We start from the raw sequence: 143,767 nt of genomic DNA on the forward strand, positions 1-143,767 counted from the left end.
ATTCCGAATCGAGGAATTACATTAATATTAATATAATGAAATAAAAAAGTAACAATTTCGCGAAAGCAGAGCAAACCGTACCGAATCACATCGCTAGTAGACCTCATAAAGCAATCGCGCCTTAGATAATTGCTTTGCAACCCTGAAAAAAAATGCTGCGAAATTTAACAAATTTCTGGGGTTGGTGCGGTTGGCTGGTTAACTGCTTGGCATGGGGGGGGAGGGAGGGTTAAGTCGAAGGAAAGTCGAGTTGGGCTTGGGAGAAAGGGGATGCGCGTTGCGCCTTTTTTGCCAATATTAAAAGTCATAATTCAATTTTATTGCAAATGTTTCAGGTGCCTTAATCATTTCTAATATCCTGGCTGGCTTCCCAGGACGCCTATTTGACGTTGACTGCATTGTATCAGACGGAGTCTGCTTTGACTGCTGCGAATGTTTCTATGGACTTCCGCGCCACTCATAAATACTAATTTCACAGGCAATAAAGGCGAAACATTTGCCAGGTCCTTGCAAGGACTCCTCACGTACTTCCATTACCATTTTGATCGTTGCCAGACATTTAACAGATAACCGAAACTCTCTCTGAGTTACTAAGTACTTGTATCTCTGGCAAACTCGCTATTTTTAATGGATGACAGCGCGAATTTCGAATGCGAATTTACCCCAAGCAGCTGTTATCCATTTCAGTATAGAATAAAGGAGGCTAAGGGTATTACATTAATGCCAAGGAGAGCTACATTAGCCAATTGTTAAATGTCAAGTCCAAAAATAGTTGTAGGCCACTAATTAGCAGTGAACTTCCTCCCACCTCCCACCTCTATCCTTAAAACTGAGCTGAACCCAAACCCCCAACATTCACCCAAACCTTAAGTTAAATCCCAAACAATGTTGAACCCACAGCATTTACCCACATCAGTTGCATTCAGTTCAAAGGCGAATGCCTCAAGTGCCATCGTCACAAACCACAAAATAGCCAATGGTCAGCTAACAGAACAGATGATAAGCAGATAACAAAATTTGTCAATGCCACCACGAATTCTGTATACACTATGGGAAATAACACATACTTCTGTCTTTCATATATATATATATATTATGTTCCCTTTTCTTTGTAACAACAGTTTAAAGTATGTTGCAAGCTTCGATCATATGTTATCAATTCCATTTCGTTTTAATTCCACTTTTTTCTACGTTTATTCGTTGCTTCAGTTTGTTCCTGAAAAGCCGATCACAGCTCACTTGGCCCACTATTCGAACATTCTAAACTTTTAATGAAATTAACTTTAAATCGGATGGGGATGAAAACAGAATTTTAGCGAAAATTCCAAATCAATGCTTAAAATTTAAAATAAAACTATTTTATTTATTTTATATAGATACATCAGAAAAATCGTTGAATAATAAAAATTATATATATAAATATAGTATATAAATATAGTATTTGTGCGCTTACATTCAAATTTTCACAACTCATATTAAAATCAGCTTTGTAACACTTTAAAATCGAAAAAAATGTCAAAATATCAAAGTTAAAATTTAAAAAATCTTAATCAATACAGTCATGTTTAATAATATTAATTATTATTATTATAATTGTAATTCTTTTCAATTACAATAAAAAAAATCGTATATTTTTATATACTTTTTATTTCATTTAAAATAAAAGATTTTTGTAACTTATTTAAATGTTCGGTAAAAAATATATTAATGGAATATATGTTATATTTAATTTAAAACTCTCAATCGGCTCTAAAAATTGTAGACTATACTTCACAGGATTATTTTCATAGACAGTTTTCACTTAGTTTCCTACTAGCTGGGAGAGGTTCATGCTTGAATATAATATTTATAACAAACTACAATTAAAAATCTGTTTACTAAATACAAAAAACTGAAAAAAAAAAATATTTTATTTTCACTCAATTGAAAAAAAAAGTAGTATAAAACGTATTTTTATTAAATATTGTTCGATACATAAATTCACGTATTTAATGAAGTGTCAAAATTAGCGTAAATCTTAGTTTAAAAAAATGTTGATTTCATTATAAAAATTAGAAACTGCTGTAATTAAATTTGAATTTAAAACATATCTAAGCATCGATAATTAAAGCTGAGTTTAAGTTTTGCAATTGTTTAAATTTTTTTAGCTAACAGTTGAATTAAGTTTTAAGAAAATTATATAGTTGGGTCCCTCTAGAAATGTAACTCGCCTGTCTGAGGCAGTTTCTGGCCAAGTTGAGCATAAAGCTAATAATCCCCGATTGCAGCCGTAACAAATTGTTTCAGTTAGGGTTAAAGCCAATGTGTTTGGGGGGTGAGTATGTGAGTGTGACGACCGCCTGTGTCTGACTGACTCTCTATGTGCGAGTGTGGGTGTGTGTGTGTGTGGCAATGCATAACGGTTCATTGCCTGGTTGGCAACGTGGCAAGCAACTCCGTCTAATCACTGTCAAATGCAGGCGTCGCTTACGCATTCAAAGGCGAGACAAAGGCCAACCATTACAAACAGGAGAGGGGCTGAGGGGAGGGGATCAGGAGCAAGGACTCAAGACAACAGACTCTGGACAATGCAGTCAAGAAGGAGTGGGAGGGAGAGGGGAGGGGAGGGGAGGAGAGTGTGGTGCTGGCTTGCTTGTTAATTCGATTAATTACAACAATCAGCGGCATGTTTAATGTGCAGCTTGACGGTGGCAACAGCGGCGAGAGCGGAAGGGGGAAGGTGTCCTGCCCAGTTGGCCATGGGGAGAAGGCTTAGCAAATTGGCCAATGCTAATGACATCTCTGTGCTCGGTACACACACAATCGAAGCATAATGACAATGATAGATTTGCCCATATCTGTCATGTTTATGAGCAAAACAAAAGGGCCAAGAGCAAATACATGTACACACACACACACACACACACAAAGACAGAGCTACAACAGAAATAATACAATATAGAACATAATTGGATATAACATTTATACGCAATCATCGACAGATTGCAAAACGATTAAGCAACCCTCGAACCCAAGAAAAATGAACTAGAAGAAAGCCGAAAGGAAAGTAAATCTAATCAGGCAAGGCTAGAAAACGAAAGAAAGTGGAGAAATTGTCCCATACCGTCGTATTGCCCTGCCTCTCTCCTTCCCTCCCTGCATCGTAGCAATTGAGACGGGCAATGCGGGCTTCATTCATTCACTCATTCATTCATTCACTCACTCACTCAAACTGCCTTGTAACTGAAACAGAAACAATCAACTTAATTTGCCGCCCGCTGAAAGCCCTGTGGCAGATAAATTAAGTCATTAGTTGGAGCTGCCACTTTGCAGGATACTCCTGCAGAGGGAGGGTGGCAAGGGGTCGAGGGGGTCGAGGGGTGGACGAAAGTTTTTCTCCGCCAAAGTGGAAAATAAATTGGCGAACGTTTGTTTTGAGATTAACCGCGATTAGAGACTGTGAGACACCGAGTTGGAGGCAGGGGCAAAGGAACGGAAAGTGGAAGTGGAAGTGGAGTGAATCGTAGCAAATGTTGCCATTATTTGATAAGCTCAAACATAGACACAAACTGCCACGTTCCATGCAACCCCTCCTCCTGCATGTGTTTGTGTAAACAAATGGCAAATGCGAGAATAATCGTAGGAGATTAAAAAGTTTCATGCGCCCGCACAGCACAATGGGAAACTGAAGGGGAACCAAGGAATGGAAGGGGAGAAAGAGAAGAAAGTCCAGGTTGACGCGAGACAAATGAGTGGCGCACGTGAAGCGTCTGCCTAGCACCCCCACCCCCCCCCCCCTCACCACACAGTTCCTCCACCTTCCCTAAATCCCCTTACCCTTACCCAAGTCAAGTTTTTGGCCTGCTAATTTATGGCGACTGAATACAAATTGGCTATGGTTTTGACCGGGAAACAGGCAAAGCCCTTGACTAACTATTCCAACTAACTGTCTCAACTATGGTAACTAACAATAGTCCATTGTCTAGCTACGTGTATTGCTTAGGAATTTCCACTTATGCTGCTACTAGAAGTAATCTTTATACTCGTATTAAAGTAGTCAGGCTAATATCTTATTTCAAATATATTTGCTAAAAGTTACCAAATTAAGATAGTTTCTTAAGAGTTTTAATTCATAATTTAATTCATAAAACAGTAGCATATGAACTGAAAAATATTTTTGAATTTTACATTAATTTAGTGAACAACAGTTAGTTAACTGATATGTCAACTAGACCAAAGTTGTATTACATATACGATTTTACTTACAAAACCCTAATACAAATTATTTTAATTAATGGGAAATAATTAGACTTACTATTTTTATATGAGAATTTATTAGACTGGCAACAAATAAACTTTTATTTTAAGCTTTTATAGAAATTAAATTATTTATATAGAAATTAATTTTTTTATAAATTTAATAGTTTTGAAACAAAAATTATGTTATAAATTATATATTTGAAAATAATAAAATAAAATTAATTCTCAATTTAAATAATTTATTCTGAGTTTAAAAAAATATAAAAAATATTTAATTGTAATTTTATCATTTTTTATTTACAAAAAAAGTTTATTTATTTTAAAATATTTTTTTTCATAAAAATAATTTAAAATAGATGGACGGAGCTATAGTCGAGCATTCTCGACTGTCGGAGACCCCGGTCTTACTATTGAAAAAGCTAATACTGCTAAAAATTCAAAAATATTCTGTTCACTTGACGCCCTTGCAGAGCGCAGTATTACATTTTTGACTACTTGTTTCAATGGCAGCTATATGATATAGTTAACCGATTTGAACTGGTAAGGATGTATAAAACAAACTTAAAAGCGTATTCTGTCAGTTTGTTTACGATATCTCATAAAACAAAATGTTTTTCATACTAAGACTTAATTTTCGCCCGATCGGTCCTATGACAGCTATATGATATAGGGGTTCGATTTAAACCAACTTTGGTCAGGATATATAAAACCAAGTTGGTGTCACTAGCTTTTAAATTGTTCTTATTATTTGGCCAAATTCTGAAACAAACTTGATCTGCTTGCAATATAGAGGAACCTACGTACCAAGTTTGGTGTCTCTAGCTCTAATAGTCGCTGAGATCTTGGTGTTTATACAGACGGAGTGTACCTGTACTTTTTTTAAGTATGGGGTTAAAAAATTATAATTTTAATATTTACTTTAAAAACAAACTTAATTTTTACTTAATTTTTTTTTTTTACTTTGAAAACTTAAATTTAAAGAAAAATTGTTATTTGAGTATTTGACTGCCTATTCTACTATAGAAAAGTCTTTAATTTTTATTTGTAATCTACATTAAAAGTTGACTTTTCGATAGTTGTCAAGCTCCCCTAAAATGATCACTAATCTGCTAATAATCGTATTTAGTAGGTGCTAGCTATTGTCCTCAAGTTGTTTAAAGCAATTACTTTACAAACGGATCGACTCTAATACAAAATTTATATTGCCAAAACATTTAAAAACTAATAAATGAAATTGAAACCATAGATGTGTGCATATCTAATAATAGCAATCAGTCCATGGTTTGTATAGGTTTTCCTTTTGATTTCCCTCCATTGTGCATACATTATTGAGGTAATGCTCGTTATAAGGTACTCGTCTTGTAAATGCCCTGTACAAAATACAATACGTGTATGGTTAGTCATAAATGATTATCTAAATTGCAGCTATTATTTTCGATATGTGCACATATGCAAAGGCATATCATAAATTAGTGATAGGTAATATGTAAAATGGTAAAATGGTTAAATTGTTGCAAACTGTTCAGTTTAGTAGCTTCGTTGCATGCAACGGGGTAAAAGTTTTAATTAAATCATGAAAATTGCAACTGAACAATGGGAGGGGAATAACTGCAGCTGAAAATGCAATTGCAAGAACAACAACAAGTGAGCAAGACAAATAACTACGGGTATAAATGTGGCAACCCTAACTATCCCCATCCCTAGTACTACCAATATATGCAACCCCGATTCCTTAGTTTGTCTGCATCAGATAGCAACAAAAAGGGGGCAACAAAAAGCGCAACAACATTTAGTTGAAGTTGGATTTAAATTTCTTGTTCTTGTTGTTGTTCTCCTTGTTTTCGTTGTTGTTGTAGTCGTTGGTGTTAAGGGCGACGCCTACAACAGCGATAACAGACACACAAACTTAACATAACAGCGCTCTGTTAACGGTAACATTTCACTTGACGCTTTTTTCTTGGCGCCTGCCCAACTGCTGCTGCTGTTTAATTCTCTGTGTGCGGTTGTATGTGTACGTGTGTAAGTGTATGTGTGTGTGTGTGCGTCTGTGTAGTAGTGGTCGTGGTGGTGGCATTTGGAGCAACTTACAAGCAATAACAAAAAGTGGGCGTTTACATTTTGCTCACGCTGCTCTCGCTCACCGCGCGCTCTTCTCATCTCAAGACGTTGACGAGACGACAACGACACGACGACGATAACAACGGATATATTTGACATTTGGCCACTCCTACGCCTTTGGCCCCAAGTTCCAGCAGATGTCCCCTCCCCGCCCCCACCTCTCTCACCCCTTATGGCTCATAGCTCCAGCTCTGTCAACGTCTTTAGTTATGTGCATCAGTTGACATGTGGGTCAGATTTGTGTTGTCGTTGTCGTTGTCGGTGGTGGGGTTGGTCCTTTGATTGTGGATTGTGGACTGTGTTGGGGGGTATCTTCTCTTGATTGGCCTTTCCATGATTTGTGGGCTGTGCACATTTATTACAGTTACATGAACATTGTACATATATACAGAACCATTTACCTTATGTATCATTCAGCTTGCTACACTTTACAACATGTACTCTAAATTAAAAACCTTAACTGAAACTTTATACATCGTGTTTTATGAATAAAATTAATCATTTCAAATTTTAAGAAAATTCAGTACAAATTTTAATTTTGTTACTAAAATCGAATTACTTGTTACTAAAATAATACAGGAGCCGGTACCGGAACCGTTAACAGAAACTTACAGTTTCACTTTTAGTACCGGAGCCGAAACCATAACCGAAATGAATTCTTTTTCAAGTACCGAAGACCGAAACGTTTGTACCGGTACGGTTTTGGTAAAGATGCTAGGTAAAGGTTTGACTTCAAACATCCGAAACTTTGTTAAAACTAAGGCTGCAAACCACCAAAATTTTGGTAGTGGTTCGGTTCGATGGCTCGAACCGTAGAGCACGACTGAGGTTTGGTTCGCCAACCGGTTTATGTACCTTTTAAACCCAAGGTTTGGGCTCGAACCTTAGTTAAACTTTATGTACAACAAATAATTTGTATTGTATATAGTTTTTTTTTATTTTTTTAACGAAGTAAATTTAATTATAATCTAATTTTATAAAAGTTTTAATTATTTTCAAGATGCCTAATTATTTTATAATTTTTAAGTGAACTTGTTTTGTTTCGAGCGATTGAAATCACTTCACTTCTTAATAAGCACTAAATTTCAAGAAAAGTCTTAATTGTAGATTATTTAGTTCTGCAAATGAACTACGATGAACAAACTACATTGAGTTATCGATGTTTGCATGGAAATCGATTTAATCGACTCGATAGATTCGCTTTCGCGAATATTAAGTTTTCGATATTCCGATGTATTTTTACATCACTAATAAAAAGTATGTAATTATATCTTTTTCGAACCGAACTTCGCGCGGAATGTCATTTCGATCATGGTTTGGCCTCTAAACTTATTTAAATTTTATTCATTTACAAAATTCAATATTTTTCTACAACCGTCGTGATGCATCGCCAAGAGTTGATTTAAAAAAAATTTTAAACCTTAATTTTCAAATTGTAATCAGTTTTTTAAGTCATTATTTGTTTAATATGTTAAGGTTTAAAAATTTAGGAGTTCCGTTGAAAATTACTCTAAGCAGTAGTTTTTGAAAAATATTGATTATGTCTTGGTCAAATACTGCTGAAAGCAAGCTGAAAGTTAAAATCTATTTTAGAGTGTATTTAAAAATACTTATTGGTATTTTAGCCATAAAGTTGCATTTAATTATTACGATTTAAATTAGTAAAATTTTTTAAAGACATTTTATAAAAAACAAATTTTTTGTAATTTTTCAGATGCGGATTTAAAAAAAGTTTTATTAACATTATTTAAAAAAATGATGTTCAAATAATATCTAAATCCAGCATATATAGTTAAAATAATATAAATACAATAAAGTTTCTGTAGATGAAGTCGTTGATATCGCCGGAATGTCAATGTTGCTGACATCGAACATTAAAACAACACCGTTAATATTAATAAACAATTATGTTTTATGAAAAGCTAAATAAAAAACTTATTCAAACAAACTGACATTGCTTGATAGTTTTTCCAGCATCTCATTCTTTTTTAATCCATTTAGATACTTTAGCTCTCTTTTGGCAACACTGATCGCAGCTCCTTCGTTCACTTGGCTCACTTCGTTAAGTTTGTGCTTTTGTGGCTGCTGTTAATGTTGTCTCTGTTGATCAACCATGCAGGTGAACTAATTACACAAATATTTTAAGCAAGAGTAATGTGAGAGAGTTAAAGAGTATAGCGTGAGAAGAGGAGAGTTGAATTTTGACGACATTCTCGCTTTGAAGTTGCTCGCATTACAAAAGCAAAATCAAGCTTAGACAAAATTTCAATCTTATGCATATTTTGTCGCTCTTGAGCTTCTTATTGCATTGTCTATTGTTGTTGTTGTTGTTAATGTAAATGTTGTCAAAGCAGCAGCTGAGTTATGCCGAGCATTTGTGTAATTAAAACATGAAAAGAGTTGTGCGCAAACTCATTTAATTAAGCATGCGGCGGCAGCGCGGAATTTGTCAAGTGGTTTTTTATTTTTACGTTTCTCCCCTCGCCCACGAATGTCTCTTGCAGAGGGGATGGTTGGGTTGGGGGTACTAAGGATTGACGATTGTGCCACTGAGGAGCGACATGGCAGCACAATAATCATAATAATTATGGCTTTAATTGCTTGAACAATGCTTTTGTTTGTTTTAAATTAAAACGATGGACACTTGACACTGTTGTTTCTGTCGGTGGTTGTTGTTGCTGCTATTTCTCCCGAGAGGGTTGAGTGAGTGTCACAGAGTGTGAGCTGACGTGGAGTACGAGTGGAAGTGGTTTGAAAGTACAAGTTGCTGCCAACTGGCTTTCAGCTCCAATCTTGCTCAGTATCAGCAGTTTTACCAGCCTCTAGCAATCATTATATTTTATGAGCACTGAGATATAAATAAAACTCAAGAAAGAACCAATAATAAAAACTGATCTTCAACTTGTTTCTCTTTTTAGATTGTTCACTCAAAAAGTACAAAGGTTCTGAGTTCGTATTCCGCTTCGAAAGCTATTGTATTTTATTTTATTTTTCCATTTGAAATATTTTTATGTAGACGTTTTTTAAATCTAGCAAATTTTGAAATGCTAAAAAAAATTCAATTTTAAAAATCACAAATGCTATTTTTTTTATGAGTTTTTTCTATTTCTCGTTTTTTGGTTTTAGTCTAGCTCATTTCAAATGTTATAATTCTGGCAACATTGGTGAGAACTTTAAACATTTTTCTACCAATACGAAATTATTTGCCGTGTATTTTTTTGATGATTTGATACATTTTTCAAAATATTTTGTGATTGACACAAAGTAAATGAGGCAATGCCAGAGTGACTGACTGAAAGCGTACGAAATTGAAACATTATTTTTATAGATTCTGATGAAGCGGCGACGCGACGGGACCATAAACAAAAGAAAGACGAAGGACGAGGAAGAAGGAGGAAGGAGGAAGGACAACAACGCAACGTTCGCATTTACTGATAAGCAAACGGCACAAAAGACATTTTCATAAGCATTATACTGATTATGACACCAGTGTCGAAACAAAAGCAAGAGCATAAGACACAGACCTCCCACACCCACTCACACACACACACACATACACACACACAGCATAGACACCCATCCCTAAGGCCAGCCTGTGGTTATGGCCGCAACCACCAGCCACAGCAGCCACCGCATACAATAAAACAAAAGTGCTGATAAGCAGCCTAAAACTATGCAACGTCAAAGTTATGCCCCCACCCTCCCGCAACATCCCGTGGGAGAGGGGAGGAACAGAGGAGGGACTCATACACATATGAGGCAAATCGAAATCTATAAATGACTTTTATTGTTATAGCCTGCAGCGACGTCGTCTACTTGTGCTTCCTTTCTAATATCGAAGACAAACCAATAAGACGCCAAAACTTTTCATGCCACATACACACACACACCCGCACACATAGATATATTGGAAAGATCGCTTATCTGAAAGTTTTGCGGTCGCTTTAGTTGCGCGCATTTGCAGCCGCAGACAAAAGCTGAACAACAACAACAACAACTAAGCGTGTTCCCTTTTAAAGTTTCATTAATCAACGGCAAATAGCGTGTGGAAGAGGGAAAGAGAACGGTTAGCGTGTAGAGGGAAAACGGGCATAACGTTTTATTATTTCAATTGCAGTCAGCTCCAAAATATGAAGCATCATTTATCAGACTGACCCCATTCCACTCCAACCTTCTTCTCCCGCTCTCCGCTCTCCTCCTCCCACTCATTGCCCTGACTGTCTGTCTGTCTGTCTGTCTGTCTGTCTGTGTGTGGATTTGAAATTGGCAACAACAATGCCGTGATTAATGGCTGTCAAAGCGAAAGAGTCAACAAATGTCAAGCACGAGGATGCAGACAAAACGCCAATTGACAGCAACAATGGCAACAACAACAGCAACAACATCAACAATAGCAGCAACAACAACAGAAACAACGATAGCTGCACATTTGAAATGCAGCCTAACAGCAAAATTGATGTCAAGTTCGATTCAGTACAGTATAAAGCTGATGTCTTTATATTCTTCGTGTTCTCTGTACTATATATCTTGATACTGATCTTAAAATTGTCGTTATAAATCGCTCTTTTAAATACAGTTGCGCGGTTTTGAAAATATCCAAATGGTGGCCCAAGGGAACTTGTCAAATGAAGCCAAAACCAGCAAAAAAAATTGTTAAAAATACAACAAAACTTAAGTCAGATTCGACCACTTTTAGACTTAAGTTTTTGACAATGAATGTCACCTAACTCTATGGTAAGTTATTTAAAGCCGTGTTATTTTCAAAACCGTGCAACTGTATTTGAAAGAGCGATTTATAACGACAATTTTAAGATCAATATCAAGATATATAGTACAAAGAACACGAAGAATATAAAAGACTAGCAAACTCTATGTGGCATTTGATCAGTTTTTGTGGCATTGATTAATAACCCGCAAACTACGCATGATATTCAGATGTGGCTTTTTTTCTAGTGTATTTTGGAAAAGTGGGCGTGGCACCAGCCCCGCCCTAATTTTTTTCTTTTTTTATTTTTGGTAAAAATAAATGGGAATATTGAACTATTACTATTGTTAATAATAATTTATAATATTGTATATTATTTGCATTACAAATAATAATGATTTTTTGATACAGAAAGATGTAAGCCCTCACAGATAACAGTTAGCTTAACTTTAGAAAAAACATAAATGGGGGGCGGGGCTAGTGCCACGTCCACTTTTCTAAAATACTTCTGGGGTTACCAATTGCACTAGAAAAAAAAACCGCATCAAAATATCATGCTTAGTTTATGAGTTATTAACTTATTTCATTAAAACTGCTCAAATTCCCTATAGGGCAATGCGAGCAAATCGTCATTTGAAAATGTAATTTTCTCAAAAAGCGCAAAAAAGCGCACATTGAGACCAACTGTGTTGAGTAGAGAATTAATAACTCTACACTGTAGAGTCTACAACATGGACTTACTCACAAATGTTAACAAAATTTTGTAGCTCTTTGCAAAGTTAAACTTTCGTTTCAGAAAGCATCTATAGACACCGCTTGCTAAATACACAAATTATTAATAAGACACGCACAAAAACAACAAAATATTAGTTGCAATATAAAGTACAAGCCCGTACTGTTAATATCCATTGCCAGTTTTGATTCTTTAAAGTGATTTTCTTTACAAATGTAATATATAAAAATGCCTATACTTCAACAAAGCACGTGGCCTTTGGCTGAAACATCTAACTTTAAAAGCTGTTATTTTAACATTGGACTGTAAACATTTTTGGTATGCAACATAACAGTTTGATGTATGTATGTATGATGTATTGGCATTAAAAATTCATAGATTTGAATAGTTGTGAAAAATTAGTTAATGACAAAAAAAAATGTAAAACTATTATAGAAATTAACAGATTTAAACATTGACCACTTTCAAATATGGCATCACTTATTTTAATGCTCACCAGCTAATTTAATAGTTTTCAGTTGCATTTCTGTTAAATTTGAAATTTCCATTATTTTTATAAAATTTGCCTCTGCGATTCGACCACATTTCATAGCATACTTTTGAGGGACCGCTTGGCCGATTTAATATATGTAAGCGAGCCTTGACAAATCATAATGCTAGTAAGAATCATGTTTTATACATAATTCTAAATGATTTTGAAATTTGCCTTGGCCATATTGAATTTCGCTGATCTACTATACTCACTATTTATTGGTGTTTATTGCCAACAAATCCAGTAGAATAGGACTTAAATTTTTTCACAAATTTATTATTTCGGCTCCACTAAATTTTCGCTGTTTCAATTTTGGAATTTCGCCCACCTGATTTTAAAAGATCATTCAAGAATGAAAATTTAAAGACATTTGAATATTGAGTGCTACTTGGCAAACACATTCTTCAGTTTTCTAAAATCCTTTGTCTTCAAAGTGATAATTTCCAGATTGTCAAGATTTTTTATTTCCAATAGTCCCGACCCAGTTTAAAAATTCTTATCGTTTTCAAATGTTTGTTAATTACATTTATTTTTATTTTTGTTTGGTTTTTATTATTTTTTGTTTTTTTTTTGTTGTTTTTTTAATTTTCTTTGTTTTGTTTTAATTTTGTCAGTTTTTGATTTCTTTGTTTTGCGTTTATCTAGAATTGATCGCAACGCCGCACACTTTCTTCTGCTTAGTCTTGCCACTCTAATCGGTGCTATATCATTGTATTCGTATCTTAAATATTAAATATATATATTTATATATTTGCTTTTGTTTTGATTCTTTACGTTGCGCAATAAAAAAAATCTTCACTTATGCATTTTACATTCATTTAACATAGTTTTAGTTATAGACGTAGGTAGTATTGTTCATATCGTATATACGTGTACGTGTATCTGTATTATCAAATAATGTAGTTAATGCTTAGTTCTTGAATAGTTTTTTTTTTTGTATTTTTTTCCGTTTTTTCGTATTGTAATTTTAATTTATTTGCTTATACACACTTTGGTTTTTTCTTTTCACTGCTTACAATTTTATATTTCGTTTTATTAATTTTTTCCATTCTAATTTTTAGTAAAGTTTGTATTGTGTTTAATATTTTTGCTAGTTTATTTTGTTCTCCTTTTTTTTTGTATTTAGTTTAATTCTTAGTTCTCGTAGTATTTATAGATTAAATGGAATCGCATGAGTTGCTGACATTTAAATATGTATATTGAATAGTAATAATAATGATAATAAAAAAAAATTGGGTTTACATCATATTAATAAATACATTTATATTGTAACTAGTTTCATTTTTGTTTTATACACATATCTATTATTTATTTAATCTGCATATTTTCTTATACTCTCTATACACTTATTTAGCTCTAGCCTTACTCCTTTTTTTTATTCATTTACTTTACTCTTTCATCCAAGGCTACTTTATGTAACTTGTTTTATTTTTTTACAACTAGTGAAAAAAAAAACATTTTGATGATTTCTTCTTGATGATGATCTTTTAGCCTCACACTAACTAAACTTAAATAATAATCAACAATGTGGCTCTAACAGACTTCAAAATGAACGCGAAAAATAATTGTTGTTGTACACATATAGAAAATGTTAAAATATTTATTTACACGTTAACAAAATGCCAATTTCTCTGCTTTCTTAATTTTACATTTACAGCTTGCGGTCTTTGATTCCAAATATAGTCAAAAAAAAAAAAAAAAACATGGTTAAATAAAATAAAATAAAAATATATTGGTCGGTGGGGATGTTTAACAATTATTTTAAGTATTTAGTTTTTGTTAATTCAAAAAATTAATAAGCAAATAAATAATTAAAACCATTTTAAATAGTTGCATTTTATTTTTCTCCTCTTTTCACTCTGCTAATTTTAATTTTTATGCCGCTTTTTTTGGCACTGCTTTGAATTTGTTTTGGCACCGCACGCTTCGAGCGTTAAAAATAAAAAATGTAAAAAAAAACTATATCATTATTTATATTATTTTTATGTATATCGTTATTGTATATATAGAAAGCGGTGCTATAGCTTAAAAAATTACAAAAAAAAAATGGTTTCCTTGTATTTTTAAAATTTAACAGTTTTTCGTATGTAATAACTAAAATATTTTTTTTTTTTAGCACAAATTGCGCAAAATATTTACATGTTTGAAGAACAAAAGAATATTTAAAGAAAGATAAGTGAAAAATTAAAAACAAAATTGCATAAATAATAAAAGATTATGAATATTGTCGCTTAAACGTTAAATGGATTCAATGAACAAAGTTAAAGTTAATAAGTATATTTAATCGATGCAATGAATTTAGTTAGGACATAGTTAAATACACTCGAATAGTATATAATAGTAGATATAGTAGAAATGAGAACATATTAATTATAATTAAGAAACTTTAACTCAGTCAAAGCAAAACGAACATTTTATGGTTTATATTTAGGTATAATTACATATATTTATATATGTATATATCGATAACTATTGAGCTGCTTATATTCATTGGATTGGGATTGAAATTGGAGTTGGGATCGGAGACGTCTCAGTTGCGATTGTAGAACTTTCTTTGGTAGCGCTTGCAGCTGCTGCTCATGCTGCCAACGCCTCCGCCCGACACGCCCCCGACTCCAACGCCGCCCACACCCACACCCACGCCCCCGCCCATTCCCCCCATACCCATGCCCAAGCCCATGAGCTGCTGCTGCTGATGCTGCTGTTGTTGCTGTTGCTGATGCTGATGCTGGTGATGCAGTCCAAAGCCAGCTGATCCATAGAACTGCTGAGCAGAGCCTCCGCCTCCGCCTCCACCTCCACCGATGCCACCGCTGACACCACCAACACCGCCGCTGCTGCCGCTCATGCCCAGGGCTTTATTTTAGCTGGACGCCCCCAGTTGATTCTTCATATGCGCGGCGGCTGCAGCTGCCGCTGCGGCAGCAGCAAATGGTGAACCGACTCCACCACCGCCAGTCGGTGTCTGCGGCCCATTGTTGTTGTTGTGATCGCCAGGAGTGCGCGGACCATTGACCATGCCACCGCCACCATTGACATTGGCACCGCCCGTCACGCCGCCCGGTCCACCGCCCAGCAGTCCACCGGCAGCGCCAGCAGCGCCCGCAGCTCCAGTCGGAGAGCCTTGGCCCAAGGACGACACATGACGCTTCAGCATCGGGTGATTGGCCATGGAGGCAAAGACCAGACGCTCCTCATAATCGTATTCGCAGAGTATCTTATTCTCACATAGATAGAAACGATCGCCAACGCAGAATCTGCAAAAGATAAACCAAATCGAAAAGATTAAGCAAGGATTCCAATGAAAACAGAGAGCACAGTTTTATCTTAATATATTATACATGCTTTTTTTTTTTTTGGTATTTCTGCTTATTTAACAATTCATTAAACAATTATCAAACATTTTTAATTTATTTCACATTCTTTTCCTTAAACATACTTTTAATTTATCTGCACATTTCAAAAGTCGAAGCAAACATAACTATTCAGCTATTTAAAATTCAAAATGTTGTAATGTCCTGGCAATTATTTAATTTATTCCAATTTTCGCTTTTATTTGAATTTCACTTTCAGTTTCCCTCTGTTGTATCACAGATCTTACGAGATTGATTTTTAATTTATAAAAAAATATTCTTATGTGATTTATAAATATTAAAAGTAATAGTTTTAAATTATAATTTAATTTGAAAAATAAAACACCTGCAATATTTAAATAATAATACTAAATTGAGCTTTGGGGCATGAATTTTATTAAATGTACAGCTACTTTAGTTATTTTAACTAATGTAACTTGTAATTTAATCATTTGTTTAGTAGTTATTACATTTTACGATATGTAATTTAATAATTTTTGGTTTCTCGGAACATTCGAGAAGTATTCATTTATGATCTTAAGTCAAATCGTTGTCATAAATATAACCAGATTCAACAGCTTTTCAGTTTTTTAGAGCAAAATTGAGTAGAAGGACAATTGGCAGCAAGTTGGCAGTGCTCAGAAACAGGAATTGGCAACTGGAAACGATTTTTCCACATGCTTAAACCGACAAGAGACACGACAAACGACAAATACACAACAAAGATGACAATTGACAGCGGTGGACTGTAAAGGCAACTGTTGAGGAGCCAGTTATAGCCGGGGAGTTGTCTGAAACAAAAGCACTCCAGATGAAGACAAGCCAAAAGGACCAAGGGACCATAAGGACATGAAAAAGGGGGGCAAACAATATTCGCTTGATGACGGGCTCACAAGGAAGTCAGATAAGCATTTGAAAATGTCGCTGCAATGTCAGGAAATGCTGCACGGATCTGGCATTGCCATTTGAATCGCTTCTGCAACGAGTGGATGGAGGGAGGAAGGAGACGGAGGAGCGAACGGAGCGGACGGAGCGGGAGGAGTGAGGCTTACTCCAAGTTCCGCTTCAGTAAAGTGCAGTGCATTCAGCCGACTGCAAATGAAGTCGCCCATTTCAGTCACTTGCCCCAATGTGTGTGCAACATGAAGCCCTTTGTCAAAATATTTATGTTAGCACCTGTACAATGGCTGACAAAAACGAGTGTACACCTCCGATCACCCTTTTTCCGACCGTACCGTCACCATAAGAGTTTTCCCGAATACAGTTCACATTACAAACCAAGCAAGACACTGCACACAAGTGAAAACACACGACTAGACGAACATTTGAATACCCTAACTAGTTGCCAGAGCTTATTGACATAAGGGATAGAGTTCATAATGTAAGGAATAATATTGCAACAATTTCATTTAATATTATTCTTAACAAATTGTTTTCTATAATTTTGAATTCATTCAATTAAACAGGATCTGAAAATCACTGCGATATTTTCAAATTTTTTATACAGAATTTTTTGACATTTTATAATATTTTTTACGTAAACAAATCATTATTCAGAGTAAGACAAACATTATTTTGGTTATACAAAATAGAATTGAAGCTTCCAATATGAGTTTCCAACTGGAATTTCTTAAGACTCCAATCTAATTGAATAAACTCAAAGTATTTAAGAAAGAATACTTTAATTTTAAAATTTTAAAAATGAATTTTCTTGTTGATGGATTTAATAATTTCATGAGAAGTCAAAAAAAATATATATCTGTGACTAACTAAATATGTTCTTATATTTTTTTTCTCAAATTAAAAGATATCACGTATGCTCCTCTATTAAACCCTGATCCAGCTGCGAGTTCCAACTTGTTGACATTGTCGCCATAGCTGTTCCTCTTCTAGTGCAACATCATTTTTATGCTTGACAAGTACATGTTACCACAGCTGGGGCAGCAACAGAGGGAGTGAGAAAAATCGAGTGAAAGGGAGAGAGGGAGGGAGGTAGAGTGTACCCCAGGGTAGCAGCTTGTAGGGTAGAGGGTGTGGTTGGGGACCAGGGGTAAAGCAGCTTACAGCAGACTTACAGCGGATATGAAATTTGGCTTTTGATTTACGTCAATGTTTTTTTTTCTTTTTTTTTTGGTTACATTTTCTTTTTGGCTGCTGGCAGCAACAAATCGATTGACGGACTGACTCCATACTATATATATATGTATATATGCATATGTGTGTGGGTGTGGGCGTGGCATGGCGTTGTGTGTTGTCGTCTACATGAAAAACGTTTTGTTTATCTACCAAAACAACAAAAAATCACACGAGTCAACAAAGTATGGGAATAATAAAAACAAAATCGAAGGCAACAAGCAACTTTTGGCTATGGCATTGAACGCACCTGTGACATGCATACCACATCAGACATGTGTGTGTGTGTGTGTTTGTGTGTGTGTGTGTGTGTGAGGCACTGGCACATCCGGGCAGCGAAGACCAACAACAAATTGTCAACAGGAAATACAAAAATTGTTAAAATGGCGCATGTTCTTCTTGTTGTCGTTGTTGTTGCTCTCTTCAACTCTCTCTCTCTCTCTCCCTTTCTCTTTCTCCATATCTATCCCTGGCCAAGCGAAAGATTCGCTGGCAAACTTCGCGCTCTGTTGCCCCTCCATCTGCCCCTGCCCCTGCCACTTCTACTGCTGCCACTCAACTGACGACGTCGTCGTCGTCGATGCTGGCGACAGGAAATTATGCAAACTTTTCAGCAACAACATACAAATAAAAACAACAACAACAACAACAAATTTGATGCACTTTGCTTAAAATAAAAAAATGAGAGAGTAAAAAACATGCAAAACGACTTTTTGTTGCTGCCACAGTGTGGCAAGTGAAGGCCCGCATTTTTAATGTGAAATGTGCGACCAACAACAATTGCAAAAATCAAAGCAGTGGAAGGGGATGGTGAAGAGGAAGGGGAAAGCCTATAAAGGGGAGGGGTGTGGCCATTGCAAGTTACCCGCTGGTCATGCGGCCACGCCTCAATGACTTTTTCGGCAATTGAATTAATTTACGTAAAAAATTGATTAGCTTCAACTCGAAAAACCGATGTGGAAAAAAAAACCCAAAAGAAGCCGAATGTTGATAGGGTCACAACCAAAAAAGGTCTAGGATCAAATTAACCACTCAAATCAGGGAATACAACGGCTATAAGTTTAAAAATAAAAACAACGATTTAACAATTACTTATATAAATAATACTTATATTTAATTTAAATTTAATAATTACATTACAGTGAAACTTAATAATTAAATAATGAAACAATGTATAAATTACTTTAAAATATGAAACTTATATTTAATTTGAATTATTAATTGCGTAAAATTGAATAATTATTTAACAATTTTTTAATTTAAAGGACAACACATAACGGACAACTGTAATAATGCTCTTGTTTACAGTCTGTTAGCAGACTGAAAACTGCAATGACTTTGATATGTTAACAGAATTGGAAAATTAATCTTTGATTAAAGAAGAAAATATATTTTTGAAAATCTTTTTTCAAACGAGACTTGTTTTAAAATCTATATACTGTATAACAGTTGCACTTACTGTCAACTAGTTGAACAAGTGGAAGAAACCGTTAGGCCTCAATGCAACGGGGACACATGCCACATGGGAGAAGGTAGGTGCAACAATTGCTCCCTCTTTGCTGCCCCAAAACTCAGGCCACAGACATAGGGGCGCTACTGTTACATTTTTAAAGCCAATTTTCGACAATGCGAAACAAAAGCGACTGGAAACAGTGCAACAGCAACAGCAAAAGGGAGGAGTATATGGAGAAGGAGCAGAAGGAGGAGATAAAAGGGGTGCCTGGTTACGATTTTTAACAATATGCCAATATGTTTTAACATTTATTTCAATATTTTTGTTCGGCAATGCCGTGTGGCGGCATTTTTAATATTTAATGCGTTGTCGCATTGCAACAAGCAACTGGCGCAAAATGAAAATAAGAGACATTTCAGAAATTGGCCAAATGCAATAAATTGCGAAATGCAAAACAAAACAAAACAAAACAAAAATAAATAAAATGAAAGAAAAGAAAAGAAAAGAAAACGAGAAACGTTTGCAATCGGCAAGTTGGCACTTGATGGCACCCCAAAGGGTTGCCACAAGATGGAATCAAATATGCCTCGGAAATTTATGCGGTTTTCATAGAAATTCAATGGCACTAAAGGGGTTGACTTCAGCCCCCTCCCCGCCACACAAGCTTCCCCCTCACTTTAGCAACAACGACAACAACCTTGTAAATGATGTCAATTTGTTGTTGTTATTGCTGATGTTTCTGCATAATAATAAAATTCTAAGTGCCATTTCGGCCATGTTTATTGGCCAAAGATTAAAAAGGGATTTCTCGCTAACATTGTAAGCGTGTGTTGTGCGTGCTTGTGTGTTGTTGTTGTTGTTGTAGTTACTGATAGGGAAATGGCCCATAAAAAATGCACAAGTATTTTATGGGAGCACAGACTCAAGCACTGCGTAAGTGCCACATTTTGTGGCAGGTAGGTGTTTGTTGTTCCCAAGTGAATTCAATCAACAGCATCAAGCAATTGACATGAAGAAAAGCATCACGGTGAAAGCTGCCTAAGTTATTTTCCAAAAAAAACTGTTCGTTTATGACAGTTTTTACTGTCATACTTATAATATAATTAAGTTATAGTTACTTATAATTAAATTATAGCGATAATTTGAACATTTATATAAACATAAATAACAATAAAAATAAAGAAAGAAAGAAACATATGTATATAAATAAATAAATGCTGATAACTATAAACATAAAAGACTCATATTTAAAAAGAATTTACTATCTCAATCAAATGCTAACCAATATCACACAATTTCAAACATATATATAAAATGTACAATGAAAACTCGATTTTCGCGTAAGCGATTTTCAAGTACTTTTTTTTCAATAATTTCTTTGACGATCTATTGAGGTGATTAAATCGATTTTCATGAAAAATTAACAACACATTGGAGTTTGTTCATCGTAGCTAATTTGCAGAGTAAAGTTAAGTAGTTAAATTTTAGAACCAACTTAATGAAAAACCTACAAAAATTCTAAACTTTGAAGAAGGCAATTAAGCGATATGAAAAAAGATTTGTATATTTGTATTTTAGTGATGTAAATCCAACCTCTAGAGATGTTTTTAAACAAACTGTTTGAAAATTTTAGAGTTATATAAATGTTATTTTAGGTATGTTTTATATAATTAATAAATTAATTCAAAATACATTTCATTCAATTTTAAAAAATACCTTAATCTCTCCAAAATATTTTTTTTATTTGAAAGCATTGCTTGCATATTTTTAGAAACATCACCTTTTGGGTTGCTTTTAGAGATTTTTAGACAACACATTCCTATGAGCAATATATCTCCGTAGTCAATTTAAACTTTATATAAGTTAAAATTATTTCGAAAACTAGCCTTTTGAGCGCACTCAGCATAGATCTTTTAAAAAAAAGATTATACAGTAGAGTGGGTCATTTTTTTTTTGCGACCAAACAATGAATTCTAAGAAGGTTTGTCCAATAAACCATCGGTCTAAAATCAATTTAGAGCTTATAAATTAAAATTATTTTTTTTTACGCCATACAAATTGACCGACTCTATTCTACAGGTCTGTTTTACAAATTTTTTACAACCAAAAGACACAAAAAAGGCGCTGTCGAGGCCCTAGAAATTTACAATGGTTGATGTTAAATGTGAAAACTATAAAATTAAATTAAATTGCTTTTTAAATTTAAAAAAAGGGCATAAAATATATTTGAAATTAATTTTTTTGTACCATCTTTGAGTACCCGCAAATAGGTGTGAGAAATTAGAGATCGACACTTCTGTATCTTTTACTAAATTTCATGAATTGTACCACTGTTGGAATTCATAATTGACAACTTAGTAAAGTAAAGTATATGTCGATAGACCTATCGATTGATCGATAACTCACCTATGATTGCATTGCTGGCACGCAAAGCACTCCAGATGATAAACATTGGTGCGTGCACGCATTACCATCTCAAAGGCTGGAATGACTTTGCTGCATGCGGCACAGTAGCCCGTGTTGCCAAACAATCTGCAAGTGGCAAGAACGATAGCGATAACAAATTAAATTGAATTCACCTCACTGTCTCCCTCACTCTCACTCTCACTATCTCTCGATCTGTACTCACCTCAAGTAGTCGCGCTTGCAGAGCATTAGATTGCCCTTGGTGTACAGTGTGGAGCCGACTTCGCCGAGGCGACAGTCACAGCAGCCGCATTTGAGGCAATCCTCGTGCCACAACATGTCGAGGGCACGCAGCAGGTAACGGTCCTGGATGTGCTTGCCACAGCCGGCGCATAGTTGGCTGCCGTTGTTGTTGTTATTGTTGTTGTTCGCCGCAGCGGCAATGCTCTGTACATTGTTGTTGTTATTGTTGTTGCTGTTGTTATTGTTGTTGTTAACAACATTGCCATTGCTAAGACCATTGTTGTTATTGTTATTATTGTTGCCATTGTTGTTCTGCCCGTTGTTGTTCATGTTTGCGGCCTGTTGCTGCTGTTGTTGTGCCGACTGCTGCTGCTGCTGTTGTTGTTGCTGCTGATTTGATGATAGCCCGACAAGTCCGGGTTCAGTTTTGGTAATATCCATAGTCATCATCTAGAGAACGAGAGCGAGAGAGAGAGAGAGAGAGAGCGGTGATTAGCTTGAAAAGTCTTTAATGCTTAATTCTTCATATTTATAATACATTGTTGGGTTTGCTTATGTCGAGCCAATAGTGTTCATAGGGCGAAAAGCATCTTTTTAGACGCTTTCTGTTGTCATCAATGTAATATTTGTTGCTGTTGTTTTTCACACTGCCAAAGCCTTTGTAATTATCATTGCCATTGTCATTATCGTTGTCCTCCTCTTCGTTGTTGACAAATTTCTGAAATATCGCGGGCACAATGAACCGTTCAATGGTTTGGAAATCGACAAACTCCTCATAGTTGTAATCAATTGCGTAATCGAAATCAATTGAATGAAATGCCATAGCACAGTTTATTGAATTTTTAATTATTTATCGTAGCACAAATTTAATTAAATCAAAGTAAAGGCGCCACGAATAAAGCGTCGTTGCAGCTTCACATTAAGTGTTGATCAGCGTGCAAGCATAACGGCATTAAACATCTGTTATGCAAAACGTTCACATAGCAGTGCTGTACAATATCACTAACAGACGGTGGCGCTTTGCAGCCTGCTAGCATTTTAATTATTTTGTGTAGCATACTTTTAAGCGCGTACAATTAATACGCACTTGAGTTGCCAATACTTTAAATGTAACAAAAATAAAAACTATTAAATAAATAAATAATTCTTAAAATAAAATGAACGTTAATAATTAAAGGAAATTTGAAAAAGGCAATTATGTTAAATTTTAAAAAGTTTAAACATGACAAGGGCTCGTCCGGGAGTTGAACCCGGGACCTCTCGCACCCGAAGCGAGAATCATACCACTAGACCAACGAGCCGATGTTTGCCTCGCCGGCACAAACAAAATTTCAATGACGATTGCGAAACCTGCGACCTTGAAACGATCAACAGCGATTACCAACAACACTTTTGCTCATATCTATTTTTAGCCCAACACAAGCTTCGATCGCTGCTCTGAGCGAACGTTGTCTTGATGCGTGGGCGTTGCTTGGTCCTTGTATCGCTTTTGTTGGCGGGGCTAACTGGCGTGCGTTTGCCAGATTGCCTCTTTAGCTCAGTGGTAGAGCACTGGTCTCGTAAACCAGGGGTCGTGAGTTCAAACCTCACAGGAGGCAAATGTAAATTCACTTATTATTTTCATATAATAATTTTTTTTTTTCAATTTTCTATTCTAGTTGAAACTTTTTAGCAAAACCGCAGCCTGAACAACTGACGTTGTCCAATTGATGTCAGTTATTGTTGTTTTTGTGAATGCGACGCTGCAAATTGCTGACTGCAGCAGCTCGATAACGATAACAAAACATGGCTATAGCCAAGGCCTATGTCAATGGCCAACAACAATGACAACAACGACAACAACAACAAGAAATCGATGCAGTTCACAGAGGAAATGCCAACAACGATTTAAAATAACGAGATTTATGACAAATTGGCATTGGCAAACGGCACAAACTGGAATGGCAATGGTGTGGCATGCCACATGAACCCAACCCACAATCACATTCAAGCCAAAACAATCCCGGTCAAAAGCAGGCCAAAAGCGAAGCGCTAAATACTTAGTTTGTTGCACAATTTCCCATTTCGCACGACAAGGGCTGGGTGAAGGGAGGGGGGAAACCCTAAAAATATGCAATGTTGCGCCCTGTGGCATATGGCGTATGCGTGCGTGTGTGTGTTTGTGTGTGTGTAACGTTGTCTGCCCCAGCGTCAATTGTCGTCGTCGTCGTCGTCTATGGCAAAATGCGTCGCATTAAGCCGCCGTGGATGTTGTCCATGTAGCGCCAACTGTGACCCGATGGCCTTGGGGGCACACACAGAGTCTGTGGTTGTTGCATGTTGCAAGTTGAATGGAACGGGCCAGAGGTGGCAGCTGCTGGCAATGACTTTAATTAGACGTCGAGTTGCCGACCAGTGTCAAAAACTCATCAACTGCTCGACGGCCTGCGGCATGCAGCATGTAGCATGTGGCAAGAGGGGGAGGAGAGACGCCTCATAAAAATTCAATCAAATCAATTTATGTAAATTTAACGCCGACCAAACCAAACAATGACACTGACCAAGTCAGCTAACAACTTTTTGGGGAGCCGGCCGGAATCCTGCTGCAGACCTCTCTCTCTCTCTCCGTCTCTCTCTCTCACCCTTGCCCCTGCCACCCCCATACCGCATTGTGCATTGTTATTTAGTTTAGACAAAATGAATTGAATGCTAAACGCCGGCAACGTTTTCATATTTGAATTTCATTGGCAATGGTTATGCCACAAAATGCAATTCAATGGCACTGTCTGCTGTGGCAAGGTAAGGGTGGGGGTGCCACATGCCGCATTTTATCGGAGACAGCGCATTCATTGAGCATTCATAGTTTGTGCTGCTATTGTATGAGTGTGTGTGTGTGTGTGTGTGTGTGTGTGTGTGTGTGTGTGTGTGTGTGTGTGTGTGTGTGTGATCAATTAATTTATGCATTACATTTATGTACCACCCCCTTCTCCACCCCCCTTTATCCGCCCACACCCGCTCTCAATCAAAATAGTGCTTTTCAATTTGCATGCAATTTTGTAAAAGATTTTCCCAACGATTTAACTAACGATTTGATTGCATTGTTTCATTCCATTTCGTTACATTCCACATTATTCCACATACAAAAAAAAAATCACTACAAAAAAAAACTTTAACTATGCAAAATACTTAGATTTTTAATTATTTTATTAGACTGTTAATTTTGGCAAATAGACTGATAGATACCCTTTATTCTGTTGTCAATAACAGCCCGATTTTTATGAAATTTTTAGAATACCATTATAGCATGCTTATACAGCTGTGTACTGAAAAGCAATTTGTTTTCTTTTTATTTAAGCTTGTCAGATAAATTTTAAATATTGCGCAAAAGTGCTGAAATATTCAGATATCTGTTAAATGACGTAGCTCTTACTGCATATTAACAATAAACTAATAATTTGTATTTTATGTGATCTATTGTAAGAGTTTTCAATCAAAACTTTTCTACCCTTAACACTGCAGTGCACTGGCTGGACATGGGCGTTTTATCGGTTCGTTGTGGGAAACGGAAACGTCACCGATACCTGGACAGGCTCAAAGCCCGGCAAACTAATTGCGCGACCAACGCGCTCATTAAACCCAATCAATATTCAAATTTTCATAGAGTTAGAGCAACCCTCTCGCCCCAGTTACTTTCTTCCTGTTGCCCCTATTGGGGGGCACGTTGCCCGACGGCATTTTCACAGTTTAGTTTGCTAAGCGGATGCCGTCCAGCCCACAGTTCATCCAAAAGTGAACTCAAGAGGCGGTTGCGTTTCGTAACGTTTTTCGGTTCCGGCTCTATAATTATGCATATGCATGTGGTTGGAGTTAAGGGGTTGGGGTCAAAGACGGGGCTCTGTTTGTCGCAGCTTAAACCCTTTTTAACCCCAATTGTTGGAGAGCTTGGTGGGGGGTAAATTACAGGTTTGCACGCAAGTTAACGGAAGTTACTTCGGTTATAAGAAACTTGTCGCTGGGTTCCAGGACCTTCTCGGTCTGAAATTAAGTTGATTTTGTGGTCAGTTATGTTTATGGTTTATTTATTTGGTTTACAACTAGCGACAAGGAGCCATTGCTGCAATTTTGTGTCATGTTTTATGCATGCCAATGCAATGAGAGGGAGAGAGAGAGAGGATGCGAGGGTTGATCGAGGTAGGGGGTGAGAGGGTGAGGGCTGGCAAATGTTGTCGCATGTCGTCATGTGGAGCGCATTTAATGACACTAATTAGTGGCCGAGGCTCATGTGACAAACGCGTTACGGCTACGTCAAGCAGCCCTCGTTTGGCACCCTCCACCCTTTCCCCATGTCCCAGAGCAACCCCTTAATGTACAGGGAAAATCACTGAAATTCTGCATATGCCTGCAACAGCTGCAAATCGGGAGCCCCAACTCTCATATGATTGTATGTGTGTTTTTGAAGTGGCTGCTGCAGCTTCCACCAAAAAGCCCATCTCTCCCACCTCCCCCCAACCCTTAAGCCAGCCATTGCCCACCCTTAATTGGTAATTAATTTATTTTGCATAATTTTTCGCGCCGTTCGCTTTTGCCAGTGCCACATTATGTTGCTGACAGCCAGGGCATAGGCGTTGTGGCAAAGGGGGTTTCCCCGAGGAGCAAGGGAGGTAGGGTTGAGGAGTGCTCCTGTAAACGCAATTTGTTTATTTGGTTTTGGGCTTTCGGTTCGTTGTCGCTTCGTGCAACTGACGGACACCGAAAGGTGTCAAAAAGTGCGAATTAAGTGCGAATAAACGTGCTGAGCGTGCAAAGACCACGCCCACACTGCCACCCGCCCCCCTGCAACGCACCGCACCGCACCTGTCTGTCTATCCGTCTGTCTGTTTCGTTGCAGGTTGCAGGTTGCAGGTTGCGTTGCGTAAATTTGCATTGCCGCACAAAAATCACATAAATTAAATTTGTGCACGCAACGCACAAAGCGAAAATTGATGCGAAAAATTATGAAAAATAATAAACTGAGCGATGCAAATAAAACAAATAAAAGTAAATAAATAATACACATATTTAAAGGTTATAAACACATAAAGATGTGCAACAGATGCTCTAGGAAATTTATTACTTTATTTGTAATATTTCACCAAGGCAAAGCAACAATAAGCAACTTTTTTTTTTTTGATTGGGGTTCTCAATTAATAATTTTTTGTATTAATATGATTACTATTTGATTTTATTTATTTTTTTTTTAATTGATTTGATTGGAAATAATTGTTTTGACAAAGTTAATACACACATATTTGTTTTGTATTTTAAAATAAAGTTAAGCAATCAACAATAATTTTAAATCAGTTAATTGTCAAACAGTATAGACGTTTATTATTAAAAAATATTTATTTTATTGCAAACCACACATATTGACGAAGAAATAATAATAACACTTTGAATTTGTATTATAATTATTGAGATATAAAATTCAACGTATTCTATTGCCTATTTTTCGGAGTTGCTGGATTTTGTTTCATTTTTATAATGTGATTTCAATTAGTCTTGAAATATGTGTTGCATACTCGTATTAAATCTTGAGTTTTATATTATAATTTTAAAAAAGTGACCAGGCAGCTTTAAAGACCACAGCGAAATTTAAAGCTCGAGAAAAAAACAAAGTCCAATTTCAATGTCCTTTGACCATGCGAGGCTTCCGCGCACAAATTAAAAAATAGGTACAACAAACTTAAGCAAAACAAAAGAGCGGAAAAAACACAGCAACAACAGCAAATGAGAAAAAGAGCAGAAAGGAAAAACAAAAACAAATTACAAGCAACAATGGAGGTATACAAAAAAAAGTCAAGTGCGCGATATGGAAAAAAAAAAACTAAAACAATGCCACAATAAAAATATATAACAAGGTACGAAGAAGATGAAGAAGACGACGTCGACAAGTAAGCAACAGCAACAACAACAACATCAGCAACAAACAAAACAATCAAAATTCATTTTTAATTTTTATGCCATAAAAATGCAAACGATGACTTTGGCACGGGAGTGTGGATCCTACACAGAAAAAAATAAAAATCATTCTAAGACTCCGGTTAAAATTCCAGAGATCCAAAATAATGATTTTTTTGGTTATTTTTAACGGCAAGGAAAAAAGATACAAGAAAAAAATACCATTATAATCGTTTCTATGAAATCTTTGCATTTTCGCCATGATTTAAATGTATTAATTTTTTCGGAATTTCATCAATCATAATGATTATTTTTGAGTTAAAAAAATAAAAATCACATATAATCATCACTTCTGATTTTAAAAATTCTTGATATTAGCATGTTTTGTTTCAAAAAGTGTATTTAGGATATTATTGTTAAATGAAGACAAAATGCGGATTATTTGGTAATGACTGAATATTAAAAAAGTAGAAAAACCTAAAATCTTTTTATATTACTGATAAAAATTGTGCTTGAAACAAGTATTTTTGAAAATCCGGGATTACCATATTTTTGAAATGGCACTGGATTAACTTTATCCCGAAATTAGGTATTTTTTTCTGTGTAAGAGAGTGATAAAAAAGAGAGAGAGAGAGAGAGAGCGAAAAATGGTCACGAAACTGAAGTCGCAATCGAGAGCTAGTTAGTTGGGGATTGGGGGTTGGGGGCGAGACTCTTTACAACAACGTAATGGCAAACATGTTGCGCGACAAGGAATAAGTTAACCCTCCCCATTCCCATCCCCATTCCCATCCCCTGCTTTTAAACTGCCCCAAACTTGCAATAGAACGAGCGTCACGTCACGACTGCGATTGTGCCTGGTCCATGTTTAATGTCCTTTCTTATATATGTATGTATGTATGTACGTGCAGATGTATGTGTTTAAATATTATTTTTATTTTCCTTTATTATTTGACATTTTCCTTTGTTTTTTTTGTTGCGCTCTTTTTAAATAAAGTTTTGCGACACAAAACAAGCTTTTAAGTGGCCGGGTCAACAATTAAATGGCCACGTTTGCAATTTTGTATGTCGTCAACGTTGTTGTAGATGTTGTCGTTGTCGTTGTTGTTGTTTTAATTATGGCTCAAGCCGTGCATGTGCCGTCCTTAAACTTGGTCCTGTCAACAGCAACTGGCGCTCCGCCTTAATCGTACTCCAATAACAATTCACAATCTCTGTGTTCTCAATGTACTTAAACTGCCATAAATACCAATCAAAATCAAATGCACACACGAGCAACCAATGCCGCCTCTCTTCCTTTCGTCCCCTCTTCCCCTCGCCTGCTCTGTAAGAAGCTTTTTTTTTTGGTCCTGGACACTTTGTGATGTCACTCGCAGCAGCTCGCTCTCGTGATTTTTATGTTTGTGTTACTCATGCATTTTTTAGACAGGCGACAAAGAAATTCTAATCGATATGCCAAATGAAAAACAAAACTTGTTTTTTTTATAAATTTATAGCCGTAGCTGAAACCCAAACCGAAACTATGCTTTTATTTTATGCCTAAACCGATAAACCGAACTTATTAAAACCGAAATTAGCGATTAGTAACCGATTCATGTATAACGGAAAGTTTTGGTTCAATCATAAGGTATAACTAACCATCGTTTTTTAAACTATGGAAATGTGTGTCATGGTCGTTAAGCGGGTTTAACTCCTGTAGAATGGATGTACTTACTCATAAGATAGTTATTTCTAAAAATAAAATAAAAATTTGCAACTTTTTTTTGTGAACCAAAAGCATACCGGTATTTCGAAACCGAAACTTGCAAAAAAGACCTGTACAGAGATTTTGTTTAACTGATGCTCAAAAACCAAAAATCAAACATAACTGAAACTCTAACTGAAACCTATATTGGATTTAGTTTGACACCTTGCTTAGAAGAATAGCAAGTGTATAGCGACAATTTGGTCGCCTGCACATTTAACAGAGTCTGTTAACTGCTGTCGGCAGGGCCAGTGTACACTGTACGTGTACATGTGTGTATGGCGTTTGTTTGTGTGCGTAAGTGTCGTGTTTGTGTTTACGCCTGTTTCTAGTGCCATCGAAAGTTGAACCTTGTTGTTGTTGTTTCATTCAATCTCAATAACTAGCAGTAAAAAATAAAAGAAATGGGGGGAAAAAAAAATAGCAAATGCTGCCACATGCAGTCAAAATTGACACCGCCCCTCGGCCGTATTGTTTATTTGATTTATGTGCATTGTTGTTGCTATTGTTGCTGTTGTTGTTATTGCTGATACGGTGTTTATTGTGGCAACATATGGGGCAGGGCATTTGTTGTGCTTGTACATAAGCATTTCTAAAACACTGAGAAAAACTTGGCATCCTATAATTCATCGTACTTAAATTTATTACAGTTTCTTCTTACAATTTTAAAATTGCTGTTTACTAAAAATTAAATTAAATTAAATTTTAGCCGATCTTAAATTTAGAATTTCGACTGACCATTCCTATGACAGCTATATGATACAATAGTCCGATTTTGACCATACTTAGTCAGAATACAATTATAAAATTTGAGAGTTTGTTTGAGATCTCTCCGAAAACAACATAGTTTTTTATACTAAATTCTTTTTTTAATCTTTTTGAACTTCAAATTGTTTGTTTCAAGATTGAAATTAAGCTAAAAATGAAATTGATTTGTACTAGAAACAAGTACATTTTTGCATTAGTTCAAGATTTTGGTGTACTTCAACTAGTAGCTCAAGTATTCCAGAAAATGTACAATTTAGGATTTCCGGGATGCGAAAATCCAACTTGAAATAAGATTTTTGTGCTTAGTTTTAAATTTCGAACTTTGTACTTGAAAATCATTTTAGGTACAGAAATCTTGATATGTTTTTTCCCAGTGTAGTTATTGTTGTTATTGTTAATCTATTTGTACAGATTTTTGTTTTCTACCGCGAGTCTAAGTAAGATTTATGTCTCCCTTTCCATTCCCCCACGCTCTCTCTCTCTCTATCGCACTCTTCACTTCCTTTTGCCAATGGGCGACACATTGCGCCAACAGTTTGATTTGTGCGACAATTCCCATTACACTGCCGCTGCCGCTCTTGAACTCTCTCTTCCCTTCTGCATTCACTCCACAGATGTCAACTGATGTACAACACGGCATTGGAATTTTTATTAAGTTGTTTTATGTATTGTGTAGTTGGCCATTTGCTGTTATTTCTTTCTGCTTAAACAATTACGACAAATTGCGCGTTTATGGACTAAGCTAAGAAAACGAACAAAATGAAGACGCTAAGCGTTGAGTATGACAGCGACGTTGACGCTGACGTTGACGCTGACTGCGTGCACGTCAAGCGGCATTTGTCCAATGCGTGCGCTATAGTTCGTCAAGCGTGAAAAGCAAATATTACAGAACCTCGAAAATAAAAATATTGTTGAGAAAAATCGGGCTTTATTTATCCGGGATTACCGTACTTCTTACACCGCATTGGATTAATTTCAGCCCAGAATCCCGGATTTTTTTTTTTCTGTGTACGTGCAAGATTTAATCATTTCACGTGTGATAAGCAAGCGAATTAAATTCAATAACCATAACATTGCATTCATTCGGCATTTGTACTGTGGTCATACACTGTGCAAATAATGATGGATAATGATCAAATTAATTTACAACAAATATTAAAAAAGAAAATTTGATAAATAGTAATGAAATTGTATTGCCTTAATTTCATAAAAAAGGGGAAATAAAATTGAATAAGCGATAAATATAAAACAACAAATTATTGATAAAAAAAACAACCATTATTTTTTTTGTCTTCATAACATTTTTTAATTAGCTGTCATTTATACTTATTATTTATTTAGTTTCAGGATCTTGGATCTATTAATAGTTAATGCATATTGGAAATTTTTAGAAAACTCTCGCGCTCATCCCTAGCTAATCTGAACTTGGTATCAATAAATTACGCGATTCTTTGATTGGCTACAATATCAAAAATAAAAAGTATCTGGCTCGAATTTACACGTGCTGCAGATGATCAAAGGGGGCATTCACCAAATTGCACTCGGAGCGTGTTGATGATCATGAGCAGGCGGCGTGCAACGTCAACTGAGGCAGCGGCAGTGGCAGCGGCAGAGGCAGAGGCAGCGCGGCATTTTCAACTGGATTGCAACTTGGCGCGCTTATTTTGCGCTAATTAATGTGTTTTCCACAAAATTAGCAATTTACGCGCAAATAGAAATTGCAACGAGCTGATTTAGAAACCAGTTGCACTCGCATTATCCAAACAAAACAGAAAAACAGAAAAAATAAAAATACAAAAAAAAAAATACAATCAAGAAATCTTTAGTAGAGTGTGCTCGACTATGTGATACCCTCATCTAGTCGCTTAGGTACATACATAATTATTATGTGTGCCAAATCTCAAGTTTGTAGCTTTAAAATTGCTTTGTAATTAGTTTTTATTTTGATTTGTAATAAATCGTGATGAAATTTTCTAAGCACTTATTTCCCTAGATACTTTTCAAGTGTACCAAATATCAAGTTTGTAACTTTAAATTTGAAGGTGTAACTCGATTTTTTCCAGACACGGTAAATAATGATTTTTTTTTTTTTTAATTTAAAAAAATGTGTAATTTCTAGTAACTTTATAAGGGCGTGAAATATATCAAAAATGTTCTGTAAGAGTAATCTATGCAACTTAACCATGATCATTAAATTTATAATTCTTAATGATTATTTTTCAGCAAAAAAAAATAAATCTCAAGAAATAATCATTATTATTATCATTTTTATTTTTTTGACATAAATAATGATTATTTCTTGAGCTTTATTTTTTTTACTCAAAAGTAATCATAAGTAAAATAATAAAAATAAAAAATAATGGTTATTTCTTGAGTTTTATAATAAAACTTATAATGATTACAATCCCAGATTTTTTTAACATTTGTTGTTGCTGATCAAAATTATGTGTACACTTCTTCCGCCTGTTATATACTTTCGCACAGAATTAATATACCCTCAGTTAAGGTATATGGTAAAAAAGACAAGTAGAAAAACAAACAAAAACAAAACAAAAGTCAGTCCGGGCGTGCGGCCGGACGCACAATTAATTAAGTTGACGTTGGTAGCAGCAGCTTTGGCATTGGTATTTCCATTGCCAATGCAATCGTCTAAGAATCAATGTAATTAGTGGCTCGAAGAGATGCCAGCTGCTGCAGGTGCACCATGCACCGTACACCATGCAACATACACCATACACCATGCACCATACACCATGCACCATGCAACATGCGCTGTTGCAGTTGAGAGCTTTGAAAAGCATTTCCTTTTGGTATCACTTATGATTAGGTGGCATGTCGGCAGTTAGCCAAGGCTCGATCGACCAGACCAAGTCCAAGTGGAAGACCAAGATGAGAAGGCAGCATCATTTAATTACAGACGCAACGCATTTGGCCAACTGCAGTTCGCATCCGTTACCAACTTGGCCAAGTTAATTGAACGTAATTGCCAGCCACTTGAGAGCTAACAGCGCCCCAAGACACAAATGGAGCTAAAGCTGAAGCTGCCACTGCAACTGCCACAGACTGTTGACTGTCGACTGTTGATTGTTGACTATTGACTGTTAGCTGAAGTTCGAGCCATGAGCTAGTAGAGTGTTAAAGCCTAATTGAAACTGTCAAGTGACTGCGATGGCAAGACCGTAACGAATGTGCTAAGCAAAAAATAAAAAAAAATATAAATACAAATAAAGAAAATGAGGAATAGACAACTTAACCTGAACCTGTCTATGGATATGATTATTGTTAATGATACGAAATGAGTTTCGAATCGCTTACAGAGAGATTATAGATAGGACTATGTACATTGTACACGGCAAGAAATTGTGTCTACAAATTACTCAAAATATATAGAAATTTATTTCAGCTGGAAAAATGTATAGAAATTTAACTCTGGGATTAAAACCTTAATAAAAACCGCAACTTTGAACTGGTATTACTCGATTGAAATTGGTAAACGTAAGTGAAACCTTAACCTGAGCTAAATTTTTGTATGATACCGAAGTCGAAATTGTTCACACCGCAATAACCGATTAGTAACCGATTCATATACAATATAAAGGTTCCGGAACAATCAAGCACTAAATTCAATTATGTTATTCAGGTGTGATAATTCCTTTTCAAGCCAAGTTTGATTTAAACATTTTATTATTGATCTTACTATATACATTTATTTTGGAATTTTTGTTAATATATTAAAGTTTTTTTTTAATTTTTACAACTCTTTTTTTTAGGTAAACCGAAATCGTACCGTTATTTCAAAGAATTTTGAAGAGCTAAAATTGAAACCCTAACTGAAACCTATTTTAGATTCGGTTTGATTCCGTGATTTAATTTATTACTTTTTATGTTACTTATATCGTTTATTTTTTAAAAATAGCTCAGCTCTATGGAAATCATTATAACTTTTTTTTAATTTTTCTTAGAACCAATACCATAATAAATAATAAAAAGTCAAAAAAATGTTTATATTAAATATTTTTTTTTGTCAAAAGAATTACTGTAAGTACTAAATATCTCACAGTGTATCACTTAGACTTCATGACTCTGTAAACTGAAGAGAATTAAAAAAAATACTGCTATTAAAGATTTGCTGTTAATTAATAGAAGTCAACAGATAAAGATAGCTTCTGTGTGAGGAAGAAAGACAGAGAGAGAGAGAGAGAGAGAGAGAGAGAGAGAGAGAGAGAGAGAGAAGGCATGTGATAAAGGAAAACTGATTGCACTCTTCTTGCACTTGTGTTAAACATACTTGCAATTGTTGTTGTTGTTGATGTTGTTTCTGTTAATGTTGTTGCTGTTTCTCTTGAACTGTGTCAATTGTTGTTTGGCCAACACTTAGGTGCTGCTTCCCATGTCCAACATTGATAATAATAATAATAATAATAATAATGATAATAATTTGCTTGTTTGAAGACGCAGTCGGTAAAGAGAAAAGCGGCTACAAAAACAATTCATGTGGTTATCCACTTGACCAAATAAGCATACATACATACATATGTACATATTGATACTTTGACTACACTCACATACGCATACACATAGGCTCAACATTACAGTTAATTACATTTGTCGAGCCGTATGAAAATTACGTACATACAACATTTTCAGTTCGTGGGCCCATTAAATAACGGTTAACTGGCTGGCATCATTCTCACAATTAACAACAGCAACAAAAACAAGAAAGCCAAAGGACAATGTGCTCTTTTCTCTCTCTCAACATGTTGCGACGTCATTAATAACAGAGCAGCAGCCACGACCAACATGGACGACACTGACCACAATGCACACACACACACACACACACACACACCTATTTGCATGGCTACCCAATAAAACTTGGCTCCTATCGAAAGTAACTTCAAACCACATCTTAAGTAACGTAAGAGCAGTTGCTAAACCTGACGTTTTCCATTCGCTATTATACAGGGGTGAAACGCTGAAAGAAGGGTAGCATTGCAAGGTAGTTTGGCAGGGCTTCTGTTATGGCTCTGTTAACGCCCATTTCCCTTTCCAACGCCCATTTCCAAGAACAACGTTGCAGAAGGCCTTCTTGTAGAAGGCAGTAGAGCAGGCCTGCGGCGTTCGCTACGAACATAATGCTTCCAAAAGGCATTGCTTTGGAGTGGATAAGCAACGTACATTAAAACACAATAAATATTGAAAATGCATATATATTTGCTTAGACAAATGTGATATAAAAATAATAACATAATGAAAATATTTATATTTAAATCTATAAATAGTATATATTCCCCCCAGTGCGTTGTCTCGTCTTGTATCGGTTTTCTCTATTCCAAAGGCGTCGGCTTGGTTTTGCGTGTGCATCCATACTTTAAGAAATGAAAAAAAATTAATTACTTTAAGAATTAATCTCTGTATTACATAAAATAGTATCTACTCGTACTTACATTTCAATATAAAGTCGAACCACGCATTTTTACGTATTTTTACATACATAAATCATATATTTGACGGCTCCTAAATTAATAAATAAAATATTATAATATAAATATAAATAAATAAATGCAAAAGAAATTACTATATTTTTATACTTACACGATGTAAAGTAATATTTTTCCAAGTTTTCATATTTCACAATCACTTTGCAAACACGTGCGCACTCGACGGCAGCTTCTTCTTTTTTGCGATAGAAAAATTACAAGTATATGAAGATCATCCACAAAAGAATAAAAGAAACAAAAAGAAAAAACTGTAAAAATTGCGCTAATTATGCTATGCTCGCTCTTTCGTAATAGTTAACAGAGTTTGTGCCTGTCTTTGCGAAGGCGAGGGCGTGGCAAAACACATAGCAGAGTAGCGAACGTTTTGAAAGACCTGGCGTTTAGCCTTCCAAAGTCAGCAAATGCAACGTACTCGTATTGCAAGGCTATTTTGAGCTCATTTAGCACCCTGTCAAGCCATATACTACTCATTTTGCATGAATCATAAGGTTGCCAGAAGGAATTGCATGACGGAACACGTTGCTCCGGGTTTTACTGGGTATTTACATAAGCGATTTTATGCTGTGCCGCCTCAAAAAGCTTTTTGTGAGTCGACTTTTGTATGCGCTACCATCATAAAGTGGAAAAGCACAAATAGAGTGAGAAGGAGAGCTATTTATCAACTGAGTCATGCAGTTAACTCTGTTAACGATAGTTACATTGTACATATGTATGCATTAACCACTAATTGGCAGCTGTAATCATTGACCGTGTTGATCGCTAGTGGCCCTAACCAATAATTACGCACATACATGCATACATACATTCATATTCACACACATGCATAAATATAAACGCTTGCTCTTAAGCGCTGCTTCCCATTTGTTCTCTTACTCAGTGCTAAAAGCCGCGCTTAAACTTTCGCTCCTGCTCTCACATTCCACAGGGCGCTGTCGCAGTCGCAGTCGCAGTGCTGTCCATTCATTTCTTCTACATAGCTGAGCACGAAACGTTTTATCAGCACGTTTACACCATATTTACTTCATTTTAATAAAATTTCATGCGATTTTAAACGTCGACGCGTCCTGTCTGCAAATGAAAAGCGCAGCAACAGCAGCAGTTATCCATGTATGCATCTGTGTGAGAGTGTATGTATATGAAAAATGCACAATTGCTCATTCAAATGGAAATTATTTACACATTGGACACTGATTTACTTGATGGCGCTGCAGCGGCAATAACAGCAACAGCAAGCTGGCGACTGGCAATGGCATCCACTTGTCTGTGTGCACACGAATGCATAGGTGCATATGTGCATATGTGTGTGCATATGCATGTTTGCATATCGTAAATATGTATATGTGTGTGTGTGTGTGTTTTATGTCGGTTTATTAATATCCTTTCTACTTGGTTATGTTTTATGCGAAATTACTCAAGTGCAACCGACTGTTATTTACCATTTTTTTAATATCTGTTTGTGCTGTGTTTAATTTTATTATTTTATTTAATTATCATATGCAAATTGTTTTTTGCCATTTTTATTAATTGAAATTCACAATTATTCACAGTGACATTTTATCGAATTTTTTTTTTTTGTGTTTATTTAAGCATGAAAGATAGGCAATACTATGCATATCATTTGTAGAGTATATTCGTCATACATTTACACAAAATTATTATACAATTCACATTGAATACAGGGTATTAATGTTAAACGTTAACAACGGCAAATGTTTAACATTAACATTTAACAGCAAGGCCATTTAACAGTGAGCATGCGCTGTTAATTGGCATTTTTAATTAGTTAGAATGAGCGGAGCGACAATACTAATAATAATTTGAATGCAAAATGAATACATAATGAGAATTAACGACAACAACACAAATTTCAACGGCTTAATGAAATCTAAACAAAACTGAGCAATGTGAATTGTTGAACAATTTAATTTTTAATTGCATTGAATACGAATTAAGCTTATAGATTGTGTGCTGATAATTAATGAATGAACGTCAGGTACTGCTGTTTATTTTTGTGTTGTTGTTGATATTGTTGTTGTGATGCAAGACAAATATTTGTTAATGCATACATATGTACATATTATAAAGATCGCAAGGCATTCAACAAAATGACGACAATCGCTTAACAAAATGACAATTAATTGAATATCATTTTTAAATTTCAAATGACAACAACAATAGATGGACGGAACGCTGGGAATAGATCAAGAGAAAGAGAAAAGCTTGATATGTGTAGTCGACTTATCATGTGCACTACATTTTTCATCTCACGCCTCTCTTTAACGTTAATCAAGGCTCTTAAAATTACCATAGATCGCCTAGTAACATGCTTTGATTTCTGGCAATAACAGTGCGTGGATTCAACCACTTTACAGAGTATGTAAGCGCCGACGTGAAGTTGGATGCGACTGTTGTTGTTGTTGTTGCCATCCAAGCGACGCAACGCGACGCCTTTCATAACATTTTAGCTGTCGGTATTGTGCCGTCAGCTAAACGAAATAAATAAATAATTGGCAATAAAAATACAATTTGCACGATCATATAAGATTTTGTCGTGTAATTGGCTAACTAACTGGCGCATTGACTGACTAACTGACTGACTGACGAATTGAGTGAATTTCCTATTGCTGTGTGTTAACATGCATTTAACATTTAGTATTCTAAGCTTTATTGTTTGCCCTCTCTCACTCTATTTTGTGCGCACTCTCACACACACACATTCTCTTATTTAGGCTTATGCCGTTAATTAAATTTGATTTGCCTTTCGCGTCGCTTTAGCTTCCGCTATCTCTGCAGCGGCTGCTGCCTATTATTGCATGCATTTCTTCTCTTTCATTTTTTGTTTGTTTGTTTGTGTCCACTGTCCGCTGCCCGTCGCCCGCTGTTCAGCCCACCAATTGCATTTAATTTGCTGCCTTTATGCTTTTGTTCTGATATGCGGCTGAGCGACGTTCGCTTAATTGGCTGCCAATTTATTTTATTTGCGCGAAATTGCACCGCAAACAGCAACAACAACAGCAGCAGCAACAAAACAAAAAGCAAAGCAAGCAAGCCAGCAACAACAACAGCAGCAACAAATATAAACTAGGCAACATGTTGCGCTCCCACACGCAGTTCCAATTGCAGTTGCTGTTGCTGCTTATTGTTGTTGTTGCAGCTGCTGTTGTTGCTAGCTTCTGGCTGCCTGCCGGCTTGCCAATTAATACGCCGTTCTAATTTTTATGACATTATTAAGCAGCATCTCATGGCCATGATACTCGTAAGTTGTAAGTTGCTCGGCTGGCGACATCTTCCCTGCCTTTTATGTGCAGTTTACAAACTTAATTGTCGCAACGTCGACGACGACGACTAAGGCACAGCATGTTGCATCTGCGAGGTGTGGCACAAAAGAATACCAAATCATAGAGCTGATCAAATATGCTTTACTGATTCAAATACATTTGAAATCGTAATGCACTCTTTAAGACCTCAATGTTAAATGGCATTTAAGAGCAATGTGGAACCCAAGTAAATTTAATCATGATGCGCTCTTCATGACGGCTGCCACTCTTGCCATTTTTGCGCCAAAACTGATCTACGTGTAAGATCTATTGTACAAAATATGTACAAAAATTCCCAATACATGTACCTTTTTAAAATCGCAGAAAAGAGTACGTAAACCTTGGTGTGAATACAGGGTATTAAATTAACTACACAAATATACATACTATACTTTTTTTAATGTTATTTTAAACTAAATATTTTTTAGTTAATAAAATTTTTAAAACACATGAAAAATTATTTGGTTAATTTTTATGCAACTGTCTCGTTTTTAATAAAATTTGCATATGCATATGTATTGCGCAAAAACTAATTAATTGATGTCCCAATATCTGTAAATATGTATATAAATAATTATGTTTAACAAAATATAGATCAATATCGATTTCTAAATTTATTTTTACATTACTAGAAAAAGTAATATAAAGAAAAGAGGTAAAAACAACTGTGCCAAAAAAAGGCTCAGCAAATAAACACTCAAATTAAGATTTAAGTGTTTTTCGCTAATTAAGAAAACGCATTTTAAAAATTGTTTAAACAAGGTAAATTGGCAACAGTGGTCAAAATTAGCAAAATACGTTAAATCGATATTTACAGGCTTCTAGTTGAAGAAGCTGTTGTGCCACCCTCGCTGTCGCAATGCCGGCAACATGAGCGGCAGCATCACCGTCACCGTCATCATTGGCAACATGTTGCTCCCATTTATGTGTGAAGTTGTGCGCTCTACACACGCCCAGTTCCTCCTCTTTGTCGTTTCCTTCGTCGTTCGTCGTTCTTCGTTCTTTGTCTGCATTCCTTTGCAGCTTCATTAACAATGTTTGTTGTTGCTGCTGCCCTTTTTGCCACATGTCTTTTGTTGTGTTTTTGCTACTGTGCCACACACTCGGAAGAAGAAGACGACAAAGAAGAAGAAGAAGACGAAGCGAAGGCCGCTCGCTCTGTCTGCAGGCCTTTCAGTTTGTTGCCGTTGTTTATTGTTGTTGTTTGTTGTTGTTGTTGTTGCTGCTACTGCTGTTGCTGCCACTTCGTTGGCCACTTGCCACTTGTTGCGTCGACAGCGATGCGTCGTCTCTGCTGCTGCTGCTGTTTTTATTAATAATTGGCTTCAATGAGTTCCATAATTGTTTTGCTTTTGGACTTTTAATGATCTCGTCGTCGTCGTCGTTGTTGTTGTTGTTGCTGTTGTCGTTTCGCTTGTTATTGTTGCTTTTGCTGTTGTTGTTTTAGGCCGGACAAATGCTAGTCATCAGTTTTGCAACCCTGTCATTGCCAGGGCTCAGACTAAATGGACAATATGGCATTGTGTGGCAAGCTTTGGGGTGACATTGTTTGTTTATTTGCAAATGCAAAAGACGTCGACAACAACAACAATAACATTTTTATAAACATCTACACCCGTACATTAACAAGTTTCAATGAATTCAAAAGATTTTCATTAATTTCAAACATATTCACTTTAAGTGTTTCTAATCGGACAGATCGTTACTTCTTTTTTAAATTAGTTTGCCAAAACTTTTATAGTTTTATATGAATTCCATTCATTATTATTTGTATCTTTTTTGTGTTTCTTTCCGTCTAGTTTTAACGATCCTTTGGATTTCAAGTCGATAGTTGGCAGCACTGTTTACCATTCGTCCATCTTTGGATCGCCTCTCACTTGTTCGCTCGCTTGCTCTCTTGGCGCTCTCAGGGCAGCTGGTATGTGGAATGTATTGACAAAAGCGCCAAAAGCTTAAATAGCGAGTGTAGGCTCAGCAACAACGACAGCAACAGCAACAACAACAGCAACAGCAACATTAGCGATAGCGACTGCAACAATTGCATGTTGCCTTGTTGCTGTTGTTATTATATTGTACAAGCAATTAAATGACTGCTGCTCCACTCTCTTCACTCTCTTCAGTCTCTTCACTCTGGCCCTCATTGGCTTTCTTCTCGCTCTGACTTGCTTTCTTTGTTGAGCCTATGCCGCTCTAGCGACGTCGCCTGCCGCGTTTTGTGGCGTGTTAATTAACTCAATTACGATTACTCGTCGGTGGACGGTGGACGTCGCTGGCTGCACTTTTTGATAATTATAATATTTATAGCAGTTGCCAGCCATGGAACAAGCAAAGGAAATTTTCTTTTGCCGTTTTGCGTGTGTGTGCAATAAAAGCGACAGCGCGCTGGAAAAACTCTAATTAAAGCGACGACGACAACAACAGCAACAGCAGCAACCACAACAACAACAATAAGTGTGGCCATTTAATTTTATGACATTATCATGTGCAGTTATGTATCTAGAGTACATACACACATACCAGTGATGACAGCTTTTTAGCGGAAAACATATTTAGCTGTTTCTGGTGGAGAAGCATACATCGAAAAAAATTAATTAAATTGCAATAGCTACAAAATAGCCAAGTTTTTTTTAAACAGCAAATTATTTATTTATTTACAAAACTTTCATTATTTTGTTTCAGGTCTATTCCGTTTTTCACCTTTTTTTTATAGCTAAATCTAACGTTTTTCACTTTATCGCACTTGAATTTCCCAAATTAAATAAAATTCAATTCGGAAAATATTTCCCAAAATAATATTAGTTTAGGTTAAAACAATTCAATTCCGAAAAATCTTGCCGAAAGTGAAAACCGGAACAGGCCTGATAATTTAGTTAAAAACGTGAACTGCGGAAAAGTTAGATGATTTTTATAATCTTTATTATCCCTCCATTACCATGTTTCAATGTCGAAATTATGGACACACAATATTAGGAAGGTATTCTGAAAAGAGACATCTAAAAACAGCTAAATAAAAAATTAATTTGCCGGGCTCGGTAAGTTTCATACGCCATAATGTAGCTTATAAGTCATCTAAAACTTCTTTTGATAGTCCCCAGATCTTAATCCGACCGATCATTCATGGAAAGAATTGGATTGGAGAAAGCTCGATTAGAGACTAGCATAATAATAAAAAAATTTAAAAGTACTTTTATTTATTAAGTCAATCTAACCCAATTAAATTAATTAAATTATGTATTATATAGTATTTATTGAAATGAAATATTTTGAATTTGGTTTAAAACTTGACAATCTATCGGAAAAAAATGATTGAATATTAAAAATCACTTAATAGGAGTCAAGATACAGTGGTAAAGGGGAAACTAATAAAAGATTATCGCGTAGTGAAGACAGTTTACCGTAAAGTTTCGATGGTAATATAACAGAGAATCGATGTATATCTAAGTATTCAAAAAAAGAAAAATGTTACAAAGTATAGCTAAATGTATATTTCAGATAGCCAGACTTCCACCTTATAGCAATATTCAAATTTTTCTAGCAATCAAAATAAGCAGAGGTAAAAAAAGCTAAATTGGCATCAGTGATGCATACATACATACATATATATCACAATATGTGTGCGCTTAATGGCATTGCGTGCTGGCAAAGGGTTGCCAGCTTGCTGCACTTAATTGCAGCCAAAGTCGCAACTCTTTGCCGCATATCGCTGCAAGGCGGTTGATCTTGTGGCGCGTTTGGCAGCTTAGCGTCGTAAATGGCATTAAAAAATTATATGGCTCAGCTCAAAATTTATGGCCAAACATGAGGGTGAGGGTGTGTGAAAATATTTGGAGCGCCACTCACAATGAACCAACCCTATCAACCCTAGCCACCCCCTCCCCACTCTTAACACAACACAAAATGCGTCAAGGGTTGCGCCTTGATTTAATTACACAAACGTTTTGCATGTGAGCAGCAGCAGCAGCAGCAGTGACAGCGACTGCGGCAGCGACAGCGGCAGCGTTAAGGGAGAGCCAGATTCACAGGCAAAGAGAGTAAGAGAACAAGAGATGGCTGCAAATCAGTGCATGTGTGACGACTACCAAAAAGAGGAATTAACAAACATAATTTGTCAAGCACAAAAGCTGAGGCACATTTTATTTCAGCATCCACAAAACTCCATCCACAAAGCACTCTTCACATTCCGCATTGGAGTAGATAGAAAGAGAGAGAGGGAGAGAAAGCGCTCTCTGCGTGTGGACTCTCAAATGTCATTTACAATCTGCTCGACTCATCAACGTCAACATCAACATCAGCATCAACTGGAGCAACAACAACTAAGTCGCAGTCGCTGCCGCTGTCGACGTCTGCGTCTACATCTCAGGCAACGCTTTAAGTTGTCATGTTTTTGACAGTTTGTTTGCTAAATTGTTTTGTAACATGATTCAGACATAATGTTTTTATGTGCTGTTGTTGTTTTTACAACAATAGAACGAAACAGTTGGCAACAAAAACAGTATAAAAACATGCAACGCTGCGAAGCGTGCAACATGTTGTCCATTAGCAAAAAAGCAACAAAGTTGCAAGTGGATGGGTTATAAAAGGGAGGGGGTTTAATAGATACACTAATGTGTTATGCATATGGTAAAAGTCTAGAGTTGCCAACAATGCTTAACGCGTTGCCAACTACAACACACTAAAATATAATAATGGAAAATGAATTTAAATTCATGATTAATGACTAAAGAAAAATTTGAATTAGTTTTTAAAAGAATTGTCAAGCCAGTTTAAGCCCGGCTTAATTAAATGCAACTTTAGCATGGCAGCAACCAGTTGTTGCAACATTGTTTGTCTATTTCTTTTACTTTTTTTTTTCTATTGACAAATTGAAAAACCAATTTCCACTAATCCAATAGTTGTTGTCGTGGCAAAGGAGAGAGCAGGGGTAAGAGGTGGGGGGGATGGCAGCTTCAATTCATAGGCTGCAAGTTCCATGCGGCGGTCCAAACTCATTTCCTCCACAAATTTGCGGCAACTTCCGCTCAGTTGCCGCCACTGACAGCAATTGCTAATTTGCAATGCAAGCGACGCTGCCACATGCCCCTTCTTCACTCCTCCCTCCCCTCCACCCCATACACTGCAATCGTTGGCTCTAAATGCTTGGCGCGTAAGTTTGTTGCTGTTTTTTATACCCGTTACTTAAAAAATAGATAAAAGGGTATATGGTGTTCGTTGGAATGTATGCAAAAGGGAGAAGGAGCCATCTCCGATCCTATAAATTATATATATTCTTGACCAGCTTCAACAGTCGAGTCGATTTAGCCATGTGATCTAGATCTCAGAGACCATAAGAGATAGGCAACCAAATGTGGCACACAGATTTCTAAAGTCCCAACGCAGGTCAAGTTTGTTTTAAATTTTTAACACGCCCCTTTCCGCCCCCGTAAATCGCGAAAAGCCACCACACCCACAGTTTTTAAGAGAATTCGGTTTTTATGGCAATAGACGTTATTAATTAATATTATCTATTATCTCACTTAATCGCATCAAGATTGGACAAGTAGATCGGCAGTAATAGCGAACCAAAGTCATTAAAAATTAAGGCAGCACAAGCACCCAAAAGTATGCAGCAGTTTTTATAAGGTAGTAATTTCTATAAAGCACTTTAATGTTTATTGAATTAAGTAACGGGTATTCTATGGTCGGGATCTCGACTATAGCCTTTTCGACTAGTTTTATTTTCTTTTTGTTTCAGTTTGCTCGTTTTTCTCATCTTCGTTGTCCTCGTCTTTACGTTCGTCTTCGTTTCGTCTTCGTTTTCGCATTCGCGTTCGTCTTCTTGACATTTTCGTTTGTTGCTCTGCCAAATGCGAAAAAGTGGCAATTAATTTTGTCAGTGTTGCATTTAATGGGCCCACCTCAAGGGTCTATGGTGCGATATGTACAGTGGGGCAAATGCAGGGGAGGCAACATTTGGTATTCCACTAATTTGCGAGCTTGTGCTCGTTGTCGATATTTAATTAATTTTAATTGAACTTATCAGTAAATGTGACTAATCTGAGTAATTTACACATATTTCACACAAACCAAAATCAATATCAACTACATCAACAACAACAACAACAACAAACAGGCAACAAGTGCCTGCTGCTATCATTAAATTTATTGCCAGAGCTGTGAACACATTTTTATAAAACATCTCATAAAATCATAAAAAAAAGTATAAAAACGCAACACAAACAAAAAAAATGAAATAAAAATAAACCGGCACCTGGTTTCATTATCAACAACAACAATGCATTATAAACGTCACGTCATAAGCTGAAGAACGCCCCCAAATAAGTAAATGATAGATCCCAGTATACTTGGGGAATACATAGAAAAGCCGAAATGATATCAAAGGGAAGCCGCTTTAAAAATGAACCAGTTCAACTCGATTGATAGTCGAAACTGAAGTCGGAAATAAATAAATGGTTATTATGGCTGTTATCGATAAATACCACATAAATGTCACAAGATATCAGCTTAATCAAAAGTGACGCCCCCAAAAACACTTATGAAATATTAAGATATGAATCAAATCATTCAATAAGTGTTAATTAAAAGTATATAATTTAATAATGAAACAGTATATCATATCAAAATAAAAAAATATTTTTGAATCAAACATTACGAAATATTCAGATACTATCTAAACTGCTTAATTACATCAATTATTTTTCGACTGCAGAACAATTTAAAACCACAAAATATACAATCGGATCAGTCGAGCGCACTTGATAGTACGATATCCTAAATTGATCATACATTCAACACAATCAGTATACTCTTTTTTGCCCATTTTGAATAGGCACAGGCTATAAATATAGTACAAACTAGCAAATGTAATATAAGAACCTGCCTACACCTTTTATAGATGCAGGGTATTAAAGCATTAAGCCCCTGAAGCCGTTTCACCAGCCCGTAATACTCGTAATGACAACACAAAAAGAGAGAGAAAAAAAAAATAAACTAAGTAAAGGCAATTTTTTAAGCCTGTAGAAACCCACGCTGACAAGTTGGTAATAATTTGCGGCTTAATTAGCCTTAAAATATGCGCAAGGTTCATTTGTTGGCTGATTAAAATGCCTGCTGGTATTATAGTATGTGTATATAAGTAATATTGTGGTTCCTGTTGTTGGTTTTATGACAGCGCTTTGGCATTATAAACCGAAAAAGCTCCACTGACAAGATAGAACCGTCGACAAACGTATGAAAATGTCACAAGCTCCATAGTTAACCAATTTCGAGACGTTCTCTGCGATTCTCAATGCCACTATTTCACATGAAGAGTATATTATTATTATATTCTAGCTTCTACTGCACAATTACGGCGTTATGATCTCCATTAAGCTTACTTGTCTTTTTTATTTGTTTTTTTTTTTTTACAGCGTTTGGCCCTTTGAAACTTACCTAGAAAGATAGAGAGAAAAATCAAGTATGTTAGTTATTATTATTGTAATTGAATTTAGTCATATAAAATGTATGATAAGTTAAGAACAAGTTTCTAAAATTGAATTACAATTATTTACTTAAATTGCCGTCAGACGAGTGTTTTTCACTGCCTACTAGGTATGCAATTGTTTAGAGTGTGACCAGATTCTGTGAGAGCAAAAACCGAACGGATTTTTGGTTGACAACCGATGCGAATAATGTGGATGGCAAATTCATCGACGGTGAAAAGTTCTTTTGAATTCATTTTCTATTCATTCAACTGTCAACTGGATGTCAATTTTACAAATCATCTCTGACGCATCTGTCACAGAGTTGATTTCCTTATGTATATAAGTAATTACATAATTACATATGTATGTATAATGCACAAAAATGTAGTTCGATTGGCTCACTGCCAAGTGCAACGAGTAAAATTCATTCACACATTTCATTCACAGGCAGATACAAATACATATACACACACGCACACACATACGGCTCACAATCAATCAATCAAAAATGTCGCCCAAAAAGAATCACAGCAATTATCTACATACTCATACATACATACATACATAAGCATTCATTTATGCCCAAGTCCATTTCTCTCTCTCGCTCTCAACTAGCTAAAAATAACAAAGTTTATTAATTTTAAGACAAGTACCAACGCTACAACAACAAGAACAATAATTGCATTAAAAGCGCACAACGAAACTAATTAAAAATAAACGCAATTGACCGAAATACATATGTACAGTATGTCAAGAAACACTTTACACACTGAAAAACATATTATTTTTTGACTTTAGATATGAAAATAGTAGCTTTTTATTCAAAATAATAAGATTTTTTTTAAGCATAACAATTAAGTGTTGAATATTAAGTTAATATCTGAAAACAAAAGATACAAAACTATGAATAGTTAACTTATAAAATTACAAAAACAGTGATTACACATTTTAGACACTGTCAAGAAACTCTTTACACAAAGTATTTTCATACTTATGAGTTTAAGGTTTATAACTATAATATAATCTCTTATCAAATTTTAATACTTAATTAAAATTAACATTAACTACATGTTGGGGCCGTTTTTTTTTTTATCGAATGGACCCACTTTGGTAGGTCAATCTTAAGGGAAATCTTCCGGTACACAGCTTTCAGCTGTATTCGGTTTTGGGCTGCCTTTTTTCTGGGGTGGTGTACAATTGTAAAGTAGCAAAATCCGCACATTTAGCGCTTTATGTTAAGGATTATTGCCATGTACAAATTTGAACTTTGGTTTATTGTCCGTAATGAGAAAAAATGTGACGCATTTCTTTTCAAATTTGATTTCAAAATTTCGAGCAATACATGGTATTCTGCATAATAGCCAACATTTTTCGAAACTTTACAGTCGAAATGATGTTTTGAACTTCTAGCGAAATTAAAGGCTTGCGACATACTCTGGGAATAAAATCAAACGTCATCCCAATATTATGCCGGCTGATTGATCTAATTTACAGCAAAACCGAGGCGCTTTTCCACATTAAAAGACGAATCAACTATTTTGAATAAAAAGCTACTATTTTCATATTTTAAGTAAAAAAATTATATTTTTTGTCAGTGTGTAAAGTGTTTCTTGACATACTGTATGTACTGTTAAGTATGTTTAAAAGTTTCTGAGTACAAAACGTAACTTGTCAACGACAGCGCTGCTAACGCCGACGCCAACTGCACGCCGGCTAATTGGCATGCTGTTGGCTTATGTACATAGATTTGTATTCATGTAGTTGTATGTAGCAAAGCGCGATCTCTCGCTCGCTATCATTCCCTCTCATTCTGTCGTAATCGTATTGCGTTTGCGCGCATTGCCATTTAAATGATCCGTTTATTATCCATTTCAAACGTCCATTCATAAACGTCATCAGGCATTACAGCTGTGTCAGAAGCTTTGAAGCTCTAACGAAAAGAATCATACACTCAGAAAAAAATCAAGATTTCCATACTTAAACAGGCCATTTTCAAGTACAAACGATCTTAAAAGCTGTCTAAGTTCGGATTTTCTAAAATTGAGAACCAAAAACTTATTTCAAGCTCGGGTTTTGCAAATACTATATGTACGTTTTGGGTTTGAATTAAGTCTGAAAAAATTTAAAAAATACTGCTATAAGTACACAAAAATCTTGAACTAAACCCAAAATGTACTTGCTTCTGGTACAAAACATTGTCATAATTAATTAATTTTGATCTTAAAACATATACTAGTATGTGTACTAAAAGTAAGCAAAATAGAAAAATTAAATACCATTTAATAATAGAGAATTTTCTTAATTAGCGACCTTTCAGAATAACATAGGTACTGATTTTACCAGTGATCCAAGCTTAACGTCCTATTTGCGACGATAGAACCAGTTGAGAATTCTAAGACTCGACAATGAAAAAGAAATATCCCAAAATGTTTGTTTTAAGTACGAAACGTTCTTATTTCAAGCTTACTTTCAATCTTGGAAAAAACTATTTTAAGTACAAAAAAATCTTAAACTAGTTTAGTGTAAATAACTCAGTTGTTTCTGGGGGTATCATTAAATATTTGCCATGGTCTTATATATTTTGACTAAGTTTGGTTAAAATCGGACTACTATTTCGGATAGCTGCCATTGGAATGTGAAGTCAGAATTCTAAATTAAAGATAGATTTATCCTTAATTCAAGATTTTTAGTACATAGCAAGAACGAAACGGTATAAAATTAAGTACGGTCGTATCTAATCTTAGATGGCATATTTTTTTAAGTGTAATAATAAGCACAGTGTTTTGTGCTGCTAAAAAAAAAGAGCATGTAAGTTTCGATATGATTTTCTTCTAACTTTTTGTTACATACTATATTATTTGTAATTAATAATCGAGTACTGTATAATGTTGCTGTTGTTGGGCGCTTGGCATTTTGATTACTTATGCAAGTCGAGTCGAGGCACATTTACATTTAACAAGGCAATAGCAAAATTTTATTAGTTATAAATCAATTACGAAGCGAACGCAACAAACCGAAGCAATTTCAATTAAAATAAATAAATAAAAGAATCGTGATTGCTCACAGAAAGCCAGCGTGAAAGAGCGACAGCGACAGGGAGTGGGAGAGGGAGAGGGAATTGAACAAATGTTGAAAAATATCAACACTAATTAGTTTGTTATTCTATTTAAATTTGGTTGGTCCAGGGGAGAGGGGAGGGGGGATCGGCAAGGCGATCTCTAGTGACGTTTGTTAAATTTATGAGAGCGCAAATTGCCTCGGCTCAGCGAAACTAATCGACACAAAATAAGTAAATACAATTTATAATTATTAATACACACTATAAGTAGTAATAAAAAAAACCAAATAAAAACAGCAATAATATCAACAATAAAAGCAAGGAAAGCAATTCAATAATTTAATTGTGCGCTTTGCGCTTTAATTGCATTTGCTAGCAACAACTATTATTAATTAACAATTAATGCACTTGACGCAGCGCACAAAAAAAAAACAAAGAAGAAAAGAAAGCAAAAAAAAAAATAAGAAAGCAAAGCAAAGCAAAACGAGCGACTAAGAAAAAGGCGTTAATTAAAAAATATATATTAAAAGTCAGCAACGCTTGCCACAAATGTAATTAAAATATACATACGTATAATATAATGAAATGACAACAATAGTAAAGTTATGGCATACGAGACGTATGAGTAATCTGCACGATCTACTCAACAGAAATGTTAATTAACAGATGTTTGCAGACTTAACAGTAAAAGTAACAGATACTGTTTGTTTTCTTTTACATTTATAGCTTAACAGTATGTTAAAGATAGCTGTTATGGTATAAATGTTAAAAACAAAGACTATTATCATTATGAGTTACATTACAATTAATTGGATTCTCTTTAATGTTAATGATTTATTTATAAAATCAGATTTTGTGGAATTTTTTACCAATAAGACTAAAAACTAAATAAATATTGAAAAGCTTTAAAATAGATTAACTGAACTCAGCAAATACAATTAAGTTAATAATGTAGCATAATTAATCACAAAAGTGTAGAAACAATTGTCATAACCTTGCTAGATTAATTAAAATCAGCAGGAAGCTCACTTAAAAGCTTATTATAGGCGAATAATCAAGTAACTAGCAATTGATTAAATGTTTTAGAACAATTAAGCACAAAAGATTAGAAATAATGAGGGACTAAGGAAAAGAAGCAGCACACTTTCAGCTCTCAGTGTTCTCAGTGTCACTGTGTGTGTGCAAGACTTTACACACACTCGCACACCTCAATGACTTGCATTGGGTGCGTCAAATGATCTGCAGTATGGGACGTAATTAGCATTACTTGTCACTTGAAATGGTAAAAACTGTTGTGTCTGTCCTGTCCGCTTGTTGCCTGTTGCCTCAAGATTGGCCCAAAGGCATTCGCTGTACATTCGACAGTGCAATGCTAATTAGAGCCAAGTTGCGACCACAAAATCAAATAGAATAAACTACAAACACTGTAACAACAATAATAAAATAAAAAAAGAATCAAGAAGAAGAAGTAGAAGAGGAAGAGGAAGAAAAGTCTAAACACCCACGCGGCGCACTTTTCTTTCTTGTTTGCTGAATTAAAAGTCTGTGGGCTTCATTTCAGTTTTTCAGTCATTGGGAATTTTTCGGTTTGGCATTTCTCAGTTTTTGATGTTGGGGCCTCTATGGGGTCTCTATCTGTATGTGTGTGTGTGTGTGTGTGTGTGTGTGTGTGTGTGTGTGTTGCCAAAGGTATGGCCATAAATCTAAAGTAGTCGCCTTTCGGCTGAAGTTGCCTCGGCGTTGGGTGTTGCTCGCGTTGTGTTCACTCATTAAGTTTGTGCCCCTGTTGCAAGTTGCACGTTGCACGTTGCAAGTTGCAAGCAAGAGCCGGCAATTCTTTTTCGGTTTCAGTTCTGTAGCTGCCTCTTCTCTCATTCTTTGCTTTGCCTTGTTTTTATTTCATTTTTTTCATAACATAATTAACGAAAATTGAAACAAGCGCAGTGGCAACAGTTGCCTCTCCATTGTTGTTGCTGTTGTTATTGTTGCTTAGCCGGCCGCCCAGTTGGGGATTTGTTGGCCATTGTCGCAGTTGCAGTCCCCTCCAATTCCCTCCCCGCCCCCTGCCACTCAGTTGCCTGCCTGACTGCCTAGTTGCTGTGTGTCACTGCAGGAATTTTAATGATGACTACTTTTAGACATACACGCCTCTCCATTGCACTTCCCACTGTCCTCCCTCTCCCCTACCCTGCAATATCTATCCTCCCCTCTCTATCGCTCTCTCTCTTACTGTCTCACATGCTCATTGCTCATGCCTGCTTCTAAAATGAAAAGTTTCTACGTTTAGTCACACTGTGCAAGCAGTTTTTAGAATAACTATTGCATATTGTTCTACTCATATAATCGATAGTTTCGATAGTTTGTTTACTTTTACACCTACTATCATTTTTTATTCTCTTATCAATTATTTTAAGCTAAAATTCAAATTCAGCGTTCACTTGAGCTATTAAAATTATTTTCACATTTTAAATGCCATCATACTAAAATATAATTCACCAGTTTTATTTTTCAACAAAATCTTTAAAGTTTTTGTAGTTAAATTATTTAACTTATTATAAAATTATCATTGTATATCATTTAAAATAAAAAGTAAATTTTTCAATTTTTAAAATAAACATTATTTTTCAATTTTTAAAATATAAATCAACAATAACTGAAAATAAAAACTTAATTTAAATTATTTTTTGAACCAAGTGGTGTATTTCCAAAATCTAAAAACATTCACAATGTGTGACTCAATACCTTTTATATGACAAATTACTTAACACATCACCCCTTAATGAACACTTACAGCCACAATGAAAACTTAAAAATAACTTAATTTTTTTTAATTTAATTAATTTAATATCATTGAAATAATGAGTTACAAAAATTGAAATTTAATTAATTTTTCATTACTTAAAAATCAGAATTAAAATGAATTCTTTTAATAAAACCTCATACTCTTGACTTGTTTTTATTTCTAATCTTTTTTTTTATATATTTTTTTATATTTTTGTATAATTTTTCTTATAGTTTTTTATATTTTTAACAGTCAAATTCCGACAACAGTGTCGTTTTTCTGTTCATCTCAAAGATGTCTGCTTTTTGCTTTCTTTTCGAATTGCATTTACACTGTTGTTTAGTTATATTTATTCTTCTGTTGTCCATAACCACATGTTGTACAGTGTAATGATGAAAATGTGTTAATACGTTGGAAGCTCTTTCTTATCCAGGGCCTCAAGACGACGACGACGACGAAGACGAAGACGGAGGCGACGAAGACGGAGGCGACGAAGACAAAGACGACGCATTGCAACGAAGGCGACGATCACTTCAGTTTACAACTCAGTTTGTGGCGCGCAAATATTGACTTAATTGTAGTAATGATGCATGTAGAGTGCTATCTCAGTTGTTGTTGTTTTTGTAGATGTAGTTGTTGTTGTTGTTGTTGCTGTACGTGTGGCTACAATAAATGCTAATGACTGCACTAAATGGCCCATTTGCGTTGCATTGTTTGTTGTCTTTTGGCATTCATTCATTGCAATTATCGAGTCAAGTCAAGTTGACTCGAGTTGAGTTGAGTTGAGTTAAGCCTGAGTTTAGTTTTAGTCTTAGTTGCAGTTGCAATTTAGTTGACTGCCAGCCTCTTAACGCAATTCTTACAGCCGGCAGTCAGTTGCTCGAGTTGTAATTAAAAAAAATAAAATAAAATAAAATACAAAAAAAAAAAAAAAAACAGTCAAGACAGTCTGGTAAGCCTGGCTAATTGGCAACTGGGTGCCCAAGTCAATGGCAGTTAGCTGCCAATCCATGGCCTGCATCGATAATTGGCAAAACATATAAGCCAACAGTCAAGCCAAACAGACAGACGGTGATGGTCGAGAGGGGGCAGTTGAAAGGGGGAAGGGGAAGAAGTGGCATCTTTGCTGCGAGCCCAAAGTTATCTCGACAATGTGATGAGCCGTTGATGATGATCCATAAACAGATCCCATGAGCATTCATCAGCACCAAAATCATAGCAAAAGTCATAACCAGTTGACAGCAAGCGCGTGCTATCCCGACTAGCAGTTACCCTATAGAACTTTAAAGCGTTTGCTTGAATAAAAAGCTTATTATATTTATATCACTGATATAAATGATAGAAGTAAGAGAAATAAATTAAAAAAAAAAAAGTTTTACTTTTGTGTTTAGAATTTCAAATGAAAAGCGTAGATCAAATATCAAAACGTTTGTTAAGTAATAAGCTTGTTATTCGATTTGTATTTCTTATATCAAACGATTTTTATGAATTTTACAGAATATTAAATTAAAACTAGTCAACAGACGTATGCCAAATATCAAACCGTTAACTTCATTCATAAGCTTGTTATTCGAATCTATAGAATATTATTATCATATCATAGCTTTAAATTTTAAAAAAAAAATTATTAAAAAAATTTGCATGCAGCTCAACTGAATTGACTGACTGAATTAATCTTCATATCATATAAACGTTATAAAGTTCGTATGGAATTGCCACTTATTTCAGGCTTATCTAAATACTAACTGCACAAGAAAATCCCTCTAAAAAAAGACGAAAAAAAGTTTAGCCAAGATTGTTAAATACCATGACACGACTAATAGCAAGTTTAAATACATTTAGTTGGTTATTAATATATATGGGTGCAATTGTGCGACTTTTATGGCTAAGTACATGATAAAGAACCTATCAAAATATGCTCCATCATGATGGTCTATAAGTCTATAGGAAAAACACAAAACTCCCATTCGATTGAACGATTCAGAAATTTCAACTGATTAGTAATCGAAGCGTTTTTACAAGCTAGATTGATTTAATTTGGTTTTCATTTTGTTGTATTTTTTTTTCATTCTTTCCTTAGCTTTTATCGTTGGGCAATGTCTTAAGTGTAAATCTATGTAATCAAAGCAGCAACAACAACTTAACAACAACTGTAAAACATGCAACGCAATCAACGTTGAGTCAGTTCGCCATTCGCCCGTCTCTCCAATTTAAATATTGTTATTTTTATAGCAAAACTACAGTTTAATAGATTTTTTATTCTACATAGTATGTAATTATATATATTTTTATACTCTATAAATGTATATATATATATATATATATATTGAGTTTAGGTCTATCTTGAAACGTGCTGATGATTGCATTTTTTTATAATGATAACAAATCAATCATTAAACTGAAACGATTTGAGTTTTATATTCAGATTGAGCTCATCAATTGTTGCACATTAGGGTCAAGGGTGCAACAGCTGTTCTATAGCTCTATATATAGTCTGTATCATCATCATCTTCATCGTCATCGCCATGATCATTATCATAAATAGTATATATAGACGACCCTTTAATTTACAGTATTTGACAATACGCTTGAAAGCTGTTGATTGTGACAATGTCATGACATATGAGCATCAGGCGCAGCCAACTTAATTAGACTGTATAACAGTTTAATATCAGCTTGAAATATGCAACTGACAGGGTTGACATGTCAATAACTTTGATATTCCTTTTTAAAATTAATCAATGTTTGACAATTTACGTTAATCGCATGCAATTTTAAGCTTCTTCCTTAATGAATAATAATAATTAAATTAGTTTTAGTTCAATTTGTTCACAAAAGCGCTATTGTTTTAATGCTAAACTCTTTTTAGCAGGAAATAAAATCGGAACCGGTCGCAGCACCGTTAACCGAACCTAAACGTTACGTTTTTAGTATCGAAACCGGAAACTTATCCAAAATAAATTCCGAAAGGACGAAACCGAAATATTTGTTTCGGGACGAAAGAATGTCATTTTTATCATGATTTGACATCTAAATTTGTTTTGCTTTTAAATGCTTGCAAACATTTTTTTTTTTTTGAAAACTTAAGATTTGTAAGCTCAAATTTCAACTTTTAATTAACTTTTTATAACGTAATTAACATTAAACAACACTTTAGCATATTCCAATTTTTCATTTTACAATTGTTTTTGAACCGAAACTGAAAAAGATAAATGTTTCGGGTTGATTCGCTGCTTTTAATACTCTGTAAACATAAAAGTTATTAAAATGCATTTGAATTTACCTAGATACTTTATAAATGCATTTGAATTCTAACTATAACAATAATCGTTTGTTGTTCTTGCCAAAAATTCGCTAAATTTTTCGTTTGATTTGTCAGATAGCATATCGTTAGCGACAAATTTGTGTGGTGAATGAATTTTAGTTGCCGTCTCTAAAAGTTTAATGACTGGCAACATTGTCGCGTATTTAAATAGGTTTAATTAAAATACATAAACTATTGTTGTTGTTGCAGCTGTTATTATTATTATTATTGTTGCTGTTGTGGCTAATGCAATATTGTTTAGCTGCCAAAGCTCAGAAATGGTCTAATTAAAATGATCGCCAACGTGTTAGGCCGCCGCCTTCGACGGGCCAACAAATGAGATACCAAACGATAGATTAAGGTAAATATACCCTGTATACAAAACATAAATCGGGTGTTTCGATTGCCTCTCTTATTTATTTGCAGTCAGTTTAACAATCTTCAAGTTAATTCATATAACATTATTCATGCTCTTCTGGAAGGTTTTTTTATTTTATCAACTTCTTAATTTTAAGCGCACGAAAGTTAAAGAGTTTTTTCAATCAAATTTAAAATTTTTGTTTTTTCTAGAGACATAACATTGATTTAAATTAGCCAGATCGGAGTACATTATCTTATAGCTGTTATATCTGGAACTTTGTGTCATTTATCTGTTTAATATTTTAAATTTGTAAAGTGTTTAAAATTCATTGTATTGGCGGGTGTAATTAATTATAAGAAACTCTATAGTTTTAACACTAGAACACAAATAAATAAATTATATATAATTTATATATATATCTATATCTAATAGCTGACATACAAACACGAAAGGCAAGAAAGGCTTTTAGTAACAACTTTTTACTATTAACAATTTTTCAACGCACTTCAAATGTTAGTAATTATTGCTTAAAATTTGTGCTTACTATATGTATGAAACACTCTTCTGTTTCGTTTTAAAATTTATTCATTTATTTATAAACAATTTTAAAATATTTCAAGCAAACTATTGATTTTATAGGATGTTACAGATTTGAGCATTTGAATATTGTTGGCTGTAAAACTTGTAGCTTGTTGTGTTGTTGTTGCTTAATTAATGCAATAAAATTTGAGAGCAACCGTCGGCGCGTTAAACAATTTGTGCCAATTGTTGTTGCTATTGTTGCTAATTCTGCTATTGTTATAATTTGTAGTGTTGTTGTTGTTGTTGTTATTGCTGTGGCAGTTGCAGTTGAATTGAAAATTAAAATTGAATTACGCGCTTGGCTAAATACATTTTCACTAAATTTCTGTTGGCGATGCATAACAAATAATTTATTTTTTTGTAGCCTTTTTAATGTTGCCTTTTTACATATTTCACTTAGTCAAGACACACACCCAACAAGCAACAACAACACCTAAGCATTTGCAACCACCTACAACAATAATCATAACAACAACAGCAACAACAACAGCAACAACAACAGACTTGCTGCAACAATGTGACGATGCGCTTGTTGCAGTTGTTATTGTTATAGTTGCTGTTGCAGTTATGCTAATGCGTGTAAAAAACCAATTAAAATTGCTGACTTTTTAACTGGCAGCAGTTGCCCCTTTCCATGCAACTTGGGCAAATGTAATGCAATTTATTTGCATTTCATTTCATTCCGTTTCGTTTCGTTTCGTTCGTTTCGTTCGTTTATTTTAAGCGCAATTAATGCAGCTAATAAACAATTTTTAAACCCCACAAGTAATACTACTTTAGATGCTCTAACTATTAGTTTTTTTTTATATAATCTAAACACAGATTTATTTTCCTATAACTTTAAGCTGTTCTTTTTATTGGCTCAATATTAAGTTAGAATGTGTTTCTATTCCATTAATTTGTTTCCATTAATTTTTTTATGCTTTTTCTTTGTGTGCAACATAATAATACCACAAATTTATTTTTATGCTTGACATTTAGCCCAATTATGTTTCTATTTTTTTTTCACTATTATTTTATACAAGATATACTGTTATAAGCTGTTTACTCTACACATAAAAAATGACATAAATATTATAATACATTTATATAACAACTTTCATTACTCTTACTATGCATAACTATAAGCTAAGTTAATACAGTCTGTTTTTGTTTGCACTAACTAAATTCCGTTTAGTTTTATAAATGTTTAAAATCAAGATTTTATCTTGTGTATATGACAGTTGTACTACTTTTCACAATATTTTTAATGATAACTATGTCATAAAAACCAAAAGATTTTATGAACGTTACTCAGATGTCATATTCATGACCTAATTTAATTAAATACAAATTTTCATTGGTTGAATTGTTAACTTGATAAAATTACTATGTAGCCTTTGGCATTTGTTAGTGTATAAAAGCAATAGCAAGTAGGCAGCAGGTAGGCAGTTAGTCGACGTCGACGTCGACGTCGAAGTCGTCGTCAACGCCACCGCATTGTTTTCTCAATTATGGAAAGTCAATTAATTCTAATGAGTGTGTGTGTTGTGTATGTGTGTGTGTGAGTGTGTGTAAGTTGCATGTAATTTCCATTTTTTGCGCGCTTTGGCAACTTAATTTAATGCGTTGTAGCAACAACAGCAGCAGCAGCAGCAACAACAATACGGCAACCGCAACAACAACATCAACTGCAATAACAGCAAAAACAACAGCAACAATCAACAATTGCATCCGCATTGCGTGGCTTCGCCTCTGATGTTTTTTTCTTCTTCTTTTGCCTTCATTTTTTTTCTTTCCTTTTTTTGCATAATTGCCTTTTGACTTTATAATTATTGTTGCATACGCTTTTAATTCGTTAATTAATTACGTTGCACGTTTGCAGTTGTTGTTGCTGCTGCTGCAGCTGTTGTTATTGTTGTTGCTGTTGCTTAAATTGTTTGTTCCTTTATTGCGCATACGCAGCGTTGCCAACACGGTTACCTAACAGCATTTTAACAGTTGTTATATACGATAAAAAATTTCTAATGCATTTTGTAGTCATTTTGTGCGCATACATTTTATACTAAAAATACTGAAAAATAACAAGTTCATTGATCTTTTGATAAAGAATGGATTTGAGAGCAATAAACATAAGTTAACACCAGTAAGCAATGTTTGAATGCAAAAGCTGCTTATAATGCTTAACTGGATTATCAAGATTATTTACAAGTTTTCTTTACTTTCCAAAAAATAGTACAAATTTCAGCAATTTGATTTGAATATACTTAAAAGATCACTTGAAATCGTTAATGTTATGATATCCACATTGATATTTAAAGAAATCGGATAGTAAAAAGCTCGTCACTTTATTAAATAATGTGATTCTAAAATAGAATATTTATTCAAAGTAATACAAAAATTATGGGAACTTCAAAGACAGGGAATATTTGAAAGTAATTCGTTTTATTAGTTATATAAAATCGATGGGAATAATGTGACTAAGTAAAACAACTCTTACACCAACTGGCTGTGTGTGTGTGTGTGTGTTAATGGTAATAAATCGAAGCATAGTCCAGGCGCGTATCGGCGTGTTGAATTTATGAACATGAACATATAGGCAATGCCGCATTGGACGCATTGTGGAATTTTAACAAGTTGCAATAACAACAAAGCAGTGCTAATTCCCCAAAGGCAACAGCAGCACCAGCAACAACAACAACAATAAGCATCACATTAACAATTTAAATACAACAAGAAACAAAATATAAATGAGAAAGACACACACAAACACACACTGAGAGAGAAAATAAAAAATACAACTAAAAACTGAGGGCAAAAACTAAAAACAAAATCAGAGAAGAAACAAAAAAAAAGCCTCTCGAATCGCGGACATGCAACAAAATTTGCACTTTTGCAGGCAGCATACCAAGAACCCGCTTTGGAGCTCAAAACAAATCAAAAAAGCAAAAAGAAAAAAAATTAAAATGGAGAAAAAAATAAGGGAAAAGAGGAAGAACTCGATCCCGAACCCGAACGCAAAAGCAGCATCCAGTGCCGCCGCCTGACTGCGCTGGAAGATCTTCTCTACTGGAACCACTGGAGTTCCTTTTGGCTTGGTGCTGCCTCAGAATCCCCGAGAGCTCATTAAAAAATACCAAAATCTTTGTACTGAAAATGTGACAAAATTTTTAAATCACCTTCACTCAGCGACGTCGCTGTTGGACTCGACTTGAATCGACTGGACAGTGTGGCAAGCGTTTAACAGCGCACAGTGGTGCCAGGCAACAATAAAATATGGTCAAAAATTTTACGATTTTAATATTGAAATTTATATAATGATTGTTGCTCATTTTGTTGAAATTAAATTTAAAAATTTGTGAAATATTGCAGGTGGATTCAAGCAAATAGAGATTATCCATTTAGTTTAACATACCTCAGGTGTTTTATATGAAAATAAAAATTTGGAAGCAAACAGAATTTTATTTTCTATCATTAGTTGAACAACTGTATTTTTCAGAGAAGATTGTAAAAAAAAACACTTTAAAACAAGTTTTTGAGTAAACATTTGTATTAGCTTTTCAGATTGACTACATTTTTAATAAAGATCTTATAGAATATAAATCTTCTAAAATATTAAAAAATAGAGAAGATTTTAAAATACTTAAACATTTTTAATTTATTTAAAAGTTGTAATTTTTTTATATGATAATGACATAAAAAAAAACGAAGCTATAATTACATTTTTTTTTAAGAGCACTCAATTCATTTAGTTTTGCATACTTTATGGATTTTGTTGCACTGTGCGCACTGAGCGAACGGAATGCCGCAGCCTTGTGAGTCGCAAAGTCGCAAAGTCGCAGAGATCTCTCAAACAAAAGTGCAAGTGATGCTCATGTACAGCATGAAGACGAGACGATGGGATCCCAAATGAAACTCAGTCACTAGACCGGCACTTGGGACACTTGGACACTGTTGAATCTGAATCTGAGGCTGAATCTGAGACGGAGAGGGAGACGGAGACGGAGACTGAGACGGAGACGGAGACTTGGCTTTGGGTTGGGTTTGCCTTTGGGTCTGGAGTATGGGCTTGGGTTTGGTGTTTGGCTCTGTGACTCTGTGGCTCGTTCTCAAATTGCAAGTTGAAAGTTTGCGCTTTTGCGCATTTTTTAATGAGGCTCTAATTGACATCTGCATTTATTTGCGACAGCCTCAAACGAGTCGGTGTCGCTGGTTTAGTTAGCTGCTCTGCCCCATCGATCACGGCAGGTATAAAAAAAATATTTTAATTGGCATTTTAACTAAAAGTGTTTAGGCTTTAGTTAAAATTGCTGCGAAACTGAATAACTGAAAACTGAAAACTGAGAACCGAGAACTGAGAACTGAGAACTGATAGTTAAGACTTGAGTATTGAGTATTGAAAACACTGAAAACTGAAAGCCAAAAGAACTGGTTTTCATATATGAGAGCGGATATTCAACAAAAGATCCAACGCGGTACGTTCAACCCAATTAACGCGTTGCCAAGTTTTCAAGTTGCCCCACCGTGGCCCCAACTCGTTGTGCCCCTTCTTTTGGGATCGGATGACATACAATTTAGTATGAGAGGCTGGCGTATTATGCAAAAATGCATATTGCAAATTGATAAGCGACTGATCACAGATATGCATACATAGAAGGGAGTGGGGAGAAGGGAGTGGGGAATGGTTGAGATAGAGGGGAGATGACTGTCGGCACATAAAGCGAATGTCGCACGCACTGTTTGCCTCATTTACTCAAATTGAAAGCGACAATGTTTAGGGGCAGCTCTTGCTAATGATGATGTTTTGCCAGATCTGATTGCGACTCTTCAACGATGATGATGATGATGATGATGATAATGCGGATGATGATCATCAACTGGAAGAGAGATCTGCGCCATGGGGACCAAGCGAAGCGTAAACCAAAACACAGCAAGCTCGCATACAAAAAAGGGCAACAGAATCAAAACCTAAAGGGGCCCCCATAACACGAAGGTCCAACGAAGTGGTGCAGAGCGGTGCGAGGATCCGATTCGTACGCACCACGCGGAGGCAACGTTCGTTCTTGCCGCCGGGGTAAGCCAATTAAATGTGAGATCGTGTAATTGGCAAATTAATTTCAAACCAATTATAAAGAAAACGACCACAAAAAACAAAAAACAAAAAACAAAAGCCATCTCGAGCTGAGGACACAGCAATCGACTTCACTCCAACTTGGACTCGTCTTTGGGGTTGAGCTTCAGGTTGATATTAAGTTTTAGGTTGGGTTCGGGTTGCAATCGCCGTCTCGGCATTGGCTTTGACTTCGGCTTTTGTCTTCGGCTTCAGGTGCGTGTACTGCACAGATAAGAATCTGTGTAAATGAGCCAAAAAGAGAGCGACTGGGAGAGCAAGAGCAAGAGTCGTACTGAAGAGAAAGATAGTGTAGGAAAGCACACGAAAGAGACTCAAGCTGGCGCTTAAGCTAGATAAAGGAGCAGACTTATTAAAGTCGTCAATACAAATAAAGAAAAGGAAGAGAGCTAAAAGTAATTTTATTGAGAAACAGATCTGATTGATCAAAAAACAATATCTTTAAGACAATGTTCAAGAATGCATAAAAAATAACAGAAGAATTCACCTATATTCTAAAAGAGTCAAGATAAGCCAAAAAAAAAAAAAAAAACTAGGAAAGAGAAAGTTAACAATCAGTGGGAGTTAATTACATTATTTTTTACATTCATTATTACATCAATTATATATTAACTTAAATAGGTATATGATAAAAAAAAAATAGTTAGGTATATGATCAAATCAAAAAATTATCAAAATATAAAAAGGGAGCGAGAGCTACCAAAAGGATAGAGAAGAAAAATCTAATGATTCCAGAGAGAAAACTTTATTAATAAAATAAAAATCGTATTTATATGTATATATATAAAAGGTAGATTTTAAGGAATACATTATACTCATATATTTAGTTATTAAATGACAGATAGACCTTAATACATTTACCCGACAACAGAAATGAATTGGAAGGGAATGAGAGAGAAGTGAACTATAGGCTAATAATCAATGCGAACTATGGATCAATAAGCTTTTACTAAACTGATCTTTAAGAGGGAGAGGAGAGCGAGAGAGAAAGACGATGAAAATTACTATAAATTGTATGAGTTAAAATCAGATAAATGAGACAGATATACAGTGACAATGTAAGCGCATAATATAAAGTAATGGATAATCCACAGAAGTAGAAAAGAGTGTGAATAAGAGTGAGAGAGAAAGTTAAGAGAGACAACAGAAGGAGTGTCCTGGCTAACTGTTCTTATGGCAGTTGAAATTCCCCTCTTTGATATGGATTAAAAGCAGCAACTTGTCATGCTTTATATCCGCCATACTGCTTCCTCTTTCCCCAAAACCCTTCCGACCGCCTGACGGTTTGCTTTTTAATGAAATCATAATAAAAACACATTATGTGCGAGAGGCCGGGCGCACTTCATTTTTCATTTTGGCGCGACGCACTTCCTTTGACAAACAACAACAACAACAACATGAAGAAGAAGAAGAGTAAGAGTAAGAGTCAGAGCCGGTCTGGTCAGCCCTGTTCCTGCTGCAGCACCTTCCCCTTTCCCGTCGCTCTCCTCGCTCTTCACTGTGGTTTGCATGTCCCGTTCAACGTGCAACGTGCAACGCTGAGACGTCAGCAAAAATGTGGTAAAGCCTTTTGCTAGTGATGTAAATCCGAACTTTTAATCGACAAAAACAGAATCGAGTTCTCATTACCTCGAAAAAATAGTATATCAGTTAAAAATATCAAGTTTTCTCAAAAAAAAAAAAAATTATTTTATTTAAAAAAGAAGCAGTGAAAACTTTTTATTAATTATAAGAAAATATATAAAAAGTTTTACTTAAAAAATAAAAAGTGACAAAATTCTATTTTTTGTTTTTTAAAGTTGTCTCTAACCGAGCGCTCATTAAATTTTTGCTGCCTCTACTAAAATGTTCCTTTTAAGAATTATATATTTAACATTAACTACATTTGGCAATATAAAACATATGTATGATGCGATGAAAATATTTAAAATATCGCTTCAAAAATTATGTACTAAAAGAAAAGGACTTATAAACTAAAACATTCTAACAAGTAGAAATAAAAATAATGGGTTGACTCAACTTGTAATCCACCAACAAATCGTTTTAATTGAAATACATTTTTCTTTATCTTAACAAAACAAAGACATATCGAATCTTTTGTTCTGCAAAAAAGAGGCAAATATAATCACAAGTACACGGCGTATTTTTATTAAAAATCTTATTTTTCTTGTGCCGTTTTAATGTCTACTTCAAACTTTGGATAACTTATGTCATTTGTTAGAGTCGTTCATCAAAAATTGAACGACTCCTGTGGAATTTTATCAACTCAAATTAACGTGTTAAAGTACTTGAAAATAATTTTCGCGATAATCGAGTTTTCGATATTTAGTTGTTCATATTTTTACATCACTACTTTTTGCTGAGAGGAATCGAAAGGCCGCAAAAATACTCAACTTCTGTATTATAATGATGAAGCTCGTCATTATGATAATGATGACAATGAAGATGATGATGATGTTAATGATGACGCGCTGACGATGGCTCTTAATTATTAATAAAACCAATTGCAAAGCCAACTTGCCGCTCAGCTCACTGAGAATCGTCTCTGGTTCTGAGCCTGGACTCTGATTCTGGCCAGGCCAAAACCAACATGTTAACTTTTTAATTAACGAGTTTTCTTTTTCGATTTCAATTTGCCAGCCAACACACACAGCGCACACACACACACACACACACACACATACTGCCCACAAAACTGGCCTGAAGCGTGTTGTTGTTGTTGTTGCTGTTGTTATTATTGTTGCTTGTTTGTTTCCCAGTCCCTGATCCGTAGCGTCGCGTCGCGTCGCCCAGTTACCGAGTTACCGTTTGCCAGTTGGCCGGCAGCTTGCCACACCGTGCGTGCTACTTGCTACTTGCCGCTTGCTACATTGGGCGCAACCTTAGCGCACTTTTATTTTAATTTAATTTAGCTGCAAAGTCGTTGCATGCATCGCTGCACCAAGTCAAGAGAAGCTGCCTCTCTCTCGCTCTCGCTCTCTCGCTCTCTCTGGTCAACAACAAGTTTGGCTAGTTGCAAGGCTCTTGGCCAGCTCGCGGCATGTGGCAGCAGCCAGTTGGGCAATGCCCATTTATTAATAAAATATTTGCAAATTGTTGTCATGTGGCAACCCCTTAGGCTGGCATGCCACAAGCTTGGACCCAAGTTCTAGTTGACTCCGTTGAGTGTCATAAATTAAAGGATTACTTGCTACAGTCAGGACGCAGGCGGCAGCTGCATGCAACACAGAAAATGAGACGGATCGAGAGAGGGAGCAAGAGAGAGAGAGCAACTGCATGCAACAGAGACTAAGGCTGGCTAAGCAAGTTGTTAGCATTAAAAGACCGCAGCACAATGTGTGGCAATTACACTATGCAGCATGGCAGCGCTTTGATTGAGACTCAAATCACTGTTCCCTTTTTAGTAATTTTATTGCCACATCCAAGCATTTTTTAAAAAGTTAAAAGAAAGTTTTAAACACAAAAACCACAAATTTATATTGTATTTTCAAAGCATCGCTTTTTTGCCATATATTTTATCTCATCTTTCTTTCTATGTATTTATTTTTATTTTATTTTTTACAAATCTTAAAATTCTGGCAATACTGAAAAAAGAGTAATAGAAGAACAAGTACGCCAAAAAGTGTAAGCCGATGAATTAATTCCCACTATTACTTAAATTTATAGTGGAGAATTTTGTATTTCCGAATTGAGATGCAGCAACAAATTCTCTGTGTCTCAAGTCTCTAAATACCATACATATATAGTATATGTCTGTATTTTTTAAACACAACGACAATAAAAGTTATTAAATCGGTAAATGTATCGTTGACATCTACAGATAAAAATAAATCTATCTACAAATGTAAATAATTCAAACTAAATATAACTATGCGAACTTATCTCTTAGTAAAGATATGCTATTGAAACTTGATGTATTTGCTTATTTTTTACTGTAAAAAGTATCTAAATGGAAATCAGGTAGATTGGATTATTATATCATATAGTTGGCGTTCCTTTGAACATTGCATGAACAGTAAGAAAAACCTTGATGTTGTATTCCACTAACACTTATTATAATTCACAGCTAAATATACTAACTATATATTAATAGATTGTAGTATTCTGAAAACATTTAATTTAAATCAAAGCACGATACCACTATCTTCAAAATAAATTTGTTCCATGTTGTTATTATTTTCTTTATACAATTGTGGCGCCTATTTTGAAACATTTTAAAGCCTTACTATTTTAAATATAATAATATATAGTTTGTTTGTAGATCTTCAACAACATAATAATATTATCTAAAATTTAATAACAGTTTATTTCAAAGTAATTTTAGTTAAGTTAGTTAGTTAGTTTTTATTTATTTTCTTAAGATTAGTTCATATGAACAATGGGAATTAATTTACAGAACATGCTCTATAAGAATTGTATCAAATGCAATACTATTACTAATACCAACACTAATTTTTATTGATCTGATTGGGTTTTTCTGGGTTTTCCGCAATCCTTGCAACAAATGTTGGATCATTTATAATTTTTGCATACCCCAGATCTAATTTAAAATTTTTTCCTTTACAGCTCGTAATTTATATTAAATATTAATGTTATTTTTAATTCTTAACTTAATTTGTATTCATACAAATTTTTAGTCGTGTACAAATAAATAAATTAATAAAAATTCCGAGCCCTAATACATGGTGTAGTGTTATTAGGCAGCAGCAGTCGAGGAGTCAATGGTGTTGGGGTGTTTGTTGTCTGTACAGATGAGCAAGTCTGTTTCACCTATACATGTGTATGTAGGTATATGCATATACATATGTATGGATATATGTATGTATGTAGGTGCGTCTGCTTCGTCCGTTGCTACTGTGCGAGTCGCAAGTTGCGCGTGCGCGCCTTCCAAGCGATAAGATCGTTCACTGCGGGCAGGAGCAACAGGAGAGGCGACAGAGACAGAGACGGAGGCAGAGGATGTGAAGGGAAAGCGAAGATCGTCGGCTTGTATCGGATCGGATCGGTAGCAAGGCAATAAGCCATACTAATAGGCTGTTGCTGCCGGTCACAATCGGCGGTCGCATCAGCGATGGAGTTGATGAAGGTGCCCCCCTCACCACTCCTCCCCCCTCAGGCACGCCTCGTGCAACCGCCTTCGCTTACATTTGCCACATTTGTATGAATAATTTAATTATTGTTTAAATGTTAATTAATGCAACGTGAGACGCGACTCGAGACGAGACGAAACGAGACGCGAACAGGCGACGTTAACTGAGCCAATGCACTTCCACTTCACTTGCCTGCAGTTTCTACTTATTCTCTCTTTCTCTCATTCTCTCGTTTTTGTTGTCTTTATTTCTTTATTTTTGCACCTCCACTTTACACGCTCCAAAAATATAAAAATAAGCGAGACGCCCAGAGTCTGAGTATATAACTTGACAGACACGCATTTGGCATTAATGGGTTGGTTAACTGACAACAACAACAACAACAACAACCATTGCTACAACAACAACAAGAACAACTGTGGGAGAAAAGTCAACCACCAACGCACTTAGAATAAAAGAGAGTGAGAGAGAAAGAGAGACAGCTATGCAAATGCGTAAAATTTGCAATTAGATGATAACTGAGATCATTAGGGTTGCCACACAGGCTGATAAAAGGGTAACTAATTATGCAATTTTATCCACATCTTCTTCTTCCCAATCTCTAGAGGAACAATTATGATATATCGTCGCATTACACGAACGAGAGCATCATATGCACGAGTGCCATAGCAATAAGCTTTAGAAAACTGTGAGAATTTTTAAAAAATACCTACAAATAAAAAACTCGGAGTGTTGATGAATGTGCAAAGTGCATTAGCTTTAATAGTAAAGATAACGGTTACGACAGATCTCGAGAGCTCTAAAACTGTAGAATTTAACTTAAGTAAAATAAATACAGTAAATGCAAGTTTCCACTATATATTTCAAATATATTCAGTATATGAAGAAGTTTTCGAAGAAGGTCTTCAGTAAAGTCTGTAAGTTTTGGATATATAAAATAAAATGTCTAAGGAATTAATGTAAAGCTTAATGGCTTTTTTTGTGGATTCTTGGATTGATAGATAGTTGGATATAAATATATAGCACAGTAATTTCATATATCTTAAAACTTCTCACCTAGTTTTGTTTACAGTTCTGAGAAAAAACGAAAGAAGCCAAGAAAGAGCTTCTGTTTTGTTTTAAACACCAAAATTTCTTAGGAACTCTATACATTTTCCGGCTATGAATTGTGAATCTGTTGAGATTAAATGTCCAGTAAAGTTGATTTAAAACAATGTTAACTTGTGGGGAAGACAAAGGTACCCACAATCCAATAAACATGCTTTTATTCAGGCATAGAATTGAGTTTGAAGAACTCATTTAAGACTTAAAAGAGCATACTATAAATCTTCTAATTTAACCACATACATTTCAACGCTTTTTTGAGTTTAATATTCAAAATTCCACATCAGAGTGTTTATGAGGTCTAGAAGAATTTGGACTAATGAATAGATCTGTTTAATTGGGTTCCCCAATTCTCTAGATACTTTTTAGATCCATTAGATAGGCAACTTTCTGATGTACAGATACATTTGTATCTATATATCTCTGATGTTTGTAAAAATAATTTCTATTCACTCTTAAGGTATTCATTGAACATTTGATGTTTCATTATTGGCATTTTTGTATCTGATTGATTTTATATAACTTTTAGTGTACACAAGTTTAGATAAAAATTTGTTGTGTCTTGCTTTTATTTTTTAGTATTTTGTTATTGTTGTTGCTATTTTAACGTAAACGCAGCGAAACTTGAAACTCAAGCAATTAACAGAAAAGATTTGCGTTTTGTTGTTCTTGTGTCTCGAGTCTCGAGTCTCTCCGCTCGTTTTCTTCTCGCCTGCCAAATGCAACAGAAGCAGCAGCAGTAGCAGCAGCGACAACAATAACAACAACAACGACGTCGACGCTGGCGACGACGACGTTAATTAAAACAAATGGCAAAAATAAACAACAGGCAGCAGAAACTAAAAGTAAACTAATTAAAAGGATCGCAGCGCAAAAGTTTCGACTTACATATGCAGAAAATTGTTGCTTTTGTTGCTGCGACTTATATGGGGAAGATGATGATGATGACGATGATGAAGACGTAAGACGTAAGACGAAGAAGCAGAAGACAGGGCAGGGTTGCCAATCGGTTGGTTATTGTTCTTGTTGTTGTTGTTGTTGTTTCTCCTTCTTCTTTCTTATTTGGACTCTGGTTGCAGAAAGGCTTTTCTTTTGTTCTATTTTATTATTTTTGTATTTATTTTTCCTAGTATTTATTTAGCGTTGTTTGTTCTACAATTTGCACACAGGAATGTGGTTGCTATTGTTGTTGTTGTTGTTACTGTGTATTCATTCCTTTTGTTTATGTTATGAATTTTGTTGTTGTTCAGCGCTAATTGAGTGCGAATTTTAATAGTCGTACTAAACGCATGAAAATTGTTTGCACACTGCACTTGTATGTGTGCGATAGATAAACGAAGAGAGCGAGAGAGAGTGTGTGTTTGTTTGTGAAGAGAGGTAAAGAGCGCGGGAGAGCCGATTGCCGATTACCTTTAGTATGCGCGCGTGATTTACCGTTGATTGAATTAGTACAGATGGCAAGAAGAAGACAGCCGCAAGATCACTCAACACACTACGTAAACGAGTGAGTGTTATAGCGAGAGTGAGAGTGCGATTGCGAGTGAGTGTGAACGAGAGCCGACACCTGCAACAACACAAAAACACACGCGAACTGCTGCGAACTGAACTCGACTCAATTAGTTAGCTCGTAAATTTGCATATTTCAAATTATTGCTTCACACAAAACGCCAAGGGGGGTGGTTGGCGTAAATACACAAAAAGATCTCGTCGTTGTTGCTCTTGTTGTTGTTATTATTATTGTTGTGGCATGCACATACTACACACACAAATTAACACTTATAAAAATATGTTTGAATAAAAAAAAATTAATTAATCATAAACAATGATATTCGCACTTTGATTTTGCACACAAAAAATTGAAATTTCGCGTAACGTTATTTTTGATGCTGTTGTTGCTGCTGCTGCTTCTGCTGCCTGCGCACACAACACGACCGCCAGCGCCGAAGTTCACTTGACGAATGCGACGAGGCTGCATGAATGAAAACCGAAAAGCAGCAATTATTGTTGTTGCTGCTGCTGCTGCTGCTGCGACTGCGACTGCGGCTACGTTAGCTGCTGCTGCTGTTAGGTGGTTGCGCTCTGGCGCTCTCTCGCTCTCACTGGCTTATCAGCTGCTGTTGCTGCTGAGACCGGCATTTGTTGTTGCTGCTGCTGTTGCTAGTGCTCGTGCTGGTGCTCTTGCGAGGGTTGTTTTGGCTCTTGCGCATACATTCAACTGATTCAGTGTTAAAAGGGGGTTTAGTTGTTGTTGTTGCTTTTTTTTTTTTGCTTTTAGGTTTTGGGGCTGCGCTGCCATTGGATGCCAAATGTTTGGCATTTCCCTGCCAGCCGCCTATCGCAGGTGCCCGCTCAACGAGGGTAGCAGCCGCAGAGCCACAGCCCGTTAACAGCGCAATGTTAAGGCGCACCTGTGCGTAGGCGCGCACTGTTAGCAAGCTAACAGACATACAGACATAGTTATATGTGTATGCATGCTGGTGTAGGTGGAGCTTGCGTTTCTTATGTAAAGTTAATCACATTTCCTTTTTCTACAGTTTTTAATTAAATGACAAACCCTTTTCAAAGCACTTTCATCATCATCACGTTTCTAATGAGTTGACAAAAACGTAATTTTTTATATTTGACATGGGGTTGGCTGTTATTATTATTATTATGATGATGATTGTTGTTGTTGTTGCTGGCATTTAGCTATTTATTATTTTGCACCTCGAACTGATTTGATTCCTGTGGGTTAACCGAGCAACTTGACAGACACATTTCGTTATCTCCCTTGTAGTGCAACCCTTTCTTCAATCCATAACAAATTTGCAAAAAAAAAAAAAGAAAATAATAATAATAATAGCACATAATAGAAAAACGAATAGCGAAACGGTAACCACATAATGAATTGGGTGCATAAATAATAGGCTCAAACTACTTAGGATAAGCATAACACACGCACCCAAGACACAGATACACACACACACACGCACACACACACACATAGATACGCATACACTGCTAGAGAATGCGAAGCAGCGCATCCACCGCAACCCCCTGGACTGCATCCCCTTGGCAGGACGACTGCTGGCAAAGAGCAGCATTATTCATACATAAAAAGCCAATTAAAAATTTATAATAAACCCCGCGCCAAATGCTGCAACCCCCAAAAAAGAATATAAAGAAAAAAATAAAACAAAATTAATGTAAGCCACATCAAGCAGTGTGCACAGTGGGCTCACCTTACAAACAAATCATTTTTCTTGGATCGAAATCAATTTGTTGATTGATGAATGACTTCATTTTTTACAAACTGTCTTATTTTAAATAACTTTGATCATTATTAAAGTTTATAATAGATCAGTTTTTTTTTTTATTATTAACCTATATATTTAAAGATATTTTAACTAGTTGAAGGAACGATTTCTCCTAGTTTTATTAAAAACGTTGAATTTGAATTTAATATTATGTTAAAATTAAAAAATCACCTATCTTTTCAGATCTTTACAATCCTTTCATCAAATGGGAAAAGCTGTTTATCTCATTTGCTTTATAATGCGTGTGAAAAACTAATGAGATTGTTTTAGATAATAATGCTATTTTAAGAGGTGCTCTGTACCAATATTTTGTTCAGGAAAAATTTGAAAATTGGGAATACAAACTTTATTTATTTATTTATTTTTTTGGCTTACTAAAATAAATATATAAAATTTGAGTTCCCAGTTTAAATTAAAATAATTATTAAACTTGTATAAAGTTGATCAAATTAATTTTGCAACACTTCAACACCACTGTGCCAAGAGGCCTCGAAGTGAAAGCTTAAAAGCATGCGAGAATTGTACACAGGATGAGTCGCCTGTCGCACATGGAACTGGAGTTGGTATTTTGGGTTGAAACGTAGTTCGGAGTTCGAAGGGTGCAGGGTGTGGGGTTCGGGAGGTCGCACACGCATCTAGCGCTAAATTAGATGTAAAATAATGAACATTTCAATTAAAATAATTAATATTATGGAGTGCATGGTCTACTCTCTCTCTCTCTCTCTTTCTCTTTCGCTTAGTGACAATGGCCAAGGCAGATGAGTTCAAGATCCTGAGGCTGCAAGTCGAACCCATAGGCCACTAAGCACTCAATTAACCATTTTAATGTTTATGGGACCAGGTTAGGATTGAAGCATGTGCAAGCGAGACGGCACATTCCAGTAAGAAACTGAAGAGGGATGGCAAGAGAGATGAGCCAAGGCTTTTTAATTATAATTAAACATGCGAGCGAGCGAGCAATTGCTCGGGTGGATGCTATGATATGGCATAATATGGTATGGTATAGAGTGGTATGGTATGGTACGGTTCCTTATGGGTTGGCATAATCACTTAGCCGCGTGCAGCGCAGCATTTAAAATTAATTCTACTCAAGTGCGTTTTGGTCGACCAAAACACGTGGCACACGTGAATGAGAATGGGGAGCAGTCAAAGCAAAAAGATGGCCTACGATTACCGTTAGCATTTTTGCGAGCGAAACAAATTGCACGCTAATTGCTTATGTTCAATTAAAAGCACAAACTCGAAACAAAACAAATTCAAATTCAAATCAAATGAAATGAAATGAAACGAAGCTACAGCAAAACATACACCGTCTGGCCGCTTTGGAATTTGGACTCACTGTGCGCTTTCCCACATACAGTGTTGCCACACTTACTTGCACCTAGTACGATAGTACGATACCTAATAAACCTAGCTTTATGAGGCAAGTTTGCTTTCTAAACAGAATGCATGAGAAACTGTGGTGTACATTTAAATTAAAGCGTTCTAAGAAATCTAGCCTTTAATCTCCAAAATAGAAAGAACGTGAAGTTTGAAAATTTATATAAAATTGAACTGGGACCGTTTTTTACAGTCCAGTTAAATTTGAGCAAAGAAACTATTTAATTTAAAATTAATTTCCATAAATTTAGCTAATTGACTAATATCTTGACTAGACGTTGAAAACTAACGCAATACATGTTTCCAAGGTTCTAAATTACTCACTTAGCTAATATTGTAAACTTGTAAAATCAAAAAATCCATAAAAATACTATTTTCAAAATTCTGTCCTACTTCGGCAGATTTCAAGTGATTTCAAGGTACAGTAAATTAAATATTTATTTTTTTTTATTTAGAAAAGTTGACAACAAAATTATTTTAGTTTAAAAATAAATTAAGTGGTAAGATTTAAGTGAACTGTTAAAATAATTTATAAATAAGTTTAATTTTAAACTGAAAGGAGGGAGAAATTTATAAGTTTTTGGGTGTTCAAAAAACAGATCAACAAATCAGTGTTAGTTGCTGCTGGCGAATAAGGTTTAAATTAGAGTTTCAAAAAAGGTTTACCAAAATTTTATTTTTACTTTAAAAAATAATTTATATTTCAGCCATTTTTATAATTTATTTTAAAATTTAAACCAAAAAAATAACAGCTCGATTAAACAGGAAAACAGCTGAATTGCCTGCGCTAGCAACAAGATACAAGACGAGCGAAGAGCGCAGCAAGAGAGAAAGAGAATGAGAGAGTGTGTGTGCTTGCGAGAGATTGAGAGACGGAGAGATGCACAGACAGACAGACAGACGTTGGCAATGAATGCTTTTTGTTTTGGTTTTGATCTTTTGCGCAAATAATTGCCTAATTGTCTCTGGTCGGGGCTTGTCAGTGGCACGCATCGTTGTTGCCACTGCTGCTGCTGCTGTAGTTGTTGTTGTTGTTGTTATTGTTGCTGCATGCAAATGGCAACGCATATTTCTTACACAAATCCATTTTCATCTATTAATTGGCAGCCCTCAGCAGCTGCTGGCCAGAACGAGGACATCGCTCCCTTTAACACAATTAAGCGCTTAAGCAAATAAAAAATGAAACCAAGGATGCGGTTCTCATCGCTCAATATAAATATGTAAATTCATTGTACTCGAATGCTTGATTTACCTATGAAATATCTATTGGTATCAGTGCGACTTTGCGTTCGGATTTTATAGAAACCAAGTCCAATTTGTTCAAGAAAAAACAACTCATTTATCTTCAGAACTACTTTTTTTTTTTTAAATTAAAGTACTAGTGCGTTACTAAAGAGCTTTAAGCTACTTTAAAAAAGCCATTATAGAACAGCAGAACTTGAAATTATAATTAATATTTTAAAAAAGCTAAGTCAAAGTACTAACATATTACTAAGCTATTTTAAATTTTATTGTGAAATTCGTAACAAACTTTATTTAACTTAAAAAAAAAGATAAGAATTTTAAACTTAGCACTTGGCTTAACTATTTAATAGAAGGAATTAATTTAAAAATGAAACAAACATGAACAAACCATAAATTCTTGAAAATAATTGTAAGCAAATGAAAAACAAAAACATCAGTAAAAATTTAAAAAAAAAAAAAAAAACATTTAAATAAGCATTTCGAGTAATTAGTAATAAATTATAAATCAAGTCATACAAGTAATATATATTTACCAAACACCTTTAAAACATTATCAGGCTTTTGTTTTTGTAATATCGGTTTAAAAATATAAAAATGCATTATCAGATATTTGACTAAGTGTTAAAAATATATTATCGTATAGCTTATATCACTCCTTTAAAATTCCATCCCAGGGCCAAAGTTTCTCGTTATTTTTGACATATTTCAAGATGGCTGCCAAGGCCGCCTGCAGCTTACAGCGTCTTTAAATTGCCAATTCATTTGCATATGTCTGCAAGTGTGTACACACCAAATTGCAGAGCAATTAAATTCGCCGTTGTCGCGTTTTTAACTTACATTTTTTTTATCTGTACTTCATTTTCGCAGGCTGTTGTTATTGTAATTATTATAGCTGCTTGTTGTCAACATATTGATTGCCTTTGTTAATAATATGTTAACGAGGGGAAAAATTATCAGGCACCAGGGCTGCACAAGCAACGCTTTCAACGCTTCTAATTGCATTGCATTGTGCGTCAAGCTGCAAGACATCAGCAACAACAGCAGCAACAACAACGATATCCAATTTCAATACGTAATTTATTAACTGTGACTGTGAAATGCGAATGGGTGCACAATGCACTTTAAAATTGCCTTTTTGGTTTTGAGCTCAGAGTTACGGTAGCAACTTATACATAAGCGTCGCATTTGCAACCCATGATAAATGATAGGGCGACGCCTACGCGCGTCAAGGGTTGTCGCCGTCGCCGTCGCCGTCGCTGCCGTCGCCGTTGCCATTGCCGTCGCAATTTGCGGTACGCCGCAACGCCGATCAAATGCTCGATAAGCGTTGACAACGACACCGGGCAACAGCGTTGGCAACGTGGCTGCGGTTGACAGTGCAAACGGTTGCAAGTCAAAATTAATTAGAATTTTCAACAGCACCAACCAAAGAAGAAAGTTACAATCTAACGCTGTCACATCGAAGTTTACATACACTTGCGTATGTCAATTAGGAAGCAAGAAACCAATCTTTTTGAAAGTCAGCCTGGATCTTCGAGTTTGAGAAATCAGTCATAAAATCTCAACAAATCCAAAATAATTGTGATTTAATCCTAAAATATTATGATTCACCATATTATTATAATCTTTCTTAATTAGCCCTCACTTTTAAGATCGATCATTAAATTGAAAAATTATAATTACGAAAACTTTTGCAACGGTATTTATATTGAAAGTAAATATATAATGCAATAATTATTAATAGATAGATTAATATTAAATTGAAAAATTGTAATTATGATAAAGCGGGAGTCGAAATTATATAGAAAAAAAATCCAATGCAATAATTATTAAAGACAAAAATTAGAAATATAACAACTTTTGAAGCAGAAGTTGAATTGATGCTGATTAAGAATACATGACGTTTTGTTAATTTAAGTAGCCGGTAACTTAGTAGTAATAATATTAATATCGACACTTTTACATCACTAAATAATGTTCAAATTGAAAACATAGCTAAAGAGCTTACCCCCTGTAAGTGTATATGGTTAGCGGTAAATTGAAATCAGTACAAAACAGCAGCAAGTAAAATAAAAAACGATCATTAATCATCAGGCCAAAAACCAAAAGGGTTGACACGCTCGACAGTGCCCGAAATACAAAAACCAAAACAAAAACAAAAGCAGAAGCAGAAAAAAAAGAACGTAAGAAGAAAAACACGCACAAAGGGTGGCTTGACCGGCGCCACAACAAAAACAACAGCAAAAAAAAGAAACAAACGTAGTTTACCTTTTGGTTAAATTTATTTAAATGTCTACTTTTCTACATGCTGGATTTAGTAGCTAGCTGCTGTGGATTTGAATCCTCCTCATCGGACGATGATTCCAGCAAAGACGACAGAAACTGCACACTATGATTATCGACGATATCACGCAAAGCTTCGGCATTTCGGGACTTCTTCATCAATGACGCAATGGCATAATCGTTTAATGCTGGATTGTCCATTAGACCCTTTCGCAGTTGTTTATAGCGCCGACGATTGCGTCGCTGTAAAGCGACTTCGGATATCTCCTCGTCACCTTCCAGGGCATCACCTTCCAGCAGATATTGTACGGCCATCTCGATATTGTTGCCGGCATATTTGAGAGCCCGCCTTGCCTCTTTTTCCGGATAGCCCATGTCTTCGACGATCTGACGCAGCGTTTCATTGCCATCGGTTAGGTTGTCGGTATCATCATTATGTTCCACATTGGTCGACATTTCGGCAGCAGCTTCCACTTCTCCAATATTTACAAATAATTTCAAACAAACATGAAATAGACGCACATGGCACACAAATCAATTTAACATTTCAGTGTCATGTTAATAACAGCTGGACAGTATTCTGGTAAAGCTCCGTTACTCTTGATCTTATCTATACTATTTCTGAAAACAATCATTTATTCACTAATGCAATTTGCTGAATAATAATTGTAAATTCATCAAGTAAGAGTAGCAGGTTCAACAACTTGTTAATTGTGAAAGAAAATAAGCATATTCAAATTCAACTGTCAGTCGCAGTACAGTAACAGAGCCAAAGGAGCATAACAGCAGCCTACAGCTGATGTTAAAATACGCGCACAACATTGAATGTTAAGTAAATATGAATTTCATGTTATGAAAAATTAATTATGTTGGGTATTAATTAAAGAACAAATTTTAAAATAACTTATTATACACTTATAAAATGAGTAACTTGCAAACATTTAAATGTGATCTTTGCAGATGGCAACTGCACAGCCTAAAGCGAAAACAGCTGAGCTGAATATCATTTCCAGGCATCAAACAGCTTTTGAGAGCATCGAAATGTTGTTGCCGTTGTTTACAAAACTTTGATAACATAAAGTTGGCAACAATTATATCACACATACACAAACGGGTTTCAACAGCTGCTGCCCCGCTGTCTTCTTTTGGTCTGCTATTTATGCGTTGCACAATTTTAAATAATCACCCCATTGGGAAATTTCATGGAAAGTCCAACAAATACAACAATCGAAACCCTTTCGTTCTCTTAGTTTTGCTTTGCATTACTTTACTATTTGTACGTGTGTGTGTGTGCGTTTGTATACGTGTGCGTTGCTTACACTGATTTATTGCCATTTTCTTGGTGCCTTGTGTTTGTGCTTTTCGGTTAACTCTTTGTTTATAAGCAGCCGAGGGACAAACAAGTGGCCCGTAAAAAGCATTGCCATACCCTCATCTATCACAATTTCTTGCTGCTGTTCTTACATTTTTGGGTTTAAAAACGCATTATTCTGCTTTTTTGGTAATTGAAGTTTTTAGTTTTCATTAGCTGATGCCCGCCACGGGTCGACAGGGGACGAAACGAGGCAATGGGCGAACAATATAATGACCTGACATACAGACACACATATATGTATATTTAAAATTAAGACTGCTAAAAGAACAACATTTTTGTATGTATAAAACTGCAGTCGTTCACAGCTTATTTAGCCCATTAAATATAAGTTTTTATATTTATTAAATTTAATTATAATCTACTTATTATTTTATTATACATAAGTATAACTTTTGAACAGAAGATATCCTCAAAACTCAAACGCAGATTTCATAACTAATGTTAAAACTTAAACAAAAGCTTTTAATGTCCCACGTAGCTAGTACTGTAGTCGTAGTTATTGTATTATAAGAAACTCGTGTACAATAGTTATTAGAAATAAAAAAATAAATGATTTCAGTGATAAAAAAATATGTGAATTATAATATCAGTAATTACAAAATAAAAAATATTTTCATTGAAAAATGTAGATTTTTCGTCAATGATTACATTTAGTTGACCCACTGTGTTTATTGAACAGCTGCGATCGCTCTGTAAACCTACTGGGTGCCTTTCAAAAAAGTTCAATTTAAGTACACATAAAAATTATACTTACAATAAAATAACAAATACCAAAACTTTGAAGTGAGTTTCGAGTCTTGCAATCTATCTACTAAGTACATGACCGTTAGTGTAGATCAAGAACACGAACATATATCTTAACATATAACCGCGAAAATCACGTAGGGGCCATCATATCTCAGATACTATAAGAGTTAGAGACACCAAACTTGGTATGTAGGTTCCTCTATATTGCAAGCAGATCAAGTTTGTTTCAGAATTCGTCCACGCCCCCTTTACCGCCCAAAAATCGACATAGAAAATTTCATATCCAAATTATAAGAACAATTTAAAAGCTAGAGACACCAAACATGGTATGTAGGTTCCTCTATATTGCAAGCAGATTAAGTTTGTTTTAGAATTCGGCCACGCCCCTTTTACCGCCCAAAAACCGACATAGAAAATTTCATATCTAAATAATAAGAACAATTTAGAAGCCAGAGACACCAAACTTGGTATGAAGGTTCCTCTATGTTGCAGGCAGATCAAGTTTGTTTCGTTTTTGAATCAAACAGCTATATCATAAATATCATATCAAACTTCATAGAGATTTTGTACTTTTTAAGTACAGGGTCTTAACATGCACATTAAAAATTGTAATTCAAAGGCAATGTACAATTCTTTTATTTAGCGTTGACAACAGTTCACACACAATCGGTTGAGCAGCCCTGGCAAATGACGCGTTGAAGTAGAAGCAGACGCAAACGGAACGTAAGGAGAAACGTAAACCGATACTCTTCGAATGCTTACGCCGCACTCGTATTGCAGCAATTTTAAAACGGATATCAAAGTTTTCAACTTGAGCATTTGAAATATGGGCAAAACGTGACGCTGACATCAACAGCGGCAGCGACATCGATAGTTATCGCAGCGGCTTTTGCAATTGTTCGATTTTACAAATGGCAAAATCACTTAACACACCGTTAACACCCACATTAGTTGTACTTGGCCGCACACACACACACGCACCCGCACACATGTGTGTGTTTGCCTGGGAAATGCGCAGCGCTCCACTTACAGTTTCGTTTCAATTACTTTTGTAGCTACCCCCGGACAGACTGGCAGACTGGGAAACTGGGCAACAGGGATCATAATCGAATTAAATGCATTGCCAACAATACTGAACCGAAAAAGTCATTAAAAACGCGAGGCTAACGATTGCACGCAAATTTGTTGCTCCCTGCACCAGTTTTCCCCTTCCTTTATTATACCATCTTATTACCCGTTGAGTGCCAGTGGTACTTTTGTACCGAAAACTATACAGATTTATCGATGAATGCTCCGCAGGGCTGCACAGTAGGGTGCGTCGATTTTTTCACAAAAAATGGTAACCCCAATTCGTTATCTATTTTCAATTCTAAGATGTTTTCACCAAGAAACCATAGTTCTAAAATCAATTCATAGTCCCCGCTTTTTGACTTGAACAATTTAGAATTTTTTTTTTTAAATTAAGTTTTAAGGACAATTGGTCCTTTGATTGTATGATAATTCTATATAATTTTTAAAGACCTGGTCCTAACGAGAGGATCGGACTAAAAATACACTAAAGATATGCTTATAATTAAGCAGCCTGAACCGGATCATGAACCGAACACTTCAAATTATTTACTTTGCGAACCCAAACCCAAACCGAACCGCTTTTTAAAATAAAAAGTTCGGTTCGAAAAGAAAAAAGAATTACATAAATTTTATGGTTTTCTAATATTACGCAATTATTTGAGACTACGGTTTAAAATAAGTCATATTTAAATTTTTAAATAAATTTAAATCATCATCAAAATTTTATTTCTTAAATAAAAAATTAAATTAGTTCAAAATGTTGAGAATAATGTGTAACAATACAAATATTTTTTGTATGAAATTGAACCAAGGTTCGAACCCAAACCTTGGGTTCACGGGGTATTTAAATTAATTCGCGAACCGAACCGATGTCTTGCTCTATGGCTCGAACCGCCGAGCCGAACCATTAACAAAATTTTGGAGGATTGCGGCCTTGCTTATAATAACATTGATAACAATTTCGAAAAAAAAAACATTTTCTACTCAAAAGCAGAGATTTAAAAACTTTTGCTTTTTCGTAAAAACATCTTAGAATTGACTGTTGATTACAAATGAGCAAAACAGAAATAAAGTATGCTGAAATCTGTGCGGAATTGAGCAGTGAACGTTTCAAATGCGGCTGTGAAGTTGTGATTCCTACAAATAACAATATAGATATTGCTCACCACATGCCATCGAGTCCCATAGGGTTGTCATACACAAACACACACACACATATCCATATATGCATACATACATAAATACATACATACGTGCCAAAAACTATGGCCCATGAATGGAATTGGTATTGGTACTGGGAATCGCACGTGGCGCGCTGGTCACCCGAGATAAGCAACTGTCGACGCGTGGCCCGCCACTGGAAGCGCTCAATCTAGCTGTCTCTCTTCCACTCATGCACAAAAGATACATATCAATGAGCATAGCACAGAGAAAGAAAGAGAAAGAGTGAGGAGAATGCATTACGTATTTATGACTTGAAATCGGATTGGCAGATTCTTTTCATTGCGATTATCGTTATTAATATTATTAGTGTTTGCACTAAGCAACTGACTTCCGTTTGCTTTATTTATTTATTGCAATCTTTTTCTTCTCTCTCCTATGCCTTTTTTCAGAGGCGTTGAACTGTAAATTGGAAAAAAGGCGAATCTGAAAACTGAAACTTGACAAAGGATTGATGATCTTAAACAGTTTTAATGGCGGCAGCGAAAGGGAAAAAGTTTTTAACGGATAGATTTCCGAGTTGGAATGTAGTTCTAATATCCAGTGATTTTTTTCTATTATAAATATTATTTATACTACTGTTATTATTACTTTATTATAATAGTAAAGAATATCAAATAGTTATTTCGGTAAACAAATTTTTCTTAATATTTTTAGAGGCGAAAACATAAGTTTTGAACTTAAAATTTATTGGCTAATAAATCGATAAATAAAAAACACCACATAAGATTGTCCAGTTAAATTTAACCTGAAAAATATTTATACCCGTTACTTACAAAATAATTAAAAGTATATGGTATTTGTTGAAATGATGAAAACAGGCAGAAGGAGACATCTGCGACCCTATAAAGTATATATATTCTTGATTAGCATCAACAGCCGAGCTGTTATAGCCGTGTCCGTCTTTCGGTATGTGGAAGCGACTATATTTAAGAGAATATCGAGCCCCATTTGCATAAATAATAATTTGTTTTTTAATGCAAAAGTGTTTATTACTTCCAACAGCATCTGCACCAAAAATATTAAATTTGAATTTTATATATTTACGAAGATATTGGCCTGTCAATTATAACGTAAGCGACAAACGGCTTACGAAACACTACACACGAAAACTCAAAAAAACTCTGTCTTGTAAAATTTGCTTTTTGGATAAAACGGTTTTTTTTTGTAATTGACTATATCTATTATTATTATCTATTATCGTACTTCACCGTAACAGTATCTGTTAAATTGATCAGCAGTAATTGCTGTTTTAATTTTTAAGCCAAGCGCCTAAAAGTCTGCAATGGGATGGGGGTCTCGACTATAGCCTTTCCCGCTTGTTTAATTTGACATTAATTTCTAAATATTTACGTTGAAATGTCTTTCAGCTAGTTAACTAAGACCTTAAGTAGACATTGAAAAAGTGGGTCTGAAAAGTTAGGACTCCCCACCCCACAAGTAAACCCCGTTTCAATGCCAACAACTCAGTTTGCTCTCCCCATGCGGCACACTTGAAATTATGCAAATATGTTGCAGCCACAACCTAGGACAACAACAAACGACACAGCAATACTAATTTTACACAAACGAGACAACCCCAATTCAAATGCACCCCTCCGCCCCCTCCCCGCACCTCAGCACAAGTAATGACTTGATGCGTTATGTGGCACACACACACACACACACACACTCTAACTCGCACATACATAAATATTCATACAAAATTAAGTTTGTTGCATTTTTAGGAAAGAAAATGGAAAATCAAGCTTAGCAAATCACAAATTTATGTGGCAATCCATCAATGCCACAGCCGGAGCATTGAAGGAAATGTGGAGAGAGGGCGACAGTTGCAGTGACTGTGACTGTGGCAGTGGCAGTGGCAGAAGTGGCATTGCCACAGTCACGGCCATGGCCCACTAATCGCTTCCCACGATCGTCGAGCGCACAACGAAAATTTCAATATGTAAAATTGCGCCTTCATTAATCCGTAAATTAGAAGCATTGAATGATATCTGGCTCAACTGGCCGGTTGACTGCACCTCCCCCCCTCTGCACCACCACCCCTCCACAACAGAGTCACCCTCTCCCTCTTTGTCTCTCTTTCACACTCACCCCATCGATTGGCTGGTGCTGACAAACAAGCCGCGTTTTTGAAGTGCACCCTGCAGTCCAGCAACAAATCACTGCACACACACACACACACTCACACACACCGACACACACACACATAAGCATCGAGAGTTAAACTGCAGAACAACGTCAACTATGAGGGGCAATTCCAAACCCAAACCCGATCCCATCCCATTCCATCGTTTCACCACCACAGGGCAAAAGAAGCAGCAACAACAGCAACTGCACTGCACAGTGGTCAGATGATTGTGAAATTGTCATTTCAAATCCGTCGTTAAAACTGAAAAATAAAACTTATATGTAAAAAAAAAATGCTCAATAAATAATTAGTTTATATTTCTTCTTTTTATTATTTAATGATAAATAATATGAAAAATTACATTTAAAGCAGAGCTTCAAGTAAAAGACCATAGTTAAATTAACCAAAAATTTTAATTTTTTTTTTAATTAACATTCAAAATATTTAATTAATTAATTATATTGTTTTAATATGCTGTTAATTAGTAATACAGTGACTAAGACGATGAGGTTGCTAGGTCTTAAGCCGGACCAATTTCAAACATACATGCTTAACTTTGTCAAAACTAAACCGATTTTGTCATATCGATCACAAATTGGCTTTTAAATTCACTCTTCGTTCAAATTTAATTCATTACGTCAAAAAAATATTTCCACTTAGATTTGAATTCAAAGACTTGGGAATTTTGAAAATTGCTAATTTTAAATCTCAAGTTTTCACTTTTAATCAACTTCTTATATCGTAATTACTAATTAACATAAAACAACAATTTAAACTTGATTCTAAGAAGTTTCATTATTTGTTGTAAGCAATCATGCCAAATTTGAAAAAAAAATTTTACTTGTTAAGTTGCTAGTTCCATGGATTGCTTAACATAAATCTGTCAAAACTGGACCGATTTTCAAGCGGAGTGTCATTTTGATCATGGATTGGCCGCTAAATTTAATCAATTTCGTATCCTCTAGATCTACACTGATAAACAAAATGTTCTAAAATCAAGATTTTGGCCTCAGAACTAAGATTTTTGGTGTAATAAATGCGTCGAGCATAAAATTCTTAAATTAAGAAAACACATCTTGATTTTAACAACATTTTTAAAAAGACCTATTTCTTATTTTAAGAATAAATGTTCTTAAAATTAAATAATAAAATAAATAAAAATTATTTTTTATATTTATAATTTTTTTTTAATTTTTAAACTTTAATTTATTTATATTATATTCTGTTTTAGTAATTTTATAAATGTTATTTTAATTTGTTACACAGCAGGTCAAACATTATTGTAACTATTTTTATTATATTTATTTGCATACTTGTCACAACGTTTCGATGCCCTTGAGTCACTGTCAAATGACATGCCACTTTATTAATTACGTGCGTACCACTGTGCGCTCTGATGTCACTGACATGTCAACGACAAAGACAACGAAGGATGACACAAGAGCAACAAAAACAACAACAGCAAAATGTTGAGCGGTCGCAACGCAACGCAACGAAACCAAACGAAACGAAATAAAATAAAATGAAATTTATATTAAAACTGTATTAGCCAGAACGCGCGCTGCTGGCGTCGACGTCAGCGTCGCTGGCTGACTGGCTGTCAAAATCAGGAACGCATCCTGGGTTAGGTCATTTGAATGAGGCAACGGCATACGCTATACGCTGTTCCCCCTTTACCACCATGCCCCCCACCACAACCAAATTGTACGCACTGAAGCATGAAAAATGCGGCGACCACAGGAGCAGAGGCAACAGCAGCAGCATCATCATCATCATCAAGAGCGGCAGCGGCAGCCATCAGGGACAGGACTCAATTCGAGTGTAAAAACGATGCAAGGAGCTGCCGCGACCGTTTGACATTTTCGTGTGCATAATTAAATTACGCAACGGACAGAGAGGGAATGAGAGGAACAGAGAGCAGCAAAGCGGCAACGGGGGACAGAGTTACATATTTAGATCCATTAGCAGAAATCGACAAGTAAATATATTTTCAGTTACACAGTTATCAAGTAATTTTTTTGATAAAATATTAATTCGACATAGGTATATTTAAAAACTAGTCGTAATGGCTATAGTCGATATCCCGACCATATAATACCCGTTACTTATTTCAATATATATAAAAGTACTTTATCGAAATTACTATCTACTGCATACTTTTGGTTGCTTGTATTGCCTAAATTTTTAATAACTTGCTGCGATTAAGTGGGATAATAGATAATATTAATAGATAACGTAAATTGCCATAAAAACCGAATTATTTTACAAACTGTGGGGCGTGTCAAAAATTTAAAACAAACTTGACCTGCGCTGGGACTTTAGAAATCTGTGTGCCAAATTTGGTTGCCTATCTCTTATGGTCTCTGAGATCTAGGCGCTCACTCAGACGGATAGACGGACATGGCTAAATCAACTCGACTGTTAAAGCTGATCAAGAATATATATAATTTATAGGGTCGAAAATGGCTTCATCTCTCTGTTGCATACATTCTAACGAACACAATATACCCTTTAACTTATTTTTTAAGTAACGGGTATAAAAATAGAAGCATATACAACAAAATGTTCTCTTTGTAAAGATATTCCGAACGAGAACATCTGATTTCTCTTATTTTAACAGAATTATAATAAGGTATATTTTTAATTAGATCATAGATAAAAAATCTGTTTTGGTTTACCAAACATATAGTAACATATGCTATTATTAGTGGATGGTAAATAAATTTTGTAAGGTGTTATACAATAGGTTTGTTAGACAACTCAAGTTAAATTACAAGGACATATTTTCAATTTTTTTTAGATCATTTCAAGAAATCAGGGGTATCCATTCGTGGGCATAATGTCAAGGTCGTCCTGTTTTTCATGTTTTTCTTCAATTTATTAATATTTTCAATATGTAAAAACCACCAAAAAAATTTTAAAGGTTCGGTTCGGCGATTCAAACCATAGAGCAAGACTTCGGATTGGTGTGCGATTTGGTTTATATTCCCCCTGAGCCCAAGGTATGGGTTCGAACCTTGGTTCAATTTTATATAAAAAATATTTTTATTGTTATAAATTTTTCTCAACATTTTGAACTAGTTAAATTTTTTTTTTTAAGAAATCAAATTTTAAAGATAATTTAAGTTTATTTGAAGACTTAAAAATATGACTTATTTTAATCCAAAGTCTCAATAAAAATTAATATTAAAAAACCTTAAAATATAAGTAATAATTTTTTTTCGAACCGAATCTTTCATTTTAAAAAGGGTTTTAGTTTCGGGTTTGCGAAGTAAATAATTTCAAGGTTTCGAACCGAATCGAACCGAATCGGTTCTACGAGGTGCGGTTCAGAACCGGTTTGCAGCCTTCATTTGTATACTGTATGATCACAAAGCTTATAATAAATCAGTCCTATAAGCTCGAACCTTGTTATTATTATGATTGGGAATTTACCTTGAAGCCAGAGGTTGTTGCCGCGGGATTTAGCTCGATGTTGATGTTGTTGGGCTCCATAATGAGGCCCAGACTCTGTAAATTGCACGCCTGCGGCAGTTGCATGGTGGGCGTGGGCACCTTAAGCACCGCAACTGTGCAATCTATGCTGCTGGCGGACACCGTTGCCGTTGCTGGCAATGTTTCCGGCATCTTGTGTTGTTCCTTCAATCAGCACTTGTTGCTCTCCTCGTTCTTCTTGCTGTGGTTGCAACTTCTTCTCCTTTTCGGCGCCAACCGCCAAGCACTGCAGAAATACAATATAATACACTTCGTTTGACTTATCGGTATTCAAAAGTGGAGTAAAGAGTTTAGCCAACAAAATGTTAATAATGAAAAACAATATTCTTACGACTTAGTTTATTAAATATCCCATACTCTCTGTACGACACTTTGTACTCTGTAATTAATCACATTTTATATACATCTTTAATAAAATAAAATCATTTGGAGTCATCTTTATAAAGCTGTTGAGTTTCTTCTTTAAGAAACCTCTTTATGGAACCCATTGGATCACTTTTCGAAGAAACAATTTGAATTGTTTTTGAACCCTTTGCATTTTTACTAATTTTTTGGATTAAGCTCAACACAACACGTTGAAGCTTTAGAGTTGTTTTGGATTTTACTCTAAAATTCATGGGATCAATCTCTGGATTGGACTCCAATCTATAAAAACAATTATATCCTGTTGTATCAAACCCTTAATTTATCACTTTAATTTCAATAAAATCCTCCCATTCAGAACCATTTCTTTTAATTTCTCTCATTTGGTTTCCCCAGGTTAGAACCCTTAGGTTATCTTCTCTTCCGCTTAGAACCCTTAACCAAATAAAAATGCGTATAACATTAGCTTAAGAACGCATATTTCTTCGTCTTTTTTTTCAATATACTTAAAGTTTGTGAATGCGAATGCTTTTGCGTTGCAGTTTATTTTTAGTCTCCAGTTTTGGTATAAGTTGTCTATAACTTATTCCTATATTTAATGGTAGGTTCATATAATATAGTAGCACATGGTGTCTCCACGCGAGAGCAAATACAAATACAAATCGTAAATAAAAACAAATTAAGTAAAAAATAAAAAAAAAACATTTGATGCGCAGATAAATTAGGCAAAAAAAAAATCATCAATATGTAGCTGTAATATCCAGACGTTGTGAGGAGTGGCCAGATCTGTAGGGCGTTGTAAGCTATTCCTTCAGACGGCTACGAATCTCGTTGGGCAGCTCCGCCAGCGGGACGGTGGACTCCTGCCGCGTGGTCACGTCACGTAGCTTGACCACACCTTGGGCCAACTCGGCATCGCCCAAGACGATGGCCAAAGGTATTTGATGCTCCTCGCAATGTTGCAATTGGGCCAGAAGTTTGGGATTCAGTTTGTAGGAATGCTCCGCCTGTAATTAGAACGACTTGGCCAATGATTCATGTTAAAGCGTACAATGACATGACTCACCTTAATGCCTGCATCCCAAAGCTGATTGAGCACGCGTAATCGCTGCTCGTGTAGACCCTTGTGAGCGGATGCCACATACACCTCCACATCGTTAGTGCGCAACTTGACTTTGGTGGCCGCAAATTTGGCTTCCAGCACCGCAAAGATGCGCTCCACGCCAATGGAGACACCCACACAGGGGACAGCCTTGCCGCGTGGATCGAACATGCCAACCAAATTATCATAGCGTCCGCCGCCGGCGACAGATCCAACGGTACCGCCACTTCCCTGTTCCGTCACTGCCTTTCCATTCTCAAGCACTGGCGATGCTTTAACGGGTGAACCGACAGCGCCAGGCTCAGCCTTAAGTACACCCTCGTAGATGACACCCGTATAATAGTCGAGGCCACGGGCCAGACTCAAATCGAAGCTAATGCGCGACTCGAGTCCAAAGAGAGCACAGTAGTTGAGCAGCAGCTGCATTCCCTCGAGTCCCTTGACAGCATTGGGTACCGCCTTGAGCTTTGGATCCGACAGCAGCTGCTCAACAAGCTCTTTGCCACCGCTAAGACGCACATACTCGCCAATCTTGTCGGCCGTGTCGCCATCCAGACCCTTCTCATCAACCATTTCCTTGCGCACTTCCTCCCACGGTGACTGCAATTGTACAATAGTTGTTAGTTCGAGAAAAAGTCGAGTCTTTAATTGCTGGTTACCTTGTCCAACTTGTCGACCGCAGAGCAGATGGCACGGAAGTCCTTTGCGGGAACGCCACATGCCTCAAACATGCCATCCAATAGCTGGCGATGATTCAGCTTAATCACATAGTCGCCAATATCAAGGGTATCGAGAATTTCGGCAACAATCTTAACGCATTCGGCATCCGCCAACATGGGATCATAGGTGCCGGCAATATCGAAATCACATTGATAGAACTCACGATAGCGACCACGTGTCATCGCCGGATTGTCACGCCGATAGACCTTGGCAATGTGATATCGTTTAATGCTGGATATCTTGTTCATGGCCAGATAGCGAGCCAGGGGAACGGTCAAGTCATAACGCATCGATAATATCTCGCCGCCCTGATCTTTTAGATCATAAATGAGCTTCGAGTCCTCGCCATATTTGCCCGTTAGTACCTCCTGGAATCGTAGTTGGAAATTGAGAAGATAATAATGAAATGGACCAAACAATTTATCATACCTTGAGCTCAAAAACGGGCGTATCGATGGCCTCGCCGCCGTGACGCTTAAACACCTGGATGATCTTGTCGAGCACACCTTGACGCAACGTCATCTGTTGTGGCGCATAGTCGCGTGTTCCTTTTGGCGTCTTCAAGGTGAACTTTTGATTCGTTGGCGCCGCATCGCCACCGAGTTTGGCCTTCAAGGCCAACAGACGTGACACCTCCTCATCGATCTGCAAGTGCAACAAAAATAAGTTACCAAATTAATTGGCGATCAATTTTCATGTGTTTGTCTATATGTGCACTTAGATGCTAACCTTATGCATTTGTTGTTGTTGTTCTTGTAATTGTTGTTGTTGTTGCTGTTGTGCTTTGACTTGTTGTTGTCCAACCGATGTTGATAACGCGCGCTCGACGCTAGATGGCGCCAGCGGCTGCTGCCGGCGATCAGAATTAAGGCAACGACACTGTAACGCAGCACTACAGCGCCACTGGCGGCCAATTGAACGCAACATTTTTGGATTTCAATACTTTTCTTATTATTTTTTAACTCTCTTTGCAACAACTTTTTGCATTTGCTATTTTCAAACCTAATAAACAACAACAACAATAAAAAAAAAACAAACCGATTAAAGTTGATATTCTTTTTTTGTTAATTTAAACTTTCAGAAAAGTTTTCAACTTTTGCGATTTTTAAAGTAATTAATGTTAGTTACGAAACAAGTGAAATTGTTAAATGTACAAAAACTAATGCGTGTGTTTGTGCGTGTGTTTGTGTTTATGAGTGCGTGTGTGTCTGTATACAATATAAAATAAATTTTTAAAAATAATATTAATTCTATGAAATAATACAAAATGCCAACTCCTTATCTTAAGACAAACGAATTATTGCGTTCTATTGACCGCCGGTTTTCAACTGTATTTTTATTTTTTATTTGTTTACTTGTTTTGATTGTTTTGGGATTGAAACATGTTTTTCAACACTTGACACTTTTTTTTGAGCACTTGAAATAAAACTGAAAACGATAACGCACTGGAAAAGCGAAGTCGCGACGACCTTGCCGCTTAGGCAAGTTCAAGGCAGTGCTGCCATATCATCCTTTTTCAGGACAGATTTGTCCCTTTTTTAAAATGATTTTGACTGAACTTTGCTGAAACATCCCCTATCCGGAAATCTGTCCTTTTTTAATTTCTGTTATACTTTTTAAATATTCGCTTAAAATATTTATTTAATATTTAAATAAGTGAGTGACACGTTGAAGTTGACTTGATTCACTTGTAAACGAGTCAAAAAAGATTTGCACAAATTTCGGAAATCGTGATTAATAGGGCTGGTTGCGACGTTAACGATTGCAATAACGCCTACTGCAAATCACTTTTGCCAATTTAGCTATTTTTTAAGCTATTTTTAAGGGGCCGACAAGTTTTTTAAGGTATTTAAAAACACTTAATCATATATTTTTTTGTTTTGGGTGCTTACTCTTTTTGTAGAATTTCTTTTCGCGGCAAATACAGCAATAACAAAAAAATTGATGCATGATATTATTCATGTGTACTTAAAAACTGTGAAAAATATGGAATTTTTAGATTTGTCCTGTTTTTCTGTCTCTTTAAAATATTTGTCCTTTTTTAGAGTACGTCTATCCACTTTTTATTATCGACTTATAGCAGCACTGGTTCAAGGACGTTTGAAACCAGCTCAACATTTCACTTAATTCGTACAAGTTTAAAGAAAATATTTGAATTATGTACTCTGCCCAATTTAAATCTAAGCTATGCCTTAAATGTCAGCGAACTGAATCAATTGATTCACTAGTTCGCAGCTCATTATTATATTATATTATATATTATAATATTTACATACATAATATTCCCACTGAATATTTTATATATGATAAAAATCTCAAGTTATGTTAAATCCAGTTTTTAAATATCGATAAATCGATAGGCTTGCAACTGTTATCAAGCTGCAAATAACAGCTGATTTCAGCGCTCTTGAATATAATCGGTAATTAAAAAAATTACTCTGACTAAAATGCTGCTTACACACACACACACACACACACACACACACACACATGCACCCATGGACACCGTCAGTTGTTGCTAAGCCGGTTTTAGCTATGCCTCTTGCTTGGCCAGTCAGTCGGTCATGAGCACAGAAAACAATCACAATAACAACAACGACCAATAAATGTTCAACATTAACATTAAGTGCAAAAAAAAGGGGCAAAATCAACGAGAGTTGCAAATGGAGACACAAAAAAGCTCTTCGTGATTTATGCATCGACTGACTGTCAAAGAGACCAAACTTTGAGTTCGAGTATGTGAAGAGAGTGTATGTAAGAGCAACGAACGATACAATTACATCAATAGCAATACCAACAACAGCAATCGAATGTGAAAGTGCTGTTTTGTTGTTGCCACTGTCAATTAAGGTACCCATTATGTACATGCAATCTAATTAAAAGGTTGCTCTAATGTAAAACTTAAAAAATGGAGCTGCCAACGCAGCAAGAGCGGGAATTGCGTGCTTGGAGTCTGTATGAAATTGTTTTGGCAATAAATTACATACATACATACGTGAAGCTGATGAAATACATAACTCAAATTACATGTATACACACTCGATAAAAGTGCAACAGGGTTAAAAAAAAGAACATTAGCAAGCATACATAAATAATTGTGCAGAGATATGAGTTGATGATTGCACTTGTTAGTTTCTATGCAAATGCATTTGCCCGCATGCATACAACACAAATATATATGCATACATATGTATGTATGTATGTATTTATGGGTCTCTTACTGACCTTCTCTTTAGACTCCTTCGATGCTTTCAGCTGACGCACGAGATCGCCTTGTAATTTGATTTGTTCCAAAATCTGTTCACGCGTATCACTCATATTCCAAATGCCACAGCACTAACAATAAAAACAATACCACTACACAACAATTTTTTTTTATCGCAAATCTGCACAGCGTCGTGGCCAAATATGTAATAATATCAAGCTTTTGTTAACTTCGCGCGGTTTGTAATTACTTTATTGTTGGCTGCCAAAAAAAATGCACGCGGCCAGCCGTAAGTAACAGCACCAGTGTTGCCAATTTCTTACAGGAAAAAATAGCTGTTTTTGGCTGGAAAGCATCATCCGATAAATAGCTGAAATTGCGATGCAAAGTAGTAAAATAAAAAAAAGACAACTTTTTTAACATTATTTTCTCATTGATTTATAAAAATTATCAATTATGTTGTCTAATAAGACAAAATTGGCATCATATATAAAAATGTCATATTTGTAGCTAATATCAATTTTAAAATCTTCTTCTAGTAATCGCACTCTGGAAATGGTCAAAAATTTGCTATTAAAAAGCTAAGTTGGCAACAGTAAAAAGCATGTAAATAAGCTCAACGCGAAAGCGCAACAAAGAGAAACGTCAGCGCAAAATGACCAACGTAACGTTAGTTAAAACGTGAATATCGATACCAATGTATTATCAACGTTGATACTTGGGCGATGCTGAATTTAATATTTATTAAGATTCTGTAATATAGAAAATAAAAAAAATCATTTCGCTTATATTTACTACAATTCAAAAATATTAGCCGCAGCGCCATCTAGGCGTGAAAGTTGTTAAGCATAATACGACAGAGCTGCCAACTGTTGCCAACGTAGGTATTTCTGGGATTCAAGGTTGCCACACCGTTTTTTAATTGACAATACTGCTTAAATTTGAAATTAAACATGCTTTGGATTTTATATCGCATTACTTTTATTCAGTTTATACTTTACAGTTGTGAAAGTGACTTAAACTTAAAGAAATTTTTACGACACATAAAACATACATTTATTGAGCTTTGCCGGCCACAAAGTTCTATTAAATACCAACAATTCACAATGAAGAATAACAACAGAAACTCTCAGCATCAACAGCGCAACATCAAGTTGCAAACATTTGACAAGTCTAACGCGGATGCTGACCATGTCCACAGAACGCTCGAGCGTAAACTAAACTATCTGTCTGAGTCCAATCACGTCACAGCCTCCTCCCGGCCATTTCGGCGTCGTGGTCAACGATCCAGTGAAGGAGGCAGCGTTGGCCACAATCACAAGCGAAAACATGGCAAGAAGACATCACAGATGAAACTAAAGGATGAGGGAACGACCAACGTTGGACACCCAAAAATTTCCACCATTGCCAGTGAGTAATAGTCGATGCAGTAAATTCTGCAACCCATTTTAAGGACTACTGTATCATAAGAACTTTTGCTTTAAAATTAACCTTTAAGGGCTAGTTACACTGGAAGCGACAAAATGTTGTACTGCTATTTCTTTATGGAGTTTTTCTCTCCACGGTCGTTTCGCTTCCAATGTAACTAGCCCTTTAGTATGACAAAAATCGATTTCTTTCAAAGTCTATTTTTAACTTCTTTAACTCGATTATTTGTTTGTCGATCAATCGACAATTTTCATGAAAAATTTATAACTCTACTCTAATTTAAATCAGCATCAAGTTTTGAAAATTCTATTTGGTTCCCTCACTGTCTAATTTTTCCATTCATGGCGCTTTTTCTAAAACTTCGCACTGTCATAGCTTTGTCGAAACTTAACCGGTTTCCTCCATTTTTATTCTGCATTATTTTTTTTTTAGACTCTGTACGGGGGTCTATAAGTTAATTTAACTTGGTATATAGGTTTCTCTATAATGCAGGCAGATCAAGTTGTTTTTTTTTTTTTGTGTCGGTTCACTATCATATTGCTGCCATAGGACCGATCGGGCGAAAACCAAGCTTTAGTATGAAAAACTTTTTTGTTTTATGAGATATCGTAACCAAACTGATATAATGTGCATTAAATTGGTCTTATATATCCTGACCGAAGTAGGTTCAAATCGGTCCACTATATAAACTTCTACAATACATTACTAAACCTAAACTAATTTCTCAGCTTGTGTATTCTGATTGTTTTAAGGATCCTGATCAATTTTAGTTACAGTGGAACTACTCTATCGTATAACTGTTGACGATACTATTGGCCACAAATTAATCTATAGTATGAATAGCTACGTTGTTTTTCAGATATCTCAATCAAATTCTCAGATTGAGGGTTGTCTTGTACATCCTGACCAACTTTGGTTATTATCGGACTACCATATAATAAAGCTGTCGAAAGAACTACCGGTCGAGAGTTAAAAAAAAGGGCTCTGCAAATCTTCGGCGTGTCGAAGATAATCTATAATTATTGTTGATCTCAAACCCGTTCCAGACTTCTTGCAGTCACCGCGTCGCAATGGACTGTCGCCCCGTGACATAATCGAGGAGGAGGGCGAGGAGGAGGACGACGATGGCAAATTGAGTCGTTCGATACAGGACGAGTTGATCATGGGCCAGACAAATCTACGTAGCAATTTGAGCATCAAGCACATGCACAAGCCCACATACAGTTGCAGCTCCTGTGGCGCCCAATTCCATATCAAATCTTTGCTGGGCGCCCATCGTCGCACCCACGACGATGACTTCAAGGTGCGTTTCCGGGGCAGACGGGCACGGGAGAGCAACACGACACTTACAGCTGCTGGGAAACAGTGCAGGTTTTGTGATCGCTACTTTGATCTGGAGCGGGCGTTGCACATTCACCAATTGTGCCACTGCAACAAGATAACGCCACAGCAGCGACGTAAACTTGGCTATACGGATCTGGCGCACGAGAAGAAAAACACGCCGTTGCCAAACTTTCAACGGATGCCGAGGGGCACGTTGCCGGCACCCACAACCCCGGATCCGAATATGCCGTATGTGGCACTTGGCCCCGCTGCCATCAAGATGATTGAACAGGAGCAACAGCAGCAGAAGGCCAAGAGGCGTTCAACCAAATACACGGTTAAAGTTGCCGGACCAATGGGACGTTGGCGTTAATAAGTGCACCTCACAAACAACACAACTTAACACTACACAACCCAACACAACACTACACAACACAACAGAATACAAAAAAAGAAGAAACACAAAAAAAAGAAACAAAACAAAAAATGAACTTTGCAATTGGAGCAATTTTAACTTGTTGGCGTTAATGTGAACAGTTTGCCTGGCATACAAATCATTTGTAGCATGTGAAACAAATTAAAGCCAAATTTTAGTGATTTAACCAATTTTCCATTGCTATTTAAAGCCGTTATTATTATCACATTTCCGATCACTCTTAACCAAACTCGAGTATTGTGAAAATTCTATTTTCTTATAAATCTGGAACATAATTGAGTAAGATCGAACTATAATGTAATATAGATGTCACAGGTCTTGCACGCAGGGTATCAAACCGAATCGAATATCGGGTTTAGTTAGGGTTTCGGTTATGTTTTGATTTTGGTCTTCGGTTACGAAATATCTTTATATATAAGTCTAGTAACGGTTATCGGTTTCGAAATACCGGTATGATTTCGGTTAAAAAAAAAATATAAATAATTGGTAGAAATGTTATAAAAAATTAATATATAGAGAACAATTCTTTGATTTCAAAAAATATCTTTTTAATAAGATCAATGCTCAAATTAAAAATCAAAATTTATTTGAAAAAAGATAAGTACCTCTTGAAAAAATTTAAACTTAACGCTTGATTGAAACGAAATCGGTTATTTCGGTTTGAATAATTTCGGTTTCGAAATAATAAAATAATGTAGTTTTGGTTAGGGTTTCAGTTATGGTTGCCAGTTTCAATCGGTTAATACCGGTTAAAGGTTAATGTTTCGATTACGATTTTAATCTCTGATCGAAAGAGTATATAATCTTTTGTGTGCCTTTCCTTATTTTATTTTAATTTCTTATTCTTTTTTTTTTAAGGAATAAGTACAGAATAAGTCAGCGAATTATTGAAAAAAAACTCTTAATATAAAAGAATGAAAAAATATTTTTTTTTATAATATCACCACAAACCCTGCCTAAAACCTCTAGAGATTTTTAAGCAAACTGTTACAAAATTTACGAGTTATATGTGGTTTATTAGGTATGTTATATATAATTAATAAATTAATTCAAAATACATTTCATTCAATTTTAAAAAATACCTTAATACCTTAACCTCTCTAAAATATTTTTGATATTTGAAAGCATTGCTTGCATACTTTCAGAGACACCACCTTTTTGGTTACTTTTAGAGATTTTTAGAACACACATTCCTATGAGCAATATAGCTTCGTAGTTAAATTAGTCTTTGAAGTCATTTTAAACTTTATATAAGTTTAAATTATTTCAAAAACTAGCCTTTCTTGCGCACTCAGCATACAAGATCCTTAAAAAAAAAGAATTTACAGTAGAGTGGGTCATTTTTTTTTTGAGACAAAACAACGAATTCTAAGAAGGTTTGCCCAATAAAGCATGGGTCTAAAATCAAAATGGAGCTTATGAAATAAAATTAATTTTCGTTACTCCATACAAATTGACCGACTCTATTATCCAAGACAGTTTTTTACAATCTAAAAGCATAAAATTGGCTTTGTCGAGGCCCTAGAAATAAAAAATGATTGCTGTTAAATGTAAAAATTATAAAATTAAATTACGTTGTTTTTTACATTTAGCAAAAGGGCATTAAATATATTTTAAATTAATTTTTTTGTACCAAATATACCAATAATGAAGATAACTCGTCTTTGAGTACCCGCAAATAGGTGTGAGAAATTAGAGCTGGACACTTCATATAATTTCGTGAATTATACCACTGTTGGAATTCATACTTGACAACTTTCAATCAATGAAAGATCCAGAGTGTCAATTTTATTTTGTTATTTTATGGGATGTGATACCAATCTGAATGGATTTTGGAAGCTAAAATTTTGTTATCCAGAGTGTAGGTAGGGGCACTTGCCCCACACCCCTGCCTACGTTCTTGTACATTCATGTGCAATTTCATAAGTGCATTGTAAGCTTAACAATTTAACAGACTGTTAAATTTGCATATTACGGCTCGTGATTTCACAGCTGGTGTGAATCTGACTAGAATCTAACAAGTGTTGCAAGCTTCTTGTTTAGCTCATTTGTTAAAATTTGTTTACCCACACATTCATAGACTGTGGAGCTTAGCGCAAGCTTCGCTTTTTGCTCATCTATTTACACACACACACACACAACCACACACGCAGCTTTTATCGTTAAGTTAGTTTCATTTTGTCGCTCACACCGCAGCTAATTTTTTTATTTTACAACTCTCTCGCTCTCTGACTCTCGCTGAATGTGTGTGCGTAAATTTGTCACTGACTCTTTCGATAAAGAACAGTTAGTTAGGTAGTTAGTAAAAAAAAAAAACTGCATCTAGTACGTATGTACATAAGAGCAAAATAAAATTGAAATCGAATTGAGTAAAACAGTGGAATCGAAACAAAGTTGTAATGCGGCGTCGTTTGCTCCCCAACGACATCAGTCGAAGTCAAACGCGACAGGTGCTCGGTTAACTGCTTGGGACCCCGGTCTTCAACAGTGCCTGACAATTCGCGATCACCTTCTTTTAATTTGCATACACTTTTGCTTTTTATTTTAAGCAAGCTACTCCTTGAACGCGTTTACTGATATTGCTGGCAATAATTTACCTATAAATACCTTGAAATCACATACATAGTTTGTATTATTGATTTTATTGTGAAAACGAAACCGTTCAATGCTTAGACGTGATAGTTTTCTCAATTGAGTTATTGTTTATTTTTTATTTTTATTGTGAATTGATTGAATAAAAAAGTGTGAAAATGAGGTAAGTTTAAAGTTTTCTTCTATCTATAACTGAATTTTTGATTTGCATCAATAATTAACTTTTGTTCTGTAAACTTGACATTTTGCACAGTGAGAGACAGAAATGTACGCTCGATTAACATTTTTGCCAATATAGTCATTTAAACGAATTTTTTTCACAATAATTAATGCAATTTAATTCTGCTACAAAGTTTACTCACCTATTCTTTCCGATCATATACATTTTGTCATTATTAAACATACCCAGAGTAAAATTCACTGTGAAATTCTCAAGAAATGTAAATTTATAGTAATAGAAAAAAAAACTTGTTTTATAAAAAGCCTAGAACTACTTACAACATAAACTAGTTAATCTCAATTCTTATCTTTGAAGTGTTTTGAAAGCTTCAATACCTTAAAACGATGTTGAGGGATTTATGTAGATCTCTTAGGTATATATTAAAAATGCCATTTTTATCCACAATATTTTGTGAAGCATGTCTAAAACCGTTACGCGACTCGAATAAAGTAATCTTTTCAGTGATTTTTTTATGATTTTATAATTGCATTTGTATTGGACTATAATGAGTCCTATGAAAATGATTGTTATGGTACTTTTTATTGTTATATTGACATTTGATGATTCTGTGAATGGTAGATTTATTGTATTATGAGAAAAATGTTGTCGCTATTGTACAACTGAAATTCTTTATCACCAAACTGTACGATATACAGCGACAATAACATGTAGAAGATGAAAAACACGAGAATAGACCTTGTACCTAAGTATAACAGCCAATCATAGTCTTGTCGCGATTGTATACCTAGCATCAAAGAGTGCTAATGGGGTATATTAGTCACATATATGATTGTTCTTCTATCGATGATTCTACCCATTCTACTCTTTATTGACTCAAAAAACAGTCATTGTGGTTCAATAATGGTTCTGTGATAAGTTCTTCGAGATAATATTAATGTCAATTGTGGTTCAATATCGGAATAATGTTAATTCTAAATTGTAGTTTATTTTTTATAAGATTAAAATTTATTGATGGTGACTTTTTCCTTGGTTTAGCGACCTTTCTTTTTTGTTCAAAGGTTAGCTGACTTGACGTCTGGATTTAAAGTAAAATATTTAAACTATTATAGGGTATTTTTCTAGATTCACTTGCATATGCTTTATTTCACTCCAATTATAACTTACAAGTAATTAAAGTTCATTGAAAAGTGAACTATATATTATATTTTGCTAAGCCTTATCAGAAGAGCATATAACCATTATATCTAGTTCCTTGACTGATTTCTTTGTTGTCGTTTTTCTTCACTTTTGTTAACAATTGTAATTATTTTATTGGTTTATCACCTTGCACTTGTCGAAACTTTGAAATTAAGCACTTTAATAGTCCAAAGTGGCCATGGTTAATTGGTCATTATAAGATATACACATTCGTATAAGCTATATATAGCCTATCTTCAAAAATCTACAAAGAAATTTACGATATGCCCCAAATATTTGGCAAGCGGATTATTGTGTCGCTTAACAGGTTCCATTTATGGATATACCCATATAATACATAGATGGACCCCGATAAGATTAAGATAAGTACTATTTATCGTTAAAGAGAATTTATTGTTTTATAATGATCGTAAACTACGGTAGATGCGATAAGACATCCATTATATTTGCGAATGTCGTAAATAACCATATCTTAGATATTTTCTGCAAAGATTAACTTAAACTCTGAATACAATCTGCTTTCTGTTATTCCCGTACAACTTCTCTGTTGATCAGTCAATCGTCACGTCAATTTTGGAGTTAACAAAATCACAGAGCATTGTACGAATAATTAAATTGTTATTGAATTGAATTGGAAATGGAATTCAATAATTTAAAAACGTGCTATTATCGTATATTATTCGTATTAGCTGTTAAAATTGTTCTCCCGTTCTCTCTAGCTCTCCACATTGGCTTTGACCCTGTTGCACGTTCAAGGCATTCAGAACATTTTTTCTCTTTGCACATAGCTCATAAAACAACAACAAAACGATTGAAATTTTAATAAATAATAATAAATGAAAAAACAAAACAAACAAAACAATACAAAGAGGTAAAACAAAACCTGTCTGCTTTATGGATTCATATAATTATTTGTTAGAAATCCCATATTCATTTAATTGGATACTTGACGCCCTGTACATATTGTCTCCAACTCGGCAGATACGAAAAAAAAACCATATTAATTTGTGATTTGAATGGTCAATAAAGTAAAAAGTTGATCCACAAATATATATCTCTCTCTAATCTCTTAAATAACATCTTTAATCACGATCTTGTTAAACAATCAAGCAATAGATTTTTTTAATCTTAAGCGAAAAAGATTGGGATATGAAAATTATTTATTATCCAACACCTAGACTAAAAGTGACTGACTTGACAAAATTACACATCAGAGAAGGAAATGGGTGGAACAAAAGTGCAGGCTTAAAATATTACTAAGTAAACGCCTAAGCTTGCTTAAAGTGTTATAGTTAATTTTACACTACAAATTAATTTTTACGTCTAAAAGCGTGCAAAATTTCCGGACTAAACTTTTGGAAAATAATCACAGAAATTAATTTTATTATTAGAAAGTAAGACAGTTTTCATAATAACACATTAAATTCTAATACACATCTTCTAATACACATCTTCTAATACACATCTCTACTCTCTGAGCCCTCCATCAAAATAAACTCTATTAAATAGATATTCCCAGCTTGTACAAATTATTACTAGAATGTCAAAGGCGTTGGCAGTAAATTGCTGTAATGTATTACAATACTTACTTATAACGAGTTTACCAATTCTTTAAACCGTGACGTAGTCAAATTCTCAGTTTATCTTTATGACAAATAAAATTTCGAAAAACGATTTAAAAAAACAGTTAAATTTAAGCGACCATTAATGCTAATTGCGTGCTAAATATTTAACAAATACATAATAACAGATGGTTAAAAAAATATTATATGGATTCCATGAATATGTTGAGTTGGTACTGTTTTATAATATGCTGCCATTATTTATGACATCATTAACCACATCTTTGCTCAAGAATGAGCAAATAAATAAATAAATAAATAAGCTATTAATATATTGAATACTTTTTAACTCTAAAATGAATGATAAAGTCGGTTAAATGTAAATAATAGTTAGCAGGATGGACTGACAAACCTATTGTACTTGCATATATGATTAAAGGGCAACTGTATGTCGGTGTAACTATAGGTTCTACTTCACGAATCGATGGTTTACCGTTTGCTCAACTAGATAGTTAGTTTTTAAGTTAAATTTCATACGTGACGGGTGCTACACAGTAGCCGCTAGAGGTAAGGTATATATATAGTATATGTATGTATACATATAGTATACACCACTTGAATATCATAATTGCTTAAATAAAGCCATATAATCATTTTATTGTTGGGTTTCAATTGCGGAATTTCTAAAGAATTGATGAATGGCGATTGCCGAAAGCTACCGAAATATAATAAAACATCAACTATAGCAATCCGATATGATATAATATCGTATCCAAAGCTCAAATAAGCTCAAATAAACTTGGTAATGGATTAGTTAACTTTTACGACATTCATAAAATACGCTAGTCGATGATTTGCAGAAATATGTTGAATATAATCTACAAGTGCAAGGAATTGATCAGACAATGACAAGCATTAATTGAGAAATACGAAACACTCAAATTCAATTACGAGCTCTTTAATAAATACCTACGAGTCGCGTGCTATACTTTCTTCCCCTTCCCCCGATTAGCTGCAATGGGAACATAATAGCTAATAATAAAAAATTGCTTGTTAATGGAACTGTCGAGTTTAATGACTACTATTCGCATCTTTATCAACGGTATTATCTGAAATAAAAAAAAAGAGCCAAATTTATACTGATAAGCTACATTGTTTGGTCTTTTGCCTCAGATGCGCGGGGAGTGTGGAGGTAAGGACTTTAAGACGACCTCAAATTTGCCAGACAGCGTTGATAATTTTGAAATGTCATGGTACTTGACAATGGTCTCTAAATTTAATTTAAAATTGTCACTATCATCGAAGTCTTATCTAAAAAATGACTTTTCAATTAACAATTCTCCTATAAATGATTTCAATGAATTGTAACTGCAACATATAATGTTATTTAAGGTCTGTTCAAACTAGTTTGTACCCTACTGTGCCTTGTGTTATTCCACTTTTCTTCAGCAACAGTTCTTATTGTAGCTAATAATGAGTTTTCATATAATAATGAAAATGCATCTCAATAATCACAGTTGTCACAATAAAACAAAAGTCAATAAAAAAAACACCTGGCTCGCTTGGGCGTGACTATATAACTATAACTGTTGGCTAAGCTCTTCTCCCACTCTCCATGTCTACAAACCCTGGTAGAGAAAAATCCCGGTGTAAATGTACATAGTCATAATACAAAATTGCAATAAAATATAAATAGATACTGTAATTGGTGATGTAAAAACTATAGGGTTTTATCTAAAGTCATATAAAATATGAGCATAATTTTATTTGGTTTCTCACGACTTAATGTAATACGATCAATTACTTTATGCTGTCAATATTCGCAATATGTGAGAATCAACACACGGTAAAATGAAACACAAACTCGACTTGGAATTTCTAAATTGTGAAATTGGAACAGACTTGAAAACCACATACTGAAATGAAAATCGGAACAGGCCTTATAAAGACTGTCATTTAGACAAACATACAGCAAGTAAACAAAAAAATATGTAAATATATATTATACATATAGTTTATCTGTTTTGTTTTGGCAATATTTCGAAGCTGTTATCGTTTGCCTTGTGGTATTCACTTTTTGAATAAGGGTATTCGCTGTGAGAGTCTGTCTAACGGCTGTGTACACAATAATAATATTAATGCAGTTAAATTAACAATTATCAAATTGAACAAAGTAAATCAACAAAATATAGTAACGAAAACGTAACGTAACGAAAACAGTATCAGAAACAGAATCAGAAGAAGCAGAAACATAAATCAAACATATAAATCGCCTAATCAGAGACGATTATCAAATCTATTGGCCACTCAATAAAATCGCAGTCGAAGCACTTGGAAAGGCACTTGAGCTACCAAAAAAAAAAAAAGAAAGAAAAAAAAAAAAGAATTGACATCTGATTGGATGTCGATGAGTTTTTCCGCTATATTATTATTGATGTGAGTTGGCATTTGTGCATTTTCAGGCTTGTCATGAACAAGAAGGTTATAATATGGCTGGTGATTGCAGCTCTCCTAGTCACTGGTTTGACGCTGGGCCTCGTATTTGGACTGAGATCGCGGGACACGCGCTATTTAACTGGCGCCGTTGTTTCCAACGGCATTGGATGTGCCGAGGTTGGCGGTAACATGTTGCAGGATGGTGGCTCTGCAGTCGATGCTGCCATTGCCACACTACTCTGTGAGGGCATCATGTTGCCACAATCGATGGGCATCGGTGGTGGCTTTGTGGCAACCATTTATACGCGTCGCACTGGCAAAGTGGAAACCGTCATTGCACGTGAATCGGCACCGGCAGCGGCTCACAAGGAGATGTTCGTTGGCCAAAAGGAGGTAACGGGTGCCATGTCCGGTGCTGTGCCCGGCGAGATCCTTGGCTACTGGGAAATGCATCAGAAATACGGTCGTCTGCCATGGAAGAATCTATTCCAGCCATCCATTAAATTGGCCCGCGACGGTCATGTTGTCTCACGTTATCTGGCCGCCGCCATCAAGTCCAAGTTGAAGCAAATTCAAAAAGATCCAGCTCTATCCAAAATGTTTCTCGATGACCAAGGTAAGCCCTATGTGGAGCATGATTACATAAAACGCACCTCATTGGCCGATACGCTGGAACGAATTGCCAACAATGGTGCTGGCGAGTTCTATGGAGGACATACGGGCATCAAGTTTGTTGAGGACATTAAACGTTTGGGTGGCATCATAACTCTGGATGATCTAAAGAACTTCAAGTAAGTATTTTAGTTCAAAATCTATTATCAAATCACATCGAAACTGGCATAATTAATCGCAACTAAAGCTTAAAGCTCGATTGGAGAAAGTTTATTAAAGCTTCACTCCTTTAGTAAGCGTAATATAGTTCTATATACATAGACCTACAGATCAACATATTGCATAGATAAGTGCTGAAAATGCACATTAAAGCTAAAGCTGTAGAATTTATCAGAAGTTTAGAAATTACTCGATTTGAAGAATCATATTCAATTTGTTTCTACCTACTTTCTGTACGCTAAAATAACAACAGAACATTTTCAACCGGGGTATCAAACCGAATTAAATATCGGATTCACCTAAAAAAAAGTTTTGAAAATTAAAAAATAACCTTAATATACATAGAAAAATTATTTAAATTTAAAATGGAAATCGATGATTTCACCTTAACAACATTGGTTTCTAATCGGTTATTTCTGTTCTTCGGTTTCGGTATTCAAAAAAAAGGTTTGTTTCGGTTAAAGTTTCAGTTTTGTATTTGTATTTGTAATTGCTTTGAAATGTTATGAAAAGAAGCGTAATCGGTTTTTAATTAACCTTGTGTTAAATGTATATATTACAGATGTATACATATGTACATATTGTATTATTGTATCAGATCTGACTTCTGTTATATTCGAAAACGTTACATTAACATTACGTATGTATTTCTCAATTACAGAGTACGCTGGGATAGCGATAATCATATATCGGCAAAGGTGAGCGGTGGACTTACACTATATACAACTCCTCTACCATCAAGCGGACCGATCCTCGCATTCATGCTGAATGTGATGAGCGATCTTGATACGGATGATGAAGAAATTTTCTGGCACCGAGTTGTGGAGACATTTAAGCATGCATATGGACAGCGCTCCAATTTGGGTGACTATGAAAACGATCCGGTGTATGGTCCGAGCATAAAGAAGACGCTGGATAAAATGCTTGGCCCTGAGCTGGTAAAGCACGTGAGGGAGCTAATTAAGGATACATCGACATCGCAGGATTATTTGCATTATGGTGCCAATTTCACTGTTGAACCGGATCACGGTACCGCCCATATGAATGTCCTGGCACCCAATGGTGATGCTATAGCCGTTACAAGTACCGTTAACACCTAGTAAGAAATAACAAAATCTCGTTACCTTAGAATATATGTATAAATAATTCCTGTTATTTGTTGCCCCACAGTTTTGGTGCCAAGGTGGCGTCTCCGCAAACGGGAATCATTTTGAATGACGAAATGGATGATTTCTCCACACCGGGTGTTATCAACAGTTTTGGGGTACCCTCATCGCCCGCAAACTACATTCATCCCCACAAACGGCCCATGTCTTCTATGAATCCATCCATAGTAATCGATAAGAATGGCGATGTGCGCTTATTAGTAGGTGCTGCTGGCGGCACCAGGATCACAACGAGTGTAGCAGCGGTATGTACCAATCAAAATTTCATTGTCATTTAAAAAAAAGGTTACAAGTCTTAAAAGTTTTAGAAATGGAAAAAACACACTAAGGCTTGAAATATTTATTTTTGTTTTTGGTAACGTTTAAGCTTCACCTTTTTTTTTTTTGTAGCATTTTTTTTAAATCGACATGCGAACAAAAAACCCAGGGTATCAAATCGAATTAAATATTGGTTTCATTTGTTTCCGTTATATTTGTATTTTGGTTTTTAGTTATCGGTTTTATAACGGTAAACGGGTTTTTGTATGTTTAAAATTAAAAGCATCGGTATGATTTTTAGTTTAGTTCAATAAAAAAAATAAGTTGTAGAAATGTTATTTGCTTAACGTTAATATTTTAACGAAAATTTTTCAATTTAAAAAAATTTTTATTTATTTATATCCATATCAATATATAGATAATTGACTTTAATGCTTGATTGAACCGATTTTGATTATTTAGGTTGGAATTATTTCGGGTTTTTGATTTAGTAAGGGCAAGATTACTGTTTTGATTTTGGTTTCAATCCCTGAAAATAACAATTGAAAACTCTTGTTTTCTTTTAAGGTTATATTGAAGTATCTCATTCGTGACGATAGTATAAGAAATGCCGTCAATGATGGACGTCTTCATCATCAACTGATACCCATGCGGGTTGATTATGAGTCTGTTGCAAGCAAAAACGTGGTCGATTATCTCAAAAAAGTGGGTCATACGACGGTTGAAAATCTCGGTGACGGAGGATTTGCGGCAGTTACTGCAATCGGTGCACTGGACGAGCCGGAGCCAATCTTTGATCGTCGTCGTGTTGGCAGCGTCTACACCGTACATTTGGGAAATAAAATGAAACATTAGATTTCATTTAGCGCTGTGCGCCGTATTGGCTTTAAATGTGCATCAGATGATTGCTCGATTGGCGACTTGCCATTTTATTTATTGAACTTTTATTAGATATATAAATATGTATTGTAAGTAAATGTAACTCTGTTATTGAGCTGGATCTGTACATATGTACATATATTTGTTAACTGTAAAATTGTAATGTATTAAACGTAATGTACATATGTAAATAAATAGAAATACTGCTCGAATATCGCAACGTCTTTGCTAATTTGAATTGCACCTTATTTTCAAATAACATGTTATCAAATGCGTCTTTCGTAATGTTAAACGTAAAGCTTACATCAATGAGCAACGCAATGCAAAGTGGAGCAGCAGAACGTAAGCAAAAAGACATAAGATGAAAAATCTAAATCATTTGTACGAAAAATGGTACATGTTTATTAGTTAAAACATTAGATCACATTCTTAGAGTGGTACATTTTGTTTTATTTGAATTTAGTATATAAAATTTCTTGAATAACTAAAAAATGAAATCTTCACTTTCCAATTATCTTAAATATTGAGAAAATTCATTATTGGTTAAAGTCTCAATATATTTATTTAAGTAAATTAATTTTTAAAATGATGGTACTCTTTATTTGAAAAAGGTGAATTCTTCTCTAAAATCTGGTTTAAAATACTTTCGTTAAGTGGCAGTAAGAGCAAAATCAGTGTAGTATATTTTGCTTAACGATTTCAGCCGGCACTTGTCTAATTTTTGGAGTGGTTGAAATTAAATTAATTTATTAAGCTATCCTGCACAACAAAATCCCAGCATTCGTAAGAAAATGCAATTTTATTTAATCTTATTTGGAATTACAAATTTTGATTAAATTGTTAATTGTTTGCCAAATAATTCGTAAAAAAATTAACGAATTTAAATTGCGCGCTTTTGTAAATTGTGATACTGTTAAGTGAGGAGCTAATTGCTATTGAGGAGTAATGTGGTCGCGAATGTTGCACAAGATTTAAATATTGACAAAATTCTTAAAACAATTCTGCAAAAATTAAAAAAATTCTAGCTTCAAAGTAAAAATTAAAATGTCTCTTTTTCCATGCTATTTTTTTATTTACATTTAACCTAAAATAGTACGGCTTGCCAGACTGGAAAATTTTACTGGGTGGCAGCCTTTTGGGCTAAAACAGTGCTTCCACACCAGTGCACTGCAGTGCTGCCAACTTTGTAGCTGTTTCTGGCTGGAAAGCATCTAAATTTGTTTTTGTGGTAGCTTTTGCACAGTTTAAGAAAAAAATATTAATAGCAAGCCAAAGCTGAACAAATATTTAAAATAGTCATATTTCTAGCTCATAACAATTTTAAATTATTGCTGCCAAACAAAGCTTAAAAAAAAGGCCAAAACTAGCTATAAAATAGCTAAGTCGGCAACAGTACACCTGATGTGCTAGAAAACGTCAAACGCGTGGCAGTTTCACATACGGTGTTTCATTTTTTTGTTTACGTTTGCACCGCAATTATTTGTGCATTGCAATTGCAAACGTCGTGCGAATTGCGTTGCGTTATGTGTTAGTTAGCTTAAGAAGCAACGTAAGTCAACTTCTCATTGAACTCTAATAACTGTGCACTAACATTTAAATGGTGCTGAGGCGCTACGCTCATTTTTTATCATTATCGACGACTGCCTTTTGATCGGCACTTTCGCAGCGGCGGCTCACCTGGTTCTACTTCTCACATAAATACACACACATACACATACAAATCACAGCTCAGGCACACATACTAATAGTCATTTACTTTTCAGATTCACACAAATCACAAACACATTGACAGCGATTCGTGGTGCATTGACATCAACTTCGCACATCCAGAGCAACCGAAAAATTCTTTAACTGCTGCTGGCTGACTAATTGTTGTTACCTTTTGCTGCTGCTTTGACGCCGCTGTCGCCGCTTAACAATCAATTGCTGGTGGGCGACGCTAACGTCGCCGTTGACGTCGTCGTTGACGTAGACACGTCAACATTTATTGGAAATTGGAATCGACATCGAAATCAAAATCAAAATCGAAAACAAAACTCGAATTATTTTGAAAGATGCGTGTGAGCAACATACGCAGCGGTCGCATTTGCCGCTTGGTTCTCTGCCTCTTGGTCATCTTGCCGCTACTCTATCTGCTGGCCAACTGGAGTGATCATCACAAGCGAGTCCAGGAGGCGTATCATATGCGCTTTGGCGGACCCAAGTTCAGTCATCAACGCCTTGAGAATAGGCCACGTGAGCAGCCCAAGCTAGTGGAGGGTATGTCAATACATCACACACACATACACATACACATGCGTATGCACATGGGTTGCATATAATTATACCGGTACCCATAGGTTACAACGGTCTTATAAGTTTGTGGTAAAGAATATATTTAACTGAAAAGACTGATACTGTGATATTCATTGTATTTTGCTCGAGAGAACATTTCATACTCACATTTAAGTAACATATATCTCCAAACTAAAAAATACGATTCTTGAGTTAATGATGCAGATATATTTGTTAAATTCTGTCTGATTTTCTGAGAAAATTTTATTCTTTCATACATCATGATTTTTTCTTGTCCAGTAAGGTTGTACTGAATTGAAAACTAAACTCGTTTTCTGCAAATTCGTGTTTATTTATATATATTTCTTTATATACAACTATGAGCAGACGACACAACAATAGTCTCAAACTATGTAACATTAATTCCTGATCCCCATCAAAGTTTGTAGTCAATTTGAGCGATATGTTCCATTTGCTTTATAAGTTATGTCAGTCTTGAAGTAGTAAGTTGATTATGAATAATATGACAAATACTTCTGCATCATAATCGTGTCTGGGCTTTAAAGAAACTGGATACCGGGTCTCTAACAGTCGAGCACACTCAACAGTAGCACTCTCACTTGTTATTATACGAGTTTGTTTGTTTCAAGTCTCGCCAAATGGCATTTGTTTACTCAATCTTGGCATTGCTTGCATAAAGGCTAACGAGGTGCAAGCATCGCATTTGTTTAAAAAAGCTCGCAGTTGAAGGACGCTGTCCATTGTATTGTAATCATATGGAAATAAATACTTACGACGTCTAAGCATCGCTCATTCAATCAAAAACGGATGCTAGAAATGGCTAAAGCATTGGTAAAAGCGCTTAAAAATATATGCAGTCACTATTAGAAAAAAAATGAAAAAAACTTTTTGCATCAAAACATTGTTTGTTTAAGCCCGAGAAAAAAAGTTTCAAAATTTGACTACATTCTACGTGGGTTAAAAAAATTTTTGTGTCATTCCAACAGGATCAAAATGATTTTCATTGATGCTAAAATGTTCATAAAGTTAGTTCAAATTATGAGTAGATTTAACTTTAAGTTTTGTCAAAATATATATGCCGACCAGTGTAATTAAAAGTCTTGTTTCGATTAGGGTTTCAGTTTCGATTATCAATTTCAAGTTAAAGGTTACGGTTTCGATTACGTTTTAAATCCCTTATTGAATACAGACAATTTGTTTAATTTTTATTTCAACAAAAACTATCATTGGTTAAGAGAGAGACTTTTATTATTTGCCGAATCGTGAATCAATGAATTCCAATACTGAATTTATAGAATTCTTTTGATCCCTAATATAAAGACTATAAATAAAATAGATTTTCTCAAGTATTCCGAAGTTATCTGGGGAATATTAATTTTTGTAAATAGTCAAATTTCTAGCTAAAATCATTTGCAATTTGAAAATGGACAAGTCTTCATGGCTTATTAATAGCTGAAAGGGCAACAAAGTTTGAAGAAAGTGTAGCCACTACAACTAACTGCTGAGCACTTTGCTTTTTGTCCAAGATATGTTTAAACTTTAAACAACTGTTGTTTATTTGCCATCTGATGATACTTGTAATGATGCACCTCCTAAGTTGTTGCAATTGTGTATTTCTATTTGTACAAGTGCTTCACTGTAATTAACATGCATATTGTTTATTTTACAGGTCTTGGTAACTTTGAGCCGAAAGATCTGAAGCTACGTAAGGGGCCAGGAGAGAATGGAGATGCGCACACGTTGTCATCGGATAAGAAGAATGTGGCAGATGCCTCTGAAATGGAGTATGGCATGAATATTGCCTGCTCCGATGAGATATCGATGCATCGTTCGGTGCGGGATACACGACTCGAAGAGTGTAAGCACTGGGATTATCCATACGATTTGCCCACAACCAGTGTCATCATTGTTTTCCACAATGAAGGATTCTCGGTGTTAATGCGCACCGTGCATTCGGTTATTGATCGTTCGCCCAAGCATATGCTGCATGAGATCATCCTGGTTGATGACTATTCCGACAAGGAGAATCTGCGCACTAAATTGGACGAGTATGTACTGCAATTTAATGGGCTCGTTAAGATCATACGCAACAAGGAGCGCGAGGGACTCATTCGGACACGTTCTCGCGGTGCCATGGAAGCTACAGGTGAGTGAACCACAGCAGAGTCTTTTAAGCGATTTAAGTACTCTTCTACACTACAAAAGTTCGTTGTTATCAATTATAGCTAAGTGCTTAATCAAATTTCAAATGTATTAATAATCGATTTATTATCTACATTAGAGTTACTTATCAATCATACCCATTTATTAAGTGGAATGCCAGTGTAGAATTTGTTATTCCAATTAAAAATGTGTTTCCTATTAGAGACGTACATGAATACATTCAAAACGACATATAATACATTCACTCTAAAAAGCTGTACATATTTTGCTATACTCATTTTTTATGAATGCGAGTGAATATTGTACTTGTAACGTTTCTAGTAGGTGTGATGTACAATGTTTTTGATGTAGACTTACCCACTGTACAATAAAAGCAGTTTTTTTAATTTTTAAATATATTTTTTTTTAATTTATACACAATTTATTTAATATTAAAGCAAAATTTATTGAGTTTATTTAATTATTTTATGGCCAAGGCAAGTATTTATGTCTGAATTTAAAAACATTATTTTGTTCTCCATGTCGTCGCTTTTGGCATATATATTTTTTGGATTATTTAATTAATTGTGTTCATGTGGCTTTTTTTTTCAACATTTTTTATTTTTAAATTCCTGTTCTTGATTATTATTGATTATAATCAATTATTAATACTGTGCAATTGTATACTAATATGCTCGATAATTTTTGAGGTACTCAGTTAGAATTTGACAGTACTAACTCACATTCACAAAATATGAGTGTACTAAAAGGTGTACCCAGTCTAATGAATATATATACAATAAGAACAAGGTGCAATAAATTGTAAGTACCGTTAATGGGTACTCACTTTTATTTAAAAAATGAAATTATTAAATATCTATAGAAAGTCGTTGAATATTTGATCGAGGCTGCAAAAAATAATATAAATATTATAATAAAATCAGATAGATTATTTAAGAAACTCGAATTTTTTATAAAGTCATTTTATAGGCTAAGAAAATGATGATAAAAGACAAGCACAAATGCTTCAGCACTTTGAGACTAGTTCAAAAATATGTTGAATATTATTAACAATCCATTATTGAAACAGCTTTTAATATATCAATTAACAATTTGTTGGCCTATCTTTAAAATACTTCAGCACATATTAAAACCTACCCTCTTTTCTGCCAGGTGAGGTGATTGTCTTTCTGGATGCGCATTGTGAGGTGAATCTCAATTGGCTGCCACCGCTGCTGGCGCCAATCTATCGTGATCGCACAGTGATGACGGTGCCCATTATTGATGGCATTGATCACAAGTCGTTTGAGTATCGTCCTGTTTATGGCAGCGACAATCATTTCCGTGGCATCTTCGAGTGGGGCATGCTGTACAAGGAGAACGAGGTGCCACGTCGGGAGCAGCGTCGTCGTGCTCACAACTCGGAACCTTATCGCAGTCCCACGCATGCAGGCGGTTTGTTTGCGATTAATCGCGAGTACTTCCTGGAATTGGGAGCCTATGATCCTGGCCTGCTTGTCTGGGGTGGCGAGAACTTTGAGTTGAGCTTCAAGATTTGGCAATGTGGTGGCAGCATTGAATGGGTGCCGTGTTCCCGTGTTGGCCATGTCTATCGCGGCTTTATGCCCTATAACTTTGGTAAGCTGGCGAGCAAAAAGAAGGGCCCACTGATCACCATCAATTACAAGCGTGTGATTGAGACCTGGTTTGACGATACACACAAAGAATTCTTCTACACACGCGAGCCTCTGGCTCGTTACTTGGATATGGGCGATATAAGCGAGCAGTTGGCATTGAAGAAGCGTCTCAATTGCAAATCCTTTCAATGGTTTATGGATAACATTGCCTACGATGTGGTTGACAAGTTTCCCGCACTGCCTGCTAATCTCCATTGGGGTGAACTGCGCTCGGTCGCCTCCGATGGCTGCCTGGACTCGATGGGCCACCAACCGCCTGCAATAATGGGTCTCTCCTATTGTCACGGCGGTGGCAACAATCAGCTGGTGCGTCTGAATGCTGTTGGACAGTTGGGCGTCGGTGAACGTTGCGTCGAAGCGGATCTTCAGGGCATCAAGCTGGCTGTCTGCCGTCTGGGCACTGTCGATGGACCATGGAGCTATAATGAGCATACAAAACATCTGTTGCATCGTGTCCACAAAAAGTGCATGGCCCTGCATCCATCAACGCAACAACTCTCGCTGGGTCAATGCGATTCTAACGATGGCTATCAGAAGTGGCTCTTCAAGGAGATACGTCCGCATTGGTAGAGATCACATCATCCAACCAGGCGTTAAAAAGCAATATCTAACATGGGTTTCAAAAGGGAACGTGCACCGGGTCGGCTAATTGGGGGACATGTAGGGTAGGAAAAGGGGCAATGCGTAGGGTTGTGGGTTGGTTGCCGTTTTTAGACAAAAGGAATTTAGTAAAAATGAAAACAAATGGAATTGTTGTTGGTTTTATAACGTACATATATAAATACATACATTCATAAATTCACACTTACACACAGGTACATATACATATATTTTATTATGTACGAAACGAGAATTAAAAACGAACACATAAATGGGCCTAGAAATCGGTTTAGTTATCGTATTTAATAATTGTGATTTCATATGATATTACAATAGATATTCGAATTAAATAAATTCAAAAACTCATTTGATTAATTTACGATATTGTGGTGATAATTGGAATTCTCTTAAAAATCAAAAAACAACAAATCAAAATGATATTTATGAAACCAAGCTATTATTTTTCATAAGAAATTACAATTGTATTCAAATATTTTGTAATTGTCTCGATCTAAGTGTAATGATGTATATAGGCTCAGAAATAATAAGCTAAACCGATTTCCCTGATCCCTAGAACAGTAAACTGTGTATGTACATTTTTGTTGTGCACAACGAAAGAGTGAGAGCGTCGCACGAAAGCGTAAGAGATGGCGCTAACAGGTGTAGAATGTGTGCGAGCAGTGCCGCTGCGGGCCAAAGCGAAACAGCAAATCGTGTGTGCAATATATGTTAATACATGTATACTATACATATAAAAAGCGCCAGTTAAAATAACAGAACAGAATATGTATGCCGTTTGCTTTAGACTTGCCGGGACTATTTTTCTATATGAATATCAGTAAACTATTTTGTAATATTATTCATATATTATCCTATCTATAATTCTTAACCTTACTGATATATTTATTAATTAATTAATGCCTTTGTTTATTCTGTAAGTTCTGCTGCTGCCACATTCCACAGACTATAATTCTTTAATCAATTTATTATATTTTTCTTGTATGTATATTGTAATCGTTAATCATTTGAGTGCTTCAAAACACAATTAACAGCATAAACAATCGCTGTGTGGCGTAACTGTAATAATTTTTTTGAATATACATTCACATAAATCTATACACAATATGTATATTTAGCGTATATAAGTATATGTATTTAAATATTTACATTCAAGTGTATAAGTCTGAATAATGATTAGAAATAAACAAGTTTTTTAAACACTAAATACAGCTATAAGTGTATTCATTTATAAATAATTTTTATAACTGCACGTGTGCATATCTATGTATTTTAATATCCAGTCAATCGGTTGATTGCTCTCCCAAAGCTCTCAAAATCATTTTTTTTTACTTGAAGTCGTAGAAACCGGAGAGTTAATAACTAAAAGTGATATAGTTAAAAGTCTACGACTAAACGACATCCGGTATATAAGCATAGTGTAATCCAATACATACATTTTATCCAAATTAATAAGGAGTGGGTATATCAATTAAACAATAGACCTCTGAATTCAATTAAAAATTAATTAGAAAAAATGAAAAAAATTAGATTGAATATAGATGAAATGGTTTAGGATAAGTTTCTAACAACAACATTTACGTAATTTGTTTGTTTTCTGATTTGTTAATCATAATTATTAAGTTAAGTGTCATAATTTATAGATAATTTATGTATGCATTAACGTTGGGAATTATAAAGGTCTTTTTAACCAAGTCGACTTATCGATTGCACCATTGTCAATATTCAATGGCAGATGTGCACTTAATTATCTTCGTGTAATGACTCACAATTGATGAAATGAACAATAAAAACAGTTGTTATCATTGACCATTGTCTAATCTTGATTGACAAATTAGGAATTGCGCTGAAGCCCCTTGAAGTCTTCCAGTTCCAGGGAAATCCTCAAGCGCATTTTGATAAAGTTCTACGAAATGCCTTAAAATAAAATTGGGAATATGTAGATATGACACCGAATCATAATAAGCCCAGGCCTATCACTAAATTACTAATAAAAAACAGCTACTGTTCAATTGTCTGTCAAATTGTCAGGTGCTGTTTATGTTATTTATGAGTCTACGCCACTTATCAGCCCAACTTGACTAAATAAAAGTGTGCGAGTACCATACCATAGCATTGCATAGAATTCGATACTTTGGTACATGTTTATGTTTCCCTCTGATTAGATCGTCCGTCTCTGCAACCAATTTCAACCAATTGTTCAACTTAATTGAGTCACATATGGGCTGGGCTCCGTAGCGGCGTTATCAATCCATTTGTTGCTATGAAAGGGGTCATGTAAGATGGTCATGATGTTGATATACTAGGGTACTAACTAAAACGGAAAGCCTGGTTTACTCAGGGGTTCACATAAACTTATCTTTCAGACTAATCGAGAAAACTCTTTACTTTTACTTTTAACATAAGGTAATTCGAATTGTTTTTTTTTAAACGTTTTTCAGAAGACGAAACGTTTTGAATGTAACTCAGATACTTATAATAATACTTCAATTTCCCGAAATCACTTAAAATCACTGAACACATATAGATTCAAACTAACACTGGCATTGAAAGGATAATGTTAGATTTAATAGATTTCATGAAATACAACTTTAAAAGGTAAGCTCTTACCCCCTTAGGAAAGGAAAGGAATAACAGACAGATATATATTTTAGTAGAGCATTCAGAGATCGTTGACTGCCAATAGATATCGTTCTTGTTGTTGGATTTAACGTTGTCAGTGGAAATTGTCAATAGGTGTGATAAGAGCGGTGGTAGACTCATTGTGAATCGGAACCGGGGGATGCGGTGCGGTGCAAAACAAATCAAAGGGTTCCATTTGGTAGACAATGCTATAAATAATAAACAATTGGCACCTGTTGGTCGCATTCTGGGTTTTCTACTCGTCGCAGTTGGAACGTCTTTCAATTGAAAAGTTAAATCATACTCAAAACAAATCAAAATGTGCAAAATAAGTTTGTGTCTGTTGGTTGCCATTTTTGGCTGTCTGGTGTCCAGCAGTTTGGCCGGAGTTGCCCGGGATAACTATGTGCATCGCGACATTATTTTGGTCGAGAATGTGCGTGATTTTGCTGCCAAGCATCCCGGACTGAACTTGCAACGTCTCGATAAGCAACCCGCATCCGCTCGTGCTCGTGCCGTTGGTGAATCTGTACGTTATACACTCGGAGCACGTATCTCAGGTAAGAGCGATAGTCATCGGTAGCTCTCAACGCTGAACCTAAAACTATGCTACGTATTTTTAAAAAATTTATATCACATTTCTTGTTGCCTACTTTCAGGCGACAGATTGGTTGCCCAGGATGCCGATGTCTATAACTATCCGACGACAAACGATGTCAGCATGCAGGTGACATATCCCCAATCCGGCGTTGGCTCCATTGTCACCTTCGTGGAGATCATTTGCACCCAGGATAACAACGAGGGCAATGCCTTTGTCGTTGCTGGCGGCATTGGACAACGTTTCATATCCATTCTGATTGAGGCCCAGCAGACCAATAGCTTTGCCTATCAGGCCCAGTACTATGGCGCCGATTAAAAGCTAACCCTAGTTAATCTTTAATTTCCTGAATTTATTATTATTTTTTTTTTCTTTTGTGATAGCAATTAAATGAACGATTGTACAAAGAAACTATTGTGTGGTATGAGTACTCATAAATGATATATGTACTATTCAAATATGTATACGCAGTCAAGACGTATTTTTATTCAGGGGGGCCTTCGTAAATCTGTTCCAGTAATCATCGCTGACAATATAAATAAATCGATATTGCTCACGCGCTTCCCACTTGAATAACAAAACCTCAGCGAACTAATAAATAAACTCTAAGCTCTCGGGATATTCCAAATGGAGTGCTCAATGATTTTGACATTATCGACGCCACAATTAATGGAACTTTTTTTGTACTCACGCGACTTTCAATACTCGTACTGTCGCTTTATGGTAGCAAAAGCTTCAAATGCATTACCTTAACTTGAGTGTGCGTATTTCATAGGAAATAAGGTTTCAATGTCAGGGAAAGTCCTCTTGACATTGACTCATAATACTATAGTTTAAGATCGTTAATAATATCTCAGAAACAGGTTAAGTTTAGGTGGATATCATCCAGACACTCTTTGTCGCACGCACACTTGAAAGATCTTATCGATAGACATCATTGACTGTTCTATACAGGAGTGACAGCTTAAAGTGTTATATGCTGATATTCCTAGGGTTACCATATCTTCAGCAGTTACTGTTATTATTCTACGCTTTGTACCTGATGTAGCCATATTAGTAGAAAAGTTTCAATCGTAGTTGGCTATAGCGGTTTGACAACCCTGAAATGTTAATAAAGCAAGCCTTAAGTGATAAGAACCCTTGGGACGTGGCTGAGGAAGCTCAACTGTCAGATACCCTGTTGAAAATATTTGAAGTAAATTATATTTATGATTATTACACATTGTGATGTAAGAAATGATAATCGGCGGTCGGTTTAGACAGATTACTAAGCGATATATATTCCAAGTAATTTTTAACCATTCATCAGTATAGGATAGTATAAAAAATACAATTCTAACTTAAGCAGTGAATCTAAAGGTCAAAATAAATTGAATTTGATTATGTTATACGAGAACCTAACTACCCGCAACTGGTAGTTTTATAAACTAAGAGTATAAATGAAAGAAATAACTCTTCAAATGATATCGCCAAAGCAAGTCAAAATGTCGGTTAGCTGCCATTCGCCTTTTTTTTTTTAGAAATGCCCATTTACTAGATTGTTTGTTTTTGTGCGCAATTATGTATAGTATAAGTAAGTAAGTATATCAAGGTTAAGATTGCAAAACAAATTTAAAAAACACGCGCCGAGAATAATTTTAAGGCAAATCACAGGCTTTTATAAGTACCACAATCCGTTAAACACGATTGATAACACTTTGATATTTTTTAAAATTTGTATTATATATTATTATTTTTTTTTTATATTTATTTCAGCGTATATTCGAATTCCGTTCCGAAAATAGCTAAATACATTTATATTTATAAATATTTGAGCTGTTTATGCTATAAGATAAAATAAAATAAAATTTAGTTAAAAGTTATTTATTGTTGAATCATTGTTTTGAAAAGGAACTAACTATCTGCTTACCATTCATAAATACGTTATATGAATCATCTGGGATGACATTCTCAAGAATTGGATGCGTTGCCTGATGACACTGAAACAGTGCGTCATTAGTTTTAATGGATCACAAGTCTTACATACCTTATCCATCGCTTTAAGGGCTGACAAGCTTCCTCTGAAACATGTTTTCGGATTTTTACTTTTATAGAAAAAATTTAAATTTCGAGTCCCCTAAAAAATAGCGGAAATGCTACATAATAAGTATGAAAAGCTGGATAAACTATTCGTTATCAATTTAAAATTGGCGTTGCTATTAATGAAAGTTTCCCAATAATCAGCGTAAAGCTTATAAAGAAGATAAGAACTATATGAAATTACCTAGTTTGTTTTCAAAAAGAAATTCGGTTGTGAAATTGGTAAACAATTAATGAATCACATAAAATAACAATAAAGGACTAGATTCTTAATTTAATTAATATAATCAAAAGATCATTTATTAAATGATATCAAACCTATAATTATGAGAAGCGGTGTAAATAGACAATGATATATAGCATTGCATTGACGCGTGCAATTCGATACAATATGCGGTACATATATGTATATGTACGTATTTGTATATTAATATTAATTTTGTTATTGATAAGAAAAAGCATCATGAAGTACGCACAAAGTTGGGCAAACAATGTGAAGTGGACAACTTGGAGACGGAAGCACGAGTAAAAGGCCCGTCTGAAGTGTCCTTAGGTAAATGAACAAGATGAAAAAACTTAATTGCTAAATTTGTTATGATGATGTCGTATCACGTGCCTTATAGGCTATTTCCACGACCACTTACATTTGCCACATTTGCTCACATTTGAATGTGGCACATTTTTGGCTTATAAAAAGCTGACAATAACATTTCAATATTTATTTTGATATTATAATTGGCGCAAATTTAGGGCCTTTCGTTTTTATTGAAAAAAAAGAACAGCTGGTTAAGGTGATAATTGCTTTTTTTTCACGAGTTTATCGATAAGAATCGGGTGTTCTATAAAAAACTACTGAAATTCGCCAAGGCGAATGGCAAAAAATGTTAACATTCATTATGAATGAGCCAAAATGATCATTCGGATTTTGTACTGAAATGAAGTCCACATTTTGGGCCGAATGATGTAAATGGCGTCGAATGTGCTGTCGTGGAAATAGGCTATTACAATCTGGTCAAATGATCGATAAATTAATGAAGACTTGTTGTTGTTGGTTTAAGGCACACGCGAGACAATATCGATCGATTGGTTTGGTAATTGGCAATACAAGTGTAGGCAGATAATTTGGCTGGCATTAGGCCATGTCTAAAACTGTTGCCTCAAGTGCTTTATTTATAGGTACTGAGCAAATTACTGCCAATTAGCGGGTCCCAAAAAAAAAAGCAAGAAATACAAACAACCAAAGACCGAAGAACAACAGGCAATACACAACAACAATAATAATAACAACAGCAACAAACGCAACAGCAACACTAACACTCACAACACCATCAACACCATTACCATCATCAAAGCCAATACTATAAACCCCCATAACGGCTTATCGTTCAGTCGTTACCTCGAGTTGCCCCTTATCTAACGCTGACCGTCGATAAGAGCGTCACGTATAAAAGCCATCGACAGTGCGAAGCGATGCATAAAACAGTCGCCAAATTGATTGCACAGCGTGCGGATCTTAAAGCTCTTTCACAGAGAATTCTCGAATTCTCTTCCCCAATAGAAATCCAAACAAAAACTTTACTTGTGTGTTTGGCTTGTGTGTGTGGGCGGGTGTGTGTGTGTGTTTGTGTCTGAGCTGCACATATATATACCATACAAAAAAATTTTTTTTTTAAACTCAGAAATGTTCCAAGTGTTGCTACCTTTGTTGCTGCTTAGCGCCATCTGCATTGCTGCCCCATCGCAGTTGCAGTTGCATTCGGAATTACAGTCGGCATCGCAGTCGGCGTCGCAGTCGGCGCCGCAGCAACGTGCCAGCGATTTAGATTATACGCCGATTAGATCGGTTACGGACGATGAACGCTACACGGTAATTCATCCGGACGTCAAACTTGTGCCACTGACCAAAGTGAAACATGGCAAGGGGAATATTGTGTTCAGTGCCGGACAGCGTATTTCGGGTAAGTGGTGCACAGTTCGAATTAATTGCCATAAATTGATATCATATTATTTAAATCATTGCAGGCGATAAACTGCTGGTAAACAACTATGATGATGAGAGCTTTACCAAAGCCGTGAACCTAGAGGTCTTTATGCGATATCCATTGGCAATTGGCACCGGCAGCACCTTAACCAGCATTGAAATCTATGTGGACTCATCGGCCAATGATGCTGATGCTTATTTCACAGCCGGCGGTATTGGCAAGACAACGGCGTCGATATTGTTGACCTCGGACCAGACCAGAACCTTCTCGTACGAGGCCTTTTTCTATGGTTACTTAGCCTAGTAGTGCACTACTTCAAAGCGAAGCAAATAAAACAGCATCTTCAACTTGGAACTGAACTGTGATCGCCATCGCCATCGCCATCGTCTCGTTATCGCCATATCCATATACAATCCTCCACTCCTTCTTCTCTGCCCTCTCTACACTCCCAGAGAGAAAGAGACTAGTATTATAGTGCTAACATCTTAAATTAAAAAAAAAAAAAAATTAATGAAAAAGATATTAAGAAAGAAAAAAGTATTTCCCCATCAAATGTTGTGGAACTCACTCAAAATTGTTAATTTCCCCAGTTTTCTTACTTAGCATTGGGTTATCAACCACACACACACATATATATATATTTGTATATATATAATTATACTATCTTCCAACGGCTAGATAGTCGATTTCTTTCATTCAGCTTCAGCTAATTGAAATAGTCGTACAACCCTTTCTATATTTCCCCCAGAGTGTAGACTGTCATATGATCTAATACCTTGATAAGGTGGCGCGTGTCGGTTACGTGGAGGCGTTGACAACTAACTGATTAATACACAATTGCAAAGACTCGCATGAAGATATTCAATCAAAGATAATTTTCATATTAAGATTTTGCTCGAATTTTGTATAAAAAGTAATCAAATCAAGACAGCAAGTAGAAAGAGAGCAACCAAAGGCTAGCTATCTTACTCGAATCCATTGATTATCACATACAAACTCACTCTCAGATATATTCACGTAAACGACCCTTAGAAGTCAATCAAATGTTTCAAACCATTAGGTGTACTTATTTCTAAACTGAATGGAAGTCTTTGATACAGGGTGGCCCATCTAGCGGTTGCTTTTTGAACTATCTATTATTTCGACTTTGACAGCTCGAATGACATTGCCAGTGGGACAAATATTTAGTGAAAGGTTAAGTTTACGCTCAAAGAAAATTGGGAAATACTGAAAACTCAGTCGGCATCGTTGTCCCGTTTTTCTTCGAAAACGAATCAGAAGCCGCCTTAACCGTCAATTGTGACCGCTATCGCGGCATGTTGAAAGACTTTATCTTCCCGAAACGGAAGATGAAGACAACGACGATATATGGTTCCAGCAGCCAAGGTTACAGTCGAACTTATGAATGAAGTGGTCTTCCGCAAACAAACAGCAATGTTGGGACTATTCAACAAAAAAAAAAATATATTTGAAAAATATCCATCCGTTTTTTTTGTTAAAGCCATTTATAACACATAAATTGGCATCACAAGTCGCCATCGCACATGTTCTGACGTTATCTTATAAATTTGTTTTAGCATAAACATACAACAACATAAGCTAAATTATATATTTCATTTATTTAGCTAAAAATAAGATTATTTTAGTTATTTTACGATTTTTATACTTATTTTTTTCATGCTTAAGTTCCATCGACTTAAGATAATGAGAAATGTAAATCGAAATTGAAGTTCTGTTTTCTGTTTATGTTCTTATCAGCTGTTCAAAACTGAGAGAAAAAGAGAATGAGAATGCCAGCTTATACGAGTATATATTTAAAGCTTGCATTGTCGAGTTACTTTGTTAGTTATTTTCGAGGTTTCCGGAACCACAGAAGTGGAAAGCTCAAGCGCAATGCAAAAGTCAACTTTTTTGTGGTTGTTGCTACTGATGATTGCAGTTTTTGGCTCCGGTGGTGGGCTCATTTATTATGTCTGTAAAGCAGATATTCTTGAGCTGTCAGGTAAGTCTGATCTCTTAAGCTGTTTCTCAAATACTTTAAGAGTATTTCAATTCGCAGAGGGGGATCCGTGCCCGGAAAGGCAGGGATTTCCTTCAAGAACTTGCGTCAAGGAAGCAGCTTGTACCACATTGAACGACTACAAGGACCTAAACCTAAGTGAAGAAAATGAAAAGAGTTGTGACTTTAGTTCCCCGAATCCCGAGAAGTTGATCTGCTGTCCCGACCTCTTGCCCTTAAATTTTACAACCACAATCCAACCACCGTAAGAATCTGTCATTTAACGCTATTTCTTGATATATAGTATATTATTTACCCATTTAAAGGATTAAACCACAAACACTCATATTCAAATACTTGGCATCTGTGGGATACTACGAACAGATTTCTATGGATGACTATGAGTATCGCTATACGGCCATTGTTCTATCTCCATCCCATGTGCTGGCAACGAGTCCATCTCTAAAACTATCAAATAATATGGTTCCTGTTCACGTGATCCTGGGCACAAGTGATCCCAGAGTTTACGTTGACACGCAAGTGTTTCGGACTGTTGTGGTATATATTTTGAGCATATTGAATTATTTTTTGTTAACTCTTCACAAATTCTTATAGAATCGTAGGAAGATTACAATGGATCTGGCTCTATACGAATTGGAGAATCCGATTAGCGAGAACCAATTGCTGAAAACCATCAGCATAGCCAATCTTTGTGACAGAGCTGATTTTTTGAACTCTCCAAATATGAAAGCCATAGGTTATGCTCAAAATCAGACATATAGTAAGTACTAAATTTGATCATTTCTAAACCTCTGAGAACTATTATATGTTTTATATTCCAATGATCTCACAGGCACCAGCTGCGCTATGTTCACAAAACAGGTGCAACTCGTTGACTTCAACAAATGCCACAATGTGTTGAGCACGCTGAAGCTGGAGGACATTGTTGGCTCCAAAACGCACCTGTGTGTGACTCCTGGAACGGATCATTTTACTCCCGGGGATGATAATCGCTGCTCCAAGTGTCTAACGGCCACATCGAGTGTCCTTCATGTGCAGCGTCCTGATGGCAGCTTCTGTGTGGGCGGTATTGCCACGCCCACAACCAACGAGTGTGTTGTGAACAGTGAGCCCCTCTATTACACTATTCTCCAGAGCGGCACACTCCGTAAATTTATACCTCCCGCTCTCCGGGAAATTTAATCAAACTCAAATATAAATTTTCAATTATCAATTATCGGTTCCAGTTCTTTTTCGGTTTTTTCTTTTCGGTTCTGGTATCAGTAATGGTACTTACCAGTACTACAGAACTACTATTAAAACAAGTGGGAAAATCTATAGTCTAGATCCCGACCGTTGGATACCCGTTACTTATTTCAATATATATAAAAATACTTTAAAGAAATTACTACCTACTACTACTACTGCATACTTTTAGGTGATTGTATTGAAATAATATCTTTATTAATAATTTTGGTTAGCTATTACTACCGTTCTACTTGTCCCATCTTGCTGCGGTTAAATGATATTAAAGATAATATTAATAGATAACGTTAATACCTATAAAAACGTATTATCCTTAAAACTGTGGGTGTGGTGGTCTTTCGCGATTTGCTGGGACGAAAAGGGGCGTGACTAAAATTTGAAACAAATTTGATCTGCGTGGGGTATACGTAAATCTGTGTGCCAAATTTGGTTACTCTATCTCTTACAGTCTCTGAGATCCTTCTGTTTATATAGACGCACAGATAGTTTTTAGCGATTTCAGGGGGCGGAAGGGGGCGTGTCAACGTCCAACGCATTTGAAGTCTGGGGGTGAATGTTTATTATCTCTATCTCGTATAGTCTCTGAGATCTAGGCGCTCACACGGACGGACAGACAGACAGACGGACAGACGGAGGGACTTACAGACAAACATGGCTATATTGACTCGGCTGTTGATGCTGATCAAGAATATATGTACTTTATAGGGTCGAAGATGCCTCCTTCTCCCTGTTACATACAAACACAATATACCCTTTTACTTATTTTTTAAGTCACAGGTATAAAAAACAAGTCGAAAAGCCTATAGTCAAGATCCCGACCATAGGATACTCGTTCGCCATAACTGCCGCGGCATGCCGTTCTACTTGTCCTATCCTTCTGCGATTAAGTGAGATAATAGATAATAATAAAATATAGCTCTAAATGACATAAACACCGCATTAACTGTGGGTGTGGTTCCAGTACCGGTAATATTCCCTGAATCAAACTAGTCTCTGAGCTTAATAAAACTTAGTACCGGCAGCCGCTTGAGAATTAACATTTAATATGATGATTCTTGAGTTATTTTAACCAATTATTCAGCTCTGATCGAATTTGATTTAAAAAGGTTTAAAATTAAATAAACGCATCTGAAAGAGTATCAATACTTTGACAACCTTGCCTTATTATTTGTTATTATTATTGTAAATTATATGGGATTCTTCTGAAATGATGAGAGAGTGAAGGCATCTCAATGTATACCTAATGATTGATATTTTTGATTACGTCTTTAAATAATATTAATATTAGGGCGGGTCAATTTGTATGGGTGAGAAAAACGGGGGTAATCGTACCCCAAAATCGGAAACTATGATGAATTCTAAGAACATTTCACCAAGAAACTATATGTCTAAAATGAATTCCTAGATCCCGCTGACAATCATAAAGATTTTAGTATGTGGTATATTAATAAAATGCGAGGTTTAAAAAAAAAATAAAATAAAATACCATATTTATCAATGATTTTGAGCATATTTCTATTTCAGCGGCTTATAACGAATTTTATAAAATTATTTTGTTTTGGAAAAGCCCAAAAAAAAGGTTTTTTTCGACAAATGAGCCGAATTAGCCATGCCCGTTTGTCTATATCTCAGAGACTATAAGAACTAGAGCTTTCAAATTTAACAATCCGACTGCTCTAGTATCGCGATTGAACAGCTTTATCTTATTGCCACGCCCACTCACGCCCCCCTAAACTCTAAAATGGCTTGTATTATTCTCGAAATGATAGTAATACCACAATATTAATTTAATATGCTTATTATTATTTCAGATTATTTTATGTGGATTTTCCAAAGGTCATTATTATCTTTGAATTTGTGTAAGATGAGTCGCTTAGGGATTTGCAATATTTCTTTGGAAAAATCACGCAAGCTGAACTGTACAATTTTTTTCCATACCGACACAATCTATATAAATATTTTGTATTTATAGAATAGCGATAAGGTTAAACATATAGAGGAATAAATACATCGAATATTAGATACTCTTTTCAGTAAATTCATTTTAAAACACACATGTTATACAAATATTCAGTTTTTGTGACCAATTTTTTATAACCACTTATATGAAACACCCGTGTGTTTTTCCCCAAATTTGTCTGCTTGGTTGAAATATTTTAAGAAACAACAAAGTTTTTCATATAAACCTGGATTTTTGACAGATATTTCTTATAGAAGCTTTTTGATATCGTAATCTGATCAGGTCGAATTTCGTGAACAAATTATAATACCCTCTGAAAGGGTATATAAAGTCGTGGTGGAGGAAAAAGTGGGAGATTATCTGTCTGAGTGTGTACATAATACGCCGAGTTTGTCTTAGTTCAAGCTCAGTATCGAGCGACTTTGCAACAACGAAGCACAATCGTAGCACATTCGAATCTGTCAATAGTATAGAAGAAAATGTTCTTTTTTAGGATATTTACGGGTGTGATACTAATGATATGGGGGGCTGATGCCAGATATAAACGTAAGTTGTTAGTTTTACTCTAAATATTTCCAGAATTTCTAAGATTCATATATATTCAAAATCAGCGAATGACCGATGTCAGGTGGATGGATTTCCAATGGGCAGATGTAAAATTGGTGATGACTGTACAACATTACAACAGTATTTAGTTGCCGGCAAGGCCAAACTGAATGATTTTCATTGTGGATACGAAACTCCGTTTAGTCCAAGGATGTATTGCTGTCCCGATGATCCACCACTACCACGTGCAACCCCAACACGCCAGACATATGCGTAAGTCATATAGCTGTAGTTTTTGATTATTTTCTCAATATTACTGTAGTTTTTGATTATTTTCTCAATATTGAACTTTAGAAAACATCTGGTATCCCTGAGATACCTGAATCCTGTTACACTCGATGATTATATTTATCAATGCACGGGCGTTATTGTATCTCCGTCTTTTGTCCTGGCTACGACCAAATGCTTGGGTAAGAATATTGTTAGCAGACCCAATAAAATTCTTCTCGGTTCCACGGATCCTTCAAAATATGTTGATTCACAAATTGCGACCGATATCAAGGTACTGTTCTAAAATATTTATAAAAATTTTATAAGTTAACAATTATTTAAGTTGGTGAAAAATTATAATTTACGAGTAGCTTTGTTTAAATCTATCTGAATAAGGCATCTTTGACCGTATTTATAATGTATATAAAATTATCAGCATTATAGGTCAAGCAAATGTATTTCTCTCTCTCTCTCCCCGTTTGTTTGTATTTTTGACCGCCAAAAACTACGGGTGGTATGAGAACTAGAGGCTCCGCAACTGAATTTCTTCATACCAATTGAAGAACCTGTTTAATGTAAATTTTGCATGTTACATGCAATACAAGATAATAACAAATTCCCTTAAAAATTCGATATGTTTATCAATAATCTAAAATACATTGATGTGCATTGATTTGTATGGGCCCAAAATATTGAAAAAGGATAACCCAAATTCGTAATCTAAGATCAATTTTAAGATGTTTTCATCAAGAAACAACAGTTTTAATATCTATTCCTAGTCCTCGCTTTTTGAGTTGAAAAATTTATTTTTTGAAATTCTTAGCATGTTAATATTGGCGTATTTTTAGTGTTTTTTGTTTCTTTAGATTCTGACAAGATTGGTATAAAAACTCTTGCTGGAACCAGGACTTTCAAAATTTCATTGAATCAAAGGACCAATTGCCCTTAAGACATTATTTTTAGTCCAAACAAGGACTAAAAACACAAAACTCAAATAGCGGGGACTATGAATTGATTTTATAACTATGGTTTCTTAATGAAAACGTCTTAAAATTAACATTTTTTGTGAAAAAAGTCGATGCATCCTAATACGTACACAGATCCAGGATTCCGGGCTAAAATTAATCCAATGCGGTGTCAGATGTACGGTAATGCCGGATTCTCATAAACCAAGTATGAAATACTTAAATCAAGCCCGACTTTTGTCAAAAATATTTTAATTTTTGGGGTTCTGTAATATTTTTTTTCTTCAGTTAGATCAAATAACTTAAGCTTCTTTGACTTTTTTAAAGTCGATTTTTTAATATCATTGCCATTTTATCTACGAATTATCTTAATTTAGGAATTATACCCTGAATACATACTTAAAAAATTCAAGCTAAAATCAAGTTATCAAAACTTAATATTTAGAATAAATTTTTGTTTCTGTTTACATACTCTCAATGAATAACAAATTTTCATCAAGTTCTAATACTCAAGAAAACAAATATGCATTAAAGATATTTTTGGGAATTTCTTGATAAAGATAATTCAGCTCATTATCCAATTCCTGCTTTTCATTAAAATATCAATTTTTAGATTATTTCTAAGTGCGCTAGAAAGATTTTAAACTTGTTCGGAGTGTAGTTGATTAATCCCAATTTCTTTACAGAGAAATATATCCTATAACAATGAACTAGTGCTGTTTGAACTGGAGAAGGAACTTACAAGCAGCCAGTTGTCGGGGATTGTGAGTGTCGCGCCGACTTGTCTCACATCTGATGTGAAGGGAGACCCAAAAACTTTTGCGGTTGGCTTTGCGTTTAATCTGGATGAAAGTAAGAATAATCTAATATAGTATTTATCTTTTGGCACCTATTTGACTAATTGATTCCACCATAGGCACGAATTGCGCTTTGTTTAGCCAACAGATGCGAAATGTCCACATCGACCAATGTAGGAATGTGGAAAATAAAAGGCAAATACAGGGCCTCAATTTTGAAAACTCACATCTGTGTTTTGAACCCGAAACTGTTAGCTCGAACTCCAGGCAGAGTGAACAGTGCTTGAGGTGTTTAACAGCCAGTTCCAGTGTCCTTCACGTGCAGCGTCCCGATGGTAGCTACTGTGTTGCGGGTATTGCCACGCCCACCACGGATGAGTGCGTCGAGAATGGGGCCCCAGTTTATTATACCAATATTGTCTCTGATTATCGAGTCAGTGATTTCCTCATTAATTTTGTTGTCGATAAAAGTGCCTCAACGGATTAAATCGGGCTTTGACTTTATCAGGATCTTTATTTTATATGGATTTTTGTTTTCAAAATCACTTTCTGTATATGTAAATAAACTGTCCTTAAGAACATCTAATTTTTTATATCGAAATGCTCTAGCGGCTAAAAAGTTGCTCGGATCGGATTCTGTTTACAGCGAGCATTTGTTATTTAAGATCGTAGAATATAAAGTTGGTAAGAAATTTAATGTGCTGATAGCCTTGGCCAACTTTATGCTCACCAAACATTGTAGATTAAATTTTCGAAATCTGGAGATGATAAGAGGTTTGCGAATAACGATGTTGGCAGCGAACCGCATCCAGATCAAACCTTCACAAAGCGAAAAAAGTCAAGTGTTTCGTACTTATAACACTTTAATGTCTAACTTCATTTCCAGCTAAGAATAAAATGAAATAATAAGTCAAGTTTCAAGTAGATTTTTCAAGTCTGAAAATTAAGATATTTTAGAAATACGTTAAAAATACGTTCATTATTGATTTAACTACAATGAAAAAAGACTAACTTCTACAATCAAGAATATTCATCTTAAAACAAGACCATTTTAAGACCATATTACTAATACTAAGAATATAAATCTAAAAAATCGAAGCAACAAGTGGGCTGCTACAGTCGGGCACGCTCGACAGTAGGATACCCTGTACTAAAAGTTGACATTCGACCGATTGTTCTCATGGCAGCTATATGATATAGGAAACCGATCTGAACTAAATTTGGACAGGACGTATAATACCAATTTAAATGCCTATTCTATGAGTTTGGTTAAGTTATCTCAAAAAACAAAAAACTTGTTCAGTGGTCCGATTTGAACCAAATTTGTTCAGGATGTATACTACCAGCTCAGATGTATATTGTGTCAGATTGGTCAATATATCTCAAAAAACCAAAAATTTTTTTTTACTAAAACTTCATTTTCGATATATCGTTCCTATGGCAGCTATATGATATAGAGGTCTAATCAAAAAAAAAAAAAACAAACTTGATCTGCCTATGGTATCTAGGAACCTACTTATTAAGTTTAAAGTCTCTAGCGTGTTATGGTCTCAGAGACCGACGCGTTCAAGCAGACGGACGGACTGTTGATCCTGATCAAGAATATATATACTTTGGGGGGTCTGCCACGCCTCTTCTGCCTGTTACTTACATTCTGCCAAACACAATTTACCCTTTTTTGACCATTTTCAATGCGCTCAGGGTATAAAAATCTTAAGTTAGTAGAAAAGTATATATATGTACAATTTCATATGGTTCGAGGCTTCAGTTTGTAAAGCAGCAGAGCAGGTTCGAGTCCCACTCGTAACAAGATATAATAACATTTATAAAATAACCAAGCTAGAATAAATTGTATATATATCAAAAGTAAAGCACAAATAAAATATTATAGGTTTGAAAATAATTTTTATTTTTTTTATTTTTTGTCTTAAATTTTAAAAACATTTATTCTTAAAATAAGAATTTAGTCTTTAAAATGTTCTTACAACCAAGATATGTTTTCTTACTTTAAGAGTTTAATGTTCTCGACGCATTTTTAAGACCAAAACTCTTAGTTTTAAGACCAAAATCTTGATTTTAGAACATTTTCTTCATCAATGTAGAAGTTTGAATCAATGCGTTACATATGTGTAAAAAAATACAATAACATTTGTAATTAAAAATCGTTAAACCTAAAATTTATAAATTAACAAGTTTTTTTTTAGCTGAACTATATTGAAATAGACTTTGTTTTTTTTTTATAAGGCTTAAAACGCCTCTTATATAATTTAAGATATCAATACCATGCTAAATCGTATATTAGCCGGTAGCAAACTCAATTTGAAATACTTTTTCTTTCGTAATAATAATTTGTTGTATGTAAACTGCATGAGAGAAGAGATAAATGAATTGTTGATCATTTTATTATATGGAAATTTGGGAATATTCTTACACTTTAATTTTAAAAATAAAGTGGCTTAAAAAATACCTAATATGTAGATAAAAGTATTTGAATTCAAGCAGATTTGTCTTTGCAACCACATTTGTCATATTCAGTGTTAGTGTCAGCATTTTTCCATAGAGATATCAACTTACGACTTAACATAGGTTAAGGCCAACTTTAAGAGTGAAAAGTAATGTAAAGGATAGCAGTGCATACTTGCTATCTGCTTATACATTTATACCTACAATACATTCAGATGTTTTATTTAGATACAAATAAAATAAAATATGGTAAAGCTTAAGCGTAAGTTTATGCTTGCTACATTTAAAAGTAGAACCCATTTAAAATTTCTATTGCGTATTAACAGTTGTTCAAATAATTAGGAGCAACTGTATGCTTAATTAATCATAGGGAGATCTTTGTACAAGTTTATTAGAGAGCAGCTTGACTGTTTAAGAATTTGCATTTTCCCATCGAGATATTACCATAAATTTGTTTTCAATGATAACGGCCAAAATCGTAGCGTGTAAAAAGTGACTTACTGAGCTAGAAATAAGTCAACTGGCAACTGCTGTGTCACTTCCTCAGCAACCAAATCGAATCTGGATTAAGCGACGCGACGCTGGCGTCGACTGCGACGCTTCGCTAGCAATGACGTTGGAGAGATGAAGCTATCGATGCTCAGTCTGTCGGTCGACTCTGACAGAGCGGCAGTTGAGCGAGAGTCAGTCGAGGTGTCAGTTGAGTTCGTTTTTGGATCGGTCATGTCACGAGCAAGAGCGATAAGTTTGCTATTGACGCTATATTGGCTTTGTTTGAGCCGAGTTTGGGGCTACTACAGTCTGGAGGGTATGTTTTCTTTCTCTCTCTCTGTCTCTCTCTTTCTATCTCTCTTACAGATTATATGTAAATGTGCATTCTCTTTTGCACATGTACTACAATACTATACAGCAGAGTATTAAACTAAATCGAATATCGGTTTTCGTTAGGGTTTCGGTTAAGTTTGTATTTTGGTTTTTGGTTATCGGTTACAAATGTCTTTGTATATCGGTTTCGTTACGGTTAGGGATTCTTTTAGGTTTCGGCTTCGAACAACCGGTATGATTTCCATTCACAAAAAAAAAAAAATGTGGTAGAAATGTTATAAAAACGTTAATATATGAACATAAGTTGTATGATTCAACAAATTATGTATTTAACAAGATCGAAATTCTAATTTAAAATCAAAATAAGTTTAAAAAATAATGATTTTACCTTAACAACATAACTGAATTTAATGGTTGATTGAACTAAGACTAATCGTTATACATGAATCGGTTATTAATCGGCTATTTATTTTAAATAAATTTGGTTTTTCGGTCTCGGTATTATAAAAAAGTGTTGTTTTGGTAAGGGTTTCAGTTCCGGTACCAATTTACATCAGTTAATACGGTTTCCCTGCTATACTGTGCTAAGTACAGTGAAGCCTGCTTATAAAGAAGCTGCATTTAACAACTTCTTGCTGTGGCTTCATTAAATATAGTTAAGAGAGAATTTTATGAAACAATAAACCTCCAAACAGGTAACTGCCTAAATCGACGATTTTTTGATATTGCTAACTATTGGCATTTGGATATCAGTATAAATTCGAACTTCTAACAGTTCAGTTTCTGATAACTTTTTTAATTGTGCATTGATAAGAATTGACTGCTTTAGACAATAGCAAAGTTGGTCAGAAACTGGACTGGTCGACTGACAGCAATATAATAAACTAGTTGAATTAGGTACTTAGCTGTTTTGAGGTTTATAAACATTATGAATTTAGTTTAGATTTATAAATCAACCATTATTTTTCTTGTTTCAATTTCTAGGCTATTCAAATATTTTTCAGAATTATAAAAACAAATTTTGTTGGTCTAATCACTTCACATTTATAGGATTTCCGAAAATTCATTTTCTGACGTTGCACTTATGCTAAGTACTTAAAAAATTATAATTTTTCACTTTATGGGACTTAAATTTAAATACTAAAGGGGAATTCAATTCGCAAAATATTTCCAAAATGAATTTACAACATGTTAAAGATTTTCACTTTCGATTAATTTTGCCCAAAGTGAAATCCGGAACAGCATCGTATATCTAATAACACAACATAGTACTGTTTAAGCATTTATTTAATTCTCTTTTGCAGTGGGTGATCCCTGTCCCACACAGGATTATCGCAGTAGCTGTCAGCCAGCGCCGAGTTGCAAAACTTTGAAGCAGTTCATCGAGAGTAAAAGGTTGACGAGGGAGTCTGTGCTTAATTGTGGCTTTACCATAACCGATGAGAAGATATGTTGCCCCCTCGAAACGGAACCAGTTCAAATGCGTTCCTCACCAGAAAATACAACAGCAACAACAACAACAACAACAACAGCAAGTCCACCCTGGCTTAGCATATTCAATACAAATCGAGAGTATTTAGAGCGTTCTGTGCCCATTATGGAATCTCACAATCCGGAGAGCATTGTCCCTCCGAGCAGATCCACAGGAAATGATGATGCCTGTCAGGCGCCTCTCTATGAGGGCGATTGTATGCCCGTCTCCAAATGTAGCAGCATTGATATCTTGTTGAGTCAGCAGCGTCTGCGCAATGAAGATGTCTACACCTGCCGAGCCGGCACCACGGAGGAGATCATCTGCTGTCCCATTAGCGTGCCACTGCAGCCTCGTGCCCAAATTGGGACTGAAACACGTGTGGGCATCCAGCCGACGCCGGTTGAGGTTCTTCAAAAGTCGTCAAAAGGTTTTAACCAGGGCATTGAGCAGGCTGTACCGGCGACTGCAACTGCCGTGGAGCTGTTGGTCCAGTACAAGTATCTGGCGGCATTGGCATATCCAAATGCCCGCTTCGATGGTCATTTGCATCGTTGCACGGCAATATTGTTGGCGTCACAATTGCTGCTTACCTCCGCCGGATGTGGGCGTCCCAGTCATGCGGTTTTTGGTGTGGCGGATTTACAGGATGTGGATGAAGAGGATGACGATCTGGTGGACATTGCAGTGAGTTCACTAAACTCTATCTCACTCTTTTTCTTTCTCTCTCTTTATCTCGTACTGACTTACTAAAGTTGGGGGCTCCTGTGGCGTAGTGTACTGAGTCGCAGATCTCAGGCAATCTTCAACCGATCGTGGGTTCGAACCCCGCATTTGACAAGTGTTTTGTAACTTAATAATTTTATATTGTAAATTTAAAAAACCCAGTAGTGACAGACCTCAAGAAAATGTTGTGGAATCCGTGTGAAATTGTCCCTAATTGATAGGGAAAACTTAGGGACATTGTATAAAAAAGCGTTGAGGACTTTAACATAAAAACCTCGAGAGGTATTCCCTAACATTTTCCTAACATAAAACGTGATAAACTCCTCCTGAAACTCTGCCAAAAAGTCCCCAGGCATTATTGTATTTCTAATGTTTTTATTTTAGAATTTAAAACTACAGTTATGATACTTTGACGACGCGTGTATATTTAAAAAAAAAATTCTTAATGGCTGTTCAGAGCGTAATTCGAACCCGGGAACCCGAGCTGAAAAGTTGTATTTGTGGCAAGTCGGCGACTCTAACCATTAAGCCACGGAACTTAAAATTTCTTGCTTAACAATAATGTACCAATAGTTTTCAATTTTAAAGTGCGAACAAGCAGCGTCCAGTTGACGCTGTCAGAATTATTACAAAACTAACAACAAAACGTCAAGAAATGACAACATCATCAGGGACAACGTTAGGGATAATCAAGCAAAGGGACTTTCAGAACTACAGGGAACTTACTAAAGTCATTACACATTGCATTTCTTTTGCTTAGAATATTTCAGTTTATCGCAAGGATTTGGCGCTAATGCGTCTGCCACAGCCTCATCAAGGGGAACAGGCTTCCGTCTGTAGTTCCTATGAGCAGACACGTTGGCAGACCACAGGACATCTTGTTGCCAGCGGCTGGGCCAAGGGCAATGGTAATCTCAATCTATAACTATTTATTCGATCACTCGAATCACTCAACTTCTTATTCTATTCCCAGATAGCGATTGTCCGCTCTATGAGCTGCCAATGCGCCTGTTGCCCTCAGACGCCTGTAAGGACATAGCCAACTCTGAAGGCATACAGGATTTGCCCTCCAGGCATATGTGTGTGGAGCCCATGAATCCTGCCTTATTACGTGCCACAAATTCCAGTTCGTGTGTTCCATGTCCTTCCGCTGTTGGGAGTGTCCTTCACTTACTGAGTGCGAATGGCAGTCGTTGTGTTTTGGGCGTTGCCTCGCCCACTGGCGATAATTGTCATGCCGACGTTATGTACTATACGAGTCTTGTGGATCGACAGCTCTTTAAATTTGTCGAAGATCTGCGACTGATGCCTTAAAAAAAGCGAGGCAAAGATTTGAAGCGTTTTTTGTAATGCTTTTAAATGTGATTTTTTTTCTTGATTTTCCTTTAAATGTATAAATTCACAATTTGTTCTCAATTTAATCCCAGTGGGCACCAGTGTGTGCACACCGACAAATTCATATTTTATCTAGGCTAAAAAATAAAATAATTAAAATATAAACAAGCTATTAACTTGAGTTCCATCCCAAAGCCACAACCGACCTCTTGCATAAACAAACTTAAGCAAAACTATGCCAATGTCTTCATAAACATTAATTCAAGTAAATGGGTAATTTTTTTTATTTCACAATTACACAATATTTTTTAAACTTAATTACAGTCAAAATTTCAAAATTTAGAGCCTCGATTTTTGGCATGCTAACCTAAATGTATCTTAGCTAAGTATTCTAAAAATTTCAGCAAAATCGTTGCGAAAACAGGCAAGTTTTTCATACCAGATAGAAAACAGTTCTTAGCTTTCCTTTTTACTAGCTCATGCATACGTCACAAACAACTTGCAATGACTGTGACGGTGAAAAACACAGTGTGGCAAGTACTATTATTAGATGCATTATTTTGTATAGCTGCCAAAAAAAAAAAAAAAACCTGCACTGAAGACAAATTTTTCAGGGGACAAACCCAGGTAACATATCGTATTGAATTAATTCAACTACGCTCCGACATTAACTCTCTGTGATTTCTGCGCTCGCCTGTGTATTTCCCTTGAATCATACAATGTATTCTTATTGTTGTTGTTGTTGTTGTTCTTGTTGCTTTTGGGTTGTTTACTTAGTAAGTTGCGAGCATTGGCAATCACTTTGGGCCTGTAGTATCCACATATAGCTGCTGAGTTGCGCTCAGTTGCGTATTTTGATTCTGTTAAATGCTAAAAAACAAACCGGTTCGACGCTCACTCGCTATCAACAACAAACAACAGCAACAACAACAAATATAATGCTTGGCCACGGTCATAGCTCTGTCTCTGACTCTGACTCTGAGTCGGTCTCTGGCTCTGGCTCTGTGTCTGTCTCTGGGTCTGCGTCGGTGCCTATCTATAGCTTCGGCTACGTTTGGGTTCTAATCTCAGCTTCAGTTGCCAAAGCGACGCGTTGCTGTGAGGTAGTCCGTTACCCCAGCCACTTCCACATCCACAACCACATCCACAATCACATCCACAGTCTCAGTCCTCAGCTCCCTCCTCTACAGTCGACAGTCGAGAGTCGAGAGTCGTGAGTCGTGAGTTGAGCTCTGAAACCGCCCCGAGCTACCCGTTTCCCAAACAGGCGACAGGCACCGGTTTCAATTTGTTGTTGTTGATTTTTTTTTATTTATATTGTTTTTTTTGTTTTTTGGTTTTGAAATTTTTCATCGCTTTTTTTATTGCTTATTTTTTGTGCTTTGTGTATTTTTAATCAAAGTGTTTGAATAACTGTACATACATATATACTATATATAATTATCTATACTCGGTTTTAATAATCGTATATACAGACTATAAAAAAAACATCAACTAGAGCAACAATAATAACAACAAGTGCAGCTGGTTTGTTGTTTCGTTTGCTCTTATCAATCGGAGAGCTGCAAAGTTGCGTGTCAAAGGTGCGTCTGATAATAAACAACAACAATAATAACAAAAAAACAACCACAACAGCTTTAACAAAAGAACCACAATAATAATAATAATCAAATGTGTAGATTTAAAATAAAAATCTATCTACTTCAATACTATACAGTTCTTAGTACAGTGATGCCTACTTATAAAGAAGCTGCATTAAACAACTTGTTTCCGTGACGTCATTAAAAATAATTATATGAGAAATGTGTGAAATACAATTTCATGGCATAAACCTCAAAACAGGTAACTGCTTAAATCGATGACATTATGATATTGCTAACTTTTGGCATTAGGATATCAGAATACATTTGAATTTCTATCAGTTCGGTTTCTGGTAACTTTTTTTAATTGAGCATTGATAAGAATTGACTGCTTTAGATAATAACAAAGCTTGCCAGAAACTGGACTGTTCTAAAAGTCAGCAATATTATAAAATCATCGAATTATGTAGTTACCTGTTTTGAGGCTTATGCCTTAAACGTCATGAATTTAGTTTATATTTATAAATGAACTACTATTTTAATTGTTTTCATTTCTGTGCTTTTCATATATTTTTATTAATTAAAAAAACAAATTTTATAGATCTTATCTAATTATTTACATAAAAACAAAGTACTTATAAATGAATTTAGCTGTGTTCGATGTATTCATTCATTGCAAAACACGATCTGTTTTAGAGTGTTCGTGTAGAATTGAACTATTCGAATAATTGCACCATTATTTTCAACATCTTTAATGATTCATCGCCAAAAAGCATTGCAAGATAACTGAAAACATTGAAATACGTGCGAGTGTGCCGAAGGCAGTTAAATTGTCTTCTGCTCGAGAATCGCAGCTGATACGAAAGATAATTTGTTAATTAGCTGGAACGTGTTGTACAAATGTATCACAATTCGTATATGTGTTTCCTTATTTTTCTTCTTTTGCTCCACTTAATGAAGCGAATGTTAGATACACGATTTAACAATCGAATTTCTTGTGCCTATTACAAAATACGCATCCGAGATTTCAAGTTTTTGTGCAGAGTTCAGCGATCTATCCATGCCAAAAGTCTGCATGATAAGAGACAATAAAGAAAGGGCAAAAAAAAAAACAAAATTAATGTGAATCACAGCAAATCTTAACTAACGGAATTTCGTATGGGGAATTTCCATTGTGGTAAACAACTTATTTAATGTTATGTTTTGAGGTTGACTTGGATTTCCCCACTACTCAAAGAGCTTATGTTCAGAGCTGCAACTTATGTACAACAGTTGTATATAATTGATATATGGGTCAATAGCAGGTTCATTATTATCAGTAAAATTGTCTCTCTCCCTCTCCCCCTCTCTCTCTATCTCTGTCTATCTATCTGTTTAAAAGTGAAACACAACAAAGATGAAATCTTTTGAATGAAAAAAAAAAAGTAAAAATGTATTTAACTTCAAGTGATTTATTGTATTCAATTTCTTTGTCTTTATCAAATCACGTATTTTTTGATTCTTTGTTTCGATTCCCAACCTAATTGTATTTTAAAAAGACTTCAAATACTTTTCGGTCCACGTCCAACTCAAGATCTGAGCAAATATGCTTCTGCCTGGCCTGTTGCTATCTGTGAAATACTAACAATCAACAAGTAATTAACCTACTTACACACAAAAAAATTAGAATATTAAATATATGTATGTACCCTATATAGTCGTATTCTGTTTGAAATACAAAAACACATGAACAGCAAATTGCAAGCAAAAATATGACTTAGTTCTGCATCTTAGTTAGAATCTAGCTTATACTAAAAAAAAGTCCAACATTTATTATTGTTACCAAGTAGATTATAAATAAATGTGTCATAAACAATATCCTTTTTTTAAATGATATTTATTTTATAGATAATGAAGAAGTGTTATAAAGAACACAGCGTATCTCAAAGTCATTTTCTATAGGGTATATTTCTTTTTTAATATTGTTTATAGATTTTAATAGTTTTATAGAAACATAATCTTTTAAATTCAGAAGTTCTAGCATACTCTAGGAATCCACATTTACTATTACAAAATTTAAAATTACATGCCTATGAAAATATTTGCTGAAAACGCAAATGAAATTATATAGTACCAAATTAATAGTAATCACTAGTTCGTGTCGCGTATATCTGTATGTTTTTATGTTTATTAATATGAATCTTTTTAATTGATTTTGTGAACTGGGAAATAATTCGTTAAAAATTGTGTGGAGCAAAGTGCAAAATATAAATAATTTCAGTTAAAAATATCTTTAAACTAATGTGATTTGTAGACTTACAAAATTTTAAGTAATATTTTTTTGTATTTATAATAATAACTATTTTAATTATGTCTATCTGTTCCAGAAAGTTGAGTGTTTTGATATTCAAGATTGCAGGACAATTCACTCCGAATAGTTTATATTCGAGATTGGAGTGGTGATCATGTCGCTGGCCTTGGTATTGACCAGGACAATGAAAGCCAGTCGTAGTGCTTTAGTTCTTCTACTTCTGTGTGGCCTTATATTATCAGGGCTGCCATATCTGGATGCTCTTGAAGGTTTGCATGGATGAAAGTCTTTTTTAGGGGACAACAATGTAATGCAATTTGTTTCAGAAGGTGACGCTTGTACGGTTAAGAGTGATCTGGCGGGCATTTGTAGAGCCTCGTCGAAATGCGAACCCATCGTTGATAAATATTTCAAGTCTGGCAGACTGACCATTCTTGATATTCCCAGCTGCGGCCTGGGAACGCATGAGGAGATTGTTTGCTGTCCGCATGAGCTAGGGTAAGGATGGCTATGGGATGGAATTGCTGTGTGGGAAGGGATTGTTTGCTTTTTGTCATTGTTATCGCAAGCTATGAGCCAATTGTTGTTGTTGCATGCTTCAATATTGTTAGCCAACCCAGAAATTGGCGTCTAACGCAATGCATCTGATTTACTCGTACATACATGTAGCACAAGTCAGGTCGCCAGCACCACAACCAGCACCACAACCAGCACATCGACAACAACAAGGAGAACAACAACCACAACAAGGAGAGCGACAACAACAACAACAAGGAGACCTACAACACCAACCACATCGAAATTGAATCAAGAGTCGCCTTACTTTGATTTCTCGCAGCTTCTCAACGGGAAGCCAACCAAACGTCCATCCCAAGACCATGTGCCATCTAATAGCAATGCCAATGGGCCAGAAATGAATCCATCCCAACAGCTTCCACAGCCATCGCCACCTCTGGAGCCCACTTGGCGGAGCACGGATGGGTTTCAGAGCGTTGGTCCCATGGGACCAGCGCCCAGTGTGGGTCGACAGTCGAGAATAATTAACCGACCGCAGTCCTTAAGGTGGCCGGAAAGACCAGGACGTCGATCACAATCAATGGTAATGCCAGGACGGGATTCGGGCGATCTTATACAGCTGGTCAATGATCGACTGCGTCAGCAAGGCATGGACATTGTCCCAGGCCATGAGGTGATCACGTTTGAAATGGAAAGTACGAGCACAGCACGTCCACCTCCAGTAGCAACCATTCCCAACGTCGACTTGGATCCCTGGGCACCATTTCGCTTTCGGCCGAGTCCCGCGGATGAGCTCAACTCAAATGATTTGAGCAATGGCGTTGCTGAAGCATTTGGGTTTGTCACAGTTTATGCATGACATCAATTGGCCCTAGCCCCACATCCCTGTGCCAAAAGCCCTGAGCATCCCATCAATTCTCATTCCTATTCCATTAACAATTTCAGATCAGAGACAACAACGACGCGAACTATTCAACCCACGCCAACGACTCGAGTGGATATATCACCAACTACAGAGAGACCGGCTGTTCGAGGTAATACATCTAAAGTTTATCATGCTAAGTTTTTGAAGTGTTGTCTTTCTGTTAAAGCTTTAACTTGTCTTCTTTTTATAACTGAATCTTTCGTTAAAACGCTAGATTTATAGAATTTATACTATAAATTTTATAGAAGTCAAGGAATATTGAAAAACAATAAAATAAATAAAATTCTACTTCTTTCATAACTCAGAATTCATCTGTTCATCAAACAAACAGAATCTTTTATTCGAAATGCTGTAAATGATTTTTGAATTTAACACGTTAAGATCGAAAGTTGATAGCTCTAACAATAGCTCGCAAACTGACATTTCGATTGTTTTTTAAAGCTTGTCGAGAGTTTACGGAACGCCAGGAAGCGAACGCCTTGTCCCCCCACATTCTGAATGGCCTTCCCGTCGAAGATGGCACTTATCCACATATGGCGGCAATTGCATACAGTGTATTTGGCAGGATTGATTATCGCTGCGGTGGATCGTTGATTTCAACTCGTCATGTCCTGACTGCTGCTCATTGTGTCAACAGTGAGAGCGATACGCCTGTGCATGTTCGCTTGGGAACTGTGAATATAGAGGAAGTAAATGACAGCTATCAGGATATTGCCGTAACAGTAAGTCCAATCTGAAAATATCCCAATATCTTAAAAAGATAAAAAAAATTTTCTAAAATCAAGATTTTGGTCTCAGAACTTAGATTTTTGGTCTAAAAATGCGTCGAGAACATTAAATTCTTGAATTAAGAAAACACATCTTGATTTTAAGAACATTTTAAATAAGACCAAGTTCTTATTTTAAGAATAAATGTTCTTAAAATTTAAATCAAAAAATAAAATAAATGAAAACTATTTTTTATATTTATATTTATTTTTATTTTGGAATTTCGATTTATTTATATTTTATTCTGTTTGAGTAATTTTATAAATGTTATTTTAATTTGTTACGATGGGGATTCGAACCGCCGCCTACTGCTTCACAGCTGAAGCGGTTTCTCTAACCAGAGCGCCACGGTACCATCATTTGTTTGATACGAAATAGTACCTATTTATACTTTCCTAACAATTTAAGATTTTTATTCTTATATTAAGATTTTAAGTTTTTTTAGATTAATAATCTTAGTTTTAGTAATTTGGTCTTAAAATAATCTTATTTTAAGAACAAAATATTTAAGATGAATGTTCTTGATTTTAGAAGTTGGTCTTTTTTTTCAGTGTAGAAATGTTAACCATTTATTGTTTTGTCTTTGACAGAGTAATATAAGGATACATCCAGAATATGTGAGCAGTAGCAAGTACAATGATGTTGCCATACTTGAGCTGGTCGAGGAGGTCAAACTTAGTTTTACTGTATTCCCGGCGTGCCTGGAAACGAATCCTGTGGATCCGCCAGCAGCTGCCAAACTTTTTGTAGCCGGTTGGGGCGTTATGAATACGACCAGTAAGATCACATATTTATAGGTCAGACATCGTATATTTTAGCCCAATTCATTTTCATCGTTCCACAGATCGTCACACCTCGAAGAAGTTGTTGCGTGCCCCGTTGAATATTGTGCCGTTGGATCAGTGCCAGCTGTCCTATATGGGTCAACCGACTAGCAGCCGATTCCTCGAAAAGGGCATCGTTGATTCGCTGCTCTGTGCGGCGGACTTATTACGACAAGCGGCGGACGCCTGCCAGGGCGACTCTGGTGGTCCATTGGTGTATGAGCGCGACATTGTCAACTCCAAGTACACGCTATTGGGCATCATATCATCGGGCTTTGGTTGTGCCACCAAAACTCCGGGACTGTACGCACGTGTCGCATCTTATTTGGATTTCATAGAGAGCGTGGTCTGGCCAAATAATGTAGTGTAACTAAGTATCTAAATGGATCTTCAATGTATAGCACTAAATTGTAAGAAAATCAATTTTAAATACAAAGTTCATATATCTTAGGTAAAATATGAGGCATTTCTTTTTTGGGATTAGTTTGTACTTTGCTGTCGTAAATTCTAACTGCAACTAAAAATTACTTTGTTTGATAGAAAACTCATATTACTGTAGTAAAAATCTTGTGGGACGGTGCTACAGTCGAGCATACTCGACTGTCGGAGACCCCGTACTTACTATGGCCGAATTTGAAACAAACTTGATCTGCTTGCAATATAGAGGAACCTACATACCAAGTTTGGTGTCTCTATCTCTTATAGTCTCTGAGATCTAGGTGCTCATACAGACGGACAGACAGACGGACAGACGGACATTGCTATATCGACTCGGCTGTTGATGCTGATCAAGAATATATATACTTTATAGGATCTGCCACGCCTCCTTCTGCCTGTTACGCACATATTCGATAAATAAACCCAATAGACCCCTGTACTTTTTTTAAGTACGGGGTGTAACAAGTGGAAAAGGCTTTAGTCGAGATCCCGACCGTAGGATACCCGTTAGTAATTTCAATATATATAAAAGTACTTCAAAGAAATTCCATGTATTGATTTGAAAAAATTAACTCGCAATTACTGCCTTTCTACTTGTGCGATCTTGCTGCGATTCAATGGGATAATAATAATTATAAAAAATAACGATAATGACCACAAAAAACGTATTATCTTAAAAAGTGTGGGTTTGGTGGTTTTTCGCGACTTGCGGGGCTTATAGAAATCTGTGTGCCAAATTTGGTTACTCTATCTCTTAAAGTCTCTGAGATCCTTGTGTTTGTACAGACGGACGGACGGTTTTTCGCGATTTACGAGCGCGGAAGTTGGCGTGCCAAAAATTTGGAGACTGTGGGTGAAATCTAGGCGAGCACACAGACGGACAGACGGACATGGCTATATCGACTCGGCTGTTGATGCTGATCAAGAATATATACACTTTATAGGGTCGGAGATGCCTCCTTCTTCCTGTTACATACATTCCAACGAACACAATATACCCTTTTACTTATTTTTTAAGTAGTTTTTCAATTTTTCTTTCTCAACAAAAACTGTTAATACATAGTGAACTTTTTTTTCGCCGTTAAGTTATTTTATTAATTGAATTTATTTAAATATTACGAAGTAAGTTTTTGTATTTTTTTTGTTAAAATGTACCGAATCCTTACCGGTACAAGCGATTCGGTTCCTGAAAAAGAATTTATTTCGGTTCTTATTCCGATTCCGGTACGGTAAATTCGGTTAGTGGTTCCGGTACCGGTTCCGGTTTTATTTACTGATTGAATCTGATTCTTTGTCCTTAGTCAGAGCTGATAAAAAAAAAACGTTCAAAAAGTATAAAGTTGAAAAAACTTAATTAAAAGTAATAAACAGAAAAAGAGCAATAGTATATAAAGTATGCTATAAATGGATGGCACACAAAATACAATGCTAAATTTTTCTTGAAAATAGAATCAAAATACAAATAATTGCTTCATTCCTGAAACAGATTCCGACTTGGTTTCGATTTGAATCTGAATCAGATTCAGGAACGGCCCTTTTTGCACACTGTTTTGATTTTGATTTCAAGAGCTTTAAAAAAAAGCGAGAAAACACAAATAGACAATAAAAGAGTAAAACCTTTAGACTTTTTAATACTAATTTACTTGCAAAATAGTGCAATTAGAATAATACTATTTGCTTATAATCAGGGATTAAAACCTTAACCGAAACCGAAACCTTTAACCGGTAAAAACCGATTGAAATTTGTAACCGTAAACGAAACCGTAACCGAAAAAATTTTTTTCACAATACCGAAACCTTAAAACCGAAACTCTTTAAACCGAAATAAGCGTTTA

At 35.5% G+C, this 143,767-nt stretch overlaps 12 protein-coding genes, 2 long non-coding RNA genes and 2 other non-coding genes across 21 annotated transcripts; 10 read left to right on the forward strand and 6 right to left on the reverse strand.

The window, feature by feature from the left end:
• Positions 1-15,003: 15,003 nt before the first annotated feature.
• Positions 15,004-91,759, reverse strand: LOC117794083 (LIM/homeobox protein Lhx3). Of its 2 annotated transcripts, XM_034634561.1 has the most exons (5): positions 91,667-91,759; positions 86,197-86,482; positions 21,896-22,365; positions 21,673-21,798; positions 15,004-15,584 (listed from the first exon to the last, which is right to left on the reverse strand). In XM_034634561.1, the coding sequence occupies exons 2-5, from the start codon at positions 86,386-86,388 to the stop codon at positions 15,191-15,193; spliced, it is 1,182 nt and encodes a 393-aa protein (XP_034490452.1). In that variant the 5' UTR covers positions 86,389-86,482; positions 91,667-91,759; the 3' UTR covers positions 15,004-15,190. The 2 variants fall into 2 exon arrangements, with proteins under 2 accessions (XP_034490452.1, XP_034490451.1); XM_034634560.1 differs by lacking the exons at positions 86,197-86,482; positions 91,667-91,759 and adding an exon at positions 22,454-22,824.
• Positions 23,145-23,216, reverse strand: Trnap-cgg. Its single transcript has one exon. It is a non-coding gene; the product is annotated as a tRNA-Pro (tRNA).
• On the forward strand, positions 23,442-23,513 carry Trnat-cgu. Its single transcript has one exon. It is a non-coding gene; the product is annotated as a tRNA-Thr (tRNA).
• Positions 35,085-47,103, reverse strand: LOC117794085. Of its 2 annotated transcripts, none has more exons than XR_004618357.1 (2): positions 47,093-47,103; positions 35,085-35,192 (listed from the first exon to the last, which is right to left on the reverse strand). It is a non-coding gene; the product is annotated as an uncharacterized LOC117794085 (long non-coding RNA). The 2 variants fall into 2 exon arrangements; XR_004618356.1 differs by having other exon boundaries at positions 47,089-47,103.
• On the reverse strand, positions 35,640-36,275 carry LOC117794086. Its single transcript, XR_004618358.1, has 3 exons — positions 35,939-36,275; positions 35,791-35,860; positions 35,640-35,712 (listed from the first exon to the last, which is right to left on the reverse strand). It is a non-coding gene; the product is annotated as an uncharacterized LOC117794086 (long non-coding RNA).
• LOC117794084 lies at positions 76,194-76,756 on the reverse strand. Its single transcript, XM_034634563.1, has one exon. It carries the CDS (start codon positions 76,670-76,672, stop codon positions 76,235-76,237), a length of 438 nt encoding a protein of 145 aa, XP_034490454.1. The 5' UTR covers positions 76,673-76,756; the 3' UTR covers positions 76,194-76,234.
• Positions 87,082-91,944, reverse strand: LOC117794082 (histidine--tRNA ligase, cytoplasmic). Of its 2 annotated transcripts, XM_034634558.1 has the most exons (6): positions 91,667-91,780; positions 89,171-89,443; positions 88,871-89,086; positions 88,381-88,809; positions 87,686-88,321; positions 87,082-87,626 (listed from the first exon to the last, which is right to left on the reverse strand). In XM_034634558.1, the coding sequence occupies exons 2-6, from the start codon at positions 89,366-89,368 to the stop codon at positions 87,423-87,425; spliced, it is 1,683 nt and encodes a 560-aa protein (XP_034490449.1). In that variant the 5' UTR covers positions 89,369-89,443; positions 91,667-91,780; the 3' UTR covers positions 87,082-87,422. The 2 variants fall into 2 exon arrangements, with proteins under 2 accessions (XP_034490449.1, XP_034490450.1); XM_034634559.1 differs by lacking the exon at positions 89,171-89,443 and having other exon boundaries at positions 87,136-87,626; positions 91,667-91,944.
• Positions 91,945-92,649: 705 nt separating this feature from the next.
• Positions 92,650-95,000, forward strand: LOC117784639. The gene is made up of 2 exons (XM_034622438.1): positions 92,650-93,056; positions 94,121-95,000. Exons 1-2 carry the CDS (start codon positions 92,753-92,755, stop codon positions 94,768-94,770), a joined length of 954 nt encoding a protein of 317 aa, XP_034478329.1. The 5' UTR covers positions 92,650-92,752; the 3' UTR covers positions 94,771-95,000.
• Positions 95,001-97,265: 2,265 nt separating this feature from the next.
• LOC117793307 (scoloptoxin SSD14) lies at positions 97,266-106,149 on the forward strand. Its single transcript, XM_034633594.1, has 5 exons — positions 97,266-97,588; positions 102,828-103,592; positions 104,294-104,731; positions 104,803-105,043; positions 105,624-106,149. The coding sequence occupies exons 1-5, from the start codon at positions 97,584-97,586 to the stop codon at positions 105,909-105,911; spliced, it is 1,737 nt and encodes a 578-aa protein (XP_034489485.1). The 5' UTR covers positions 97,266-97,583; the 3' UTR covers positions 105,912-106,149.
• A 1,187-nt stretch (positions 106,150-107,336) lies between these two features.
• On the forward strand, positions 107,337-113,440 carry LOC117789514 (N-acetylgalactosaminyltransferase 7). The gene is made up of 4 exons (XM_034628549.1): positions 107,337-107,484; positions 107,699-108,194; positions 109,900-110,376; positions 111,546-113,440. The coding sequence occupies exons 2-4, from the start codon at positions 107,990-107,992 to the stop codon at positions 112,637-112,639; spliced, it is 1,776 nt and encodes a 591-aa protein (XP_034484440.1). The 5' UTR covers positions 107,337-107,484; positions 107,699-107,989; the 3' UTR covers positions 112,640-113,440.
• Positions 113,441-115,544: 2,104 nt separating this feature from the next.
• LOC117793542 lies at positions 115,545-116,318 on the forward strand. The gene is made up of 2 exons (XM_034633880.1): positions 115,545-115,869; positions 115,969-116,318. Exons 1-2 carry the CDS (start codon positions 115,629-115,631, stop codon positions 116,223-116,225), a joined length of 498 nt encoding a protein of 165 aa, XP_034489771.1. The 5' UTR covers positions 115,545-115,628; the 3' UTR covers positions 116,226-116,318.
• Positions 116,319-119,447: 3,129 nt separating this feature from the next.
• On the forward strand, positions 119,448-120,463 carry LOC117789881. Its single transcript, XM_034629051.1, has 2 exons — positions 119,448-119,944; positions 120,009-120,463. The coding sequence occupies exons 1-2, from the start codon at positions 119,668-119,670 to the stop codon at positions 120,269-120,271; spliced, it is 540 nt and encodes a 179-aa protein (XP_034484942.1). The 5' UTR covers positions 119,448-119,667; the 3' UTR covers positions 120,272-120,463.
• A 1,201-nt stretch (positions 120,464-121,664) lies between these two features.
• LOC117789871 lies at positions 121,665-123,201 on the forward strand. The gene is made up of 5 exons (XM_034629038.1): positions 121,665-121,970; positions 122,028-122,232; positions 122,294-122,525; positions 122,583-122,748; positions 122,821-123,201. The coding sequence occupies exons 1-5, from the start codon at positions 121,862-121,864 to the stop codon at positions 123,168-123,170; spliced, it is 1,062 nt and encodes a 353-aa protein (XP_034484929.1). The 5' UTR covers positions 121,665-121,861; the 3' UTR covers positions 123,171-123,201.
• A 2,408-nt stretch (positions 123,202-125,609) lies between these two features.
• LOC117784359 lies at positions 125,610-128,357 on the forward strand. The gene is made up of 5 exons (XM_034622075.1): positions 125,610-125,739; positions 125,805-126,012; positions 126,094-126,301; positions 127,661-127,826; positions 127,891-128,357. The coding sequence occupies exons 1-5, from the start codon at positions 125,673-125,675 to the stop codon at positions 128,256-128,258; spliced, it is 1,017 nt and encodes a 338-aa protein (XP_034477966.1). The 5' UTR covers positions 125,610-125,672; the 3' UTR covers positions 128,259-128,357.
• A 2,524-nt stretch (positions 128,358-130,881) lies between these two features.
• LOC117793856 lies at positions 130,882-134,756 on the forward strand. Its single transcript, XM_034634286.1, has 4 exons — positions 130,882-131,042; positions 132,364-133,217; positions 134,017-134,164; positions 134,230-134,756. The coding sequence occupies exons 1-4, from the start codon at positions 130,958-130,960 to the stop codon at positions 134,568-134,570; spliced, it is 1,428 nt and encodes a 475-aa protein (XP_034490177.1). The 5' UTR covers positions 130,882-130,957; the 3' UTR covers positions 134,571-134,756.
• A 1,297-nt stretch (positions 134,757-136,053) lies between these two features.
• On the forward strand, positions 136,054-141,954 carry LOC117793508 (serine protease persephone-like). 3 transcript variants are annotated; one of them, XM_034633827.1, is made up of 8 exons: positions 136,054-136,174; positions 138,538-138,730; positions 138,788-138,959; positions 139,131-139,814; positions 139,923-140,011; positions 140,344-140,624; positions 141,261-141,447; positions 141,515-141,954. In XM_034633827.1, the coding sequence occupies exons 2-8, from the start codon at positions 138,616-138,618 to the stop codon at positions 141,862-141,864; spliced, it is 1,878 nt and encodes a 625-aa protein (XP_034489718.1). In that variant the 5' UTR covers positions 136,054-136,174; positions 138,538-138,615; the 3' UTR covers positions 141,865-141,954. The 3 variants fall into 3 exon arrangements, with proteins under 3 accessions (XP_034489718.1, XP_034489719.1, XP_034489720.1); XM_034633828.1 differs by having other exon boundaries at positions 138,791-138,959; XM_034633829.1 differs by lacking the exon at positions 139,131-139,814 and having other exon boundaries at positions 136,062-136,174.
• Positions 141,955-143,767: the final 1,813 nt, after the last annotated feature.

The sequence above is a fragment of the Drosophila innubila genome, chromosome X, assembly GCF_004354385.1.
Source record: "Drosophila innubila isolate TH190305 chromosome X, UK_Dinn_1.0, whole genome shotgun sequence".
Classification (NCBI taxonomy): Eukaryota; Metazoa; Arthropoda; class Insecta; order Diptera; family Drosophilidae; genus Drosophila; species Drosophila innubila.

Bases quoted from the DNA above. Each gene is read 5' to 3' on its own strand.
- LOC117793508 (XM_034633827.1), top strand. From the start codon at position 138,616: ATGTCGCTGGCCTTGGTATTGACCAGGACAATGAAAGCCAGTCGTAGT. The intron at 138,960-139,130 runs GTAAGGATGGCT...ACATACATGTAG, and splicing joins TGCTGTCCGCATGAGCTAGG to CACAAGTCAGGTCGCCAGCA. The intron at 140,625-141,260 runs GTAAGTCCAATC...TGTCTTTGACAG, and splicing joins ATCAGGATATTGCCGTAACA to AGTAATATAAGGATACATCC.
- LOC117789871 (XM_034629038.1), top strand. From the start codon at position 121,862: ATGCAAAAGTCAACTTTTTTGTGGTTGTTGCTACTGATGATTGCAGTT. The intron at 122,233-122,293 runs GTAAGAATCTGT...ACCCATTTAAAG, and splicing joins ACAACCACAATCCAACCACC to GATTAAACCACAAACACTCA. The intron at 122,526-122,582 runs GTATATATTTTG...AAATTCTTATAG, and splicing joins AAGTGTTTCGGACTGTTGTG to AATCGTAGGAAGATTACAAT.
- LOC117794083 (XM_034634560.1), bottom strand. From the start codon at position 22,738: ATGGCATTTCATTCAATTGATTTCGATTACGCAATTGATTACAACTAT. The intron at 22,366-22,453 runs GTATTATAAATA...CTCGTTCTCTAG, and splicing joins ACATAAGCAAACCCAACAAT to ATGATGACTATGGATATTAC. The intron at 21,799-21,895 runs GTGAGTACAGAT...TGCCACTTGCAG, and splicing joins TGCAAGCGCGACTACTTGAG to ATTGTTTGGCAACACGGGCT.
- LOC117789881 (XM_034629051.1), top strand. From the start codon at position 119,668: ATGTTCCAAGTGTTGCTACCTTTGTTGCTGCTTAGCGCCATCTGCATT. The intron at 119,945-120,008 runs GTAAGTGGTGCA...AAATCATTGCAG, and splicing joins TGCCGGACAGCGTATTTCGG to GCGATAAACTGCTGGTAAAC.
- LOC117794082 (XM_034634558.1), bottom strand. From the start codon at position 89,368: ATGTTGCGTTCAATTGGCCGCCAGTGGCGCTGTAGTGCTGCGTTACAG. The intron at 88,322-88,380 runs GTAACCAGCAAT...GTACAATTGCAG, and splicing joins CGGTCGACAAGTTGGACAAG to TCACCGTGGGAGGAAGTGCG. The intron at 87,627-87,685 runs GTGAGTCATGTC...TTCTAATTACAG, and splicing joins TTTGGGATGCAGGCATTAAG to GCGGAGCATTCCTACAAACT.
- LOC117793542 (XM_034633880.1), top strand. From the start codon at position 115,629: ATGTGCAAAATAAGTTTGTGTCTGTTGGTTGCCATTTTTGGCTGTCTG. The intron at 115,870-115,968 runs GTAAGAGCGATA...GCCTACTTTCAG, and splicing joins ACTCGGAGCACGTATCTCAG to GCGACAGATTGGTTGCCCAG.
- LOC117784639 (XM_034622438.1), top strand. From the start codon at position 92,753: ATGAAGAATAACAACAGAAACTCTCAGCATCAACAGCGCAACATCAAG. The intron at 93,057-94,120 runs GTGAGTAATAGT...AACCCGTTCCAG, and splicing joins AAAAATTTCCACCATTGCCA to ACTTCTTGCAGTCACCGCGT.
- LOC117794084 (XM_034634563.1), bottom strand. From the start codon at position 76,672: ATGTCGACCAATGTGGAACATAATGATGATACCGACAACCTAACCGAT.
- LOC117789514 (XM_034628549.1), top strand. From the start codon at position 107,990: ATGCGTGTGAGCAACATACGCAGCGGTCGCATTTGCCGCTTGGTTCTC. The intron at 108,195-109,899 runs GTATGTCAATAC...TTTATTTTACAG, and splicing joins GCAGCCCAAGCTAGTGGAGG to GTCTTGGTAACTTTGAGCCG. The intron at 110,377-111,545 runs GTGAGTGAACCA...CTTTTCTGCCAG, and splicing joins CGGTGCCATGGAAGCTACAG to GTGAGGTGATTGTCTTTCTG.
- LOC117793307 (XM_034633594.1), top strand. The intron at 104,732-104,802 runs GTAAGAAATAAC...GTTGCCCCACAG, and splicing joins ACAAGTACCGTTAACACCTA to TTTTGGTGCCAAGGTGGCGT. The intron at 105,044-105,623 runs GTATGTACCAAT...TTTTCTTTTAAG, and splicing joins TCACAACGAGTGTAGCAGCG to GTTATATTGAAGTATCTCAT.
- LOC117793856 (XM_034634286.1), top strand. From the start codon at position 130,958: ATGTCACGAGCAAGAGCGATAAGTTTGCTATTGACGCTATATTGGCTT. The intron at 131,043-132,363 runs GTATGTTTTCTT...TCTCTTTTGCAG, and splicing joins GGGCTACTACAGTCTGGAGG to TGGGTGATCCCTGTCCCACA. The intron at 133,218-134,016 runs GTGAGTTCACTA...TCTTTTGCTTAG, and splicing joins ACGATCTGGTGGACATTGCA to AATATTTCAGTTTATCGCAA.
- LOC117784359 (XM_034622075.1), top strand. From the start codon at position 125,673: ATGTTCTTTTTTAGGATATTTACGGGTGTGATACTAATGATATGGGGG. The intron at 125,740-125,804 runs GTAAGTTGTTAG...ATTCAAAATCAG, and splicing joins GGCTGATGCCAGATATAAAC to CGAATGACCGATGTCAGGTG. The intron at 126,302-127,660 runs GTACTGTTCTAA...ATTTCTTTACAG, and splicing joins AAATTGCGACCGATATCAAG to AGAAATATATCCTATAACAA.